Raw genomic sequence first — 106,013 nt, forward strand, 5'->3', positions numbered from 1 at the left:
CCACTAGTCCATTACGATAAATTCTTTCGTACTATTTTAATTGGTTTCAACTTAAACATAAAGTTAACAGTTATTTTTCATTTATATCTATTACTTTGTCCGTGTCAATATAAATCGAGCTTGCCGACAAAGACCATACACCTCTCAAAGTGGAGAATTTCTATCACTTTGTTCATATCACCAACGTCAAGGGTTTCAATATATTCGGCATGTAAAAAAGTTCATTGTCGTTCTACTGATACTAGTGTGGACTAGGACATAGAGTATTATTTTAAGGTATTCTCATTTTCACTTTCTTACTGGACCATCATCTCATTGTCACTCTCTCTTCAACTTGAAGTAATAAGTTCCGTGAGCCTTTGATGGCTCAACAAAGCTAGGTCATATGTATATCAATAGGTACAAGAAAAGGACATGGTTAAATGGACATGATCTACCTTCAAGGACCCAAGAACTACCATTAACCAAAAAAAAGGGTTCTATATAAGTTTGAGATTTAATTAATTAATATGGCATTGTTTCAATATTTATACAAACTTACCAGCCAATGGAGTAGTCTCGCCTGTTAATGCAGTCACTGAATTTTTTGACAAAAGCTTTCCTCATTTCTGCATCACTAACATATGATGTTATGGTCTCAAGCAAGGCTATGGTTTTGGCCCACGCTAGTCTCACATGTGACCTTTCAGGCTCAAATATGTTTGCTGCTGCCAGAAAATAAGCCAACAGAAGACTTCTTCTGCTCATTCCAAACTCTCCCAATCTAGATTCTGAGAACCACCTGTTACATGTCATTGCAAATTAATGAAAGTATAATAATGTTAATTACATTATACAAAAAAAAATGTTAAAAATATTTCAATATGGTTTTAGTTGCTCTTACTTCTGAATTTCCCCCCACTCAATTAGATGTAGTGCCTGGCAATTGTTGTAATCTAATTTAGCAAGCTCGAGATAGTTATTGTTGTTCACATAGGCCATCCTGCATGCGACGAAAAAGGTAATTCAATTATTCAAGGAAGATTAATTTAGATTAAACACTTATTTAATAAATTATAATTATATAAAAAATTGTTATAAATTTGACCTTCAAACCTATTAAAATTTAAATAAGTTAAAAGATCTTATTTCAGTAAGCTTCTTAAAAATATTTATTGAAATAAGTAAAAAAAAAATTATAAGAGCCATAAACTAAAATAAGTTCTACAAAAACTCTTACAAATGTTAAAAAATAAAGAGTTCGAAAAAATAGAGTTAGCAGTGCGAAATATGAACAAATTAATGAATCTTAAATAGGCCATTTATCTCAGCATGTTTATTTGTTTATTTATGTGATGACAGATTAAAGCGATGCTAATTATTACTAGCTACTGTGATTCTTCCTATTATTAAAGTTTTATTACAGTTATGTGTGAGATTGAGCATAGTCAATTATTAAAATCTAAAAAGTTTTATGTGAAGTATTTGGAATATTAATAAAATTATTATCTTTTGCTACTATTAATTTAAATTTTTTATACTTTAACTTTTTAGATACGTGAGCCCAAATTCAAAATGCATCGGAAAGAACGTTCGTTCCTGAATGCATTTGACGTTTTTCATTTTTTTATTTTATTATTACTACATCTCGCTGTCTGAGATAAAGGAATTGATGATTCAACAACCAACATCATATACGGGTGTGTCGCTATCGGTATTTTATGTTAATTAAACTGAAAAGTGACAATGACAAATTATTTTATACAAAAACTTTTTAATGTAAAATGTTATCGATTATGCCAATTTGAAGGTTGCAGTTATAAACTGCTCTTAAGAAAATTATAAAATCTTACACTCTAATCCCGATTTATTACTTTAATCATATATATTAACATTAAGCGCCTTTAACAATCATTTATTTGATTTTATCCAATAGATCCTAAATGTTAAAGTCCCAACCCAACATTTGTTATTTTGTTGATCACATGATTGTGATCCTAGATAACTTTAATCATTAGATCGATAAAGTGATTTACTTAATCACAAAACTTGCCTATAAAGATTTTCATCAGTCCATAGGAAAAGAAAAACACTAAAACTTTCAATGATTTATAAATAAAATGAGTCATGTGACTTCACATTCGGATAAAAAACAAATTTGTATTATATTCATTTATAGCAAGATAAAGTATTATCGTATCATGAGTTACATTTTTTTAATATTAATCATTATTTCAGTTCACTTAATTATCACTGTTAGAAAAATTAAAATTAGTTTCAGAATAATTTATATATAATTTTTTTAAAAAAATCTATCACTAAAATTTAGCAGCCTCAAAATTAGCGAGTAAAAATCATTATTAAATTTGAAAATTAATTCACTGTGTTTTCAGCCGTATATAAAAATTTAAAATTAATAATAACTTTAAAATAAATGTAATTTGATATTATTATAATACTTAATAATTAAAATGTCTTCGTCTCATTCTTATAATAACTTACGAGAAATAATAACATATGATACATTCTTGCTAAAATCATTTTATTATTGAGTGAAATTCATATATGGCCCACAAAATATTTTATGTTTTAATAAGTTTGCATCATCTCTTACATTTTTCGTAGTTCAGGATTATGTTAAGTTACAGGGAAACACAATGTGGTGATGGTCTCAAAATTTTTGATAGAATGTGGAGAAAAATAAAATAATAAACGTTTAGAATCAGAAAGTAGAATCCGTTTCGAATAAAGAGAATGAGATGGTCCCTGTTGCGAAAAGAAAATGAAATGTGGTTAGGAGATGAAAGTGCGAAGTACCTATAAAGGGTTTTGCCTATCCACACATCACTCTCACCACCGTATTGATCAATGTAGAATCTTGTCTCCACGCGAGGCAAGTTTGCATACCATGGCACGTCCAACGCATACGCCACCTGCGCACAACACAGAACGTAAACCTTAGTATAAAATTCAGACTTCGTACATACGAACATTAATTATGTGTTCCAACACATTCCTATAGTTGTCAATTTCTTTGTGACATCGATTGAACTATTCACCTACCTCGTCTGCCAGGTTCTTCATTATGATCCATTTATCTACTAGCTCTTTTGCTGCACGCTTATCACTCAAAAATTTGGCCGAGAAGTTCTTGGCATGTTCAAGAATTTTCTCTCCGGGGAACATTACTTGAGTAGCTCTATACAGATTAAACATCCCTGTCACAGCTTGTGTGCTCTGCCCCCTAAAGCAGAAGAATTCACCATTTCTCTCAAAGTACTTGAACACATCTATATCAAAAATAACAAAATCAAGATCATTACCGTCCAATATATAACAAAGCAGTTCATTGAATAAAATGTTTGAGTTTTTGTATATAGATTTAATTTCATAAATGTTACGTTATATGGTTATACTTACCTGCTGAAACTTGGTGGCCGTATAATCTTAGTAACCTGAAACCCATTGCTGTGTCATCAATGTCTTGAACTTCTGAATTTCTTGCCCAACAAATACCCTTTTCAGTCCAATATCTGAAATTTCATTTATAAATTAGAGTTGCTTAGCATTGGAAACCTCTGTTTCATGTTCGGTTAACTAGTTCCAAAGTGTGTTACAAAATATTAATTTAAGGATCATTATTAAATTACCTATAAACATAACCCAAACAGTCTTTAATCTCTTGCTGAAAATACCGAGATATTCCAAGGCGTTCCAGCCTATCGACCACCCAAATATGTTCGAACAAATCCACTGGATACACGTTTGGAACTGGTACAAACAAAAGATCATAAACCATATTAGTATAGTGCCAAATATGGTATGCTATTATTATTACTATAGAAAAGAGGAAATGAAGATTGGAAATGATATAATAATATAAACATAAACAAAATTAAAAAGAAAGAAAGATATACTATATATAAGAAAGGGTTAATAGCGCTTTACCTCCCCCATTGAACTTGGTGACCACTTTATTCAAGTAATTTTGACAATTTTGATCTTTGGTTTGCATGAGAGCAAAGGCGGTGGAAGAGGGAGAAAACAAGAAGGACCCGTCATTAGACTGGAGTTTTAGAAGTTTATTCCAGTCAAGTCCTGACATGCCTTCCAAGCTATGAAGCAGAGTCGTGGGTACTTTATGCATCATATCTCTTGGTATTCTATCCCCACCAAGGCCCACACACACCACAACACAATAATGACACACTCGTTAAAGGGGTGTTGCAGAACTCGGAAGAAAAAAAAAGTGATTCTTAGATATTATACTTTCACAGAAAACAAAGAGTTTGCAAGATAAGGTTGCTTAGAATCTATTATGAAAATAGACATGGGCGCATAACAACACGCTGGCAAGCATAATTATGACCACAACTAAGGTACCTTGTGAGTTTTACGTCTTTCATTGCAAAGATTTTATTCAGGATAGGGGAATTTTCGGGAACTTCGATCTTCAAACCACGAGCCAAGTCAAGAAGTGAAGGGAAAGCAACTTCAAATCCAATTGGCATGTGCTCCGCATTCTCATTCTCCAGCTTGTTAAGATTCTCTCTAAAAAATGCCATCCCTAGTGTATCATGTACCACATTAATAAAAACTCGCTAATTAGCATTTGTTAAATCAGAGGATAATAATAATTATAATTCAGTATTACTACCTTTCTCATACTTTTCATGGTGCATATTCCAGGATTTTAATGCAATAACACAAGCCAACGTGTTAATAATCCGATCATGGGCTGAAAATATTTCTTTATCACCCCATGATCCATCGGGGTGTTGATTTTTTGCAATCCATTCTAGACTCGATGGAAATTGAGGGACACCACTTCCATGAACATCTTCCACCAGAGCAACCCAAGCAGTGTCATAAGCAGATATGGTTATTTCTCCATCATCCATGGAACCCAATATTGATTTGATAGTGTCCACGCGCTTCTTGATCTCATTTCCCACCAAAACCTTCTTTTTGACAATGTTATAGTAACCAAAAGAAATTGCATGTCACAAAAGAAAAAAAATAATCAAAAGAAGTCCATTAAGAAAGGCACAAAACAGAGAGGTGAGAGAGTTTGAAGCACCCCAATGTCTTGCTCCTTTTCTATGTCATCCTCCACATCAATCTCACGCAACTTTAACGTTGCTAGACTACCCTGAAATACGTCTGAATATTCTGCATAACATTGGTCCAAGCATGCTTTAGCGAAAGTAATTAATATTAAACTATTTAATTAAAGTAGAAAGAAACTAAGAAACTCCATTAAATACCTTGAGTTCGTGGCTTGTATATAGCTCTGCATCTTATCACTTGTTTGTCGTTACTCTCGGACGATACAGCACCTATATATAAAAATGATATAAATCTTTCACTTAATTACTTTGTTGGGTGGGAATTAGTTACTATATTACTTTCAGCTTCCAGTGAAAAACTACTCCACTCTTCTTTTGTTTCTTTTTATATCTTTTTTTGGTTTTGGGTGGAGGAAGAAGAAAACAACAGACAGCGCAACTAACAACTTTAGCCTGCTTGATAGTGAAATCTTGAGCTGAAAGTTACAGAACCGGAAATGCTATGTTCTTAACGAAATTAATTAAAAAAATATTAATCAACAAAGGAAACCATGCACATATGCAAGGAAAGAGTATCACTAGTGAAAGAAAATAAAATAAGGTTGCTAAGTAATATCGTGACGATTCTTTGATGAATTTCATGCACCATTTGGCTGATATAGCTTCCTACAAGATAAGTTGCCAACTTTTTTTGTGTTTTTCAATTCTTTGGTAATAGAATGTTCTCGTCAACAGAAACTAAAAAAAAGAAAGAAAAAAAAGAAAAGAAAAGAGAATCGAAGACAGGGTTAACAAAAATAGTAGAAAAACATCATATTAATTGTGAGACAAGGGGAATCAAGAAGATGTTGGTGCTTGAGCACGGCATGAGAACTAGACTTACCCAGAGAGGGTTTGGTGAAGGGGTGATGAAAGATAGAAGGAGAAGGTGATGGAATAGGAAAATGGTTAGAAGAGAAAGAGAGAAGGTGGCACTGGGGGGAGAAGTGAGAAGCCATGATGACGTGTTTGTGTTGATTGAACAAATTTTTTGTTTCACTTCGGAGAGAAAGGCAGGATTTAAAAGGCAAATTATGGAGAGGCTAGAAGACAGAAATGACTTCCCAAAGATTCCCGCTAATGGTTGCATGGCATCCTAAGGGCACTCCCGTCCTTTTCTTATTATCATTTCCATTCTTTTCCAACTCAATTTTTTCAAACACCTAATATTTTTTTTGATCTATTTCATTTTTTCCGTCATATCATTATCACCCATAATTTCTATATTATGTTTTTTCCCTCTTTAATCTCCATCTGACTGAGTGTCAAATAGCAATTGTACATGCATTACTATTATAATATAATATATGTAATATATATATATATATATATATATATATATATATATATATATATTTTAATGTTTTCAAAATCATATTGATTTATGGTACGATTGAAAGATATTAATCGGTTTATTTAATGGTTATGACATGATGTATATAATAGCATAAAATATAATAATAATATGATAAAATTATACTAGTGTAAACAAAGTTTTTTATGACAATAATTTTATGTTAGTGTAATTCACATAATATAAAAAATGATGTGATAATAAAGTTATGATAACTTTTTATTGTAAGTACGTGTTGACTCACACATCATAAAATTTTTTTTTTATGTTGGATGAGTTAACACCAATCCTAGAATGTGTTGGAGAGAGAGTCAACTTTTTAATAGGTCTGAACTTTTTTATAACAAGTATAATGATATCAAATATAAAAAAAAATAATTTATAATTAGCAAAACAACACCCAACATAAAAGTGTTTTAAAAATTCAAATGTGAGACTCTTACCTTTGGTTTTTTGTTTTTTTCCTTTTCTTTGTCCTTCTCCTCCTCATACAATGAGGTAAATTATTTTCTACTTTTTTTTTTACATTTTCTATTGCTATTGATTAAATGTTGATAGTATAATGGTTTAGAAGCAAACATGGTGTGGAAATGACAAATGTGGTAGTGACAAATATGGTGGTGGAAGACAATGTCATGAAAACAAAAAGATATGAGAATTAAAGGGACACTAGTAAAAATGAGTGAGGATGCAAAAATGGGAGAGAAAGAGTCCAATGGCGAGACATAAAGAGATACAACAATGAGAGAGAAAAAAACACAATAATGAAGGGCAAAAAGATGTGACAATGAGTAGGAAAGAGCACAACAACAAAATGTGAAGAAATACGACGAGAGAGAAAATGTATGGCAAAGATGTAATTGTTATTAACCTAAAAAAATAACACCTTTTTATGTCGGTTTTTTTAATAATCAACATAAAAAGTTAAAAATTTTATGTTGTCACCTGTTAGAATCTATGACAATTCTATAACAAACATAAAAAAAATCTTTTTACCTATCATTAAAAGTGTCATGCACACTAATATTAGTATAGAATGAGAATAACCGAATTTAAATTTTATTCAATGTATAATGATATCATATAATATTTTTATCTTATCATATCTTATAATTAACATGAAATATATAGATAATAATAAAATGAGATATAAATTATATTCAAATGAAAAAATCATTATTTCAATAAAATTACAAAAATATATATCTTTAATTTATTTTTAGAATTTTCAAATTATCAAAATATAAGAGAATGGTAATTTTAAGTAAACTATACAAAAAAAATATATATTTATGTAGTTACTTTTTCTTAAAACTATATATATATATATATATATATATATATATATATATATAAGAAGATATTCTTTTATTTTAAAAGTAAGTTTTGGTAGATTTATTTCACTTAATAAATCATGTTCTACATAAATTTCAACGGTCTAATTGTTAAATTAAAAGTTTTTAATGTATAAATTAAGTTTATAAATTTTTAAAATGTTTAAAAATTATTTAATACTTCGTTTCATTAATTCAAATTTACTGATAATCATAAAAATATTTTATACTTTAATTTGAATTTATATAACGAAGTATTTTATAATTTTCATTTTTTTAAAATTTGTATAATCTATTATTAAGAATTTTTAATTCAACGATTATATTATTAAAATTTGATATATAAAATGATTGGAGTAAGTATACTATAATTTCTTCTTGGTGGATTGCTTTTGTGTTTAATGTTCATAAAGGAGTTTTATGAAAAATATTGGCATTAGTGGACGAGTGATGGATTTAGAAAGTAGTATTGATGTTTTGAAACATAAGAAGAAAAAACAATCAACTTAAAGTGATTTGGGTAACTTGGGGGCATGGGTGAGCCCATAAGAAGGCGCATTAGGGTTTCTGCTATTTTTTATTTTTTTTTATCTCACACTAAGCAGCACATAGTGGCATGAGCAATTCTAAATTGATGGATTAATTGACACTAGAGTAACTATATCGCCAAGTGTGAACCCTATAAATTTTGATGTTCAATAACTTGTGTGTTGTGGCGCTAAGTGACATTATTGTGTCAATAAGCGTAGAACCCTCATGGACTGGTGCTTGATGCCAAATGCTCTAGCGTTAAGCATGGAATTAGTTGTTCTAAATGCATATATGACCTCTAACCTGGAGTTTGGAGCTCACTGTTGCTACACTAAGCAATAAATTGATGGTGCTGAGCACGAGCCTTCCTGAGGGAGAGCCTAATGTTCTTAGTCAAGAAATGCCAAGTGTCATGGGTTGGTGCTGGGTGCATACCCTTCTAGAAAATTATGTTATTTCTGTTTAAGTGTTTAAGGATATGTTGAGTTTTCTTTACTTCCCAACCCTTGTTTCTTGTTGATGTATGATCTCTTCGCTTCGGATATAAATAGTGTTTAGGTGTATATTGTAACCTGTAAGGACATGTTTTTGTTATTTGTGTGACTGTTGTTGGTGTGTGTATGTTAAACAATAAATCCTACATAAGAAAATGATCAAATAAAATACTTAAGACTTAAAGATTGCCAAGGGAAGGGTAAAAGTCATCCTCAATTTCTAAGGAGGATCTTTTTCAATCTCCGATGTATGATATGGGCCCTTCAACAAAAAGAATAGTAGAATCCCCTTCTTATCCGAGTTGTGATGCCTTCCACATCAAATGTGGTGACATTTCCACCTTTGTCTAAAGGAAAGGTACCGTACTTTTTAGAAAAAGGTGATAAAAAAAAAACACCCACACATTACTTAGTACGAGAAATAAGTACAAATACAACCCAATAAAGGAAGATAATAGATCTTACGTTCTTGGATAACAGGGTAATGCTAAATAATGACATGGAATAGGGAAGCATCTTAACGATCTTGAACTGTCATATGACGGAAGATTATGAAAGATGAGACATATTATATAATGACACATTATATAATCACATAATATGTATTACTAAAATTATTTTTATTTATATAATAAATATAATATATTAATATATTATTAAAAAATATAAGTATAAATTATAATAATATATAAAATATATTGTTAAATCTTATTTAAAATTAATATTAAAATTATGTATAATTAAATATCAAAGATATATATATATATATATATATATATATATTATAATGATATTTTTTATTTGTCATTGTATATAACATTTTTTATAGTATTTGATCGACGATGTTGAGGTGTATGTCTTTTTTGTTTGGCTGAAAAAGGAAAATATTTTCCTATGAAAAGATAGATGTACCTTTGCATTAGGTGATAATATATGTTTTGAGAATTAAGAAATGTATGTGCTACCACAGTAGTATATAAGGGGTAGGCCTCAGAGGTGTTTTGTGTAAGTCCATTATTGACAATAATAGATGAAATGTATGCTCCCATCCAATGTGATAAATGGTTCAAACCTTAGAAAAAATGAGTTTGAATATTCATGCTTATCATGATATGCCAAGAGATGAAGTTTAAGAACCATAAAATGATAGTGGTCTTACACTTAACAATGATTGTTAGTCTAAAGGTCGATACACAAAATGATAGATCGCAGATAAGGACAATGTCTCCATGTATCACTAAGGGTCGTTACCTTACACTCATACATAGTTTTACAAAAGATACAAGCTTAATTTTAAAAATAAATACCTCATAATTATTAAATATAACTGTAAACTTGTCAGAAAAGGGTAACCAAATTACCTTAGAAATCTAAAAGAAAAGCATAAAATTCATCTTCATAGGCTTCCAAAACTAAAGAAATGTTATAAATATCCTGAGGTAGATATGTTTTAAATCTATAAACTTATTATCCTGAATTAGGAGTATATGATTTTCTCTACCTAATTTATTCACTACCAAAAAGAATATCATAAATGGCAAACAACATTTTGTACCATTCTTTGTGTAAAATTGGATGATTATTGTTAATTTGTGACACAGACACAGCACACGTAACATACTTCATGGCCTTATCTGGTTGAAAAGAGGGATTAAAATTTCAAAACTTAAACTATAAATGTGTAGTATATGAATGAAAGAGAAAGGTTAATTAACAATGCACTTTTTTTTAAAGACATTTTCAATACATTTGTTATCATTAGTTAAAGTTTTGAAAATTATAAAAAATTTATGAGTGTCAGTTTCTATTTAATTAATTTTACTTGTTATTTTTTAGTTTTCAACTTTAATACTAAATAAGAGTGAATCGACAAAAATGGTTATACAATATATTAGATAGTATGTTGCATGCTAATACTCCTCGGAAATAAATATTAAGGAAAAGTACGTAATGTTAAAGTTGGAGAACTAATGAAATAATATTAGTCATTAAACAAAAGTTTAAGTGTATCACCTGTTGATCCCTTATTATCTGTAGTGCGGAGGCATTGTTAGTAACGACACGATATAAACCAACAAGATTGGCATGCTCGAGAAGCGATATTCAGAAGCGACACTGACCATTCCGAATTCTAGTGCTGCTATATAATGTCGAATCTTTATCCGAGCCACAGCATCGATGCTTCTCTATCTCTGCAACTAACCTTTTTTTTTTATAATTGCTTCTTTCGATATGGCCAATTCAAATAAATTATTATCATTTGTTTTGATCCTTGCCTCCTTTGTGTGCCTATGAATTTGTGGCATAATGCATGTGCCAGAGTTAGACAAGCATGTTCTTTCATTTAAAAGAAAAATACTAATCATAGTACAAGTCTATTTGATATTTTTATTATATATCAAAAGTGACTAAACTTAAAGATAAAGTTGGAATTAGAAGTATTATTTTACGATTAAAATAGATTGATTTAATTTAGTGAGATGGAAGTGAGTTATACTTCTTAGTTATTAAGAAAAATAATATCAATTATGTATAATTTTAATAATAATAATAATAATAATAAATATTAGTCAGACATGTGGTTTAGATATATATCATTCTTATAAGTTTGAATTTTAGCGTTATTGATTTTTTAACTAGAAGTAGGAATGAGAATACGTCAAGTCTTAAATAGTGGCATATGATATGATCTATTTAAGATTTGACCTAACCTATTTAATAAAAATATCAAGTTTAAGTTTTTAAAAAAATATTTATTTTTTTAAAAAAAGTTAAACTTAAATTTATAATAAAAAAAAGGTGTTAGGTTTGATACACCAACCTATTTATCTATATAATAAAATAAAAAAATTAATATACATATTACATTATTATCAATATAATTAAATAAATAAATTTGTAATAAAAAAAATCAAATTATCATGATTCCTCCAACATAAAATGAACTATGTGCATGTGTGTACGTGAGTGAATGAGTGAGTGTACATTAATGTGCATGGATAAGCCTTAACCATTAATATCGATATTCAAACCATTGTTATTATCATCATTACTATTATTGTTGTCATCAATTAACAGTGTCACCACTATTAAAACTACTGCCACTACTATGAAAATTCCTACTAATAGTGCTACTACACAAATACGCCCTTAAAATAATTTTAATAAGACAAAATTTTCAAAATATAGACTAAAAAATTAGAAAAAAGAACTAAAACTAAAAATCATCATGAACAAACCCTTAAATATTGTTGTATGTATAAATTTTAGAAGAATTAGGTTTTTTAATTGCATTTTAATGTGTATAAAGTTGTCTAATATATACAAGTGTAGAATGCAAGAATCAAAGATGTCGTTACAATCAACTATGCTACTTTGTAATATATTTGAAAAGATTATGATAAATCAATTATCAATAATAACGAGATATATATCAATATAAACAGAATGAGTGTATCTAGATTAATGATAGAGTGCAACGGTCACATGCTAATATGTCCCCCTCAAGATGAAGTTGTCATCCCCAACTTGCATCTTGAGTGTAAAATCCTTAAATCGAGCTGTGACAAGAAACTTTGTAAAAAATCAGCTAGTTGATCCTTAGTTGATACATGAGATACATTAAGGCATCTAACTTGAACCTATTTGCGAACAAAGTGATAATACAATGAGATATGTTTCATGCTAGAGTGAAGGATAGGGTTAGAGCATAAATAGGTGACACTAATGATGTCACACAAAAGTGTTAGAAGTGTGGGCAAGCAAAATCAATGTTCTATAAGGAGACTAACCACATAATCTCAAAGGTAGGTATGGCTTCTACACAATATTCAATTATAACCGTATATTATTTTTTGGAGAATTGAAAATTTTGGTTGCCCTAGAGAAGATAATATAAATGCATAGGTTGAGATTTTATCATCAACATTCCGACCAATTTGCATTTGTATATAGGCCATTAAATTAAGGGAGGTTGGTTTTTGTAGTAGGATGTCATGATTGAGAGTGGTCGAAGTAGGTGTATTGAAGTGTTGGAAGTGAAGGGTGGTAGGTTTGTGCATAAATTGGGATAGTTTATTAATTAATGGAAAATGATAAGTCAAGTATAGTTAGGATCAGGTATTGTAAGGAACCAATGATGCTTCGATACTGGGTTGCATATATTGTGGGTGTGTCATCATTTATTGTGAGGGTGACAATGGGAGTTAAAGGTGTGGGTGATGGTTTAGCTTCTGTCATATCAAATTTTTTTAGAATATCCTTAATGAATTTATGCTGAGAAAGGAATAGGCCATAAGTGTTGTGCATATGTTCAATGCCTAAGAAATAGTGAGGGGTGTCCATATTTATTAGGGAAGATTGTTGGGACAGGGCATCTATGAAAGTGCTCATGAGGTGAATGTTATTGTTAGTTATTTCATTCAATTAAGGTGTGTGTGGTGGGGTGGTGAAGTGGGATATTCCATGGACCATTAAATACATTTTGAGTTTAAGGAATTCACCTCCATTATCAGAGTACAAGAAAACCATAGGGAGATTAAAGTATTTTTCAACAATGGTTTTGAATTGAGGGGAAATAATAGAGACATCATACTTATGTTTTATTAGGTACAACCAAGTGTACTTTGAAAAATGATCGACTAACACTAAGTAATATAAAAAATTATCTAATGATTTAGTGGGAGTTGGTCCCCATACATCTATATAGACTAGTTGTAATGATTTAGTGGTGATAAAGCTTGATATGTTGAAAGATTGTTTGTAGCTTTAAATAGCGCTACATAAGATGCATGGTTGGGGTGAGCTCAACTTAATTTGATGGATAGTCATGAGTTGACAAAGAATTCTATCAGAGGGATGTTCAAAGATTTGGTACTAGGGTGGGTGGTTTGACAATGTAGTATGGAAGGCGTATGGATTGGTGGAGGGCTATGGCATGTGGTAAAGGTCTACCATATGTTTCCTTTTGACTAGAGGCGCCTTTTCTTCAAGTCCTTCACCAAAAAATGATTATAAAAGAATTCAATAGAGATATGGTTAGTTTGGCAAGGGAAGAAACAAATAAAAGATTTTAGAGGTAGTGGGAACATGTAGTACTTTAGGAAGTGAACATTTATGATATGGTGTGTGAATGAAAATTTTACCTGTGTGGTTTATAGGGAAAGTAGTGTTGTCACCTTCAATGAGTTGATTAGTGCCTTGATAAGGTTGAGTGAGGTGTAAGAGATCAAGGTCATGGGTAATGTGGTGTGTGGCTTTGAAGTCCACAATCCAATTAGTGGTGTCATGTGAAGGGGTGGTATTATGGGCATGATGAGCAAATGGGACAATTTAATGTTGGGGTGGATAAGGGTAAGCATGGATTTTGTAGTAGACCTTAGGAGTGTGCCTAGGTTTCTCGCAATGTTGACATATGACCTTTTTGGTGGCACAAAGGGATGTTAGGCAAACAGTGGAGGAAGAGGAGTTGTAGTTGGGTTTAAACCCACGAGTTTTGTATGGGTTTGATCCTTTGTGAGAGATGTGAGAAAAGGTGACTAAAGCAGATTCCTAGTTGTGGTAATCTCATTGGAGGTATCTATGAAAATCAATGAAAAAATCATAGAGTTCAATAAAACCAATAGGGTTTTCATGGGTGCGATGTGTAGCAGTGACCTCTTTGTATTCTAGGCCAAGGCCATTAAGGATATGAATGATAAGGTCATCATCATCCACTTGAGAGTTGATAAAAAAGAGTTTACCAAAGATGGATTTGTTGCCATAGAGGTACACGGATATGGACCGGGTACCCTTGGTGTAATGCAACAAGTGCTCCTTAAGATACATGATGCATGCTCTTTTTTTCCTCCCAAACATTTTTTGTAGGATATATCATGCTTGCTTCGAGGAAGTTATGTTGCCAAGCATGGTGATGACATGTGCATTTATTGAGGAGACAATGACATACAAGATATGGACCGGGTACCCTTGGTGTAATGCAACAAGTGCTCCTTAAGATACATGATGCATGCTCTTTTTTTCCTCCCAAACATTTTTTGTAGGATATATCATGCTTCCTTCGAGGAAGTTATGTTGCCAAGCATGGTGATGACATGTGCATTTATTGAGGAGACAATGACATACAAGAGTAGTTGATTTTGATGATGCCAATAGTGATAGTCTGCATGGTTTGCAGTAGGCACATGGTGGTGCCATTAATGAGCCTGAGAAGGTGATAGCCAACAAAGAGTTTGTTGAATTGAACCTTCTAAGTTGGATAATTGGAAACATTGAGTTTGATGGAGGACTTTTTGTTAAGAGCAATCATAGATTCATCTTCATTGAGTGAAATGGTGTTGATGGAAGACATGTTAGTGGTTATGGATCGAGCATTAAATAAGAGTTACTGATACCAAATAAAGTTTGGAAAAATTAGCTTTTTCAATTGCATTTCAATGTGTACAAATTTGTCTAATATATACAAGTGGGGAATGCATGAATTAAAGATGTCGTTATAATCAATTATGTTATTTCCTAATATATCTAAGAAGATTATGGTAAATCAATGATGACAATGCCTACCACTAGACGTATCACAAGGGCAATGTCAAGGAAGATACAAAAAAAATGGGATCATAATGAAGATAGGAGGCCTAAGCTCTTCCTAAGCTACAAGTTTGTTTCTTAGTCTATTTCTCTCTTGTTGTGTTTTTTTCCTTGTATATATTTTTCTTATTTTTTTGACCTTGTATTTGGGTCATATAGTATAGGTGCTTGTTTGTCCTTGTATTATTTTTAATTCGAGGGTGTAAATAGTAGTTTAGAAGGAGTGTAACTAGAAAAGGATCAAATGGTTGATGTTGGGCTTGGATGGGTCAATTTTGGCCTTTTTACCATGGCTTGTGCAAGTGTTTTGGACGTCCAAGACCCCTTTGTCCATCCAAGTAAGCCAGCATGTCACATGGCCTTGTCCAATCACACCAAACACATATGTCACATAACAAGCTTTTAATGGCTCTTCTAAATCTAAGATGGTGACATAAGTCACACTTTCCTTGCTTGTTCACATGACAAGCTCTCATTGGCCATTCTAGATTTAGGAAAGTGACATTTGATCTTATGTTGGTTGAATTCTCCTAGTTAGATTAGGGTTAGTGGTGTGAATTCAAGTTAAACTAACCTAAGTTATTTTTAACCTAAGTTAGCTTAGCTTACACCACAAGCTACCAATTCTTATATATACATGTTCTACCTAGTATTTTTGTCACTTTGAGATTTATATGAGTGGAATTCAGATTTCTCTCCCTTTCTAAAGTCCTTAAATTTCTCTCGAGGAGAAACTTCTCCTTAAGTTCTTTTATCAAGAAATCCTCCTTGTGGTAAGAACATCACTCTTTCTTATCTTCCTACAAGGGAATGGCATATCCATCTCTGACCTATTTCACCATTTTTTTAGTTGTTGAAGCTTCAAGGAACCACTTTTCCACTAGTTTTCATCAATCAATTAACAATAATAGGATATGAATCAATATAAATGGATTTTGTGTATCTAAATTAATGATAAAGTGCAATTGTCACATGTTAATAACATGTATACCACAAGTGTACTGACAATTGAGGAACGACCTAACTCCTAAGCATAACCCTGTCTCTCTAAAGAGCTCGAAGCTCGAGGGCTCATGTTTGACTTGGCTGAGTCGAGCTATACCCTTGCTGACTCACCTAGAATGGGTCTCCAAGACTAAATTCATAGGGAAAAACTCTAGGAGACTACCTCTTAACGATCTTTACGTCATAACTCTTCAATCATCTCCTAAGATCTTAGTAATAGATAAAGAAACTATCTTCCATCAATTATCTCTTAAAATCGTAGACCAATAAAAAGTAAACTAATTATTTCCTATCAATTATTTCCTAGGATCGCATACTGGTAATAAATAAATCAATTGTGTCTTATCAACTATCTCCTAAGAATGTAGATTGGGTTGCAGATAAATTAGCTATCTCTTATCAATCATTTCTTAAGATCACAAACTAATCAGAGATAAATATCTTATCTTTCATACAATTACTAAAAGATAACCCAATTATCTCTAGTAACCATCTATCTGTTGTAAAATATACTTTGCTTAATGATAAAACTCACTCACCTATGTAAGGGGCATTAAGTATCATTTTCACCTATCTCATACTTTATAATGTAAACCCCCTCTAATTTGAGCATTGAAATCTCTTTGTAAGTGTCATCATCATTGATGTTGGAGAGCAGAAGTCATTACTTTGCTCGTCGTAACTCTTATAAATTCAAGTAACAAAATTTTTGTTTTTTTTGTATTTCAATAAAAAAAATACATAATAAATATTAGTTTTATGCAATTAATTGATATATAAAGTTATCGACGTATAATGTACAATAAAAAAAATAGTTTCTATTGTACACAATAGGTAGTAGTTTATCTTAAGAATATATATATATATATATATATATATATATATATATATATATAAGTTTAATAGTGTGAAGATTAATAAAAGTATATAATAAAATCCTAGTAAAAAATAACATTGATGAATGAGACGTTTGGATTTTAGAGATGAGTGAATTCGATAAACAATAATCCTTAAGGTCCATTAAAAATTAATTTTCCCTTTAATACTTTTCAAAACTTATTTTGATTTTTTTTATTTCAAATAATATTGGCATATCAAGTGTTACATGGAGGGCAAAACATACAAAGGATGAAATCAATTGGAAGCACAAGTCCCTAATGTAACATTGTTAGTTTTGTGGCGTTTAATTTAATTATATGAGTGATTGCATGATTTGTGTTATGTAGTCGTTAGTTGTGGTTTAAGGACTTTAGAGTCGAGGCACCCTAAGAGTTAAGTTGGTCTTTAAGGTAGTTGAGTCAAAGATAAATTAGTTTAACTTCATGAAGGGTATATAAGATTTTTCTTAAGACATGAACCCTATAAGTTAATGTTTTAAGAAACCTTAGAGAGAAACTAGTGAGAAGTTCTTTAGAACTTGAGTGAATCTTCTTTATGCCTTACTAAAACCCTTTTCTTCTCCCTCCTTGTAGTTGATCGATCTTGTTGAGTTGGAGATTCAAAGCTTGTGGAGTCAAGAATCTCGAGTTTTAGGAAATGTGAAATTCTTTTCTTTTATTCCATTCTCTTAAATTTGAATCGTCAAAAGGTAAGGGAAACTAGTGATTGGTTGATTTTTGTGTTGTTTGTTGAATAATCCCATGTTAATTTTGTTGCTAAAGTTCATATAGTTGTTGAATCCTTTGATTTAATGAAGATGGGAAGATGAGGTACTTGGGTTTTTGGTTATTTGAAGTAGCTCATGAGTTGATGATGAGGACTATTGAAATCTAGTGATTACATGTTGTTTTAGTAGTTGGAAATGAGTTATACAAGTTGCATATGAGTTTTTTTCTTGTTTGCATGTTGTTGGATTGCTATTTTTCAGGTGGATTGGGCGAAATCAATTTTTGCATAAGTGCAAAAATTGATATCGCATCGTATACGCCTTCAAGGCATTGGGCGTGACTCCAATGAGAGCTCTCTATCTTGTTCAAGTTGAGTGTAGGATTGGCGGTGTCAGGCGTGAGGAGAAAGAATCTTCTCAATTTTAAATCACGTCGAATGTGATTTGAATGGTGCCGATGTGAAGAGAGAGAATTGTCTCTACCTAGATTCATGTTGAGCACTAGTAAAGTGGCATCGGACGTGAGCCAGACATAGGCCTTCTATCTAATTAGGGTCAAGCATGGGCTCTTGCCACACCTGACACAAGAAGGTGGTAGACTCTCTACTTCAACCACACTCGACGCGAGTAGTTTGATATTTGGCGTGAGCCAAACAAGAAGCCCCATATCTCAATGGCACTAGGCATCTTGTGAGTGGTGTTGGATGCGAGTTACATGATGAAAACTTGTTGCTTTATAATTCAATGATGATGAATAAGTTGTACGGATGATGATGTATGATGATGAATCTATATGTTGTGAGTTAATACATGATTACTGATGCTTATATTGTTAAGTTGTGAGATGATAGATGATTGAGTTGTAAAGTTGTCTGCTATTTTAAGTTGCTGAAGTTGTTAAGATGTTAGACATATGGTGAAGATACATGTCTTTGTTAAGATACATAAAAGTTAGAGGAGGGTAAAAGTTGTTTTAGAAAACTAAATATCCCATTATATGGATATATGTTGCGATGCTCTAAGGTCAAAGTTGAAAGCCTTCAGTAAATAAGTTGGCTTCTGAATAGGTAGTTGTTTTAAGTTGTCTCCTATATATTTATGTGATATCTATATGTGGGTAAGGTCAAAGTATATATGTATAAAGCGATCAACCAAGTAAAGTACAAAGTTAGAAGAGCGTAGTATTTGGAAGGTAACCGATGGGTTAATCTCGTGAGTGGCTTAGTGTTGCAAGCTAATATCTTGGTAGGCTTATGCTCCAGTTGTTCTACCTTGACAATAATACTAGACTTTCTAATTTAAGTGGCAAAACATGAGTAATCAAATTGAGTTGTTCAATAGATTCTCTTAGAGGCTTGATAACTAACTTGGTTGCATGCATTTTTGAGCCATAGTTTCACTTCATGGGACGATTTGTTATAAATTTTTTTCTAGATTAATTTTGCAATTAAAGTATAACAAATTCAATATAGATATTGCTATTTTTGCTCAAGGGAATGATGAGCCATTTTGTAAGGAGGGAGAGGCGAGATAGAAACACTCATCACAACCACATCACAACTTCAACATATTATTCTACTTGCTTCTTTAAAATAGTCACGAGCGACTAGTCCCTTTTTGTTAAGTTTAGATGTAAGTAGACCTAAATTCATGCAATTTTTTTACTTTAATTTTTATTCTTCTTTTTTACCTTCTACTCAATTCATAGGAATTAATGAATATTGAAAAATGTCGTTAAATCTAGAATTAATTGGAAAAAAAATACTTAATTGAGTTTGATTTTAGGAATAACTCAAAATCAATTAGGCATTTCTAACCCTTATTGCCACAACTGCCACGAATCAAGAGATTGATAAAGAAAAAAAAAACCAAAAAAAACTCAGTCTTGTTTACTTAAGGGATAAAGATTTGAATATTAATTAGTGTTAATGATAAAAAAAAATTGTTTTAATTTAGATTAATAATTAGTTAATTGCATGAGGTAATGGTTTAGTGAATTTTGACTCTAACGCTTTTTTATATTGATACAAAATCCTTCTTTGCACAATGTGAATAGCCAATTTTAACCAGGTGTACTTTAATTTGAAAAGATTGAAAGAAAAAAAAAAAACATAATTGGAGAATATATAACAATCAAAAGAAGATAAGTTAGTTGCATTGAAAGGAAAATCAATCATTACTAAATTAAAAGTGAAGAGATCATGAGAGTCAATTCATAAAAGATAAAGTAACAGACATTTAAAACTTCAGTCTCAAAAATTATGTTTTTCTTATCTATTATGCAACACAAATCAATCAATATACTCTTATACTTGAGTTAATAGATAAACACAAACATACAAAAAGATTGCATTAGATTTTGAGGATACCATATTTATACTTTGATCCTTTTACCATTTATACAATTTAGTGCACTTGTTAAAACTCTCTAACAATAGTGCATAAAAGTTATATTCATTATTTAATTAATTTTTATGCGTATTTAACATTTTCTTTTTCAAACAATAATAACTTTTTAAAACTCTGACAAACATTCTCAAAAATTAACTAAACTTAAATCTTTACCAAACCCTAGAGTTAAAAATATAACTTTTTTAAAGATGCATTTAGTAGGAAAAATTGTATGCCTAATTGTTGAAATTAAAAAAACAAAAAAAAAACTATGAAAATGTCAATAAAAATAAAGATTTAAAAGGATGTAAAGTGAAAACGCCAGATGGGCTTGAGCATTAAAGAAGCTCCATCTGATGAACAAGTTATGCATCACTGTAGCCCAGCCTTATGTCCTACCATCTTGGGCTAATTCATCTTCGTTGATGTAAGAAGGGGAAAAAACATCATATATAAACTTTATCTCACAAATAATCTATACCCAGAATAGAATGGCAAAAAATTTCAACTCCCCAGCCTTTCTCTAGTTCCATCAAGGTTAAGTAGCTAGTCCTTATATTAATTGATTAATGATTCACAAGGGTTGTACATTTTACAAATGCACATGGTTGGTACATTTTACAAAGACGGATAAACCGCACTTCCCGGACCATCATTTTCCAAAATTTCATATACACAGTACTATCATCATAAGTGAATTCTCTGTTTTTGATAGATCCAAGATCATACTGATAAGAAAGGTAATAAAGAAAGTTGTGTTTTGCCATGATATGACATTTATAAATTGGACAAAATGAAGCATATTATGAAGACTTCTTGGTCTGGAGATGAAAGACAAAAGAGTAGCCGACAAACGCCCAACCGCCAAATAACAGAGCAAAACACTACGGAAGAACCAAAACGACTTGAGCCTCTAAATATTGTCAGACTTGCACTTAGGAGGATCACAATTACCTCACTGTTGTCGGCGTTCTTGGATGGTTGTTAATAAACATGGGCCTGCGTTAGGTGTGAAATCCAATCGGGTGAACATGCCACGTTCCATTGTTTACTCATACTTGAAAATTAAAATCATATATAGTTAGGGATGGCAATGGGTCACATGGAGGTGGGTAATAGTAAACTCTTCTTCGCTTCGCTGAATGAAAATTGGTCTCATATCCACCTTATATCCATGCGAGTATCTATTAAGCGAGTATCCATAAATTTCTTGAATACCCACAGATATCCACGGATATTCATGGATATTTATAAAATTTTTAAGAAATTAAAAAAATTATATTACAAATAATTTTAAGTTTATATTTTAATGTCATTGAAATATTAAAAATAAAAATTCAATGTTAATTTTATTGAAATAATAATAAAAATTCAAGATAATCAATAACTTAAAATACATCAATCTCACAAGTAAGTTAAAGTCTCATCACAAAACTACAATAATTCAATCTCATAATTTCAAATGAAGGTAAACAACTTAAAATACATAAATCTTATTGGCCCAATCAAAGTTAGAAAATTAATCAAATTACATCCAACATAATTCTATAACATGCTTAACACATGTCGTTAACTTCATCAACCTCACTTTTGTAAGAAAATAAGATGAGAGAGTGTAGTTTTAGGGTTATGTGGAACAAGGATAATTAAGATATTTAAGAAATAATATTAAACGGGTACCCGCGAGTATGAATATCATCATACTCGCCCCCGCCCCATTTATAAACAGGTAAAAAATTATTCGTCCCCATTATCCGCGGGTACCCAATTAGTCTATCCATTTATTATCTATAACAGATTTTATCTACAGATACCCGAGATACAGGTATTTTTGTCATCCCTATATATAGTCTTAAGTGAAAGATGTTTAAAAGAAAAGAATTAGTCTAATTCAATCTTATAATATTAATTGATAAAATAAAAATCACTTTTTACTTATATAATATATTTTAATAAAATTATTAATCAATGTGAAATCTTAAAAAAAAAAAAAACATAATATTTATGTGTTTTAACTTGTCTAAGCACGATAGATTTTATTTTACTTTGGACATTCATAAATTATATACAGGTAATGCGAGAGGAGATAAAAACATTTATATATTTAGAAAGTGTTTAATTAAGAAGAAAAAATAAACTATATATGTAATCACAATATAAATCATTTTGATATCGATGCATTTTATAATGCGTTCATTTTTCAATATATGACAACTCGTCACATTAATCGTGTTGATCTTAATGTAATGTTAAACCTTCTTTTTATTTTATTTCACATATTGTTATTTAATTTTATCATTTGTTGATGTTGATCATAATGTAATGTTAATGAAAAATAATATATATTTTATTTTCTATTTTCATGGTTCCAACAATCTTAGAGAGAAAAACTTAATTCTAAGTCAGAATCATTTTTTATCATGGAAATATAAATTAATACTTTAGATGTCAATGGTATAAATTAGTTATGTTTGATGAACTTTGTTTTGATGTAATAGAAGATGAACATCGAATAATGGTGGTTTAAAGGCAATAAATCATTGTGAAGAATAAATCGTGTATTTTATGAAAGTATGGAGATGAGAGCAGAGAATAACAACCCAATGGACGTGATTTGTCATATGGTTCAATAGTGATAGGAAGTCATGATATTTAAATTAAATATTTTATTATTTATTCTCTTTAATTTTTAGTTCAAAAATTGTTTGCAATCTTTTAGAGTGCTTTGACCATGTTGATTTTTTACAAAGTTAGTTGTGGATAACAAAATGTGTCAAAACCATGATGCTCTTATGATCATGTTTAGCCATGACTAAGTGACAAAAATGTCTCATGGAGAGTGAAATTATTTTCCTAATGGATCCACTTATAAAGAGAAAAACATATTAAATTATTAAGGGGAATAAGATTAAAGCTTATTAATTAGTCATGACGACAGATACCCAACTCTATGTAAATGGCAATCCCATGAATGGAGTTAAACGACAATAATTATAAGGTTGAGGTATTCAAATATTTTTATTTATTATGTTAAAATTAAAATACCTCTTAATGAACCTGGCGACAATAATTGTGGGGTGAAGTTCATAGGTCACCCTTTGAAAGGTTCACCTAGTGAGTGTGGTGGTAGGGTCATGACTGTGAGATATGAACAAATCTCTAAGTGACACTCACAAAATAAGATACTCGCACAAGACCGTAATGTGCACCGCTGATTTAAACTTAAAAAAAATGAACACCTATATTATTTGTTTTATGTTCTAAAGCCTAGTTAAAAGGTAATATGGTTCAAGACAATAAGTCTCCATATTTTTCTCAGGTAGAAGTTCATATACACTATATATAAGGCTCAAATCCAGAAAGTTCCTTATATTAAAAATAATAATATTTCATGTTCCATTAAAAATTATTTTTTAAGGTTTTCATAAAATTTTGATTCTTTATTTAAATTTTAAATTAGTGAGAATCGTTGGAGAATATTATTATAATTTAAAATTTAATTAAATGTTATTATTCAATTTATATTTTAATATTTTTAATTAGCTTTTATTGAAGGTTGTAAAAATTAAATCCTATTAATTTTAACATTTCACTCATCTCTCTTCCTTAAAAATTATTTTTATTACTAAATATATTTTGGAGCGATGTTCTTTGATCTGGAGATCATTCGTTGTACACAATTGATCTGATAGATTGTTGTATCTTGGGAGAGAAATACATTACAAAATAATCTACCAATGTAGTGAAGGTGTTTTCTCTCTAAGAATAGTGTTAAGTGTGTTTCAATCTAAACTTCTCTAATTTTTTTCTTATTTTATTTCACTCATTGTTATTTAATTTTATCATTTGTTGATATTGATTTTGATGTAATTTCAATGAAAAATAATATATCTTTTATTTTCTATTTTCATGGTTCCAAGATAAACTTAATTATATATGGAAAGTATATTTTTTTACACCTTATTAGGATATTTTTCAATGAAAAGACATTCTAATCTGTTTTTAATAATGCTTTGAATATGAAAGTTTGTTGCTAAAATAAATTGCTGCTTGGCAAGGTTAAGTCTTATCTTTTGATTGGCCTTACTAACAACCGCAATTGTTTTTTCTATTTAGAGGAAATTAAGTAGACACTTCGGTTGACATTAATATATATATATATGTTCAAGATTGTTTAAGTTAATTATACTAAAAATGTACATGACTACATAAGTATAAAGAGTATTTTTGAACGTGTTAACTTTTGGATGAAAAGACTATATATGGTAGACAATACATATCCAAAATATATTACCTGTCATCGTGAATTCTTTTAACAGAACCCTCCATTTATGTGAAACAAATGTTACATGTTCTGAAAAGAATTCGTGAGTATGGTATTAACAAACTGATTCATTTTATCATTTACTTCTTTTATTCCATAATTCATGTATTTTCTGTTCCAGTTTAGTTTTATACATGTCATTATAATGTGTGTGGTTTTCGTGAAATAGTTGTCGTGAAAACAACTTGCTGTGGTGTTTTCCTATCACCACCCGAATCTTTACACATTTGGACAGATTTCTTGCATGCATTCCAATAATAATACTGAATCCATTGTTAGGTCCGTCAGAGTGAGGTGATGATATGGTGATTTGGACAGATCTATTGCATGCATTCAAATAATACCAAAAACGTTATTGTTCACAAGAGAGTCAGAGCTGTTTATTATTAATGTGGGTCAGCTCCACCATTCACTTAAAATCATTCTGGCACACATATTATGACGTGTTTAATAACAGACGAGGACATGCATGAACTTGTATAATGTAGTTAGGTATAATTATATTTACATATATGTAAATAGTTACATTAATGTAGCTTTATTAGTGGCTCTCGATTTAGATATAGCACTAAAAAAATTATAATTATACATATATTGTGTTATAATGATACTAAGGACTTAATATTTGTTATTAAAAATTATTTTATTTATTATAGAAAAAAAAATATATGTCGATATATTATTAAAAAAATATAAATATATATTTTATATATATATATATATATATATATTATATTATTAAATTTCATTCAGAATTAATAAATAATTATAGATTAAATAAATAAATATTTGTATATATAATATACAGTAAAAACTCTTTAAATTAATACTCGGTAAATTAATAAACTCTCTAAAATAATAAATTTGTTCGGTCTCGACTTGGGCCAATGTAAAAAATTGAAAAACTCGATAAAATAATAGGATAATAATTTTTCGGGAGATCTCTTTATAATTTTCGGTCCCAAGAAAATTATAAATTAATAATTCATAGAAATTGAAAAAAATATATTACAGTCTTTAGATGAGAAGCCATCTTGTGAGATATGGTTTGAATACTCTAACACATTCATGTAATTTATATATGCCAAACTTGCTTAAGAATACATTGAACACATTTGTTCTTCTTGTTTACATTTACTGTACTTCAAAAGTCATTATTGATTTCTAATGCATATGTACTTCAAAAGTCATTACGTATTGATTTTCAATGTATATGTACTTCAAAAATTACTAATTTACGTTGAGTCTCAAGGTTCGCTGCAACGTAATTCTAAGAGGCATAGACTAGTTTGCCTTTTTGTTTGGTATGTACAGTATAATTACTTAAAAACTCTTTAAATTAATAATTATTAATTTATCGATAAATTAATAACTCTCTAAATTAATAAATTTCTCCGGTCCTGACATTATTAATTTAAAGAGTTTCTACTAGTGACACTTTTATATGTTATTATTTATTATATTTTTTGTTGTGTGAATATGAACTTGTTTTAAATATTTAAAGAGAAAAACTTATTATAATAATTTTACTCAATTCCAAAACAAAATTATCCATGATAAAAAAATACATTTATCTATAAAAAAAATTAAGAAATAGTTAATATGAGCTAAGCTATAGATTATTTATTAATATTAACGAGACTCTCTATTAATAGGTTGCGGTGCTCATTTAGCTTCTTATTAATGTACCAAAATCATAAACATGGTTTTGTATTAAACATATTTTTATTAATATTTATTTTTGTTCTACCATAAATATATTTTTAATACACAATATATATTTGAGTTAATTACATATACACTGTCAGTATAAAGTTTTTTATACACTAACAACCAATTATATTTTTTAATTTGTCATGTCACTATAAGCACATTTATTTTTAACAGTGACATGACACAATTAAAAGATATAATTTGTTGTTAGTGTAAAAAAAATTTTATAAGTGATTAACTCTATATATATGGGGAATGATAATATACTCCCACCTATTTTTTAATTGGAGTATGTTAGCAACCTACACCAAAATTTTAGGACAAAAAAGTCACTCATTTTTTTTATTTGGTTAATTTGTATAAAAGATATTATAGTAATTTAATTTTAAATAAAAATAAAATATTTTCTCTCTTATTAACTTTATTTTCTAAGTCATTTCTCTCTCCTATTAAATTCCTTCTCTAACTCATTTCTCTTTCCTATTAAATTATTCTCTAACTTATTTATCTCTCTCCTATTAAATTCCTTCTTTAACTCATTTTTTTCTCATCTCTCATGATGTCTCTCTGAACAAATAAAAAATTAATTAATAGAAAAAAATGAATTGGAGAATGATGTTAATATCAGAGAGAAAATATTTTATTTTTTAAAAAGTTAAATTAAATTACTATAATATTCTTTGTACAAATTAACAAAATGAAAAAAAATGAATGGTTTTCTTGTCCTAAAATTTTGGTGTAGGTTGTTAACATACTCCAACTAAAAAATAAGTGGGACTATATTAACATTTCCCATATATATATATAGAGAGAGAGAGAAAGAGAAATGAGAGATCTATTTACTCCACTCAATAACTCATATTCTACGTTAAATTTTAACGATTCAACCGTTAAATTAAAAGTTTTTAATGCATAAATCAAATATAAAAATGTTTAAAAAATTTGAAAATTATTTGATATTTTGTTATATGAATTCAAATTGATGGATAATTATAAAAATATTTTATTTATTGATTTGAATATATATAATGCAGTATATATAATTTTCAAAATTTTTAAAAATTTGTAAACTTGATCTATACATTAAAAATTAAGAAGCCTTAATTAAATGGTTTGATAATTAAAATTTGATGTAAAACATAAGTTATTTAGAAAAAAATTACCAAAAAATTTTTGTATATAGAAGAAATCGCTTCTTGTATATGGAGGAGATCAAATGACGTGGAGTAAAAACCAAGAGAGAGAGTTTTCTAAACCAGATAAAATAGAGAAAAAAAAATATTTTGGTGATGATAAAATATAAAAAAAAAATCTAAAATTAATTAGAGAGACTTACATTAGAGTCCTAGAGTTCACGATTGGCCCATAAGATGACTTAATTGGACTACCTTTACCCTAGAATATGCTAGCCCAATTCAGGATGGGCTCCTGATGTTGGAATCATACTTGTGTTTTGGATTCCTATAGTTCGCCAAGTAATTTACACGCACAAATAGAAGGATTTATTTAAATACACTTCTGAAGATTTTCACTATTAAATGTGATACATTCATTCTGAATTATACCTTCTGAAGCTTCATTAATATTTATGTCATATTGATTCTAAGCCACTTTCTAAAATCATTCTAAATCAATTTTGTTTATAAGGTTTGTCATAATAAAACATAAAGGATTTGGACTCAACATTTTTTTTGTAAGTTAGGATCTTGTTCAGTGATCCAATTTGAATTGTAGATCATCATCTATCATGGATTGAAAATCATTAGAGATAAAAGGTTTTCAGGTAATCTTATTGTTGAATCAGATTTTAATTCAATTGTCAAGTTATTAGATGAAGAATGTAATCAGGAACACTCTTATTATGTGCTTGTAAATAAGGTGGTTAGTATGGTGGATCAAGAATATAATATGGAGTGTAAACACACTTTATAGTTAACAAAATCAAGTAATTGATAGGTTTGCTATACATGTATTCCAACTTTATGAGGGTGTGTATATTTTTTAATTCTCTCACTGACTAGATTCATTTTCCTTTACTTACAAATAATTCAGCTATTTCTTTCTTTCGTTATTTTTAGTTTAGGCTTTTAGCCCCTATTTTTAGTGTGTTCGGATTGATGGTGGAATATATTTGAGTTGAGTGAAACATTATTTAATTTAAATTTATGATGTTTAGTTACTAATTAATTAAAAACACTTTTAATTGGTACAAAACTCATGTGATGATGTCGAAGTATTAGAGAGTTGTTTTTATTTCATTCAAAATCATTTTTAACTGTAATTAATTTTATAGAATCATGTCTCTAGGACATCAATAAGGTGGTTAATCAATAAATTTTTTTTATGTGATAATGTAAAAGAAATTTATATACATCTCTACATTGAATTGGGTCTTCACTTAAGACCTTATATTCATGGAGATTTTATTTGAGCTTATAAACTCGTGTTCATTTTCTTATTCCAACAATGTGAAACTTTGTTTATACTCCAAAAATTCCCTCCTCAAATAAAGGATTAGAGTTTAGCATCTCTTTAAGTGGATGCCAAAATTTCAATCCATGAGTATTAAATGGCGACCCTTAAAACTTAGTCATCACTGCCAATAAAACTCTAGATATTTGCATTATCATTAGTTTAAATTAGTGGCATATGGTGTTTGACCTAACCCACATCAATAAAATACATCACTTGTGTAACATCCCAAATTTTATACAATAGGTTAATTATTATTTTATATTTATGAAAATTATTTTTTAATATCCTAATTTTTAGATAACAATATTCTCAATATTATTAAGTGTATTCTTATTAAAATAGTAATTGAAATTTTTAGTTATGATATATATATATAAATATAGAGAATAAGTATAATATTTTCAATATATATATATATATATATATATATATCAAAATTTTATTACAAAAATTTGTAGTGAAATAAAATTATAAATATTAGGTGATTCTATTTTATTAATTAAATCATAATAATTATGTTTTATTTTATAAAATCTTATGTTCAGTAAACTAAATATATATATATATATATATATATATATATATATATATATATATATAGGGAGCATATCAAGTGAGAGGGAATTTATTATGAGAGATGAGAGAATTAAAATATAACCCTTAGATTAACTAAAATAAAATGGTTTAGTGATTTGACTAATTGTGCTTAAGAACTACATGTACTGGGTCATGGGTTCAAATCCTACCATGGCCTTATATATTTTTATATAAATAATTAAAAAGGAAAAAAAAAGAATGTGCTACAATTGGGAATGTGCAGCGGATCTATATATATGCAGGGAATGTGCAGCGGATTTATGTATATATGCAGTTACGTGGCACCGGATATATATATACGTGGCAAAAGGCAAAGTAATGAGCATATGTGTAAGCATTTAAATGGACTCTCTATCTACCTACTCAAATTAAAATATAAGATAGGAAATGACACTTCATACACCTTATTATGTCACTGTTTTTTTTTTGGATTTTCAATTTCTATAATTATAATAGAGAGTTCTATTATAGAAATATTTTTCTATTGTAAAATATAAGAAAATTGGATTTGATACTAAACATAATATATATATATATATATATATATATATATATATATATATATATATATATATATATATATATATAGACACATAATATATATATAGACAGATAATTTTAAGCAAAATAAGAGAATCGTTTCTGGATTATAACTGGAACCTCCCTTTTTTTGGATCCATCTCACATCAATAACTCGACCCCTACCACCTATAGGTAGTTTTAGACAAGTTTCCTTTGAATCTAGAATGGGTTTTTTTTATTAATGAGATACTTAATGAGATAATAAAATCAAAGTTGATATATAACCAATCCATATTGATTTTAAATTGAAAAAAAAAACCTGCTTCATTCCAATTATAACAGCAATTGCCTTGATATGGAGCTGGAGCTTGTAACTATGATGAATACGCTAACTATGGATATGATGCTAGAAATAGACCGATTTTATATCACCTTTCAATTCGAATTAGCAAAAGCAATGTCTCCTTGCATAATATGGATTCCAAACTCAACAGTTACACCTACTTGTTCGACACTATATTTAGATTCTGCCCTTCGAAAAGGAACATCGGCTCTAACAATTCCATCCCCGTCTACCAAAACAATTGGAAATGTTTCAAAGCTGCTGAATCTGCACATGCTAGCAATACACCTGGCTGCAGTAAATACAGAGATAAGAATTATCATCTGATTACATATGGATACGTGTAAAATAAGCTGAAGGTACACTAAATCATTACGGGGATAAGAATGTTATCCCAAAGCAGTGAACTGAGTGAACTCTTATTTGCCTATAAATAGGCCTCAATTACACTAAATTGAGAGGTACGAAGTAACGGAAATAGAAACAAAAGAGAGAAGAGAGAAAAAGAGAAAATAGAGAAAGCCGCAACATAAGAGAATAAAATTCTGATAAGTGTGCATTTCAAGGTAAGGGAGAGGAGAACCTTATCTCTTTAAAATTTTATATATTATTATGTTTATTTATTTATGTTATTTTTTATGTATATTTATCTAGTGGGGTGTCCCTAACCTCATTTATTTGCTTAACCTATAATTATTGTTGTCCATATTAATTATTAAGGTGTTCATATTTTATATTGTTTAATTATTTTATAATTATTGTCATTTTTATTTATATCATTGGTACTTTAATATATTCTTTTTACGTAAATATATTTATTTGTAAATATATTTATAATCAACTATGATATAGTTGTGATATCTTGGACTCGTCTTGTTGTTATTTCTTCACGTATTTATGAAGATAAATATCGTTCTATGGCCATAGAAGATAAAGTTTGAATTATTTGTAGCTGGAGGTTTGACTTTAGAGATTTAAATGAGTGAGGAATGAAAGTGAAATATCTTATTGTTGGCTAAGGTGAAATATCCTTTTGTTGGTTGATGTTATGATGATGCTCATTTATCTTGACTAGTCACTACAAGTATAATTCAAATTTTATTGTATCATGAAAATCTAATATATGATCTGTATATATATATATATATATATATATATATATATATATGTTTAATATTGATTATAAATAATTTTGTATATTCTTTTGAATTATTGTATTTATTGGATATTGTTCTTACTCCTCTCTTTTCTTTGTTTTTTTAAAATTAAATATATTATAAAATAGATGGATTTACTTGGATTCCAGATCATTTTGCAGTTGTTATTACCGCTGTCCTACTTGGAAGAAATTGGAATATGGAGACTATTTGATGGATTTATTATAATTTTATTTGTCAATCATATTATTTCAATTGTAATTTTCTTTTCACTATCGATGTAATTATTGTAATAGAAGTGGAAGAAATAAATAACGTGTAAAATAGTAAATTATTGTAACTATTTTAGAATGATATGTCATGTATAATTTTACAAAATATTCTTTTTCTTTATCTTTATCTTTTAAAAAAAATATTGTTAATGATATTATTGCGAAAATATTATATAAGAAAATATATAATTATTGTTATATAAATTGGGCGTTACAACTTAACCTCCAAATTGTTCGAAAGATTTTCAACAAAAGGATCCCCATACATAGATCCACCGCCTCCATTTTTCAACACTCATCTGAGCCGATAACCTTGAGCTATCAACTATACCACTTGAAGTGCATTAGGGTTCACACACATCTCTACATTGGTACTATATTGTGTATTTAGAGTTTAAATCCTCATGAATTTGTTTTTGGTCAACATTCAAAAAATCTCTTTTCAATGGAGATTGTGTGTACTTATAAACCTATATTCATCCCCTTATTATAACAATGTGAGACTTTGTTTGATCCTAATAAGATTTTCAAGTAGCATTATTTTGCTCAATATTAGAAAAAGTAGAAAGCACGCGTGTGAGCCATGTGATAAGAATAAGGCAATATTTTTCCATCTTCACGGAATCAATCCTTAGGCATTCTTCCATCGCTTGAAATATTGAACCATTTACATGGTTTTAAACTACAAAAGGTACCCTTTTTGACAAGAGCTCATAGCATTTTTTTCACCTTCATACTTAACAAAATTTATGTTAGTACATAGAGAAACCAATTATCAACCAAACCCAAACATCAATCAAAATGCCACATAGCTCCAAACCATTATTTCCATCGAATCATTGTCATATTATCCCAACTGCTTGGCCTTAACTAAAGCATTGTGGGGTTGATCTAATCTTGCAATCTTGAGCAACCAATTTTCAGTATATGACTTTCATGAGGAAGTTACATGCCCGATAAGAAATAAAGCATCCAAAAGCATTCATTTGTGTAATTGATAAATTCTTTTGCCAAAGTGTTTCTATCAGTGTCTCTAAAATATAGTGTTGGGATCCAAGTAAAGTCCCACATCATTCAAACTAGAGGATGAACATGGATTTATATATACACAATTGCTTTCATTGTTTCTATCAGGAAGTTCTCTTGAGTTATGGATTTGGCTACACTAGGAAGTTCTCTCCAAACTGTTCTTCGTATACCTTTGCAACTTGGTGGACTATGTCCTTCATTACACTAGGAAGACATGTTCAAATAATGAATAATTATAATAGCTTATAAGCGACATAGTGCATTAAAAATAAAAATTTTAAACATTAAGATTCATATTACATCGATAAAAAGACATAGTGCATAGAAGTGACTAGAATGGGCCATTCTAACATTGAGGTTATGAGATAAAACTCAACTCTAGAATGGTCCGATTTAAGAACGGCTCACTCTAGATATAAAAATAATACACGAGAGTGCATGCAGAACATGCCGTTCCAGGTGCAAAATTCACATATGACCTGAACCCAAAACGAAAAAAAAAAATATGAACAGTAAACCATGCTAGTTTGATAAATAAATTTACACGGTTGCTATTTAAATAATTTTTTTAAAAGAATATTATTTATGTAAAAAATTCGATACGTCCGTGCCAATCCTGCATAAAAATTATAAAAAATAATAATAAAATAAAAAGTTAACATAACTCTCGATCTCACCGTCTCACCCATACCGCTTAGCTATTGAGTTAAGAAAAATTCTAGTTCTTCCGAATTGTATTCCGAAAATTCTTCCAAAAACCTTAAAAAATTATTTTAAATTATAAAATATTAAATTAAATAATTATTTTATAATAAATTTGTTAAAAATTATAAATATTTTAAACATTCGGTCCGAGGATATAATAATTCTCGAGTTAAACCCTTGCTTTGCCAACAGAAAGATCTTTTACTCTTAGGATTGGCGATGTTTCAAAAAAAAAAAAAAAAAGAAGAAGAAACCTATGATTTGTTAATGGGCGCGAGTGTCCGTGTACTATTTTGCCCTTCTTATGAGGTCTCGTACTCTGAATCAGTGAAACCAAAATGGCATTCATGCGCTTCCCTTTCTCGTTTTCTCCGCTCCGACCGCCTAAATTTCCTCGCCCCTTCACTGCATTTGCTGTAGCCGCTGCCGCGGTCGGAGCCTCTGCCGCGGTCGTTGCCGTCTCCTCCTCCGATCGCTCCTCTCTCTGGAATGCGATGAGTTCCGTGGTGTCTTCTCAGCATTCATCTGCTCTCTGGGGTTCACTCAGTTTGGAGGACAATGGTGTTCACGTGCTTGAGCGAAAGACCGGAGTCTCCTTCCCTTCCGCCCTAGGCCCTTCTCTCAAGCTCTGTGGAATTGGCTTACGCAAAAAAAGCGTTTTTGGATTGAAGAACATTGATGTTTACGCATTTGGTATGAAAAACAAAATTTATTTTTCCCAATTTAGCTTCGTACATTTTGATGTTAGGTCTCTAAAATTCTGTTGATTACCTTTTATTAGATGAAGTATGAGTGTGGGTGAGGTTTTGTTGTAACTTAATTTTTGTGTAAATAGTTTGTTTGCTAATTTGCTCTGACCTTCTTCTTGGTTGGACAGAAGGAAAAGGGAATTGTTAGTTTGAAATGTATATCAAATAGTACTAGGAGACAAACCAACCAAACTTTTATAATATTTGGTAATTTTGTGTCATTTGTGGCAGGTGTTTATGCTAATGATGAGGACATTAAGAAATATCTTTCTGAGAAATATGGGAAGTTGCCTGTGTCGGAATTGCAGGGTAATAAGGAGTTTATTGATGATCTTATGGAAAGTGATATACCCATGACGGTTAGACTTCAAATTGTCTATGGCAGATTGAGCATTGGTTCCGTGCGTAGTGCATTTGAAGAGTCTGTGGGAAGCAGACTGTGGAGGTTTGGGGGATCGGACAACAAAGAATTGCTTCAAAGGTGAATAATTTCTTCAACTGGCAATCTCATTTTCATATGTTGAGATGAGAATTTATTGCGTCATTATATTTACTTGTGGAGAAATTGTGAGAAATTGTGAGAAATTGAAGATTTGGGACAGAATTCTCACTTTCACAAAGGCAAAAATGTTTGTCAAATAAGTATATATGTGCATATCAATGTAACACTTCAGAACTCTCTTTTTAGTATAGAAAAGGTTGATTTTTGGTTGATAATAAATTTGAAGTTTTTTCATCTCTAGCTAATGCACTGTTTAGTTCAAAGCAAGGAAGGAATTTGAAATGGAGGGAAAAGAGGAAAGAGAGAAAATAAAGCAACTTATCGGTATACCCTTACTGTAGATAAATAAAGCTGTTAAACTCTAATGTTCAACATAAAGATAATTTAGTCAGCATACCCTAAAAGTTTTAAGTACCATTTCTTCCCTTGGAATCCTGCCTATATTGGAGGGGAGGAGAAAATAGGAAAGGATAAATTTTGGCTCCCTACCCTCCAAATATTTGAATCAAACAATTAGGGGAATCTCTTCTCCTCTGCTTCATTTCCATCCAACCAAATATTATGTAACTCAAAGATATTTTTACACATAAAAGCATTTTATAATGAGGAGGGTTCAAACGACACCGGTGTAACTTTAACTAAGTGTTACACCGCTCAATAACTTTATATTAAATATGAATTTTGTAAATCCAACCGTTAGATTGAAAGTTCATATCTCTTAGATCATATATATCAAATTTTATATTAATCTAAGATGATTTGATACTTCATTCTCATAAAACAAAATTGACGTAATATATATATTTCAAAATATACTAAAATATGAACACTTTGATTACCTTCAAGTTGTTGTTCAATTTTAACAAAATTTGACATATATGATCTAAGAGATATGAACTTTCCATCTAACGGTTGGATTTACAAAATTCACATTTAATATAAAGTTATTGAGCGGTGTAACACTTAGTAAAAGTTACACCGGTGTCGTTTGAACCCTCATCTTTTATAATTGTTTCAGATAAATTAACTTTGGTATACAATATAAATTCTTACTCAAGTATCTGTTCATGAAATGTAACTTTTCCATCCAAGTGGGTAAGAATTTTCTGATGCATATTATAATTTTGCTTCATTGACATACTATGATGTAGGTTCACTTCCCAGTTTAGAGATGAATTCAAAATACCTCGTGGATCTGTAATCCATCTCTCAAAAGAAAAGGGCCACGTTCTTTGCACTTCAAGTAAGTCATCTTTCTTCTTGTCTGCATTTCTATCTCAAGTTTCAGAATTATAATACAGTTCAAAATATTTTTCATGCTTCATGTGTGTTTTGTATAAGGAAAAACCATGTCTTAACAGTGATTCAGAAAATCAGTTGAGAACTCCTGCATATGTTTCTTCTCTCTACTTTTTTCTTCATTTAGAACTTGAGTCTAACCAAATGGGTGTCCCCGTATATGCTATAGTCCAAACTTGTTACATGAAACTTATGCAATGAACTGAAAGACAAATCCATGATCGTATTTTATTGATACCTTTCCCATCACAAGGAAATGGGTTGAATGAAACAACTAATACTGATTTATATTGGAACTGACAATTTGATAGAAAGTGTTTTGTCTCGGAATTCAGGTAACGTCGAACATGGATGATTCATATCCACATTTTATAATGTGCCCTGGATCTTTTGAGAAATTGGCTTTGGATCTGATATTAACAGATCTATTAGGGTCACTTTTACCCTTATTAAATTTAGCTAGTATAAATAGTTTGTGATGTATAAACGTTCTTTAAACAATGCAATTTAGCAGCTAGCATCAGGGGTTTTAGTCACTTGATGTTATTAATGAGTGTGCTTTATAGTTTTGCCATGGTGCATTACAACAAGAATTTGACATCAAATTAATTTGTTTTTCTTGTAGTTGATGGACAGGAAGTGGGATGCATCCAGAGCAAACTCCTATGTAAGTCAATTCTAGATTTATATGTTGGAGAGGAAGCATTTGATGAACAGGCTAAAGAAGAAATTGAGAACAACGTAGCTACATACCTCTAGATGTATAACGCCAAACTAAGAATCTTCTCTAAGACATAGATTCTATACCTTTCTCGGTATTGTTAATTTAAACCTGTTTTTGCATAACTTGAGCTCCAAGATTGTAATATGTATTTAGTTATATCTCTAATAATAACTATCTTACTCTAACATTTGTTTAGAGTATCGACTATCAGTTGTGATTCATTTGTATTTTTTCTCATTTCACACTTAAAAAAAATATTTGTATTTTTTCTCATTTTACACTTACCAAAAAAAAAAAAAAAAAGTAACTTCTAGGATCCGAATTCAGGAGGACTTAACTTTACAGCGGAGACAAACGTGTCATGTTTAATTTCCTATCCGGATTATACCGAGAACCCAAATATCTTAGTTTGAATTAGGTTAAGGGGCTTCTAATCTCACTTCTAGAAGAGGAAAATTTCTTAACTCATACTAATTGTAATGCATGAAACAGCTAGCGTGTGTTATTTTTGAGTGACCAGATTCCATTTGAAGTTATGGTTATTATTTCAATTTTCAAGCATAAGCAACTGAAAAATAGGAGAAAAAAAAATACTTTTATTGTTTTACACATTATATGCTTGGGTTAACAAGAACTAGATTTGTTTAGTTTGTGAAAATTCGATCCACATACTGTTCTTAATTATACTGCTTTTAAGTTAACTATTTTATGAAGACAATTTATTTCGAAGATCTTATGTGACTCGAGATTTACATAAGAATCTTACGCATGGTTTATGATTTCACAATTTACTTAATTCAATCATACAGTTTAAATAGTTGACTTATCATCTATGCCTAATAGCTATTTATGAATCGCTTAGATGTTATATTTGTGTTCTAAAATATCAATTAAAAGAAGTTCTATAGCACACAGTAGATTGGTGGAGCCTCTTGTAGCTATTTTAGTTAACGAGAAAAGCTAAACTAAGGCGCAGTCACTTAAAATTGGAACCTCTTGTAGCTCGTCTAGTTACCGAGAAAAGCTAAACTAAGGCGTAATCACTTAAAAGTTCTATGTATACAATTGGATCTAAAATTCTAATAATCTTTCTTTATTGATAACTAAGTTTTATCTTCTAGGTTTTACTCATTTTTCGTAACAAATTTACTAAAGGTCTCTAATTGAATCAACTTTCATCAAGTTTAAGTATCTTGTAATTAACCAAATTATATAGGGATACATGTTCAGCGAAAGTTTGTAACCTAGCCATCCAAGTGTCGTATTAGTAACATTTGTAACCGAAAGTGTGAATTTTACTTAGAAATTATGACTATTTTGACATTTATCTAATTAGGTTTAAAAGAAATATATTTTAACCTCTTAAATATTAAAGGAGTCAAAAGTATGTGTAAATAAGGTAGTTTATGAAGAGTTGATGGATTTTTTTATTGAACCCTTATTTTTCATGCAGATTTAATAAAGTCCCAAGATCTTTACAATTTTTCAAATTTGCTCAATCAATCTATAAGGGCTAAGCGGATAAAGGTAAAAAGCATGGTTGGTTGTAGAGAAAAATCCGCTCAAAATAGTTCCAAAAGGACATATCATATTTGGTGCAAAGAGAGGTGAAAATTTTGATCTTCAAAAGTTTAGTTGATTGAGTTTCCTTCATCATAAAGAATTCAAAAATCCTCTCAAACTTTGATAGAGTTGATGGAACTTTTCAAATAGTTGAGCAAATTGATCTCTTTCAAACTTACTCTGTTTTATTTCTTGTACCTATTTAAGGGATGAGGAGAGAGAAATTAATCACCAGACATAACAAATAACAAAGAACAAAGAACAAAGGAAGAAGCACTACAATAAAATAGATTTTTAGTGATATTTAATATAGTTTTTAGTGGCAATAAAAATTGCTACAAAATCTTTTAGCAGTATTTTTACAATAACCATTGTATGCAGTGTCGCTAAAACATTTAGCGGCAATTATTCTGAATGCTGGTAAAAATCCTTATAATGGTCGAAAAAAGTATAATTTTTTGTAACATTTTTTACTTTCTACTCGATGTGGGATTTGTAAGATGAGGATTATTTTTTACTTATATTTATATTTTTTAATTGTCTTATCTCCTAATTAATTATTTTATCAATAATCGATGTGAGATTTAGATTTTTTCCAATACACCCCTCAAGTTTAGGGACTATTGAGTTTGATAATGGTGAGTAATCTGATACCAATTTAGAATAGTAAGTTATAGATCTAACTTAACCCTACAAAACAAACTTGTAAGATTATTAGCCATTTATATACTCTTTAATTATCTTATTTCTGGTCGATGTGAGACTTAAGTTTTTCTAAATAAATAATTATCATTAATAGTAAATTTTGGTGTGATATAAGTACATTTTTAGTGACCATTATATATTAGTCATTAATATTTTTATTAAATAATAAAATAAAGGTAGTTAATTTATTGCTACTAAATAATTGTCGGTAATAATCAATTTTGTTGTAGTGAAGTAGAGTTGAAGAAAAGAAAACATGAAGAGTTATCTAGGGATGAGAATTCTAGGTTCATCTTCTCATTCTATACTTTGTACATGGATATTGCTCTCATTACCATGAGTAGTTAATCCTCTCTTTATTGGGGTTGAATGTAATCTATCAAACTGTTATGTAATTCTTTTAATTTATATGATTGTTTATATTATTCGGTATTAGTGACTTGATTATGTTCTTAATGCCTGAGGTGGATTAATCACTCATCTTTTGATGTTTGATTAATTAAGACTTTGGTTGGAAAACTTTGGTTGTTAATTGGACAAATTCTTGAACTTAATGCAATGACATTGATTTGTTAAATTGCGGAATGGTTTATTAAATTTGAATTCTTGAATTTTCTAAAGGAAAATAATTGATTTAGAATGACTTTAAAGAATTTAATAACATTGAGTAATAGAAATTAATCATATATAAATAATCTTAAAAGAGCATAAAAGTAAAATAAGTGAAATTCAATTTCAACAGCTTCTATAACTATTATCTTTTATATTTATACTTGCTTTCTATTACTAATTTACTTATCAATTCAATGTTAAATAAGCCAACATGATTATATTCAAGTGTATATCTTTCTTTTACAAATTTTAATTAGAATATTAGAAATTACAAAATATCTTATAAACTCGTATGGATCAACAATTTATATTTCAATTTTATATTATAACAGACTTGTTTCCCTTGTAAAAAAAACCAACAATAACCTGACCATCCAAGTACTCTATTAGTTACATTGCACAAATTAAGCTGTAATTTGCGATATTGACATTCGAATGCTTTTTTTATATTACAGTCCCAACTAGATAACATAGCCTTTTTACCAAGTAAAACACATCAAAATAGAAACTCGTGTTTCCAATTGCAATTTTGATTAAAACATAACATATGTACCTAAAAATCATCAGAACAAGTTATTTGCTTATTGTGGTCCTGCTTATATTTATTACACTATCTCTATGACTACATATTGCGTATCAATTTCTTTTTTTCATTTTTGTAAAGAAGATTCAAAGAAAATCATGTGCAAAAGGATTAATTCTGGACCCTAATAAACACATAATCATATTTGTCCAACACTCCAATTGTACCAACCTAGCCGAGCCAATGAAGTCGATCATTGATAGCGTTACTCAATCATTATAAAAAATAAATTAAATTTTTCCTAAAATTTTGTAATACAAGAATAGCCTAGGTTATTCTTCACAAAGGCACATATTTAATTCGTATTTTATCACACAAAATTAGTAAGAGTAAAAAATTCAATAAAAAAATATCAATTCAAGATTTCAATTTATATAATAAATTTTTCACAATTCAATAAGAAATTTGAATTCTTAATCAACCTAATTCAACACGAACTTAATCAAAAACGTAAATCTAAATCTTGATCTATGAAATCCATCAAAACATAAAATGCAATCATGATCTCACAATTTTAATAAAATTCAAGAACAATAAATGGTTGAATTAGGCAATTTAAGTTAATTTCGGTCTAAATCTAAATCTAAATTTAGATCTAAAATAAATCTTAAATATTTGTTCTAAATCCAAAACAAAATTCATAATCATAAAAAATGAAAGAAAAACTAAAACAAAGAAGAAGAGAAGCAAAGAATTCATTCAGTAAAAAGATTGGAGACTCAAATTTTAGCGTAGTTCTTGAAATCTAGAATCAATTAATGAACTAACCATACATCGTAATCATGTTGTAGTAATCCAATTCATGTAAGTAAGAGAGAAAGTATGTGTGAGAGAGACAAACAAAGAGAGAATTTTAAGCGACTTCTAAGATAAACAACTCAATTTCTAAAAAATGAGATATATGATATCAAGTGTACATCTGTTACAATTATTTATAAACTACACTAATGCGTCTAACCAGAGTAGTTAAAGACTTAACCCACCAAATCAACTAATTATATCACTAAACAAATCTTAATATTACATTCTAAAAATAAAAAAAAATTATTGTGCAAAGTCGCAACTTTACAATGCATTTTTTGGGTCACTTAAAGTTTGAACTAGCCTTTGCTCTCAATAGAGAAGTTGTAGAATTGTCTCTTATCTTTTCAGGGACACCAAGAGTTCTAAATCCAATGTCAAGAGCTCCAAATATGGCCTACATAAGAAACAAATGTTAAAATAGGAAAAATTACAAAAATTAATTAAAATTTACAACTAAGATCAAAATGAATCACTAGAACAAATCAAAGCTAATATATCACAATATGATATTAATAAAATTCAAATAAACTAGCACAGAAAGATATACAAAAATTGATTTATTAGCCATATATGTTACCAAGTTAACATGTCGATGTGAACTTGGCTATATATATCATCGAATTAATATATCGACCTATACTAAAAACTATAGAATACCTGTAATCAAGTCAATATATCATATCGATACTTATATAAAAGAGATAATCATCATAAAAGGAAGTTTATTTACACGTCAACCATAACCATTATAAAACAAATGTAAATGGAAAATTACAGTTAACAAGAAGAAAGGTACATACAACATAACGATGAGAACATTAGCTAGAGGAGATTGACTTGATCGTTGGAGGTCTTTTGCAAGTATCCCCACCGCATTTGGAGCAAAGGTTGAGAGCAATCCAATCCAATATCAAGAGACAAATTCAACAGAGGATCTTACATAATAAGTACTCCATCCAAGCTTGTTCTGGTAAGAACATTTTGGACTGTGGGGCCGAGGTAAACTTTCCTTCGGCAACTTATGGTATCAACCCACAATCATACCAAAAGTGCAACAAGAGCAATAGAATAAGGCGCACCAAGAATGGAGGACAATGCAACACTTTGATGTTTACTTGAACAAGTTGAACTCATGCGACAACAAAACACTGAAGCCTTGGAGACCATGTGTCGCAAGCATGAAGTCGATCTTCATGTATTACGCAATGAGAATATGAATTTCAACAACAACATCCACAAAATGAAGCAAGTCATCATCATGCACAAGAAGAGGAACATCACTTTCTTTCTCTAGCACATACACATTTCTCTGTGAATGAAGCCACAGACGCACAATCTTGACGCCATCAAGGTCATTTATTGAGTTTGATGACACTTGTTTGTTGATGGCATAATGGAAGTCCTTCTTCCATTAAGTTAGAAGTCACTCAATATTGAACATTATGATGATACATCATATCCTGACGAACACATAGATGCCTACATCACTCAAATGAATATATTCACAAATGATGATGCTCTTATGAGTCACATTTTTTCTACTTCATTGAATGGATCAACATTAAGTTGGTATAACAAATTGCCACCAAGATTTATTGACAACTTTGAAACCTTGGTGCAATGACTCACCACTCAATATGCTACAAGCCGACCTCATCATATCACTTCGGCAGCCCTCGCCAATGAGACAAGGAGAAGATGAGTCCTTATGAAAATTTATGGAATGCTTTGCAAGCGTATCTATAAAGATTCATAACCTTAATTCTGAGGTTACTCTACATTCAATGCTTATGACATTCAAACTGGGACCATTCATATACAGTTTATGTCATAGACAACCTGCAAACATGGACAAACTTCGTGCATGAGCGAATGGGTACATTCAGATGGAGGAATATGTCGAGTTTAAAGATAAAGTTCGAGGAAGAACATCTAATAAAGATGATTCTGGGCATAAAAAAAATTGAAAGTATATGGAGAAGTCCGATTTAAGAAACCTCGTCAAGGACGAGGTCCAAGGTATGATTTTTATACTCCATTAAATGCACCTCAAATCAATATCTTAGAAGAAGCTAACATGCAGATTTAATATCTCCACCACCACCCAGACATAATCCCAACAATGCGAACAAATCTAAACATTGTTGTTACCATAGGAATTATGATCATATGATAGAAGAATGTTGGACATCGAAAGATCGCATTGAAGAATTAATTTAAGCATGACAACTTGGTCATTATGTTCAACGATCCCAATCATATTGAGGTGGTTACCGAGGATAAGTCCGAGGTCGTGGATGTGATAAAGGTCAATAAACCCGACAAGATCGACCCTTAGGAGAACAACAAGTCACCAACAACACAAAACAACAAGTTGTTGAACAAAACAATGTAATATCAACACCATTACTGAAGGATTTGCAGGAGAAGGCACAACTAATTCAGCCTAGAAGAGACATTTATGAAACATTCACAATGTCAATTCCATGGTTAATATTCCTAATCAATCTACTCCACCAATCACATTTATCGATGATGACTATGCTAGTGTCAGTTTAAACCAAGACAATCCAATGGTGATTGTTGTTGAGTTAGCAAACTGGGAAGTACACAAAACGTTCACTGGCCAAGGAAGTTTGACTGATGTGCTTTATTGACTAACTTTCTTAAAGTTAGACATTTCACATACTCTCATCAAATTATATATAGAACCTTTAATTGGTTTTGCAAATCATATATAGAACCTTTAATTGGTTTTGCACGAAAGCGAGTACATACTTGTGACTATGTGGAATTTTTGACAACTTTTGGGTCACCACCAAATGCATGAAGAATCATGAACAAATACTTGTTAATTGAGGCTAAGACTTCTTATAACATATTTATAGGAAGGTCCAATGTTGAACCAACTTGGCACTATTGTGTCAACAACTCATCTAATCATGAATTTCCCATAATAGTTGGAAAAATAGTCTTTATAAAAGCCAATCAGAAACTTATAATGTTATTTTAAGAGAGATTGGTGATTTTTAAATATTAGAAGAGATATGTATGTCATTTTAATATCTTTTGAGAAAGTGAGAGTAATTTTTTTTCTATATTTTATTTTTTATTTTAGTAGTTTTAAACCTCTAAAATTTCTAGTAAAGAAACAGCTCTAAAAACCTTTAAAAAATGTGTGCTCCATATCTCAATTTAACGGATGGACTAAAATACAAACGTAAAAATCAAAGGACTACAAATGGTAAAAAAAAAGTTTAACATCAAGTGAGAAATAAAAACATAATTAATCATAATTTTAATTTCTTAATTTAACAGCAAAACCAATAATAAATCTCAATCCTCCATTATTTTTATAAAAATATAACCGAGTCAACACCTAGTCCACCCAAAGAGAACTTGATTCTACATTCTAACATAATAAAATAGATGTTAACATGTGAACCACTTATAGCATCATAGATTTACTGTAGAAAATACCCATTCATATGTTCGGTCCAATCATCTTTTCTTGTTTTCTTAGTTAGTAGGGAGATGCATGGAGATGAAGGGGATAAGTACACTACTTTGAAGCTATGTGATGAATAAAACTCAAATAAGAAATTTCAGCACCTAATAAAATTTGATAGGCCAGATTCTTTTTCTCTTTGATTTTATTCATTTTCAATAATAAAAAAAATTGCCGACAAGAAAACCGCAAAAAAGGGAAATAAAATCATGTCGGTGACTTGTTGTAGTGATTTAAATGATAACGTAAGCAGTGTTACGTTATAATGCCTAGTGCATGCATTTTACTGTAATTTGTTTTGTTTTTGTTTAGAGTTCCTGCAATTCACTTTCTCTTTTCTCCGTCTCCACTGTTAGATAATCTTAAATTTTAAGGATATTCGGGTTAGTTTATCTGTTTTCTTTTGAGTTGTTTGTTTCATTTTAGATAAGATAGTTTTTTATAAGATCTGTTTTGATAAGATATTTTGTTATCGTCTTGTTAATTCGGTACGTTGTACAATGACTATTTAAAGGTAATCTCTTATTCAATGAAAAACACAGTGAGTTGCTACGTCCACACAATATTAGTATCACTTGTCTCTCTTATTTTCTACAAATTGGTATCAGAGCTTTATGCTCTGAGTGCTGAGTGTGAGAGGAAAAATAGTGTGCGCCTGTGTGTGTTTTGAAAAAAAAAGAAAGAGAGAGTGATGACAAAGGTTGTTAATGGAATGACCGTACCACAACTGTCAAAGAAAACCAATTATGATAATTGGTGTTTACAGATGAAGACCTTGTTGGGTTCCCAAAGTCTATGGGACATATTGGAGAAGGGGTTCCAAGAACCCGAGGAGGACGAAGAACAATCTGTGGCTCAGATTGCCACATTGGAAAAGACACGAGTAAAGGACAAATCAGCTTTGTATTTTTTGTACAATGTCGTGGATGAATCAGGTTTCGAGAAGATTGCAAACGTTGCGTCTTCAAAGGAAGCATGAAAGATCTTGGAGGTTGCGCACAGAGGTAACTACCGTGTTAGACAGATCCGACTTCAAACTCTTCGAGGAGAGTTTGAGTGTTTGAAGATGGAGGATAAGGAACGAGTATCCGAGTACATAACTCGGGTGGAGAAGTTGGCTAACCAACTCGGAAGGAATGGGGAGTCAATGCCAGCAAGTAGAATTGTGGAGAAAATCTTGAGATCATTAACAGATGATTTCGAGAGTATTGCATGCGTAATTAAGGAGTCAAAGGACTTGTCAATTCTCTCAGTGAAAGAGCTCGCTGGGTCACTCGAAGCCCATGAACAAAGGAGGAGGAAGATGAAGGATACTCTTGATCAAGCACTACAGGCGCAACTTGACTTGAATGGAACTCGGAACACCCAGGGCCGAAGATCAAGAGGACAAGGACGAGGTGATCATGGAGGTGATCAAGGACGAGGTGATCGTAGAGGACGAGGTGATCATGGAGGTGATCAAGGACGAGGTGATCGCAGAGGACGAGGTGATCATGGAGGTGGACAAGGACGAGGTGATCGTAGCCAAGGAAGTCAGCCAAGGTCGGAGGTGGAATGTTATAAGTGTGGCAAACACGGCCACTACGCAAAGGAATGCAGATCGGCAAATTGCTACAACTGTGGAAAGTACGGTCACATAGCAAAGTATTGCCGAGCTAAAAGCCGAAGTGAAAAGAAAGAGAAGAATCTTCTCACAGAAGAAGAGGACGAGGAAGCAGGAATTTTGATGATGACGCAGAGCTCGGAGACCAAGCTACGTCCGAGTTATGCCTCCGAGGTTGAGCTAAACTTGAGTTGCATGGAGAGATCAGTAGTTGAGCTTCCAAGCTCAGATGAGAAGTCAGAAGCCGAGCTTGATTCGAGTTGCTTAAACAACTCGGTCTGGTACTTGGACACTGGAGCGAGCAATCATATGTGTGGAGAAGAAAGTTTCTTCAACGAACTCATCAAGGTGAAGGCTGGATTCGTTTCATTTGGGGATGATTCCAAGGTGGCGGTAAAAGGGCATGGAACCATCAAGCATATGCAGAAGGATGGACGAGTTGGAGAAATAAGGAATGTCTACTACGTTCCCGAACTTAAGAGCAACATCTTAAGCATGGGGCAGATGATGGAGAAAGGTAACTCGGTTCTAATGAAGGATCGAGTACTTTATTTGAAGGACAAGCATGATCGTTTAGTAGCCCGAGTAGAGATGAAAAAGAATCGGATGTATAAACTGGAGCTGAACATCCTTCAAAATAAGTGCTTGAAGCTGGACGTGAAGGATGAAACCATGATGTGGCATTTTCGTTTTGGGCATTTAAACTTTGGAGGCTTGGCCGAGCTATCAAGGAAGGAGTTGGTACTCTGACTACGTGGTGTTGAGTTTGACAAGAAGTTTTGTGAAGCGTGTGTACTCGGAAAGCATTCAAGAACAAGTTTTTCGAGCTCGTCCGAGTACAAAGCAAAGGAGCAACTTGGCCTGATACACACTGACTTGTGCGGACCGATCTCTCCTGCATCCTTCAGTGGTAAGAAATATTTCATCTCTTTCATAGATGATTTCTCTCGAAAGACCTGGGTATATTTTTTGCAAGAAAAATCAAAGGTATTTGAAGCTTTTAAAAGGTTTAAAGCCATGGTGGAGAAAGAGACTAACAAGCAAATTAAAGCTTTGAGGTCGGACAGAGGTGGAGAATTCACATCGGCAGAGTTTATGGAATTCTGTGAAGAGCAAGGTATAAAACATTTTTTCACAGCTCCATATTCACCACAACAAAATGGAGTAGCTGAAAGAAAGAATCGGAATATTCTTGATATGGTCCGAGCTATGCTTAAAGGGAAGAATATGCCTGAGAAGTTTTGGGCAAAGGCAGTGTAGTATGCTACATATATACAGAACAGGTGCCCACATTCAAAATTGGATGATGTGACACCTCAAGAAGCATGGAGTGGACAAAAACCGAGTATACATCACTTCAAGATCTTCGGAAGCCTTGCTTACGGTCATGTTCCAGCTCAGCTCAGAACAAAGCTTGATGATAGGAGCAAGAAGTATATTTTGATCGGGTATGATGAAAAGGCAAAAGCCTACAAATTGTACAACCCTGTTACAGGAAAAATTCTGGTAAGTCGAGATGTCCAGGTAGATGAGGAAAGTGAGTGGAGCTGGAGTAACTCTTAAAAGACTTCGGGGAGCTCGAACTTTGAGATGGAGAGCTCGGAGATAATAGGGAGAAGCTCGGATAGGACCAATGAGCATTCCGAGGAAGATGATGAACCTGAGCAGCTTAGAACTCGGAGCTTGCAATACATCTACAACTCCACTGACGAGTTACATGTAGTATGTCTATTGATAGGAACAGAAGATATAAAATTTGAAGAGGCCGTACTTGATGAGAGATGGAAGAAAGAAATGGATGAGGAGATCGGATCAATTGAGAAGAGTGAGACGTGGAAGCTGAAAGATTTACCCACAGGAGCTCGGCCAATTGGTTTGAAGTGGGTATACAAAAGGAAGACAAATGCAAATGGCGAAGTGGAGCGTTACAAAGCTCGTCTTGTGGTGAATGGTTATAGACAACAGAAAGGCATTGACTATGATGAGGTCTTTGCACCCGTGACAAGGATGGAAACGATTCGATTACTATTGTCCTTAGCAGCTCAGCATGGATGGAAGATACAACAAATGGATGTGAAGTCAGCATTCTTGAATGGGATGTTGGAGGAAGAAGTCTACGTGGAGCAACCTCTAGGGTACATGAGGAGAGGTGAAGAGAAGAAGGTGCTGAAGCTCAAGAAGGCGTTGTATGGTTTGAAGCAAGCTCCTCGAGCATGGAATGAGAGAATAGACACCTACTTTAAGAGAAATGGTTATGAACAATGTCCGTATGAACATGCTCTCTATTTAAAGAAGTGCAAAGGAGATATATTGTTCGTTGCTCTATACGTGGATGACTTGATATTCATGGGAAGCAAAGCTGAGCTAGTTGAGGAGTTTAAAGAAGTAATGAAGAGGGAGTTTGAGATGACCGATTTGGGCATCATGAAGTATTTTCTGGGTTTAGAGGTGGACCAAAGCACAAAAGGTATTTTTGTGTCCCAAAAGAGGTATGTCGAGGAGATTTTGAGCAAGGCAAAGATGCTAAATTGCAATCCAGTTTCTACTCCCATGGAACCTGGAACGAAGTTATCTAAAAATGGAGAAACAGAAAGAGTTGATGCAAGTAGGTACCGAAGCCTAATCGGAAGTCTAAGGTATTTGACAAGTACAAGACCCGACCTGATGCTAAGTGTGGGAATTACAAGCCACTTTATGGAGGATCCGAGGTATTCTCATTGGAAAGCATTAAAGAGGATACTAAGGTATGTGAAGGGGACAATGTCACTTGGATTGTGTTTCACTAAGTCGGACAACTACCGACTTATTGGATACTCGGACAGTGATTGGTGTGGAGATGTGGATGATCGGAAAAGCACAATTGGGTACGTATTCTTCATGGGAAACACGACTTTCACTTGGCTATCAAAGAAACAACCAATCGTAGCTTTATCAACGTGTGAAGCCGAGTATGTAGCAGCATCTTGGTGTGTCCAACATGCAGTTCGGCTTAGAAACTTGCTAAGCAAACTTGAGATTATGAAAGCTGAGAAAGTATTGATCCGAGTAGATAACAGGTCGGCAATCGAGTTAGCCAAAAATCCAATCAATCACGAAAGAAGTAAGCACATCGACGTCCGATTTCACTTCATCAGGGAGAAGGTGAAAGAAGGAAGCGTGGAGCTCGAACACGTAGGAAGTAAAGAGCAAGTAGCTGATATCTTTACAAAACCATTGCCTGCAACAACATTTCAGGAGTTAAGGAAGTTACTCGGAATGAAAGAAGAAGGAGAAATTTAAGCTTATGGGGAGTTTTGTTAGATAATCTTAAATTTTAGGGATATCCGAGTTAGTTTATCTATTTTCTTTTGAGTTGTTTGTTTCATTTTAGATACGATAGTTTTTGATAGGATCTGTTTTGATAAGATATTTTGTTATCGTCTTGTTAATTCGGTACGTTGTACAATGACTATTTAAAGGTCATCTCTTATTTAATAAAAAATACAGTGAGTTGCTATGTCCACACAATATTAATATCACTTGTCTCTCTTATTTTCTACATCCACCGCTTCGATTCCCTTCTCCTTCACTGCGATGAGTTCTGTCATCTCTTCTCACTCATCGATGCCTCTCAGTTTGGAGGACAATGGTGTTTACGTGTATGAGAGACGAACTGGAGTGTCCTTCCCATCTGCTCTAGGCCCTTCTCTCAAACTCTGTGGAGTTGGTTTGCGTAAAAAAAAGCCTTATTCCATTCATAAGCTTTGATGTTTATGCATTTGGTATGACAAAAAAAAAATTTTTTTTTTTTCAATTTAACTTGTATTTTCCGATCTAATGTCTCTACCACCTTTTTCTTTTGTTCTTCCTAGAATTGCTTTTACTATGGTTTTACCTACAGGAGATAACTCACATAAAAAATATCTAAATTAATTTCTTTTTATTAGATGAAATATAACTTTCTGTTTGATTTTATTATAACTTAATTTTTATGTAATTAATTGTTAGTTTGAAATACATAACAAATAGTGATATATAGTGATTAGGGGGGAAACCAACAATCAAAAGTTTATGGTATTTAGAAAATTTGTCATTTGGACAGGTGTTTATGCTGCTGATTTGGACATAAAGGAATATCTTTCCGAGAAATATAGGAAGTTTTCTGCTTCTAAATTACAGGGCAAAAAAGAGTTTACCGATGATCTTATGAAAAGTGACATATTCATGGCAGTTAGACTTCAAATTGTCCACGACGAATTGAGCATTGGTTTCTTGCGTAATGTATTTGAAGAGTCTGTGGGAAGCAGACTGCACAAGTTTGGGGGATCGGACTATAAAGAATTGCTTAAAAGGTGAATACTTCCTTCAACTTGCAATATCATTTTCTTATGTTAAGACTTAGTTATTGGTATCATTATATTTACTTGTGTAAAACTTGTGGGGACATTGCAGATTTGGGGCTGAATTCTCATTTTCACACATAAAAATGTTTGTCAAACAATAAGTATATGTGTGCACACTTTATAACTCTTTTTAACACTGAAAGTTAACTTTCAAACCAAACACTATGCAACTCAAAGACATCTCACATGCTTTAAACATAAAATGTATTTTATAATAGTTGTTGATGTATTAACTTCGATAATTTGTGGAAAATTTTATTCCTAATATATGTTCACCAAAAATAATTTTTTCCATCCAAAGTTGGTAAGAATTTTCTGTTGCATATTATAATTTTACTTTACTAACATGATGTAATGCAGGTTTACTTCACAGTTTAAAGATGAATATAAAATACCCCGTGGATGTGTAATTCATCTTTTAAGAGAGAAGGGTCATTTTCTTCGCACATTGAGTAAGTCATCTCTTTCCATATTTGTATCCATCTCAAGTTTCAGAATTATAATACAATTCAAAATAACTCTCCTACTTCATGATCAATTGATCGATTGTGTTTTGTATAAGGAAAAATTAGATCTTAATAGTAATTCGGAAGATTCAGTTGAGAATTCATGAATATGTTTCTTCTCTCTATTTTCTTCATTTAGAACTGAGTCTATGAGTCTAATTTAATGAGTGTTCCTTTATATATACGTTAAACCGTAGTTCAAACTGGCTTCATAAAATTTATGCAATTTATCTTATTTTTTTGTATAGTTAATGGACAAGAAGTGGGAAGCATCCATAGCAAACTCCTGTGTAAGTCAATTCTAGATTTATATGTTGGGGAGGAACCATTTGATGAACCGGCCAAAGAAGAAATTGAGAACAACGTAGCTACATATCTCTAGATGTTGATGTTAAACTAAGATTCCTCTCTAAGACATTGATTATATACCCTTGTCTCGTTCTGTTTACTTTAAACTTTGTTAATGCATACCTTGAACTTCAAGATTGTGATACTGATATGTATTAGTTATATTTCTAACTGTCTTTGACATTTGTTTAGAAAATAGACTATTAGTTATGATTCATTAGTATTTTGTGTTTCACACGTACCAAAAAAAAAAAAAAAAGAGTAACGTTTAAGGTCAAAGTCAAGAGGACTTAACTCTGTAGAGGAGGCAAATGTGCCCTGTACAATCTCCTATTCTGATTATACCGAAACCCGTACTTGGTTTGAATTAGTTTCAGGAACTTCTAATCTCACTTGTAGACGAGGAAAATTTCTAAACTTTCACTAATTAAATAAATCATGAAATAGCTCCGGTATGTTTTTGAGTACGCAGATTCCATTTGAGGTTAAGAGGTAATATCTTTTCTCAGCATAAGTAATTGAAAACAGAAAAAAAAAAAGAAAAAAAAAACTTTTACACGGTATGTGCTTCTAAGTAGGTTGATAAAGACCTAGATTTGTTTCGTTTGTGAAAATGGAAATTCAATCCTCGCATGGAGTATATAATGTCCCTAATTATAGTAATTTTCAGTTTTAAAGTTATTTATTTTGTTAAGACAATTTGTTTGGAAGATCTTGTGTGACGACTCAATAGATTTACAAAAGAAATGTAAATCTCACGCTTCGTTTACGATTCTATGATGTACGTAATTCAATCATATAGTTTAAATAATTGACTTGTCATCTTTGCCTAATAAGAAGCTATTTATTATTTGGCTAGATACTATATTAGTGTTCTTTAATGTCAATTAAAGGAAGTTCTATAGTGCACATATAATTGACGGAACCTCTTTTAGCTCGTTTAAGTTAAAAGTTCTATGTACACTAAAAGATCTTTAATTGTAATAGTGTGTCTTTATTGATAACTAATTTTTATTTACTAGGTTTTTACTGATTTTTTTTTTGTAACAAATTTACTAGAGGTTTATAACCGGATCAAGTCATCATCAAAACTTAAGTATCTAGTAATTATCCAAATTATATAATTTGATACATCATTAAGAAATTTCGAACTCTCTACAATATCATCACTCATGTTCCCCTCAAACCTACGGTTGCAGACTTGTTCGTTATGTTTCTTGGATTCCTTTTAATGAATATGTCCAGAAAGTCCGATATAAAAAGAATTAAGAGAAATGAGATAGGTTTGAAGGTAGAGGTTCAAGTTCATTATTGGGTTTTAGGTTATTTTTTTAGTCCATTTCATTTTTTTTTGTTAATTATTTTTTGTAATATTTTTTTTATATATTTTAATCTTATATTTTGAGTCAAATAGTTTAGGAAGTTCTTTTCTAATATCTCTTTATAAGTTTAATTAATAATTTAGAAGAATGTAACTAATATGTAACACATTAATTGAGTTTGTAATTAAACCTATGGGTGACGTCTACCCACATGAGACAAATGACCACATAGGTGTTTTTATACCTTACTATAGATTACACAATTTAATTAGTCACACTATTCACACTTGTCATATGAAAAATTCTTAGAACACATGATTTATAGAGTTAAGGGTTTTTGGTGCCAAATATTTGAATTTGAAATTCAAATATTTATCCATTTACTCATGGTTAAGTAACCATGATTCAATTTTGTTCATGTTAGCTTAACTTGCTCCCTACCTAACTCTATATATTCTCATGCCTTGTATGTTTACTCCACTTTTGAGATTAAATAAGAAAAGATTTTTGAAATTCTTTTTCAAAGGTCTTAATCTCTCTTTAAAGAAATTATTTTCTTAAATTCTTTCATCAAGAAATTTTTCTTTGTAACAAGAATCTCACTTCTTGCTTATCTCTTATTTAAGAGTGACACGTCCTTCCTCCTCTTGTCTTTCCATATTTGAGTTGTTTCTTTGATGATTTTGAGCCATATGGATGAAGATCCAAGAGCTTGAAGCCTTCTTTGAAGAATTTGTTCATCAATTCACCATGGAGATTCCATCACCCTCCTTCTGATTTTGTTGAAGTCAACATTTGATGACTCAGCATCCCTTGGTAAGTGGATGTAACAGGTTTTGGAGGGCTCTTAAACGGACCATTCTGCGAAGTCACACTAAATAATTGTCACACTTTTACAAGCAAAATTTTCTACTTAGCAACTGGTAAATATTGGTTTCAGTAGTCGTCCTACATTTGCTTATATGAAGTAGAGTTAAGTCACATTTATAGATTTCAAGCTCCAATAATTTTTGTTCATAGTTTTCTTAATCTACTAAAATGAAGGTGATTATTTCAATTGTACACATGCTAATATGGTTAATATCATCTATCCGATTGAGAAAACTAGTGTGAAAAGGTCAATTAAAGATTTGTTTGAATAAATTTTTACAGAAACTTTTTTAGAAGGAAAAATTAAAATAATTTTTTTCATAATTAAAACTCACTTATATATAAATTAAAATAAGATTTTGAAAAAAATTAATAAGAGAGAATGTGTACAAATTAATCAATTAAAAAATTTATTTTATTCATCTCTCTTAAAAGTGTTTTTGAGAAATTTACACAAACAAACTTTAAATTTAAAATTTGCAATCTTCTTAGATGCGTTTAACATTTCCTTCATTATTTCTTCTAAATTATAATTCATTAAACATGTTAATATTAAGATATGATATAAATCTTGTTGTGTCTGTAATAATTATCTTCGTTGAAGATATGAATTTTAAGATTGTACCAGTAATTTACTTCTCTAAACGGAGTTCATTAAAATGATGGTTTCTATGACGTTAGTTCATTAATAAGTTAGACTTTAAATAGAGATTTATGATTTGATATTTTAAAATTTGATTTATTTAATAAAAATGTTAAATTTAAATTTATAAAAAATTTATTTTTTATAAAAAAATTAGATTTAGACTTATAAAGAAATTTGTTAAGTATGATAAATCTAACTTATTTATTTATATAATATAATAAAAAATTAATATATATATATATATATATTTAAAATAAACAAATAAATTAATAAAATAAAAATAAATTGTTAATATTTTAAATATTTTTTTATATAATTATTTTTTTATTATAAATTTATAAACTTATAATTTATGTATGAGTGTATATCAATATATATATGGTTACACATGAATCATTCCATCAATAAAAAATATTTATTTTTCTCTTATATTTTTTTAAAATTAAATTTAAATAATATTAAATAAATTATATTTTAAAAATAATTTTATTGATTTTTAAAAATTAAATTTATTAACTTAATTAATATTAATAATTTAGGATTTAGAATTTAAAAGGATAAAAATTACCCATTAATATGATCTGTCCAATCATCCTTTCATGTTCAAGTAGTTAGCTGGGAGAGATGCATGGACATGAAGGGGGTAAGTACACTAATTTGAAATAATGTAATGAACTAAAAATCAAATAAGAAATTTCAGCACTTAATAAAATTTGTCACGCTGGATTCTTTTTCTCTTTAGTTTTATTAAATTCTCAGTAATAAAAACGAGAAGATTGCCGACAAGACAATCACATAAAAAGAGAAATAACATCATGTCGGTGACGCTTATTCTAGTGATTTAAATAGTAACGTAAGCAATCTTACGTTGTAGTGCATAGTGCATTCATTTTAATTTAATTTATTTTGTCGGTCTTTGATATTCCTGTAATACACTTTTGTTTTTCTCCACCGCACCGCTTCGATTCCCTTGCTCCTTCACCGTAACTCAAGAATAGGAAGTGATAAGGAAATATATTATTAGCAGTTGCAACTTATTATATAATAATTTTGGATAAGTTTATTATTTTAAACAGTTATATATATATATTTTTATTTTAGGTGTGATTAGATAAGTTTGTTATCTTAGATAATTATTTTTTTCTTTATATAAATAAATATATTGCTGATTTTTTTTATTATTAATCAATAAAAAAATCACATTACCATATTTTATTATGGTATGACCACTAGGATTAATCTAGTGGTTGAGTGGGAAGAGGTTGGGGTAGTTAGAAGCACAAGGACCTAGGTTTAATCCTCATTGCGATCATCTTTGTAATCTTTTCTATCTTTACCAAGAAAATATTTTATTATGGTATAAAAATAAGATGATGATGTCAAACAAAGATGGTCCTAAACCTAAATACGAGCATTGTGAAAAGATTGGACATATCAAAACAGACTATTTTGATATTATAAGGTACCTTTCCAATTGAAACTCTCAAAGAACGCAACAAGAAGGCAATAAAGAGAGAAACCACATTGTTGCACATGTGGCTCATATTGATGCAAACCAAAAGAAGGAATACATGGAAGGAGCAACCAAAGTTCAAGCTTTACATGTAATACGATTAAGAGGAAAGTCATCATCAAATAATAATATGGTTGGTAAAAAGAAGATCCAATGGATCCTAGATAGTGGTGCATCACACAACATGACTCCATTATTTTCCATCTTGAAGAGAGTACAAAAACTTGAAAGTCCTTTATACATTATAGTGTCCACAGGAAACATTGTCTTGGTAGAAAGTGTAGGAACTATACAACTTGATGAGGATATTAAATTGACTAATGTGTTGCACATCCCTAATTTTAGTTGTAATTTAATATGTGTATACAAACTAACACATGACTTCAAATGTGTGGTGACTTATGTTGAGATTTTTCGTTGAAATACTTTTGTTATAATTGTAAATCAGTTTAATTCTATCAACGGTCTCAAACACGACAAGTATACCGGCCATTCAAGTAGTAAAATTATCGTATCCACAGGGATTAGAAGGTAACATAAGCATTTATTGACTATTCGTGACTAAAGAATAATTCCAATTTCATAGTTTGTCATGTAAATTCAAGGTTATGACTATTGGAATGAAAGCTATATAAAAATATTGGTTTGTGTGTGGAAAAGGGATAGAAATGGTATTATGGTTTTGTGAGATTGTGGGGTCAGATTTCACCAAACGTCAGACTAATGAATCCTTAATCTCTTGTTACATACATTGCTTAGTCAACCCATAAGTTTACTCAAACCTAATCCCTTAGAGCAAGAGCCTAGGTGCGGATATTGAATATCAATTCCTTGAGTACCCAATATCTACACCCGCATTACGGGCTAGGGTTTAAGACTATTAATGGGCCACACTCCATTCCTAGATACATTTCCCACTAGGCATTTGTTTCAGAGCTAGTTTCAAAGGTTATTTTCCAATACCCAATGGAACCTATATCATGCAATGAGAATCAATCCAAAGCAAGCATTAAGAATAGAAACATACACAACAATGAATGAACAACATATATATATATATATATATCATTAAAACGTAAGGATTACATTAGAATTTGTTGGTTACATCTAACCCCACAAAAATGGGTAGAACCACTCAAAACAATGAGGGTAAATACAAAATAGAGATGAAGAGAGAAATGAAGAACCGAAGGACAGACCCACACACGAACGACTCCAAGCTCCGGGAATCCCTTCCACAGCTCCTAAAACGCGCTCCTGTGTGAATGAGGGAGAAAACCCTCGAAAATGTCTTCAAATACGAGCTTGGGAAATCATATTAGGGTTACGCGCCTGGCGCATAAGTCTTCGCGCCCGGCGCAAGGCCTTCCAGAGAAGTTAAGCACTCACTGCCTCAGGGTTGCGCCCGGCACAATTTCCTTTTACGCCCGGCGCAATACCATCCAGAGAGTTTGGGGAACTCTCTGTCTCGATCACGCCCGGCGTAGGTGTGACTTGCAGAGGTGGAATACTCTGTTCTTCTCAAGCCCGGCGCGGGTCATCTTGCACCCGGCGTATCCACTCTGCTCTGCTCCTTAGCTCCTTAAGTTTCCAATCCAAAGGATCTTCAATCCTCAATTCTCTGGCTCAATACCTGTACAAAAAATGAGGTGTATTAAGGTATTGTTAGCTAAATATGGGTTAGCTATATCTGCATACAAAATGAACCAAAAAGAGAACAATTATATTGCAATGGTTCAAAGAATGAGTGGAATTGTTCATTAAGTATTGTCCAAAAAGAAGTAAAATTGAGACTTAACAACTTATCAATCTAATTGTTGTGTGATATATGACCAAGCGAGTGGCTTGGGTAGCATGCTTGATGGGGTTTATGTGTTTAAAGCCACTTTGTTAGGAGTTTCGTATGCAACTACTCACGAAGACACCACCATTCTTTGGACCTCAAGAATGGGACATCCTTCTACTCAGGCTCTCCAACACCTTTCACAAAATTTAAATGTAGTTTTAGTTTGAATAAAGTTTATGGTTGTGATATATGTCACAGAGCAAAACAATGTAGACTTCATTTTCCTCAAAGCAGTAATAAAGCAAAGAAACCTTTTGATTTGATACATTGTGATTTATGGGGAAATACCACATTGCCACAGATAATGGGTATCATTATTTTCTCGCAATTGTTGATGATTATACTTGCAACACCTAGGTCTATCTAATCAAGCAAAAGGACGAAATCACTAGAATCCTAATGGATTTTTAAAACATGGTGAAAACGCAATTTAAAACGTGTATCAAGAGAATAAGGAGTGACAACAGGATCGAGTTTACCAATTCATCTCTGCAAAAATTTATACGAGAAAATGGGATACTTCATGAGTTATCATGTGGGGCTACACCTCAACATAATGGATATGTGGAACACTAGCACAAACACATCTTGAATGTTGCTAGAGCGTTGAAATTTCAAAGCAATCTTCCCCTATAGTTTTGGGGAGGAGAATGTGTTCTAGTCACCACTCATATCATTAATAGAACTCCAACAGCAACAAAACAAGGCATCACTCCATATTAAATGATTTTTGGCAAGCCACCGACCTATAACCATTTAAAGGTCATAGGTTGCCTATGTTATGTGGGATCTAACTCCAAGCATAGGGACAAGTTTGACTCAAGGGTTGACATATGCATATTCATTGAGTACCCACAAGGCCAAAAGGGATGGAAAGTGCATAACCTAAAGACCCATGAATTTTATGTCTTGAGGGATGTGATATTCTATGAACACATGTTACCTTACATTAAGGGTCAAGAAAAGATAATTTTGCTCCTATCCACAAGCACATTTCATGATAATTCTAAACCTCAAAGGGAGGAAATTTATTCAACTAAATCAATAACTGAGGGTAGAGAAGAAACACAAGTCGTAGAAAACAAGGAAGTGGACAATGTGGAGTTAAAATCTCACAATGAGAGGGAAACGCATAAGGAGGTCCAAGTCACAAAACTTTCACCTCAAATTTGACAACCACCACATTACCTTAGTGATTTCTACTTCCATGCAACAAGCGAAAACCTTATCAACATGAGCTCAAGTCACTCAGAATCTTTAGGTAAGGTCTACCCTATCATTGGCTACATCAATTATGATTTTTTCTCAAGAAAACACCAAGCCTATCTTGTAGCCATTACTATCCATGAAGAACCTTATACATATCAACAAGCCATGCAACGTGAAGAATGAAAGGATGCCATGGCATTATAACTCAAAGCATTGGAAGATAATGGGACTTGGGACTTAGCATTTTCGCCCAAAGATAAAAAGATTGCGGGTTGTAAGTGGGTCTACAAGATCAAATATAAGGCATCTGGAGAAGTTGAGAAATACAAAGCTCATTTAGTGGCAAAGGGTTACACACAGGTAGAAGGAGAGGATTTTAATGAGACCTTTGCTTTGGTGGCAAAAATGACCACCGTAAGATGCCTATTCTCAATTGCAGTAGTAAAAGATTGGGAACTCCATCAAATGGATGTAAGAAATGTCTTTTAACATGGAGATTTAGAAGAAGAAGTTTATATGCAGACATCAAAGGACTACCAAGTGCCTAGAGAAGGCATGGTTTATAAGTTAAGGAAATCCCTATATGGGTTAAAGTAAGCCTCTCACAATTGGTATACTAAATTATCTCAATCTCTTTTAGAATATGGGTTTAAAGAGTCTCTAACAGACCATAGCCTTTTCACCTTTTCAAATGGGAACACTTCCCTAGCTATATTGGTGTATGTTCAAGGATATTTGTGCCAACAATTCCACATAAAGGACCTTGGGAATTTGAAATACTTTCTTGGACTAGAGCATACTCGAGGAGTTTTTGGATTATTTATGTGTCAAATAAAACACACCTTAGACATAATAAAATAGTGCAAAATTCTTAACTACAAAACAACTTCATTCCCAATGGAACAAAATCATAAACTTGCTCCTGGTCCTGGTCCATCTTATCCAAATGCCCCATAATATTGTTGTCTCATTGGATGACTTATATATCTCACTATGACCTATCCAGAGATCACATATTTTGTACATATCTTGAGCCAATTTAATCACACTCCACAACAAGGCCATTGGGATGCAACCATGAGAGTGCCACAATACCTCAAATCCTCACCAGGGAAAGGCATTATTTTACTCGAAGAAAATGATCTTACATTGATGGCATTTTGTGATTTAGACTAGGCATCATGTCCAGTTACTCAGTGGTCTACATTTGGTTATTTGATGAAGCTTGGATCGACACCTATCTCTTGGAAGATCAAAAAGAAAACAATTGTGTTCAAGTCTTCAAGTGAAGTTGAATATAGAGCAATGGGACAAGCTATTAGTGAGGTACTTTGGTTAAGAAGTCTGCTAAATAATTTACAAGTTGAGTGCAGATTTCCCACTATACTTTATTGTGATAACCAAGTAGTAATTCATCTTGCAGCTAACCCAATTTATCATGAAAGAACAAAGCATATAGAAGTGGATTGTCACTTCATTCGCACTCACTTACAATAGGGTACAATGTTCACCATGTATATTCCAACAAAGAAACAAGTCAACATCTTCACAAAAGCTTTGGGTGCGAAGATGTTTAGAGAGCTAACAGTCAAGTTGGGTGCTCATAATCCCCACACTCCAACTTGAGAGGGAATATTAGAGATAAGAAATAATAGATAGTAGTTGCAACATATTGCATAATAACTTTGGATAAGTTTGTTATCTTAGATAGTTATCTTTTTCTTATTTTAGATATGTTTAGATAAGTTTGTTATCTTAAATAGTTATCTTTTTCTTTATATAAATTAATGTATTGCTGCATGCTTTGATTATCAATCAATAAAAAAAAAACCACAATACCATATTTTATTATATATGAATTTTATTATAAGTTAACTAATTGAATTTCATGTAAGGATAGATAATATTTAAAATTTTTTTTATAATTATATTATTAGTACAAAATATTTATTGACTTTTTTCATGACTAATACTTGTTGTCTGTCTGAATTTTTAGTGAAATCTTTTTTCTTAATCACGTTTTTTTTTTCACAAGGCTCTTGTCTTAAGGATTCTTTTCGGCACAAAAAATTTAGATCACTAAGAATGTGTCTTGTACACACTAATAAGGTATATGATAAAGAGAACAATATGTGATAAATGTTTAAGTTATTTGACAATTTTTTGTTTAATACAATGTTTGATGAACAATGAACAACACAAATAAAATAATTAATGTCAAATTTATTACAATATTATTTTAATATTAATTATCATAAATTATTATATTTATTATTTTAATGGAAATATGGTGATGAGAATTATCATGATGACAACAAAAGTGGTAATAGTGATGGTAACAATAATAACAACAATGATGAAAGGAGACAAGGTAGTGTTGGGTAATGATGGAGAGGGTCAGGTCGAGCAAGGTTGGTACAACAATGATGATAATGAGTGTTTTTTATATTTTAGAAATATTCTCCTATGATTTATTCATTACAAGAAATGCTTCATTTAATAACATAAAAAAATGTCACTATAAATATAATATATGTAAGTATAAATCTATTGGATATATAATTACACACAATTTTAATGTTGATTTTGGATGAGATTGAACAACATATATTATATATCATTATAATCTATACATACACTTCTTAATAATATACTAATATACATTGTATCAATATATAAAAATAATTTTTAATAACAAATATTATATTATTCTAAGATGTGTCAACAATTTTTTTGATAATAATTAAATAAAAAAAATAGGATTTTTATCTTGTCTTTTTCATTTTTTTTTTTGCCGTATTCCACTACGTTTTTATAAATAAATAAAAAAATTGTCCCTCTAATACCATGTTTTTTAACAAATTAAACACATTTAAATAGTTATGATTAGATGCATTATGTTTAGTGGTCCTTTGATGTCAAGTTAAATAATAAATAAGAAAAGAAGAATTGTCACAATTAACAATAACTTATCTAGTGTATTACTTTCCACCCGTACATTTAACATTTTTAGAATCATTTATTTATTTATATTTATTAAAATATATAGCTAGCTGAATTTTATAAATTAACTAATTAAATATTATGTAAGATGAACTAATCTCTTCAAAAATTCTTTTCAACACGACTATAGCTTTTTATATTCAGTTATATAAATAAGTCGAGAATAACTTGCATAATTAACAATAATTTATCAATAGTTATATACACTTGCTTTGTTTCTAATCTTTTATAATTTGTTTGAAATTTCAAAATTCTAAAAATAAAGAAGTAGAATAAAAAATAATTAAAAGAAAATTAATAAAAAGTAATAAAATTTTAAAGTGTTTGAATTAAAAAAATAAAAAATATATATATATATATAAGAAAAAGAAAGTAAAAATATGTTATTATCCTTATCAATATATTTATATAATAAAAGAAAAAGTAAATATGTCATTTAATTGTTTAATGGGTTCACCGTATTTTTTCTTCTCTTTTTTATTTCAAATTTGAAAAAGTTATTTTGTGATGTGGGTCCACCAAACTTTTATTTCTTCATTTATTTTTCTTGTTTCACAAACAACCAAAAATTTCATTCACTTTGGCACTTTATTCTGACACATTTCTCGCTTCCCAACATCATCATATCCGAACAATACGTTAAATGTGAATGCATTTGGTTAATACTTACAGCTATCCCCACCGACCGAGGGATTTCCTTCGCTTAAATTTGCAGTGCCTTAACATTTTCTTCACTATCTCTTCTAATTGAATAGGAATTTCAAACTGAAATCTCTCATTATGAGTTCCGTCATCTCTTCTCACTCATCATCGATGCGTCTCAGTTTGGAGGACAATGGTGTTTACGTGTATGAGAGACGAACTGGAGTGCCCTTCCCTTCTGCTCTAGGCCCTTCTCTCAAACTCTGTGGAGTTGGTTTGCGTAAAAAAAGCCTTATACCATTCATAAGCTTTGATGTCTATGCTTTTGGTATGAAAAAAATAAAATAAAGATTTTTTTCAATTTAACTTGTACTTTCAGATCTAATGTCTCTATCACCTTTTTCTTTTGTTCTTCTTAGAATTGCTTTTACTTTGATTTTACTTACCGGAGATAACTTGCATAAAAAATGTGTAGATTGATTTCTTTTATTAGATGAAGTATAAGTATCTGTTTGATTTTATTGTAACTTAATTTTTATGTAATTCATTATTAGTTTGAAATATACAACAAATAGTGATAGTGATTAGGGGAGAAACTAACAATCAAAAGTTTATGGTATTTAGAAATTTTAATTTGTGTCATTTGGACAGGTGTTTATGCTGCTGATTTGGACATAAAGGAATATCTTTCTGAGAAATATAGGAAGTTTTCTGCTTCTAAATTACAGGGCAAGAAGGAGTTTACTGATGATCTTATGGAAAGTGACATATTCATGGCAGTTAGACTTCAAATTGCCCACAACGAATTGAGCATTGGTTTCTTGCGCGGTGTATTCAAAGAGTCTGTGGGAAGCAGACTGTACAAGTTTGGGGGATCGGACTATAAAGAATTGCTTCAAAGGTGAATACTTCCATCAACTTGCAATATCATTTTCTTACGCTGAGACTTAGTTATTGCATTATCATATTTTCTTGTGGGGGAAATTTCATATTTGTGAATGAATCCTTACTTTCACACACACAAATACGTTTGCCAACTAATAAGTATTTATGTGCATTTCAATGTAACGATTCAGAACTTTTTAGTTGTATTTTTAGCATTGTGAAAATTGACTTTTGGTGGATATTATTTGAAGCTTTTTTCTTCTTTAACTCTAATGCACCACTAATTTTAAAGGAAGAAAATTTTTTTAATGGAGATAACAGACGCAGTTGGTATATATAGAGAGAGGAAGGAATGGAGATAAATTTTGGTCTTCCATCCCCTCCTCTATTTCTATCAAACTAAATACTAGGCAACTTAAATAGAATAATTTATTTATTTAAAAAAATTTAAATTTTTTGAGCTAAAATACTTTATTTAAATAAAAAATTTATAAAGAATTTAAAATTCAAGCATTTGTAAAAATTTCTTAAAATAATAAAATTTTAATTTATTTTTCTTATTTTACTTATATATTTTAACTTATCTTTTCATTTTTTTAATTATTGAATATTTAAAAATATTTTTAAAATTATTAAATATTATCTAATATTAATTTTTTAAAATTATTAAATATTTTAAAATTGGTTAATATTTATTTTATAAAATTTAATTTAAAATATTAACATATGAATATATTTTTAAAATCAATTTTATCATAGAAAGTAAAAATTTAAAATTTAAAAAAATTTGAAATTAACTTATCTAAACAAAATATTTTTAGAATAATAAAAATTAAAATTAAAATAATTCAAATATCAAGAATTTTAAGTTCCTTGAATTTATAAAATCTATCATCCAAATACACCATAAAAAAAAGTATTTTATAATAGTGGCTGATATATTAGTTTTGGTAATTTGAGAAAAAAAATTTGTTCTAAGTAACTGTTCATGAGATGTAACTTTTTTTATTCAAGTGGGTAAGAATTATTGCATATTATAATTTTACTTCACTAATGTGATGTTATGCAGGTTCACTTCACAATTTAAAGATGAATACAAAATACCTAAAGGATCTGTAATTCATCTCTTAAGAGAGAAGGGTCAATTTCTTCGCACATTGAGTAAGTCATCTTTCTGCATGTATGCATTTTGATCTCAAGTTTCATAATTATAATACAATTCAAAATAACTCTCCCACCTCAATTATGTATTGTATAAGAAAAAATCAGGTCTTAATAATAATTTAAAAGATTTAGTTGAGAATTCATGAATATGTTTTTTCTCTCTACTTTCTTCATTTAGAACTGAGTCTAATTTAATGGGTGTTCCTTTATATATACGTTAAACCGTAGTTCAAACTGGCTTCATAAAATTTATGCAATTTATCTTATTTTTTTGTATAGTTAATGGACAAGAAGTGGGAAGCATCCAAAGCAAACTCCTGTGTAAGTCAATTCTAGATTTATATGTTGGGGAGGAACCATTTGATGAACCGGCCAAAGAAGAAATTGAGAACAACGTAGCTACCTACCTCTAGATGTTGAATGTTAAAATAAAAATTCTTTTAAGATATAGACTCTATCCTTTTGGTTGATGCATGTTTCAAAACTTCAAGTTTGCAATATGTATTTATATCTCTAAATGTTGAACATTAAAATAAAAATCTTATATAGACTCTATATCCTATGTTGATGCATACTTTAATTGAACTTCAAGATCGCAATATGTATTTCGTCATATTTTTAATAATTATCTTCGATATTTAGAGCTTTGACTATTAGTTGTGCCGTATTTAATTTCCTACCCAGCTAATTATATTGAAAATCCAAAAATATCTCAGTTTGAATTAATTTAAAAAATTTCTAATCTCACTTGTAGAAGAGGAATTTTTTTTTTATCATACTAATTATATAATGCGTGGAATAATTAGAGTATATTATTTTGAGTACCCGAGGTTATGTGGTATTATTTTTTCTGACATAAGTAATTGAAGATCAATATATATAAATAATTGATCACTTATACAAATTCTAAATTTTTACCTCTATTTATATTAGTGACTCTTCTTATATCATTGATTTGGATTATTGACACAATTTTAATTTAATAATTTTTTAGAATATGCTTAAAAAATCAAAATTTATTTATATTTTCTAGACAAATCTATTTACTATGTTAGAATTATCTTCTAAAGAGATTCTTTTAGAATATGTTTCTAAAATTGACCTTAACATATTTTTAGAAATTGAGCTTTTATTTAAATATAACGTCCAAAATCAAATATATGTTTCAACAATTATATGTTTTTAAGTGGGTTGACAAGATCTTAAATTTGTTTAATTTGTGAAAATGGAGATTGAAACTTGATGAGGATCATAGAGTCTATGAACATATTTGTTTAAACTTAAAAATAAGTGCTTATATAATTAAGTGTTTTAAAAATCTTTTTTAAGAAGTAGATTGGAGTTTTCTTTTTAAAAAAAAAAACAGAAAATTATTTATTTTATGAAAATAAACTTGTCCAAAAATAAAGAAGTGCGTATTTTATTAAAAAAAAAAACGTCTTTAGAAAAAAAAATCAAACAAACAGACCTACATCATCCCTAAAAAACTAATCATTAGTTTGAAAATAAAATACTTTCACACAATGTATGCTTTTAAGTGGGTTTACGAGAACTATATTTGTTTAATTTGTGAAAAATGGAGATTTGATCCTCACATAAACTATATATTGTCTCCAATTAAAATTTCTCTTCGGTTTTTAAGTTAATTATTTGATTAAGACAATTTATTTGGAAAATCCTACGTCAATCTCAAGAGATTTACACAAGAGTCTTGCGTTTAATTCTATGATTTAATTAATTCAATGATATAGTTTAAATAGTTTATAGTAGAGATTGGTCTTGACCCGATACATAAAACTGTCACACAATCAGAGGAAACTTGTTATGCTGAATATCTAAATCTGTTCGCATGGACCGCATAAAGACTTTGTTGTTGGATCTAGTTTTCATGGTTTAATTTGGCTTCCAAATCAAATGCTACAAGGGGTAATATTTGAAACCATGAATCATATACTACATTTAACGAATTCTTTTTAACAACATTCATCTATTTACACCGATTAAAAAGTTATTATAAATTAACTTAATAGATTATTGTAACATTTTCTTTTATAAAATGTTATTATAGATAAATTAACATGCTTATTGAAATATTATTTTTTATAATTATTTTTGAAATTAAGTCACACATCAAGTAAAATAATGATATATAAGAGGTATATTTCTCCAATCTTTAATTATTTTTTAAAATTAAAGTTTTACATCAAGAAAATAAATGGCACATAAAAAATATATATAACGATAGAGTAAAACTTAAAATAAATAATCTTTGATATATAATCTAATGATTTCTTAAGATGTCTTCAACCTTAAAGAACATGTAGAAAAATGATAAAATATAAGTGGTACTAATCTATATTAAAATTATCATTTTATAAAATTTATACAAATTTAGTAACATTATTAAAATGTTACAAAATATCACTTTTGTAACATTTTTAAAATATTGTAATTAATATGCAAAAATATTATTAAAAATTATTTATATTTAATAAAATATTATAAAAATATATTAGTAATATTTATTCATTTAATATTTTTCTAATGTTGTTAAAGATGTTGTAATACATGTTATTTATGGTAATGAGATTGTTTTCATCACGGCATGGTTTTTGGCATGCGATCCTCAACGGTTATGGCCCATCAACATAACTCAAAGATAGATAGCGATTAAGAAATATAGTTAACCAGAGTTTATAAATTAACCAATTAAATGTCAGGTAAGGGTGGATTACTGTTAAGGATCGATACTTCTAACCACATTTTTTTTTCATGAGACTCTTGTCTTAAGGATTTTTTTCAACACAACAAATTTAGATTTCTAAGGATATGCTTGTTACACACTATTGTACATAATAAAGAGAACAACGCGCATGACAATTGTTTAAATTATTAGACAACTTTTTATTCTATAAAATGTTTGATGAATATAAATAAAATAATGTTAAAAATTTATTATAATATTATTTTAATATTAATTATCATAATAAATTACTATTATTATTATTTTAGTACTATTGTTGTTATTTTACTGAAAATATGGTTGTAATAATTATCATCATAACAATAATAATGATGATGATGGAAACAACGACAACAATAATAATGATAAAAGGAGACAAGGTCGTGGTTGTGGATTGCAGTGGCCATGTTCAGTGACAACAATGATAATGCTGGACAACAGTGGTGAGGATCGAGTAAGATTATACTGGTACAACAATGAAGATAATGAGTGTTTTATCCTTTAGACAAAATATATTCTCCCATAATTTATTAAGTAAAAAAAAATATTTTTGTCTTATTTTTTTCATCTTTTTTGTCATGTATCCTGTAATACCTTATTTTTTTTATTTATTATTATTATTTATTATTAAAATGACATTTTCGTGAATTTTATAAAGGTATAGGGGTATTATTGTAATTATTGTTGGCATTTTCGCAATTTTCAAAAAAGTTTGAAGGGTGTTTTGGTAACTTGGAACGGGCCGTTCCAAAAGCAAAACGGGCCGTTCCAAGCTTTAAAATTTAACTAAAAATCTTGAGTTAGAACGGGCTCAGAACGGCCGTTCCGACAAGGAGAACGGGCCGTTCTGATTGTGAAACGGGCCGTTCTAAAGGGAGAACAGGCCGTTTCAAAAGGAGTACGGGCCGTTCTGCTGGAAATTGGGAACGGGCCGTTCCGTATTTGGAACGGGCCGTTCCAGTTCAAAAATTTGCGTAGCTTTTTCGAGCCCAGAACGGGCGTTCCGCTTTTTGGAACGGCCGTACCGGGTAGAGGAGCCAGAATTGCTATAAATAGGGGCTTGGGGAGTTACGAAAATTCATACCTTGGGAAGAGAAAATCCTTAGAGAAAGAGGGAGGAAAGGAAAGGGGGAGAAAGAGGAAGAGGAATCCGGTAGAGGTGGTTCTGTCAGAATAAAGAAAAGAGGAGAAAGAGGAGGAGGTTCTGCTCAAATTTCGGTTCAGGATTATCCAAGTAAGGGAAGTTAGTTTTTGAAATTATTAATTTTTTTATGATTAATAATAAATGAATATTTTTGAACTGTGTCAAATTTTGTTGTTGAGTCGAGCTGAATTATATGTTGATTTTTAACAGTATTGTACTATAAGGATGTTGAACTGAGTTATGAGTAGTAAGTTGTGTTGAATACTACTTAGCTGTGTTGTATGCTGATTTGTTGTACTATATAATGCTGAGCTGTATGCTGATTATACCCACTTGAGGTGGTGTTGTTGGTGCTGTTGTTGCCGCTAAGTCGGTGTTGTTATAGCCACTAGAGTGGTGTTGTTGTTGCCGCTAAGTCGGTGTTGTTATAGCCACTAGAGTGGTGCTGTTGTTACCGCTAAGTCGGTGTTGTTATAGCCACTAGAGTGGTGCTGTTGTTGCCGCTAAGTCGGTGTTGTTATAGCCACTAGAGTGGTGCTGTTGTTGCCGCTAAGTCGGTGTTGTTATAGCCACTAGAGTGGTGTTGTTGTTGCCGCTAAGTCGGTGCCGTTATAGCCACTAGAGTGGTGCTGTTGCTGCTACTAAGCAGTGTTGATATAACCGCATTATGGTGCTGATGTTGTTGAGCAATATAAGCTGTGCAGATGTGTTGATAATTATAACGATGAATTTATTTACATTGCTAATCCTTTGCTAGTATGATTTTTTTTTTTAAAAGAATACTAGCTTACCCTTGCATGTTTTCCATGTGGTTGGAACTGCGATGATCATACTATGTATGGGAGCAGAGCAGGAATAGGTGGGCTTCTTGGGATGAGTCTCCGGCGGACTTTGGAGCTAATTTGCTTGTGTGGATATTTTGCTTGTAGCTACTTGGGATAGTAGCATTTGGTTGTAATTTTCCTTGGTACACTTTAACTCTAGTCAGACTGGAATCTTGTATATTTATATATTCTAGATCCTATATTTATATACTTGTTCTATCTGTCTGGTGTTTTAGTGTGCTATACCGTGTGTAGTGACCAGCCGGGTCGTTACATATCCCATGATTTTTTTTAAAGATAGATATGCTAAAGCATCACTATGTAGAAAAGAAATCCTAACTAGGTTAGTACCTCAATCCACAGCAATCATCTGCAGCATATCATAAATACACTAAATGTATAGAAAAAGTAAAACAAGTACAAATGTTAGTCCATGCTCATCTTAAGAGAATCTAAAGTGTGATACATCACCCCTATCCCTAGAATAAGAAGTCATAATACAAGATGGAATAAAAGTCTACCAGTAAGAGCCTAAGTGTCTGAGACCAAACCCAGCTAACCCATGATCCTTTTGTAAATAAAAAAAAGTTTTATCTTTCCAATACCATTTTTTTTAACAAATCAAACAAATCTAAATAGTTATGAATAGATACATAAATTTTAGTGATCCTTCGATGTGAAGGTAGATAAATAAGACAAGAATTGTCATAATTAACAATAATTTATTAACAATTATTCTTGAGTATGACTTTCCACTATTATATTTAACTTCTTTAAAATTATTTGTTTATTTACATTTATTAAAATATTATATATATATATATATATATATATATATATTAATAAGGATGGATCTATTTACTCTAGGAGGGATCTATTTACTCTAGGAAGGATCTATTTACTCTAAGAATAAGTTCTATAATGTTTACGTGTCATTCTATAATGTATTTCTTATTATAATATATTTCCATAGTCACAAATTCAAAATATTTGGATTAATTTTTTCATGCCGTTCCTTTCTCATGCTTGCCAAACAGATCCATAACTTTTTCACGGTCATATCGTTCCATTGTCCCGACAGTTGCTCCTCCATCGCCTCTTGTAACATCCCAAATTTTATACAATAATTAATTATTATTTTATATTTATGAAAATTATTTTCACTATCAATGTAATTATTGTAATAGAAGTAGAAGAAATAAATAACGTGTAAAATAGTAAATTATTGTAACTATTTTAGAACGATATGTCATGTATAATTTTACAAAATATTCTTTTTCTTTATCTTTACCTTAAAAAAAATATATTGTTAATGATATAATTGCGAGAATATGTTATAAGGAAATATATAATTATTATTATATAAATCGGGCGTTACACCTCTTGTTGTGCATTGGGACATTTTTATACACACGTGTCTACATTAGTAAATTATTATTCATTTTAAATTTAAACTCTCATCATTTTATTTTTTCTTCAAACGTGACTCTTATTAAGAGATAGAGTATTATATATACGGTGAAGAAATATTTCAAAAACTTAATATATTGACTTTGACTTTTTTAACAAAATAAAAATATAGAAAAGAGTGGGAACACTTAGTTTTTAACATGGAAAGTGTGAGTACAATATTATAAATTTATAATAGGTTTAAATATGTTTTTAATATCTTAAATTTAAGATAAATTTGTTTTTAGTCTCTCAAATTGAAAATTTGTCTTTTTAATCCTTGTCATTTCAACAAAATCTTATTTTAATTTTTATACTCAAATTTTGTTAGGAAATCTATCAAATATTGTCACCTAAAATCTATCTATTGATGTCTTTATCAATAAAAAAAATCACGTTAAATCTAGTTGAAACTACATTACTATCTAAATTTGTCACTTTTATATGTTATTAATGGCTTAAGAAATTAAAATAAAATTTTTAAAAATTATAAGAACTAAAAAAATAATTTTAAAATTAAGAAAATAAAAATATATTTAAAATTTGATTATATAGTACTAACATTTACTCATAATTTAGCAACATGTATTGTTAAGCTTGGATGACGCATTAAGAGATAACGAGATCTTAACATGTGTTATATATTATATTTTTAAAAGATCAAAGTTATATTAAATTATTATATTTAATAAATATTAAAAATTAAGAAAGCAAATGTATAATAATAAATTATGTATATATGTTTGTGATAAATTAGGAGAAAAATGACAAATCATTAAATTTTGTTGTGATTTTAGTTTTTTGCGTCCACTATATCATTAAGGAAGAAATATGTTATGTTTTTATTTCAAATTTTTACTATATTAATTTTGAAATTCAACTCAATTATAAGATGCATTAAAGGATAATTGAAATTAAAGATATCAAAGATAATAAACAAAACTACAAACAAAAAATAAATGATGAACATATCATGCTAAAAATAATGTCTTAAAATTTAGTAGTTAAATAATACATATTAATTTTCATTTTGCAATTGTATAATTCTCTTTTCAGATCAATTTGTAGATAATTTAATTAAAAGGATAAAATTATATAATTTCTATAATATAAGATTTTTTTCACATTTATTAAAACTATTTAATTCAAACTCTATTATATATTGTGTTTGAAATTTGATGATATTTTCTAAATTAAAATGTAAAATAAAAGTAAAAAAAGAATTTTTAGTAAAGGAAAATTATAATAAAATATATTATTAGCCATTAAATTTATTTTTAATAATTGTTCTAAAATTAAACTCACTTTGCAAACTTAATTATCTAATAAATAAATTTAGCTATAATGAAAATAAAAATTAAAATGAAAGATTACAATTAGCTCTTTTGTCATAAAAATAAATAAATAAATAGCATGATGTACCAATAAATATCATAATAATAATGTGAGAATGTTTTGTTTCATAACTTATAATTTATAAATATAAATAGATATTTTTTTATTTATTATTGCTAGTAATAATTACATATTATGAATTATTTTTTATGACTGACAGTTTAATTAAATTTAATTTCTTAATTACACATTAATATAATTATTAATATATATATATATATATATATGACATAAATACTAATTTAATAAAATTTCAAATTAATAAACATCAAAGTTTTGATATAAATTACTATAATCAATAATTACATATTGTTTTCTTTTATGTTTATAATTAGTAATATTTATTTTTTATTTATTATTTTTCTATAACTGATTTTTTAATTAAATCTTGTCTCTTAATTTAAAATTAATATACTCGATCAATAATATATATAATTGCTAATTAAATATAATTTTAAATTATCAATTGTTTAATACTAATTAGTGATAAAAAAATATTACTTAATACAATCATCACGATTATAATTTTGTAAAAATTTAACTTCTAATTAACTAAAAAATTGAATAAAAAAAATATCTTAACTCTTTAAGGAAAAAGAATTAAAAAAATGAGTGATGGAAGAAGAAAATAAAAGGTAAAAAATATAAAAGATTGTGAAACATACATTTTTGACAAAATAATATGAAAAGATAAGCTTGATAGGAATTTTAAGTATTTGTTGACTTTCAATCATGTTTGATTTTCCTTTAGAACAATGAAAAAAAAATAGAAAGAACTACTATGAATTTCAAAATTTGAGGAATTATGCATTGTTGAAAATCGTAAAAAAACAAAAATTTATTGATTATTGTGACACCCTCTACCCCAACACTTATACACAATAAATGTAAATAAATTTTTTTTCTCTTTTTGAGTTAATAAAATCTTTCATAATTGACAACTTCTTTCATGGAAGAAATATTTGTCTCAAATATTATAAGGTAGAAGATTCACATTCGTAACTCATAAATCATAAAAAAAATCAATATGTAAGTATCAAAACTCAAGAAGTTATATAAAAGAAAATATAGATTAATTCCAACAAAGGTGGCAGTGTCTCCTAGTTAGGAATTAATTTATAACTTCCAAATTATGTAATAAAAATAATATGACAAAGATACATATTTTGGTCTTTTATCAAGAACGTTCAAAATTACAAAAGAAAAGAAAAGACTTTTAAAACAATAATATCCCAAACTAAGTCTAGCTATGCCCGATGTCACATCCTATCAGAGCATTCCCAACTGAACCCTTAAGCATCATCACCAACATCCTCATGATGATCACCTGCAACATAATTTAAACATATACAAAAACAACAAGGGAGTGAGAAACATCTCACTCAGTTTCAGGTGAAGAAATAAAGGTTAGATAGCACACACACATAACAAATATAAGTCACATGTAGATAATACATATAAATAATCAATATCACATATATACTCCTTTATCATGCTATGATGTCATGGACTTGACTCATAAATGCATGCATGTGGCGCCATAAGGAAGTTTCACAATTCATCACGGGTGACCCTAAAGTACACCTTGTTAGCATGTTACAACTGTGGGTGACCCTAAGGTACACCTTGTTAACATGTTACAACTGTCGGTGACCCTAAGGTACACCTTGTTAGCATATTACAACTGTCGGCGACCCTAAGGTACACCTTGTTAGCATATTACAACTGTCGGTAGCATCACTGGTATGCGGCCTCAGCGGCACACCTGGAGTAATATATGCATATGATGCATGTCATACATTCATTATTTCATTGACTCAACATTTAACTTATTACAGAATTTCATTTAGTACATCATGTCATTATTTTTCATAGTCTCATAATCACAGCTTGTCTCAAAAGTCCATTCTTAGGTCTCATGTCATTTGTCCATATTCACATGATCATGTCATAAATACTCCTCATAAGGTCTGCACAAGAATTTACAGAGATCCACAAAAAGCATTCTTGTTCATATAAAAACTCATTTATTAATTTCATATTCATTATTACTTCCAACAAGGAACAAATTAGAGCAAACAGAAAGTAAAACAGAACAACAAGCAAGGGATTGGGGGCCAATCCGACAATCAAACTATCCAACAATTATCCCCACACCCCCGAGCGAGGTTTCTCACTCCCCCCTTACCTGGATAAGCAGGAGTTAGAACTTGGGCAGGACCTCCTCCTCTTGGATAACCCAGATTTGCCCTAATAAAGACCTTGTGATAAGTGCTAGCATTTGTTTTACCACTGGTTTCATTTGGAAACGAAGAACAAAGTTGAATCATGTGGCGTGAGTAGTAGACTAGAGAGAAATACTCACCCTGATACACTAGTGTGCATAGAGAGAAACACTTTCCTAGTGAGGAGGCATACACAGATAGTCATTACTCTTCTCAGCTCTTTGATCTCTTTTGAAACCTTTGTTTGCACCTTGTCATGTTCTATTGCAATAATTGTGACTGAAGATCCATCTTAGGTTCATGCTTGCGAAAGGAAAATACAAGTGAACTGGGATGTAGAATTTGACACACTTGCATTGCTTGCTATCTGCTAGATTGATTACCTGTTGCTTGAGGGCAAGCAAGGTTCTAAGTTTGGGGGAGTTGTTAAGTCTCAATTATACCTCTTTTTGGACAAGACTTAATAAACAATTTCACTCATTCTTTGAACCATTGGAATTCAATTGTTCTCTTTTTGGTTCATTTTGTGTGCAGATATAACTAACCCAAATTTAACTAACAATACCTTAATACATCTCATTTTTGTGCAGGTATTGAGCTAGAGACTTGAGGATTAAAGACCCTTAGGATTGGAAATCTAAAGAGTAGGGAGCAGAGCAGAGTGGCTGAGCCGGGCGCAACATTACCCGCGCCGGGCTTGAGAAGAACATAGTGCCTCGTCTCTGCAAGCAATATATGCGCGCCGGACACAAAAGGAATTGCGCCGGGCGTGTTCCGAGGCAGAGAATACTTGACCTCACTGGAAGGCCCCGCGCCGGGCGTGAAGACTTACGCGCCGGGCGTGAAACCCTAATTTGATCTCCCCAAGCTCGTATTTGAAGCCATTTTCGAGGGTTTCTCCCTCATTCACGCAGGGGCGCCTCCTTGGAGCTGTAGAAGGAATTCTCAGAGCTTGGGAACATTCGTGTGTGGATCTTTCCTTCGGTTCTTCACTTCTCCTTTCATCTCTATTTTGTATTTACCCTCATTGTTGAGTGGTTCCACCCATTTTTGTGGGGTTAGATGTAACCAACGTACTCTATTGTAATCCTTACGTTTTTCATGATATATATATATATATATATATATATATATATATATGTATTGTTTCATTCTTTGTTGTGTACGTTTCTACGCTTAATGCTTGCTTTGAATTGATCACCCTTTGCATGATTTAAGGTTCCATTGAGTATTGGGAAATACCATTGAAACTAGTTCTGGAACATATGCCTAGTGGAGATTGTATCTAGGGATAGAGCTTCACCCATTAGTACACTATTACAAAAATAAGATTTTACATCGCTATATTTACATCGGTTGGAGTAAAACCGATGTAAATTATAAATGCGGTGGCAAACTTGTAAATAAATAAAAAATACAAATATATTCTACATCGGTTTTGCTTATAACCGATGTAGAAATAGAATCAGGAATTATTCTACATCGGTTTTTCTTTACGACCGATGTAGAAATAGACCCTATATGCGAACACCAAAAACCCTAGAATCCTCCACTTCACGCAGTAATGGCTTGCTCAAGCGCCCAAATACACGGCCTTGGAACCCCCTCCTTCGCTGGTTCCAGAATCCTATTCCTAGGTCAGAGGCTTAAAACCAAGGCCTTCATCAAGGTCAAGACCACCCCTCAGAGAGTTCCCCCTCTCAGAGTCGTCAATGAGAAAGTCATCGGCATCGATTTGGGGACCATCAACTCCGTCGTCGCCGCCATGGAGGGCGGCAAGCCCACCATCATCACCAACGCCGAGGGCCAGCAAACCACCCCCTCCGTCGTCGCCTACACTAAGAACGGCGACAGGCTCATCGGCCAAATCGCCAAGCACCAGGCCGTCGTCAACCCCGAGAACACCTTGTAGTAGTGATTTCACTCAGCAACTTTGGTAGCCGCCGCGAGCAACAAGAGGAAGAACCTCTCTACTCCAAAACCCCAAAACACCCTTCGCATTCGCTCTTCTCTTCGCCGACGCACTCCTTGTCTTCCTCATAATCTGCTTTGCGAAAAATGCAGCCTTTCGTCCATCCACAAGTGAGCATTTATGTATTCCATTTTCGCTTTGTGAAACCCTCTTCTTCTCTTTTAGATCTGAAAACTCCAAATCTGCTTTTTTTTTTCATTTGTTTTGATTTTCGATTTCTCGCCAATTTGGTTCAAGCTATTCGCGTGGCCAAGGAGGGGGAGGTGGCCAAGGATGGGCCACGCGCCGGGGATTGATGGGGCCTCTTTCGGGGCTTGGGCCTTGGAGCGATGGAGGAGGAAGAGGAGGAGAGGGAGGAGACAGAGGAGTGCGATTAGGAGAGGGTCCATGTGTGTTTTCTTGTATTGATGATATTGATTTCTGATTTCCAGGTATTTTTTGCTCTCAGCATGGCAGCTATGGGAATTTCTCAATCTGGTTCTTTGGTCCCTGATTCATCTAATTCAAAAAGTGATGCTGCTTCCATATTTGCTATTATTATTGATCGAAAATCACAAATAGACCCAAGTGATGAATCTGGATTGACACTAGAAGAAGTCAAGGGAGGAGAGATTGAATTTAACCATGTCATTTTCAAGTATCCTTCCAGACCTGAAGTTCAAATATTCAGAGATCTTTGTTTGACCATTGACCACGGCAAGGTAACTTTCTAATTTTCAAATCTTGTCTTTTTCATTAGTAGTTTGCAATTGGTGTGTATATTAAAAATTCTGAATTAGTACAAGTTATTTAGATAGCATATGAATTGTTGAGAGCATTATTTTATATATGCAGGGCTATGACACAGTAGTAGGGGAGAGAAGGATTCAACTATCTAGAGGATAGAAGCAAAGGGTGGCAATTGCAAGAGCTATGACCGTGTTATGGGAATGATGAAAAAATGGTTTTATATAATAAAAAAAGGATAAAGAGCCTGCTATCACAGAGATTAAAGCCTGCTAAAAAGTAGTTTTGATAAAAAAAAAAATTAATTCAATCACGTTCAACATTTTACATCGGGTGATAAAAGAACTGATGTAGTTTTGCTCACTTTCTACAACGGTTCAATAACCGATGTAGAATATCTTACACATTCTACGTCATCTGTAACTACATCGGTTTCAAAACCGATGTAGAATAGTTAAAAGAACCGATGTAAAATGTTGTTATTGTAGTAGTGGTAGTCTTAAACCCTAATCGGTAATGCGGGTGTAGGTATTGGGTACTCAAGGGATTGATATTCAATATCCGCACCTAGGCTCTTTCTCTAAGGGATTAGGTTTGAGTAAACTTATGGGTTGACTAAGCAATGTATGTAACAAGAGATTAAGGATTCATTAGTGTAACATTTGGTGAAATCTGACCCTCACAACCTCACAAAACCATTATACCATTTCTATCCTTTTCCACTCACAAACCAATATTTATTTATAGCTTTCATTCCAATAGTCACAACTTTGAATTCACATGACAAACTATGAAATTGAAATTATTCTTTAGTCACGAATAGTCAATAAATGCTTATTTTACCTTCTAATTCCTGTGGATACGATATTTTTACTACTTGAACGTGTGACACCCTTACTACCCCAACACATATATAATATAATTTAATTAAAGAGAATAAACTTTCAAAGGGTTCGTAAAAGGGTTCACATAAAACTTCAAAACTATTCTTTCTTCAATATAAGAAAATGACTGAAAAATAAAACTTGAAAGGTAAAATGTAAGAGTTTACAATTTTAAAATCATCTATTACAATACCAAATCCATATAAATCTTCTGTCCTAGAAATCCTCTGCCCCGATGTCACATTATCAGAGCATTCCCATAATTTAACTGTTGGCATTCTAGATGTCACTCGTAGCCGGATCTTCTTCACCTAAAATATCCACAGTTTATACGGTGAGAAAAGAAAATATCTATATGCAAAGTACATACAAACACATCACAATATAATCTCATCATAATTCATTATTTAATAAAATATATATAGATATATATATATGTATATATATATATATATATAAATATATATATCGATCATTCATCATCTTCACATCTCAATTCACATTTAACATATCTCATTTCACATACATATCTCAATCCATCATAATCCACACCAATTATACAATTTACAACATCATTTCCATATTCATAATTCATGTCAATCTTACAATTAACAATATCATTTCCACATCCATAACTCACACTAATCTTGCAATTAACACTATGTCAAGACCTTGCCACATCTGACACAAGTGATACAGGTTAATTGCCTCCCACACCAAACCAGGGTCACGCCCTCCCTGTAGCATCACTTACCCAGGGGTCGTGCCATCCCTAGTCATTAAGGAGTACGCTCGTCCCTGAAGCATCACCTACCCAGGGTTCGTATCATCCCTGATCATCCGGGAGTACGCTCGTCCCTGAAACATCAACTACCAGGGTTCGTATCATCCTTGATCCTTTAGTGTGAGGAACCACAATCAAATTACAATCCATACAGTCTCTTGCAATTAACCCTATGCCAGGGCTGCCATAGTCGACATAAGTGGTGTGTGTTAACTATCTTACTCATCCCACACCATGCTAGGGTCACGCCCTCCTTGTAGCACCACTTACCCAGGGGTCATGCCATCCCTAGTCACCGATGTGAGGCACCACAATCACAATCATAACAAAATCACATTCATACAACATCTCATCTCATAATTCAAATTCACATCACGTACACAATTTCACCTCACATACACAACAGATAAGCCCAACAAAATAAAGGTTTACATACCCCTCAAGTAATTCACATCAAGATCATTCATTCTTATCAATCAATACAATAATAACATTCATAAATTAATATTATAAACAATGGAATTATCAATTTCATATAACTTTAACATAAACAATAAAACCCCCAATTCTTTCAAAACCTAACTCACAAGCACTTTTCTACAGTTTCGTTCTCCCTCTCAGATCATCATTCTTACAAATAAATCATATACTCATAATCCTAAATTCATACAGAATCAAATAATGTGATGAGCCTAAATTATACTTGTTTTTATACAAGATTTAATGATCAAATTCTTCCATTCTTTGTATCATTGCATTTTAATTGTTCTCATTTTGGTTTCTTTTGTATATGCAGGTATTCAAGTAGAGAATTGAGGATAAAAAGGCCATTGGAGTGGAAACTCAAAGAATTAAGGAGCAGAGAAGGCTACCGCGCTGAGCGCGCCAGAACACGCGCCGAGCGGGCACAAAACAGAGAGAACTCTCAGCCTTTGGAGCTTCACGCTGAGCGCGCAAGTAAAACGCGCTGAGCGCGCTCGAGGCCGAGAGCAATTGGAGCATCAGGGAAAGCACCCGCGCTGAGCGCGCAACTTAACGCGCTGAGCGCGTAAAACCTAATCTATCTCCCCAAATGCGTATAAAAGGCAAATTTTGAGGGTTTTCTCCCTCATTCACTCAGGGGCGCCTCCAAGAGCTGTGGAAGGGATTCCCAGAGCTTGGGAACGGCCATGGTGGATCATTCCTTCGGTTCTTCCTTTCCTCTTCCATCTCTATTTTATTTTTCCCCTATTTGTTTTGAGAGGTTCTATCCTTTGTATTGGGGTTTTGATGTAACCAACAAACTTTATTGTAATCCTTTTGTGTTAATGATATATATATGTTTTGTTTCATTCTTTGTTGTGTATGATTCCATGCTTAATGCTTGCTTTGGCTTGATCACCCTTTGCATGATTTAAGGTTTCATTGAGTATTGGGAAATATCCTTGAAACTAGTTCTGAACATATGCCTAGTGGGAATTGTACCTAGGGATAGGGCTTGACCCATTAGTAGTCTTAAAACCCTAACCGGTAATGCGGGTGGAGGTATTGAGTACTCAAGGGATTGATATTCAATATTTTGCACCTAGGCTCTTTCTCTAAGGAATTAGGTCTGAGTAAATTTATGGTTGACTGAACAATGAATGTAACAAGAGACATAGGATTCACTAGTGTTTGTTTGGTGAAATCAAACCCCCACAACTTCAAGTGTCCATTTTACCATTTCTCACCCCATTTCATTTCTAATTCATTTATTTGTGTTTTAACAATTCCAGTAGTTTTGTTCTTAAATTCATATTCATATTTATTGGGATTGTTCTCAAGTCACAAGTAGCCAATGAATGCTTAGTTTACCTTCTAATCCCTGTGGATACGATATTTTTACTACTTGTACGGCCGGTACACTTGCCGTGTTTGAGTCCGTTGAGGGAAGTAACCTAATCTATAATTATAATAAAAAGTACTTCAACGGAAATCTCAACATAATGCCAATAATTTTTCAAACAGAAATAATTATAAAATTACTCATAATCCTAAGAGCTCTTCTTCTACCCAATTCCCTCATGTAACTCCACATATAAATAATCCCCTTTTCCTCTGTACCTGGATAAGCAGCAGTTGAAACTACAATAGGGATCTCTTGGTCTCCTCCTCTAAGTGCCCCATGGTCTTCAGAGAAGAAGAGGGGAAGAAGGAAGAACAGAAGAGAATAGGAAGAGAGAATGAGAGATGTGTGAAAATGAGAGGTGAGGGGCGCTATTTATAGGATTTCAGGCTCACCTACCGGAACGGCCCGTTCCAAAAGTGGAACGCCCGTTCTGGACCCTTCAAATCTACGCAAATTTTTGAACTGGAACGGCCCGTTCCAAAACCAGAACGGAACGTTCCCAATCCCAGCAGAACGGCCCGTTCTCCCTCCGGAACGGCCTGTTCTCCAAACCGGAACGGCCCGTTCTCCCTCTGGAACGGCCCGTTCTGCAAACCGAAACGGCCCGTTCTCCCTCCAGAACGGCCCGTTCCGCTTCTCAAATTTTGGGCCTTTAACTTATTCCAGAACGGCCCGTTTCACTTTTGAAACGGCCCGTTCTGGGCAACGAATTGGGCCTACGGCCCATTGAAAATTGGGCTGTTACAGAACGGCCGATATACTTGTCGTGTTTGAGACCGTTAACAAAACAAAAGTAATTTAAAGTGATAACAAAAGTGGTTTTAACGGAAATCTCAACAAGTTTTTGTTTACAATTATACTTGTGTTTGTACCATTGAAAATCATAACAATAAAGCCTCTATCAGATTCTTATGTAAAAGTGAGTTGAGTATGTCTTAACTCTTTTAGGAAAAAAAAATTAAAAAATAAAAGAAGAAAAAGTGATGCAATAAGAGAATAGAAGAAAAAAATAGAAAAGATTGTGAAACATTCATGTTTAGAAAAAGTAGATGAATAAAATAAGTCTTATAAGAATTTCAAGAATTCATTAATTTTCAATCAAATTTGATTTATAGAACATAGAGATTCATATATCAATCGAAACAAATCATAAAAGATATCGATTTCATGGTATTTCATGGTAGAAGAACATTGTTATCAAGATCCAAATTATGTAAGTAGAAAGAAATTAAGAATATAGTGAGAAAAGAAAAAGACTACCTTGTTTTCGTATGTTAACTCTCTTAATTTCTTTATTCTTCTTATGTTTGTATCATTGAAAATCACAATTGTAGAGTTTCTATTGGATTCTCATGTAAAGGTGGGTTGAGTAAAATATCTAGAAATAAAGAATTGTAAATAGAAGACAAAATTGCAATAAAATTACATGTTTATCACATCAAAAACCATAATTAAGTAGTGAGATTTTTATGTAAAAGTGGGTTGAATACAACATTAAGTAGTATAATTAAAATGCAAAATTGTAGTGAAATTACTACATAAGCAATTATGCTTATTGATGAAAATTAATATTTTGACATCTCATGATATGAAACAATGGAGGAGCGGTCTTGGCATATAGACAATAGAAGAGCGACTGTAAGAGAGGAGAGGTCGTGAGGGATGGTGGAGGCAACAGAGGAGTAGTCATTGTGGTTTTTGCTTCAAAAAAATGTTGTGACAGATGAAAATTTGGAGGATTTGAGGGATGGACATAAAGAGGATGGATAAGTGGTGAAGGACGACAAAGGTAATTATGTCAGATAATTTTAAATTGTAATTAATTATCGTAATTATAATTTGTAATTTAAACAATCATGTCACATAGTCATAATAAAATGTTATTACAATTTAGAATTAATAAAATAGTTTTAATTTTATATTTTATTAGAAGTTATTATTGATGATTAATTTGTAATTAAGAGATATTATTACAAATTAATTTAGCAAATGATGGAAAAAATTATTTTATTTATTGATAACTTGATATTTTGTTTTTTTATATATAATTTTTTAGCATTGCACATTTCTTTCTCAAAGAAAAAAAGAAGTTTAAAAGAATTTAAAAGAGAGAAAAAATGACAATAGATATTAGATAAAGACATAAAATAAAGTATGATTTATAATTAGAATGAATAAAAATAAGAGGTAACAATTTAAATATCAATTACAAGGAGTGAATGAAATATGAGAATGAATGAATACTACTAACAATTATAATAGAATGCAATGACATCCAAATTATTTTTATTTTGTTCAATTAAATTTATAACAAAAAATTATGAAGATTCTAAAATAAAATTTAAATAATTCTAAAATTATAGTTTCAAAAAGTAATTCTAAAACTATTCTAAACAAAAAAAAACATACAAATTAAAATAATGGAGGAAATTTGCAAAGATTAAGAAAAAGATTAGTTCCATGATTCTCCCAAAATTTGCAGTTCTGCTCCATGATTCTCTCAAAGTTCATGGTTTAATTCCATGTGGGATCCCATAGTGTGATGTTATCTCATCCATTAGGGTTTGTAGTGTTATCTCATCCATCAACAATCCACGATTCAAATCCATGAGAGATTTGTGTAGTGTTACCTCATCCATAAAGATCTCACATTGTTCCCTCATCCACCAAGAATCCTATACACAACACTACCTTATTCATATAGAAATATCTAGGAATAAATCATTTGTAAAACTGAAAGAGAAAAAAAATAATAGAATAGAAATATAGAAATAGATGATCTCTTATCCTTATCGAGCACAATTTTTGACATGAAGAGATTGACGTTGATGTCACATTTGGTCAAGGTGGAAGCAATGAAAAAAAGAATGATAAGGGTATCATATTGTGGAGGAGGTAGTCGTTGAGGAAGATGTGAAGCGTGGCAACAACAATGATAGGGTTATCAATCTATCCAAAAAGAAAAAGAAAAAAAACATAACAGATCGAAATGGATAACCCATTTTTCTCATTGAGCATGGAGATATTAATGTCGACGTCACGTTTGACCAAGGTTAAAGTGATGAAAAAAAAGAAGATAAAGACATATTAGAGAGGAGGTATTCATTAAGAAAGAGGTAGAATGTAACAACGACAATAATAAAACTGTCAATTTACTTGAAAGATGCAAAAGAGGTTAAATTTTCTAAATTGAATTTGTAGTTAAGTTTTTGAAAATAAATGTGTAATTAGATTTACATAAATAGAAATATATTAAAAAAAGGAGTGATCATAAAATGACATCAATATTTTTACAATAATAATAATATTTAAATTTTATTTTAAAATGAGTGTGATCATATATACTTCAACTTTTATAGAAAAATAGATAAATAAATTTTCATCTTCTCGATGGAGTTCATTAAAATGTTTTATCCTGTTAACGTTTTCATAGTTGGTCGAAGATGCATAGAGATAAAGGAGGTAAACACTTTAAAAACTCAAAATCAAATAAGAAATTTCAGCACCTAATAGAATTTGCCATGCTGGATTCTTTTTTCCTTTAATTTTATAGCATTCTCAGTAACAAAAATAAGAAAATTGCCGACAAGACAACCGCACAAAAAGGGAAATAACATCATGATCGGTGATACTTGTTCTAGAAATTTAAATGATAACGTAAGCGGTCTTCATGCATTTTACTTTATTCTGTTTTGTCTGTGTGGGGAGTTTGTGCACTTCATTTCCTCGTTTTGTTTCCCAACCGCTTCAATTTCCTTATCTCTTCACTGCATCCATTACCTTCTCCAACAACTCCTTTCTCTAGAATGCGATGAGTTCCATCGTGTCTTCTCAGCAATCAAGGGCTTTCTGGGGTTCATTCAGTTTGGAGGACAATGGTGTTCACGTGCTTGAGCGAAAGACTGATAAAAGTCTTAGGCCCTTCTCTCAAGCTCTGTGGAGTTGGCTTGCCCGATAAAAGTCTTCTTGAATTCAACAACATTGATGTTTACGCATTTGGTATGACAAAAATAAAATCAATCCTTTTCCAATTTAGCATTGTACTTTCCGATCTTATGTCTCTAACACCTTTTCCTTGTATTCTTTTTAAAATTGTTTTTACTTTTGTTTTACCGACCGGAGATAACTCATAATAAAAAAAATCTAGGTAGATTCCCTTTTATTATATTAAGTATCACGTAACAGTCATTACAAGAAAGAAATTTTACATATAATAATATATATAAAAAGTGTCGGGTCTAATATATGTCTATTTGATATATAGTCACACACAATTTTAGTATTAATTTTAAATGAGATTTAACAATATATTTTGTGTGTCACTATAGTTTATACCTACACTTTTTAATAATATATTAACATATATCGTAGTTATTGTACGTGAATAAAAGTAATTTTGTTATAGTGAGTTTGGTTTTATTATAACTTTTTTTTTCTGTAATTAGTTGATTTGCTAATTTGTTATGACTTCTATCTTGGTTGGACGAAAGTAAAAGGGAATTGTTAGTCTGAAATGTGTCATTTGTGATAGGTGTTTATGCTGCTGATGAGGACATAAAGAAATATCTTTCAGAGAAATATGGGATGTTTTCTACGTTGGAGTTGCAGGGCAATAAAGAGTTTATTGATGATCTTATAGAAAGTGATATACTCATGGCGATTAGACATCAAATTATCCATAATGGATTGAGTATTCGTTTCTTGCGTAGTGCATTTGAAGAGTCTGTGGGAAGCAGACTGCACAAGTTTGGGAGATCAGACAATAAAAAATTGCTTCAAAGGTGAATAGTTCCTTGAACTGACTGTCATTTTCTTATGTTAAGACTTAGTTATTGCATCATTATATTTACTTGTTTAGAATTGATGGGAGAATTTCAGACTTGGGATTAAATCCTCACTTTCATACAAGGAAAAATGTTTGTTAAATAATAAGTATACACGCATATATAATATTTCAAAACTCCCTTTTTAGCACCGCTAAGATCAAAAGAAGGAAAAAAAAATTAATAAAGAGAAAGGTCACCTTCGGTATGCAAAGAGAGAGAAAGGAATACGGATAAACTTTGGCTTGATACTTCTCCTGCTTTATTTCCATCAATTTCTATCAAATCAAACATTGTGCAAGTCGAAGCCATCTCACATGTTTTAAACCTAAAAAGTATTTTATAATAGTTGTTGATATATTAGCTATGATAATTTGTAAATATATATATATAACTTTTTTTTCATGTAAGAGGATAAGAATTTTCTGTTGCACATTATAATTTTACTTTACTGATATATGATACAGGTTCACTTCACAATTTAAAGATGGATATAAAATACCTTTTGGATCAGTAATTCATCTCTTAAGAGAGAAGGGCAATTTTCTTGGCACATTGAGTAAGTTATATTTCTCATGTCTGCATTTCCAGCTCAAGATTCATAATTATAATAGTTCAAAATATTTTTTCAGCATCATGTGTGTTTAGCATAAGAAAAAATCAGATCTTAATAATAATTCAGAAATTTAGTTTAGAACTCGTAAATATGTTTCTTCTCTTTACTTCTTTCTTCATTTTCTTCATTTTGAACTAAGTCTAACTTAAGGAGTGTCCCTAGCTTTAGTCCAAACTGGTTACATGAAGTTTATATCATTTTTTTTGTAGTTGCCGGACATGAAGTGGGAAGCATCAAGAGCAAACTCCTATGTAAGTCAATTCTAGATTTATATGTTGGGGAGGAAGCATATGATGAACAAGCCAAAGAAGAAATTGAGAACAACGTGGCTACATACCTGTAGTTGTAGAGGGTTAAACTATGAATCTTCTCTAAGAAGATTAAACTATGAATCTTCTCTAAGACATTGATTCTATATATACCCTTGTCTCGTTAAGTTCGCTTTAAACTTCTTGATACATATCTTGAACTTCAAGATTGCTATATATATTTAATTATATTTCTAATAACTATCTTTGACATTTGTTTAAAGTATCTACTATTAGTTGTGATTCATTCATTTTTTTTTTAACTTTTCACACATAAAAAAAAATAACATTTAGGATCCGAAGTCAAGAAGACTTAAATCTACAGAAGAGGCAAATGTGCCATATATGATATCCTAGTCGGATTATACTGAAACTCGTAGATCTTAGTTTGAATTAGTTTCAGGAACTTCTAATCTCACTTGTAGAAGAGGAAAATTTCTCAACTCTTACTAATTAAATAAAGGATGAAATAGCTCAGGTATGTTATTTTGAGTAGGCAGATTCCATTTGAGATTAAGAGATAATATATATATATATATATATATATATATATATATATATATATATATATATATATATATATATTATGCTTTTAAGTTGGTTGGTAACATCTAGATTTGTTTCGTTTGTGAAAATGGAAATTCGAACGTAGATTTGTTTCGCTTGAGAAAATGGAAATTCGACCCTCACTTGGAGTATATAATGTTCATAACTAAAATTAAATTTCAATTTTGAAGTTAATTATTTTTTAAGACAATTTATTTGAAAGATTTTATGTGACTCGATAGATTTACATAAGAATTTTGCTTCGTTTATGACTCCACTATTTGCTTAATCCAATCATATAATTTAAATATAGTTGACTTGTCATCTTTAAGCTATTTATTATTTGATTAGGTGTTATATTAGTACTCTTTAATCTCAATTAAAATAAGTTCTATAACACATATGATTGATATATGGAACTTCTTTTAGCTCATTTAAAATTTCTATGCCCTTTAAGTTTTATCTACTAGGTTTTTACTCATTTCTCCTAACAAATTTACTAGAGTTCTCTAACTATGGATCAAGTCATCATCAAAGCTTAAGTATCTAGTAATTATCCAAAATATATAGGGATATGTGTTTAGTGAAACTTTGATATTCCTACAAGTAACAATGCACGAATTTGGCTACAAAATGTGATAGTGAGATTGAAATTTTCATTTTAGATTACAATCCCAACTAGATAACAACTTTTTACCAAGTAAAATACACATCAATATAGAAATGTGTTTCCAATTGCAATTTTGATTAAAACATAACAACATATGTACATCAAAATATCATAACGGATCTTTTTCTCAATTGGGGTCATGCTTACATTTACTACTCTATCTCTATGACTGCACACCGCGTATTTTTTTCATTTTGCGACGAAGATTCAAAGAAAATCTTGTGCAAAGGGATTAACTGTGTACCCCAATAAACACATAATCATATCCGTCCAACGTTTATGGTAACTGTGATCTTGCTGTTTGTCATTTAGATAACAAAGAAGTGAAGACTTTACCCCAAAAAATAATCAAGATTAACATCATACTCAAATGTCAATCATATTTACTACATAAGATGTAACCAACTTCCTATTCCGTAGCCAGCCCCAATTTTGTTTCCTTCCTCTAGGAAGTATTTCATAATCCCTGTTTCCCTGGCTCATCATGTAAGATGTAGTTTATTTCATCTATTTCAATTTTTTCGTCACCCTTACGAGCAGATTTGGACTCTAGAGAAACATGCAAAAATGTCTTGATCCAAGGAAAATGCTCGATAAATCGCCTACGCGTCTTTTATCTATTGTGTTGATTAGATCTGGTAATAGTCAGTGAAGAAATGTGATCCTTAAAAGAGTTACAATTAATGAGTACCATTGTACCAAGTCAATTTAAGTGTATTTACACGCAAACTAACCCGGGGCAAAAACTACATTTAATGACAAACGTTTTATGTTTTGGTTTGTCATCACTACTTTTTTTTTGTTTGGTGTTTAACAAATGTCAAATTCTGACATTCTTTAAATGAGCTATTTGGTCGCTTTAAATCCATTTCGAATTATCACTAAACTTGTTCTAAGCTAACATCTCACTAAAAGTTACTATTAAGTTTCTTATGAGCTAGTACCTCGCTCAAAGCTATCATTAAATTAGCTTTGAGCTACTACACAAGCTTGCTCAAAGCAAGTCACATAAGTGCTCTGAGCGAATACATCTAACCTAAAAACTTATTAAAAATATAATAAAAATAGAGTCTTTAGAAGGTCTTTAAATCAATCAATTAATACTTTTTCAAGCATAATTTTAAAGATATTAGATAGAGTTATTATGAGAGTGTTCTTTTAATCACTGGTCAATCAAATATCTCTCTTTTCTTATGTAATCCTTATTCATAAGTGGCTAAGTTCTCTACTATTAATTTAATTGTTGTACTCATGTAATATTTTCTATTCTCATTCAATACATTTTTATTTTATTTTATACTTAATGCTTATTTAGGTCAACGTATAATTTTATAATTTTAACTAAGGTTGAAAAATCTTTTTAGAATTATGATTTCTCGCCTAAGAAGTTAAATAAAGTTTAAATATATTTGAGGACTAGAATTAAATTAAACAATTATAACTCAAGTTCATGTGAATTCGATAACTTAGACTTTTATCCAATTTACTACCTAAGAATACTTGCCAAATGAGTATTTGATACAAATTTGTAGTTTGGCTTCCAACAGAAACACCACAAGAAGAAATACTTGAAATCATGTAACCCAAAGATAATGTTCTAGAGAAACATTCAAGCTAACTAGTTTGCTTAAAGTTGACATTATATTTTAGCACAATTAACTTAGGGGTAATTGTTCTGGAGAAGCCTTCAAGTCGACCAATTCTTTTAAAGTTAACATTCTTGTTTAGTACAACATAGAGTCAAGGGTTACTATAATTGAATACCTCAGATACAATATCATGCAAAGATTAACCTACTCACATAAGGTCAACTTAATCATGTTTATGCTAACTTCATCACTATAATTGACTAATGAATGAATACCTCAGATACAATCATGCAAAGATTAACCTACTCACATAAGGTCAACTTAATCATGTTTATGCTAACTTAGTTACACCTAAGCTGATTTAGTCATTCCTAAAATGACTTTGACATACTTTAGCTGACTTAATCACATTTACACTAAGTAAATCACATGTGACATCGTGTGTCGTGTAACAAACTTCCTACATAGAATAACAGACTTTCTCTCCCTTACCACTTTATCTAGTAATAAATAGGAACTCGTGTCATAGGTATAGTTATAATTTAATTTATTTTTCTCTGTTAAAGGAGTGATTCACGACCCCCTTCATATTCTTCATTTGGATAGTCACTACAACATAAATAATTTTTAGTAACATTTAAAAAATATTACTTAATTATGTATAAATGTTGCTAATTTGATTTAGCAACATATTATCAAATGTTGTATATAGTCCATGTTGCTAAAGACTTTTAATAACATTTTTATATAATTAGGTAACATTTTTCAAATGTTAGCAAAGTAGTATTTTTGTAACATTTTAATGATGTTGCTAATATTTTATTAATTTATAAAATAATAATTAATTTTAATTTAGATATATTACTATCAATTATTATATTTTTATGTCTCTTAAACTCCTAGGAATTCTTAGCTATTTTTTAGGGGAAGACATTTTTAATTAATTACCACTAATTATATATAAAATAACAAATTTCATTTATCTTAGGTATAACTATATGATTATATATACTCTTTATGAGTCATTAATCTATTCGATGTGTGACTTTAATTATGGATAATAATTAGAGATAAGAGAAATTTTTTTTTTTTACTTGATGTGGGACTTTGATTTTAGAAGCAATTATAGTAACATTTTTCAAAAAAAATATTGCAAAATAACCTATGTGAAATTTTTTTACTCAATATGGGACTTTGATTTTGAAAATAATTAGAAAAAATAATATTAAAATAAAGATGTTAATCTATCTATAATGACATTTTTTAAAAAAGTGTTGCAAAATAACCTATTTATTTAATATTTAGTAACATTTTAACAAATGTAAACAAGAAAATGTTGCTAAAGAATTAAAATCTAGTAGTGAGTTAGTGATTAAAAAATATATAACTAGCTGAATTTAATTTATAAGTAAACTAATTAAATATTCTTAAGAATTCTTTTCTATACGTCTATATAGCTTTTATATTAAGTTATGCAAATAGTTGAGAATAACTCATATAATTAACAATACCACTTCCGTATTTAACTTATTGTAAAGTATGAGTAATTTAAGAGATGATGAAGGGTTTTCAATTTTAGTACCACACCAATTGTCTTCACAAGCAAACAAATTATAATTACGGGTAAATATTAGCTTCAGTAGTCCAATATTTTCTTATAAGGAGTACAGTTTAGTCACATTGTAGCTAGATTTCAAGCTCCAATATTTTTCATTCATAGTTTTTTTCATCTATACTAAAATGAGAGTGACTATTTCAACTATACACTTGTTTTGTTTCTAATCTTTTTATACTTTGTTTGGATTTTGAAAAAAAAAATTTAATAAAAAAGTAGAATAAAAAAAGAAAAAATAATAATAAAATTTTAAAGTCTTTGAATTAAGGAAAAAAATATAAGAGAGAGTAACGTTTGATTTCGTTAGATTCAGGATTCACAGGAAGCGGTGCATGGTGGATGAGGAGGTTGGATTTGAGGTGGAGAAAACTTGTCGTGATCGTTTCCTAGAGAAGGTCCATGCTAGAGAGAGAGAAACATTTGATTTCATTCGGTTCAAGCACCGGATAGTCGCGGTCGGTGAACTTCACCGACAAGTCATTTATCTCTAAAAACCTTGAAAAAGTTTGTACTCATCCTCTCAATTTACTGGAAGTCTAAAATACAAACAAACAAAAAATTAAAGATTATAAATAATAATAAAAAATTGATAGACAAAAATAAAAAATAAAATAAAATAAGAGATAATTAAAAACATAAATAATCATAATTTTAATTTCATAATTTAACAACAAAATCAATAATTAATCTCAACCGTCCATTTATTTTTATAAAAATATTACGGTGACACCTTGTCCACCCAAAGACAACTTGATTCTAAATTCTAACATAACAAAATAGAGGTTAACTTGTGTACCACTTATACCATCATAGGTTTCCCGTAGAAATTACCTATTAATATGTTCGGATCGGTCCAATCATTGTTTCCTGTTTTCTTAGTTAGTAGGGAGATGCATGGAGATGAAGGGAACAAGTACACACTACTTTGAAATTAATGTGACAAACTAAAAATCAAATAAGAAATTTCAGCACCTAATAAAATTTGTCATGTAGAATTCTTTTTCTTTTAATTTTATTGTATTTTCAGTAATAAAATCAAGTAGATTAGCTGCCGACAAGACAACCGCACAAGAAGAAAAATAACATCATGTCGGTGACACTTGTTCTAGAAATTTAAATGATAACGTAAGCAGCCTTACTTTATAGTGCCTAGTGCATGCATTTTACTTTAATCTGTTTTGTCTGTGTTTGGAGTTCCTGCAATTCACTCTCTCATTTTCTCCAACTTCACCGCTTCAATTCCCTTGCTCCTTCACCGCGATGAGTTCTGTTATCTCTTCTCGCCTATCGTTGCTTCTCAATTTGGAGGACAATGGTATTTACGTGTATGAGAGACGAACCGGAGTGCCCTTCCCTTCTGCTCTAGGCCCTTCTCTTAAACTCTGTGGAGTTGGTTTGCGCCAAAAAAGCCTTATTCCATTCATAAGCTTTGATGTTTATGCATTTGGTATGAAAAAAAAAAAACTTATTTCAATTTAGCATGTACATTCCGATCTAATGTCTTTAATGACTTTGTTTGTAATAATTTTTGTGTAATTAATTCATTTGCAAATTTGTCATAACTTTTATCTTGGTTGGACGAAAGGAAAAGGGAGTTGTTAGTTTGAATTTGGAAATATATATCACATAGTGATCAGGGGACAAACCGAACTTTTATAATATTTAGAAAATGTGTTATTTGTGGCAGGTGTTTATGCTGCTGATTTGGATATAAAGAAATATCTTTCTGAGAAATATAGAAAGTTTTCTGCTTCCAAGTTGCAGGGCAAGAAGGAGTTTACTGATGATCTTATGGAAAGTGATATATTCATGGCAGTTAGACTTCAAATTGTCCGCAGGGATTTGAGCATTCGTTTCTTGCGTAGTGTATTTGAAGAGTCCGTGGGAAGCACACTACACAAGTCTGGGGAATCGGACTATAAAGAATTGCTTCAAAGGTGAATACTTCCTTCAACTTGTATTGTCATTTTCTTATTTTAAGGCTTTAGTTATTACATCATTATATTTATTAATGTAGAACTTGTGGGAGCATTGCAGATTTGGGACTGAATCCTCACTTTCACACACACAAAAATGTTTATCAAATAATAAGTAATTCACTAACATGATGTGATACAGGTTCACTTCACAGTTTAAAGATGAATACAAAATACCTCATGGATCTGTAATTCATCTTTTAAGAGAGAAGGGTCATGTTCTACGTATGTTGAGTAAGTCATCTTTATAGTGATTCAGAAGATTCAGTTGAGAATTCTAGAATATGTTTCTTCTCCCTACTTCTTTCTTCTTTTAGGACTGAGTCTAACTTTATACACTGTAGTTCAAACTGACAAAATGAAGTTGATGCAATTTATCCTGTTTCTTGTAGTTAATGGACAAGAAGTGGGAAGCATACAGAGTAAACTCTTATGTAAGTCAATTCTAGCTTTATATGTTGGGGAGGAAGTATTTGATGAACCAGCCAAAGAGGAAATTGAGAACAATGTGGCTACTTACCTCTAGATGTTAAACATTAAACTAAAAATCTTGTCTAAGACAACGATTCTATATCATTGTCTCGTTATTTTTAATCTAGACTTGTTGATGCATACTTTGAACTTCAACATTGCAATATGTAATTCTGTTATATTTATAATAATTGTATCGATTATAAGTTCTGTCTATTAAATTTTCTATTCCGGTTATATTGAAAACTCCAACATCTTAGTTTGAATTAATTTCAAGAACTTCTAATCTCTTGTAGAAGGAGAATTTTTCTGAACACATACTAATTATATAATGCATGAAATAGTTAGGATATATTATTTTAAGTACCCAAATTCCATTTGAAGTTATGTTTATCTAACATATCTAATTGAAAAGTAGAATAAATAATATATATATATATATATATATATATATATATATATAATATCACTTCTTGATTTTAACTTGATGCAAACATTAAGATATTATTTCCATTTATACTAGTGATTCTTCCTAAATTAATGATTAAGATTTTATTGACACAACTTTAATCTAATGGTTACAAATAAATTTCTAGAATATTCTTCAAAAATCAAAATCTATTCATATATTCTAGACAATTCTATATGTTATTCTAGAACTATTTTTTAAAGGGATGTTTTTAAAATACGTTTCTAAAATTTACTGTAACATGTTTCTAGAAATTAGGATTTTTAGAATACGTTTCTAAAATTTACTGTAACATGTTTCTAGAAATTAGGTTTTTATTTAGAAAATCAAGTTTATATTTAAGCAATTATATATTTTATAAGTGGATTTCCAAGACCCATATTTGTTTAGTTTGTAAAAATGGAGATCGAAATTTGATCAGGACGATGGGGCTATATCGTCCCTAATTAAAACTAATCTTCGGTTTGAAAAAAAAAGTATTTTTCTAGAAAAAAAAATTGTTAAATTTATGTATCGGTTATTTTATCTGATCATAAGTAATTCAAAAGCATAAAATATATATATATATATATATATATATATATATTGAATGTGATTTTAAATTGATATTTAAATATTTATTAAGTGGGTTGACAATAACTATATTTATTAAGACAGTTTATTATATTATCCGTAATTAAAATTTATCTCCTGTTTTAAGTTAATTATTTGATTAAGACAATTTATTTAAAAAAAATCTTACGTGACTCTACAAGAGTCTTACGTTTCGTTTACAATTCTACGATTTAATTAATTTAATGATATAGTTTAAATAGTGGATAGTAGAGATTGGTCTTGACCCGAATAAGCATAAAGCTGTCACACAATCGTGAGGAAACTTTGTGTTCAAGATCTGAATCTGTTCGCATGGACTACATAAAGACTTTGTTGTTGAATCTAGTTGTCATAGTTTAATTTGGCTTCGGAATCAAATGCTACAATGGGCTATATTTGAAAACATAAATCATCACTATTTGACAATTTTTCTTAAGTAATATTTATTTATTTATATTAAGTAAAATATTATTATATATTAAGTTTAAGATATCATAATTCTTTTTATAAAATATTATTATAGATAGAGTAAAATATTTTATCTTAATAATAATGTTATTATTCTTAAAATTAAATTTTATATCAGATAAAAAAATACATAAAAAGATATTTTTTCAATTTCTAATTATTTTTTAAATTAAAATCTTACATCAAGTAAATAAATAATATAATATATATATATATATATATATATATATATATATAATCAAACTTAGAATAAGTGAATTTTGATATATAATCTAGATTTAATAATTATTAACTTAAGATGTCTTTAATCTTAAAGAATTTGTACAAAGAATCATAAAATATAAGTTATATAAGTTATATTAAAAATAATCATTTTTTAAAATTTATAAAATCTTAACAATATTATTAAAATGTTACAAAATATCATTTTAATAGCATTATTGATATTAATATGTAATTATTAAAATTTTTAATAAAATAGACTTTTATTTTATATATAATAAAATGTTACAAAAAGTATATTAATAATATTTAATCATAATTTAACAATAAAGACAAATTTTGTTGGAGTGTGTAACATCCTAAATTTTATACTTTGTATTTATGAAAATTATTTTTTTATAGTTATTAAATAATAAAAAGAGCTTTTTTAGGATATTTTAGAAATTTTAATAAATATTATTATGTATGAGATTATTAAAGAGATTTTATAACTAAATAATAAAATAATTTTCTGGGCTCAGAACGGTCGTTTCCAAAAGTGGAACGAACCGTTCCAAATTTCTGTAAAAGTTTGTGTTTGTTGGCCCGGAACGGACCGTTTCAAAAGTGGAACAGGTTGTTCTAAATTTGTAAAAAGGCCTGTGTGGGTTTTGGAAAAACGGGTAGTTCTGAGATTTTAAAAATGTCTAAAAAGTTAAGTTGGAAACGACCGTTTTACTTATGGTCAATGTGCGTAAAAATGAAACCCAAAATGGGCCGTTCTAATTTTAGAACGTTAAAAACGGGTCGTTCTGATTTTAGAACGTGTCTTTCCAGTTGAAAAATTTGCCTATATTTGAAGGTTCCGGAACGGGCTGTTCCGAATTCAGTATAGAACGTTCCGGGAACGCCAGAATGCATATAAACAGGAGGCAGGGGGTGAAGAAAAAATTATAACTGAGAGAGAAGGTGAAAATCTTAGAGAGAGAGAGAGAAAGAGAGGGAAAGAAAGAGGGAATCTAGAGGGGAAGGTTCTGCTCAAGTTTTAGTTCCCGCTTATTCAGGTAAGGGAGAGGAGAACCTTATCTCTTTAAAATTTTATATACTATTATGTATATTTATTTATGTTATTTTTTATGTATATTTATTTGGTGGGATGTCCCTAACTTCATTTATTTATTTAACTTATAATTATTTTTATCCATAATAATTATTAAGGTGTTCATATTTTATATTGTTTAATTACTTTATAATGATTGTCATTTTTATTTATATCATTGGTACTCTTAATATATTCTTTTTATGTAAATATGTTTATTGTAAATATATTTATAATCAACTATGATATAGTTGTGATATCTTGGACTTGTCTTGTTATTTTTTCACGTATTTATGAAGATATAAATATTGTTCTGTGGCCATAGAAGATAAAGTTTGAATTATTTGTAGCTGGAGGTTTGTCCTTGGGGATTTAAATGAGTAAAAAATAAGGTGAAATATCTTATTGTTGGTTGATATTATGGTGATGCTCATTTATCCTAACTAGTCACTACAATTATAATTCAAATTTTATTGTATCATGAAAATCTAATATATGATTTATATATATATATATATATATATATATATGTTTAATATTGATTATAAATAATTATGTTTATTCTTTTAAATTATTGTATTTATTGGATATTGTTCTTACTCCTCTCTTTTCTTTGTTTTTAAAATTAAATATATTATAAAATAGATGGATCTACTTGGGATTCCAAATCATTTTGTAGTTGTTATAGTTGTTGTCTTCCTTGGAAGGAATTGAAATGTGGAGGCTATTTAACGAATCTATTATAATTTTATTTGTTATTGAAAATTTATTCTCATGACTATCAATATAAATATTGTAATAAAAGTGAAAGAAAGAAATATTGTGTAAAATAATACGTTATTGTAAATATTTTAGAACGATATATCATGTATTAAATTTATAAAATATTCTTTATCTTTATCTTTTTCTTTATAAAAAAATATTATTAATAATATAATTACAAAAAATATTATATAAGAAAATATATAATTATTATTATATAAATTGGGCATATACATTAAGACGTTACAGAGTGCATGTCATTTGTAAAGATATGGTAATGAGAGTTTTTTCATCACGACATGGTTTTTTGTAAGCAATCCTCAAAGGTTATTGCCCATCAATGTAACTCAAAGATAGATAGTGATCTGGAAATATAGCTAACTGGATTTTATAAGCTAACCAATTAAATGTAATGTAAGGATGAATTATGCTGGGCACTATTTTGTTAGAAGAGAAATTTTTTCATACTTAAAAATTGTGATTCTTAAAAATTGTTATTAATTTATAAATTATGATTCATGAAAATAGTTAAAAACAAATTTGATTATTCATAAAGATTTATGAGAATATTTATATAAAATTTTTAAGAATCAAAGATTTTCATGTTTAGTCACTATTATATACCTAGTTAGGTATATAAATATTTTTTTAAAAATGTCCTTTATTAAAATAATTTTATTAGATATATTTATTTTTTCAAATCTTATTACAAATATGATATTAAACCTTTTTTATGATCTAATTACTTTTTTTATATAAAAAAAAACCTAATTACATATATAAACAATTCTTTTAAATAATGATATTTGCATTTGATAAAACTCAAACTATTTTTAAAAAGTTAAAAATTTATAGTTAAAATTATTTAAATACAAAATTTTAAAAAAAATAAACAAAGAAAAATATGACCTTATATCTAAGAAAAATAAAAATATATTTCATTTCATTCGAGATTAAAAGATAAAAAATTGTTAATAAATATCATTAAATTGTAAATATAAAACAAATTGTTATAATATTATTAAAATTAAGAAGGTCAAAAAATAATGAAATAGAAGAAAGTGCAAAAATGTGTTAGGGATATTCTATAACAGGTGTTTTGAACATTTTATGTCAGTTCAAGACCCGATATAGATCTTAACAACATAAAATGTTTGCACATTTTATAACAGGTCAACATGTGACATAAAAAGTTTACAACTTTCTATGTCAGTGGTCAACACTCGTCATAGTAGGGGTACAAAATATAGTGATTTGATACATTAATTAACACCTACATTCTATGATGGATGTACATTATGCGTATAGAATGTGCACATTTTATTATAGGTGTGACATTACCTGTATAGAATGTCACACTCATCAAAAAAATGTGATTTTTTTTAATATCCTGTTTGTTTTATGAATTTTTCAAAACTTACATAACAAAAATACATTTTATTACATTCCAAACAATTTTAATCAGCATATTATTGTTTAGTACAATACTAACCTATATAGTATATAATATCTATCATTTAAATTGAAATAATGTATAAATTAAACTTCATAGCTATCAAAGATAGTTAACTATAAAGCTTAAGTTAATAATAATTGTTATTAATTAATAACAATTTACACAAATAAAACTAAAACAATGTATACAAATATATATGAACCAAGAGGATAAAACTAAAACATAAATATCTAGTCAATATACACAAATAAAATTAAAACAATGTACACACATAAATAGATCCTTAATTTGTCTCAAGAAAAGAAGATGTGCATCTTTTGCAAATATTTTTCATGTTTTTAAGGAAAAATGAATGTGAATTTCTAAATACCTACACAATTAATTCAAAATATAGATAATTTAAATATTAGTCAATCATTACATTATTGTATGATCATTTGAGAGAACTAATTTGATTTAATGTATTATCTTTTTCCACGAGAGTCCCAAATGTTGCCAATAATAGTGAGCATATGCTTCATCACGTAATAATCACACTCATGATTACCAACTTGATGTGGGTACTATAATATAAAACACAAATAAATCATACTTAGAATATATTTTAATTGAACTCTAAATACTATTTGGTTGACAGTCAACTTACTCTAAGGATAATATATTGAAGCTTCTTCCTAGTTACTGAAAGAAGTCCTTGTAACTTTAAGCTTGCTTTTAAAGAAATAGTTAAAGAAAATAATTTTTATTTGTTTCATGAAATTATAAAAAAAATTAAAATTAAAATTAAAAAAAGAATCGACAAAGATTCAAAATAGATACTTATTATGTGTCTAATAGGCATCTTAGTAGTTTTCTTGTGTAATGATTGCAAGAGAACTACAAGAAATTGCCTATGAATTATCACGAGGAACTGCATTTTTTAATATTGTTAGAAATTGCTAAGTTACTATAAACATAAAATAAAATATAATACAAGTATTTACTTATTTAAATAAGGTGTTAAGTACACCTCTTTTTCTCTGTCCTTGAACCAATCTATCAAATATTGGTTCATCTCTATGTCTTTGTTACCAACACACTGGATGACAATCGGGTTGATGGAACCACAATAAAAGTCAATTTGCAAGCCCACAACCACATGATAAAGATACTTATAGTTATGAAAAGAAATATAGTGTAAGGAATGTGTAATTGAATATATTAAATTAAAAACCATTATGAATAGTACTTACCTAATCCATAACTGGATCACTAATATCAAAAAGAGACCATCCCCAAAAATTGTTCGTTGTATCACATTGGTAGATAAAGAAAGGGATAAGCATGTCCCTACCAACAGCCTCAAGAGGCATGTCTATTTGTACATCATGCCTCCCAATACCAATAGTTGCCAAGGCTAATTGATGGGTTAAAGAAAGCTCAAAAGTTGTTGCATACGTAGTAACTGTGATACCCTCTACCCCAACATTAATACACAATATTGTTTCTTTTTCCTTTTTGAGTAAATAAAATCTTTCATAGTTAACATCTTTCATGAATAAAACAATTATTTCAAATATCATAAGGTAGAAGATTCGCATTCGTAACTCATAAATCATAACAAGTCGACATGTAAGTATTAAGATTCAAGAAAATCATATAAAAGAAAATATAGATTAATTCCAGCAAAGGTGGCAGTGCCTCCTAGTTAGGAATTAATTTATAACTTTCAATTTATGTAATAAAATAATATAACAAAGATGTATATTTTGGTCTTTTCTCAAGAACGTTCAAAATTACAAAAGAAGAGAAAATTAAAGCTTTTTAAAATAATAACATTAGACTAAGCTAGCTAAGCCCCGATGTCACATCCTATCAGAGCATTCCCAACTGAAGCCTTAAGTCTCATCACCAACATCATGATCACCTGCAACATAATTTAAATATATACAAGAACAACACGGGAGTGAGAAACATCTCACTCCGTTTCAGGTGCAGAAATAAATGCTAGATAGCACACACACACAACATATATAAGTCACATGTAAACAATACACATAAATAATCAAATATCACATATATACTCATTTATCATGCTTATGATGTCATGGACTCGACTCATAAATGCACGCATGTGGCGCCATACGGAAGTTTCACATATCATCACTGGTGACCCTAAGGCACACTTGGTTACATCACTGGTGACCCCAAGGTACACCTGGTTACATCACTGGTGACCCTAAGGTACACCTTGTTAGCAAGTTACATCACTGGTGACCCTAAGGTACACCTTGTTAGCATGTTACATCACTGGTGACCCTAAGGTACACCTTGTTAGCAAGTTACATCACTGGTGACCCTAAGGAACACCTTGTTAGCAAGTTACATCGTGGGTGACCATATTTCACATGGTCACGTCATAAATACTCCTCATAAGGTCCGCACAGAAATTCAAAGAGAACATTCTTTTTCATATTAAAACTTATTTATTTTTAGCATTAATTCCATATTCATTTATTACTTTCAAGGAACAAAGTAACAAGGAATAGAGTAACAAGGAACAAAGTGACAAGGAACCAAGTAACAAAGTAACAAAATAGAGCAAACAGAAAATAAACAGAACAACGGCAAGGGATTGGGGGCCAATCCGACAATCAAACTATCCAACAATTATCCCCACACCCCCAAGCGAGCAGGTTTCTCACTCCCCCCCTTACCTGGATAAGCAGAGTTGAAACTTGAGCAGAGCCTCCTCCTCTGGATTCTCTATTTCTTTCCCTCTCTTTCTTTCTTTCTCTCTCTCTCTCTCTCTTTCTCTCTCTCTCTCTCTCTCCTCTTTCTCTCTCTAAGATTTCACCTTCTCACTCAGTATAAAATTTTCACCCCCCTTGCCCCTATTTATAGGCATCCTGACGCACCCGGAATGACCCGTACTGATTTCGGAACGGCCCGTTTTCAAAAAGCAGAACGGCCTGTTCTAAAATCAGAACAGCCCGTTCTGGAGTTCATTTTTACACATATTGACCATAATGAGAACGGCCCGTTTCCAATCTAAAATTTTAGGCATTTTTATTACTCTGGAACGACCCGTTTCACTTTGGAAACAGGCCGTTCCGGAAAAACCCAAATAGGCCATTTTACACATTTGGAACGGCCCGTTCCACCATTTGAAACGGCCCGTTCTGGTCCTTCAAAATAGTTCACTTTCATCCTTTGGAACGGTCCGTTCCACTTTTTGGAACAGCCCATTCCGCTTTTTGGGAACAGCCCGTTTCGCTTTTCGGAACAGGCCGTTCTGGGCCTAAAAAAATCAGAATTAACTTTATATAAAATTTTCATAAATAATTTTAAATTAATACAAACCTCTATAAAACCCCTTTAATTAACAAAAATAACTATATAAAAATAATAATATTCAACATTATATTAGTAGAAAATTCGGGGTGTTAAAGTAACAACAACTTTCCCTTTTCCAAAAGAAACCTAAACATCATATAATACAATTAATTTAGTAAAATAATTAATTAAAGACATCGTTAGAATGTAATAAATTAAAACATGATTACCTTAGCCACATTAGCCCTAGTTAGCCTGGATGACCATAGGATAATGGTACCTAGGGCTTGCCCCATTGTCTGAACCTCAACAATGGGTAGAGGGACTCGAGCATCATGCTCTCTAACGTTCGCAACCTCCATTTGTAGCATTCATCCAAAATCATCTAGTGGTAGATGGTTGACCCCAACATGTGCATTTTGCCTATGGCCACCAACTACTCTAGCATGCCATTAATTGCACATGAAGTTATGCCACATCAACTACACTCTCTTTCGATGAGTCGGGGATAGCACAACTCCCCTTCAAGCTAACACGAGAAGGAGGAGGAGGAGGAGTAGAAGGAGAAGGAGAAGGAGAAGGAGGAGAAGGTTGTACAGAAGCCATGGATGCAAGTTGTTATTTGAGGTCCATCATCACCTTTGCCTTCATTTTAGCTTTAAGATGTGCCCCATCATCAACAATAAGTTGTGATCTACTGACATGCATAGTTGATGAAGGAGGTCCAAAGACATTGCGGATGCCTCTACCCCGTCTAATTGTACGTACATGGTCTAGATGCTCTCAAGTGCCAAGTGCAACCGTTAATATGTCTTGATGCCCTCCTCAACAAAGGTCCCCTTATCAACCTACTCCTCTAAATCACCCTAAAACACAACAGTTTTATTTAAATAAATTTATTAATAATTGATGATGAGTAATCCATCCAACCTATGAAAAAAAGGATACTTACAATCCTCCTTACTACTTCCTGAGTGGCGTCATTTGTGTAGTCCCGTGATTTCCTTAGTCAGGTTACTTTCCACTTGGCATGATGATTGGGTTGACTCTACTAGTTGATCCCGGATCCATCATTCAAAGAAATAACAATCTCCTTCATCATTTCTTCCTCAAGCTTGTCATACCCTCACAAAACAATTCATGGGAGTAGACATTATTAAGAGCCTGTAGCTCTTATGCCCACCTTCTCTTTTCATGTTTTATACATAATAGAAACAAAAAAAATTCATTAGTAATAACAAAACATATAAGTAAATAAATAGTTTATATAATTGTTAAGTTCACTTAATTACCAAATAATTTGGTGAGAGTCAATACTCGCAAAACCTGTCACTACTTTCTTGATCAATATATTGATAATCATGACAAGTTTTTTTTTATTTGTTTTTTGCCCCCAAAATTGTACTCACTACTCAATTGACTCTTAAAACCTCTCCAACATTGGCTAATATAAGCAACATATTTATTTCTCAACCAGTCAGTGTTGGGAATGTCATAAGTGAGTTACATATATAACAATTTTGTTAGTAAATGTGCAATATTTGATTAATAATATAATTTTATATACAAAGAAAATGTTTCATACCACAATAGTCTACCATATTTGGTTCTTCACGCTCTTAAGGACATAGTCCCAACTCTCATAAGTAATGGAAGCCTTGCTCCTCCCAGTCAAGGCTACAAAATTGTGAAATTGTTGTTTATGCGGCCCATGAGCAAGCCTTGCCTACACGATCGTTCCCCCTTCTTGGCATGTATGGCCTTGCACGGTCGTTCCCCTTTGCACAAAGTAGTGCATTTTTGGTTTGTGGAACGGTCGTTTTCCTTCCCTAGACGCCTATAAAAGTGTGTCAATGATCCATTCTTAGGACACACCTCATTCTCTCCCCCTCTTTAACTCTCTATGCCTGATTAAGAGATCTCTAGACCTTTTAGCAAAGATTTCAGAGTTTCCTTATTAAAAATTTTGAGCGTTAGTGAGGCCTTGTAAAGTGCGAAGTCTATACCAAAAAGTGCTCTTGTACAACTTTATGAGAAGATATATACAAAAGCTTGTTTCGGAGGTTCTAATTTCCTCTCTCTTATTTATTGCTTTATTTATCACATTTCTTGTATGCAATAGAGTAGGCATCACATAGATAATAAAGTAATATGTATGTAGTAGATTAGGAGAAATGTAGATATCAATCGCTATGTATGCTTAATAAATAGTAATAAAATTTAATTACGTTGTTATAATGCTAAAATTGTCATAAGGTACTGAGTTCGGATGTTGTGGGGTGCCTAACATCTTCCTCACATGTAACTGTAATATCCTAATATTTTTAAATAACAATACTCACAACATTATTATTAAGTGTATTGAAATTTTTAATTATGATAATTATATCTATGGATATATATATATATATATAAATTTTACTATAACATTTTTAGTGAAATAAAATTTATAAATTATATAATTATTATAAATTTTTTTTTATTTTTATACTTTTAGAAATATTTAATAATTCTTTTAGAAGAATATTTTAATTATTAGTATTAAAATTTTAATTGTTTAAACGTAAACTATATATATATAGATATAGATATATATAGATAAACAATACGAATGGGTGTAATAAAAAAAATGATAATTACTAGGGATAAAAACCTGTACGCACGTTATCCTTAGTATGATGAAGTTTTAGGTACAGGTGTAGTGAATATATATATGAAATGTGCAGCAATGTGAATGTACAATGTGGCAAAGCATTTATGAGGCTTAAACGTAAGCAATTACGTGGAAATGGCACAGCAGGGAATGTGCAATCATGGAAAAATTTACTGATCAGTTGTGATAAAAATCATTACGGGGATAAAAAAATTGTACCTCAAATCCGTGATAAAAATTGTATCTCAAATCCGTGAATTCAGTGAGCCTCCCTTCCCTATAAATAGGCTTCCGTTACAGTAAATTGAGGCACGCAGCAACAGCAATAAAATCAAAAGAGAGAAGAGAGAACGAGAGAAAATAGAGAAAATCGCAGCGTAAGAAAATAAACTTCTGATAAGTGTGCATTTCGAGGTAAGGGAGAGGAGAACTTTATATCTTTAAATTTTTATATTCCTATATTTATTTATGTTATTTTTTTATCTAGTGAGGTGTCTCTAACCTCAATTATTTGCTTATTCTATGCTTATTGTTATCCATAATAATTATTAATATGTTCATAGTTTATATTGTTTAATTATTCTATAATAATTATCATTGCCATTTAATTATTTGGGGCTCTTAATATATTTTATTTACGTATATGTTATTTAATTAAAGCTTAAATAATGATAAATTCCCAAATATATTTAGCGTTATTATTTTTAAATTAATTATAATATAATTTTGTTATAATGTCATTGACTGGTTTTAAAAATAAATATTGCTCTATGGCCATAGAAGATAAAATTTGAATTATTTATAGCTGGAGGTTTGACCTTGGGGATTTAAATGAGTAATCATTCATGGTAAAATATTCTGTTGACATTTGGTTGATACTACAATAATGCTCATTTATCCTGACTAGTCACTATTAAAATGATTCAAATTTTATTATTTAATTTTTATGTTATTCTTTATTTAATTAAATATATTTATTTAATAAGTGTTCTCACTCCTATTCCTTGTTTGTGAAAAATTTAATATATTATAATAGATGGATTTGCCAATCCTTCCTGACCCTTTTACTACCGTTATCACTGCAGTCTTCCCAGGCACTAGTTGGGCTATGGACGCGGCTGCCAACGCGGTGACATTTCAAGGAATAGGATTGTCATCTTTTTATTTTTCACCAACACAGCAACATCCCGTAGTTATAGATGGCCAGATAGTAGTCACTTTTTATATTCCTCCAACCAATCATGTCAACCCTATAATAAATTTATATCAACCGGATATGTAAATATCGTATAAATAGTGTAGGAAATAGGTAGATTATAAGAATGTACATTATTGTAAATATTTTTTTGATATGATACAAATATAAAGAGCTATATGTAAGGTACGTACTCTCATAATAATAAAATGAGATGTATGTGAATATTGAAGATAATAATAAAATTTGAGTAGTTTAGAATTATGTATATATTTTTGCAAATATTTTAAGACCTTATAAGCTAACTAAGTGTATGTGAGTTTAAAAATTTCCTTTTATTACTTACTTGTGTTATCAATCCAAAACAATATATATATATATATATATATATATATATATATATATAAGTTATATGCAAATATATAAACATATAAAATTAGGGTTAATTTTTAGACGTTGTAGTAACCGACCTCTGAACTCGACTCTGGCTGTGAAGGCTAAACCAAATTTTTGAAAAATCTTTTTTTGATGTTTTGTGCAAAATATTGGTGGCGACTCCTTCAGACTAATATTTTTTGTAAAACTATTAGACAAAGGATTAGTTCGATCTTCGGACATTCTGAAACTGATGAAATTTTCAAATGGAGGTTCAAACCATCTGT

General features: G+C 30.5%; 4 protein-coding genes, 1 long non-coding RNA gene and 2 pseudogenes across 7 annotated transcripts in view; 6 read left to right on the forward strand and 1 right to left on the reverse strand.

Annotated features, from left to right (window-relative positions):
* The window catches only part of LOC109797984 (ent-copalyl diphosphate synthase, chloroplastic), an 8,916-nt gene extending 2,807 nt beyond the window's left edge, over positions 1 to 6,109 (reverse strand). The window contains exons 1-12 of the mRNA XM_020358168.3: positions 5,932 to 6,109; positions 5,247 to 5,318; positions 5,060 to 5,151; positions 4,637 to 4,940; positions 4,363 to 4,546; positions 3,928 to 4,142; positions 3,630 to 3,750; positions 3,400 to 3,512; positions 3,043 to 3,269; positions 2,797 to 2,912; positions 884 to 982; positions 542 to 781 (exon numbers count right to left, since the gene is read on the reverse strand). Of these exons, the coding sequence (XP_020213757.1) occupies positions 542 to 781; positions 884 to 982; positions 2,797 to 2,912; positions 3,043 to 3,269; positions 3,400 to 3,512; positions 3,630 to 3,750; positions 3,928 to 4,142; positions 4,363 to 4,546; positions 4,637 to 4,940; positions 5,060 to 5,151; positions 5,247 to 5,318; positions 5,932 to 6,046 (1,898 nt within the window). The 5' untranslated portion in view covers positions 6,047 to 6,109. The remainder of the gene's footprint in view (positions 1 to 541; positions 782 to 883; positions 983 to 2,796; positions 2,913 to 3,042; positions 3,270 to 3,399; positions 3,513 to 3,629; positions 3,751 to 3,927; positions 4,143 to 4,362; positions 4,547 to 4,636; positions 4,941 to 5,059; positions 5,152 to 5,246; positions 5,319 to 5,931) is intronic.
* A 27,603-nt stretch (positions 6,110 to 33,712) lies between these two features.
* Positions 33,713 to 37,008, forward strand: LOC109797330 (fatty-acid-binding protein 1). Its single transcript, XM_020357339.3, has 4 exons — positions 33,713 to 34,217; positions 34,505 to 34,754; positions 35,927 to 36,018; positions 36,700 to 37,008. Exons 1-4 carry the CDS (start codon positions 33,863 to 33,865, stop codon positions 36,831 to 36,833), a joined length of 831 nt encoding a protein of 276 aa, XP_020212928.2. The 5' UTR covers positions 33,713 to 33,862; the 3' UTR covers positions 36,834 to 37,008.
* A 12,317-nt stretch (positions 37,009 to 49,325) lies between these two features.
* LOC109795764 (fatty-acid-binding protein 1-like) lies at positions 49,326 to 51,984 on the forward strand (annotated as a pseudogene). The gene is made up of 4 exons (XR_014434430.1): positions 49,326 to 49,937; positions 50,258 to 50,507; positions 50,919 to 51,010; positions 51,313 to 51,984. The product of XR_014434430.1 is annotated as a fatty-acid-binding protein 1-like (transcript).
* Positions 51,985 to 62,492: 10,508 nt separating this feature from the next.
* Positions 62,493 to 65,103, forward strand: LOC109797742 (fatty-acid-binding protein 1). The gene is made up of 4 exons (XM_020357867.2): positions 62,493 to 62,791; positions 63,115 to 63,364; positions 64,418 to 64,509; positions 64,792 to 65,103. Exons 1-4 carry the CDS (start codon positions 62,602 to 62,604, stop codon positions 64,923 to 64,925), a joined length of 666 nt encoding a protein of 221 aa, XP_020213456.2. The 5' UTR covers positions 62,493 to 62,601; the 3' UTR covers positions 64,926 to 65,103.
* A 2,851-nt stretch (positions 65,104 to 67,954) lies between these two features.
* On the forward strand, positions 67,955 to 69,444 carry LOC145958885 (uncharacterized). Its single transcript, XR_014434431.1, has 2 exons — positions 67,955 to 68,489; positions 69,248 to 69,444. It is a non-coding gene; the product is annotated as an uncharacterized LOC145958885 (long non-coding RNA).
* A 14,714-nt stretch (positions 69,445 to 84,158) lies between these two features.
* LOC109798056 (fatty-acid-binding protein 1-like) lies at positions 84,159 to 86,632 on the forward strand (annotated as a pseudogene). The gene is made up of 4 exons (XR_014434432.1): positions 84,159 to 84,524; positions 85,057 to 85,306; positions 85,816 to 85,907; positions 86,174 to 86,632. The product of XR_014434432.1 is annotated as a fatty-acid-binding protein 1-like (transcript).
* A 5,204-nt stretch (positions 86,633 to 91,836) lies between these two features.
* LOC109797695 (fatty-acid-binding protein 1) lies at positions 91,837 to 93,345 on the forward strand. The gene is made up of 4 exons (XM_020357808.3): positions 91,837 to 92,139; positions 92,380 to 92,629; positions 92,811 to 92,902; positions 93,061 to 93,345. Exons 1-4 carry the CDS (start codon positions 91,953 to 91,955, stop codon positions 93,192 to 93,194), a joined length of 663 nt encoding a protein of 220 aa, XP_020213397.1. The 5' UTR covers positions 91,837 to 91,952; the 3' UTR covers positions 93,195 to 93,345.
* The last annotated feature ends 12,668 nt before the right edge of the window (positions 93,346 to 106,013 follow it).

Source organism: Cajanus cajan, chromosome 6 (assembly GCF_000230855.2).
Source record: "Cajanus cajan strain Asha chromosome 6, NIPB_CcT2T_4, whole genome shotgun sequence".
NCBI lineage: Eukaryota > Viridiplantae > Streptophyta > Magnoliopsida > Fabales > Fabaceae > Cajanus > Cajanus cajan.

Coding starts and splice junctions, on each gene's coding strand:
- LOC109797330 (XM_020357339.3), top strand. CDS start 33,863: ATGGCATTCATGCGCTTCCCTTTCTCGTTTTCTCCGCTCCGACCGCCT. Junction 34,218..34,504: donor CATTGATGTTTACGCATTTG/GTATGAAAAACA, acceptor CATTTGTGGCAG/GTGTTTATGCTAATGATGAG. Junction 36,019..36,699: donor CCACGTTCTTTGCACTTCAA/GTAAGTCATCTT, acceptor TTTTTCTTGTAG/TTGATGGACAGGAAGTGGGA.
- LOC109797742 (XM_020357867.2), top strand. CDS start 62,602: ATGAGTTCCGTCATCTCTTCTCACTCATCATCGATGCGTCTCAGTTTG. Junction 62,792..63,114: donor CTTTGATGTCTATGCTTTTG/GTATGAAAAAAA, acceptor TCATTTGGACAG/GTGTTTATGCTGCTGATTTG. Junction 63,365..64,417: donor TATAAAGAATTGCTTCAAAG/GTGAATACTTCC, acceptor GATGTTATGCAG/GTTCACTTCACAATTTAAAG.
- LOC109797695 (XM_020357808.3), top strand. CDS start 91,953: ATGAGTTCTGTTATCTCTTCTCGCCTATCGTTGCTTCTCAATTTGGAG. Junction 92,140..92,379: donor CTTTGATGTTTATGCATTTG/GTATGAAAAAAA, acceptor TATTTGTGGCAG/GTGTTTATGCTGCTGATTTG. Junction 92,903..93,060: donor TCATGTTCTACGTATGTTGA/GTAAGTCATCTT, acceptor TGTTTCTTGTAG/TTAATGGACAAGAAGTGGGA.